Source organism: Tenrec ecaudatus, chromosome X (assembly GCF_050624435.1).
Source record: "Tenrec ecaudatus isolate mTenEca1 chromosome X, mTenEca1.hap1, whole genome shotgun sequence".
NCBI classification, from domain to species: Eukaryota; Metazoa; Chordata; class Mammalia; order Afrosoricida; family Tenrecidae; genus Tenrec; species Tenrec ecaudatus.
This window is the reverse complement of record NC_134548.1, coordinates 166,299,435-166,441,114: the sequence shown is the minus strand read 5'-3', so window position 1 is coordinate 166,441,114 and position 141,680 is coordinate 166,299,435. Positions and strand designations below refer to the sequence as shown.

General features: G+C 53.4%; 5 protein-coding genes across 5 annotated transcripts; all 5 read right to left on the bottom strand.

Moving 5' to 3' along the window:
• Positions 1-9,881: 9,881 nt before the first annotated feature.
• Positions 9,882-11,312, bottom strand: LOC142433849 (paraneoplastic antigen-like protein 6B). Its single transcript, XM_075538502.1, has one exon. It carries the CDS (start codon positions 11,310-11,312, stop codon positions 9,882-9,884), a length of 1,431 nt encoding a protein of 476 aa, XP_075394617.1.
• An 8,839-nt stretch (positions 11,313-20,151) lies between these two features.
• On the bottom strand, positions 20,152-21,482 carry PNMA3 (PNMA family member 3). The gene is given in 7 exon segments (XM_075539571.1): positions 20,152-20,335; positions 20,337-20,668; positions 20,671-20,864; positions 20,867-21,142; positions 21,145-21,235; positions 21,238-21,329; positions 21,332-21,482. Coding segments are annotated over 7 exon segments (1,320 nt in total).
• A 16,125-nt stretch (positions 21,483-37,607) lies between these two features.
• On the bottom strand, positions 37,608-39,881 carry LOC142433848 (paraneoplastic antigen-like protein 6B). Its single transcript, XM_075538501.1, has 2 exons — positions 39,732-39,881; positions 37,608-38,690 (listed from the first exon to the last, which is right to left on the bottom strand). The coding sequence occupies exons 1-2, from the start codon at positions 39,879-39,881 to the stop codon at positions 37,608-37,610; spliced, it is 1,233 nt and encodes a 410-aa protein (XP_075394616.1).
• A 19,334-nt stretch (positions 39,882-59,215) lies between these two features.
• PNMA5 (PNMA family member 5) lies at positions 59,216-60,559 on the bottom strand. The gene has a single exon (XM_075538500.1). The coding sequence runs from the start codon at positions 60,539-60,541 to the stop codon at positions 59,216-59,218; it is 1,326 nt and encodes a 441-aa protein (XP_075394615.1). The 5' UTR covers positions 60,542-60,559.
• Positions 60,560-71,303: 10,744 nt separating this feature from the next.
• ZNF185 (zinc finger protein 185 with LIM domain) lies at positions 71,304-123,586 on the bottom strand. Its single transcript, XM_075539224.1, has 22 exons — positions 123,502-123,586; positions 112,948-113,008; positions 112,740-112,863; positions 112,421-112,486; positions 111,652-111,690; positions 111,495-111,572; positions 111,210-111,296; positions 110,872-110,955; positions 110,537-110,620; positions 110,314-110,355; positions 109,362-109,445; positions 107,043-107,147; positions 106,388-106,450; positions 98,769-98,864; positions 98,068-98,157; positions 91,772-91,969; positions 79,242-79,439; positions 78,919-79,029; positions 78,431-78,511; positions 74,138-74,240; positions 71,883-71,981; positions 71,304-71,665 (listed from the first exon to the last, which is right to left on the bottom strand). Exons 2-21 carry the CDS (start codon positions 112,961-112,963, stop codon positions 71,883-71,885), a joined length of 1,848 nt encoding a protein of 615 aa, XP_075395339.1. The 5' UTR covers positions 112,964-113,008; positions 123,502-123,586; the 3' UTR covers positions 71,304-71,665.
• Positions 123,587-141,680: the final 18,094 nt, after the last annotated feature.

Sequence of the window (141,680 nt, the reverse complement as noted above, 5' to 3'; positions counted from 1 at the left end):
AAATCCACGAACTCTCAGCCTCCGCTCTGCGCTTCTGAACTAGAATTCATTCTTCCAAGTTGCTCAGGGAAGGTGACATTGTTTCTGCACGCCCCCACCGGGACAGCTGGATAATGCTGAGGGAAATGAATTCAGAGCCACCACGTGTCCTACTAAGGAGTCTCTCAGCCGTGCCCTCTGCCCAGGAACAAAGGCAGAATTCCTGGATTCCCTGCACTCGGTTGTCATATTCAGGGGGTTATGGCAAACTAAGAGAAATGAACGGAGTGACCAAAAGCAGTGTTAGGGTGTGCCAAAGTCTGTGTCAGGCTGCCCACGTGGTCTGCTGTCGAACCAGAGCTTCCCGAGGCCCTAGTATGGAGGGCCTTGCCTGGGTGGATGGACTTAGGGTTGCCAAGGGAGGCGTACGCTTCAAAGCAGCTCTGGTCGCCCGTCAGTGGTGGAGGGGCTGTGTTGCTGCTCGCCAACGTGGAAGAAATGATTGCAGTCTGGACAGGTACGCTTTGCTGCCGCGCGTGCCGGGAAGGTTGCACAGCTGTGTGCCTGCAGTTGGGAGGGGGCATGTCGAGCGGGGACGGGGGAGATACCAAGGGATGTAGAATAATGAGAATGAAATAAAAGGAGGCTGCAAACACCGAGGAGCAAGATAGAGAGCTGAGATTGGGGCGGGTATGAGCACTTCCTTGGTCAGGCTGGCACTTGGACAAATCGGCCAGGTGTGCTAGAGAGGTGCGAGGCGGAGAAGGGACACCGAGGGAAAGCAGGTCAAGAAAAACGGAGCCCAGCAAACACCATGGCAAAGAGTGCAGCTTGGCCTGCGAGGACATGGACGCTGAGGCGCCTGCACGTGGCCCTGAAACAGGGCTCCCCGAGGCCAGAGAGAGGAGGGGCCCAGAGGAGTGGACTAGCCCGGGGATGGGGACAACGGGGCTGCTCTTGCTCTTGGAGGGAAACAGGGGGGACCCAAAGTAGCTGCGGCCACCCTTTGAACGTGAAGGGGCGTCAGAGAAGCTCCGCGTGTGGTGCGAACCCCGCACTTCATCTGGGAAGAACGAAAGGCAACAAAGAGCTCGGTGCACTTAGTTTCAAGTCGACCCAGCTGTCTGCTGGTTGCAAAGAGCCAGCACCCACTCCTCTTGAGCCCCCTGGGGGGCATGCCGAGGAGTTGCTCCCGCGCTTGCGACCGGCAGCCCGATGCCGACCGCGTCCATGTCGTTTGAAAGCCTCCGCAAAGGTGTGCTTCCTGTGCACACCGATAGGCACATTCTTTGGCTGGCACTCGCATCCGTGGTCTCTCAGATGAGAGACGCTTCCCTGCAGCACTCCTGACTCCGTGCCAAGCCCCACCAGAATTGCGCCAGATGCCCATAATTCTAGAAACGGGGTCTTCCTTTCGGCTTTTCTTATTCAAAATGTATAAAAATCTAACAAGCAAACACGGCCCCACAGACTCACACAGTGCTAGGGTAGATTCTGACTCACCGTGACCCTGTGGGGCAGGCAGAGCACCACGTCTGCGCTGCTACAGAGGCCTTGACAGGTGTGGCCCCGAGTCAGATGTACCTAACGCCACATCGCTTTTGATCTCTTGACCGCTGCTTCCAGGAGTGCTGGTTGTGGGTCCAAGGAAGGCAAAGTCCTCGACAGCTTTCAACGTGTCTCCATCGACCATGATGTTCCCTAGTGGTACAGAGGTTCCGGGTCTTCCGTCCACGGACTTGTAGTCCATACTGGAGGCTGCAGCCCTTGCTCTTCCTCCGCAAGGGCTTCAAGTCCTCCGCACTCTCAGCAAGCAGTGTGGTGTCCTCTGCAGTCTTTTCAAAGATCATCTACAGCTGAGTAGGGTCCTCACGGGCGAATGGCCTTGCATAGTCAAAGAACCACACGTAAACGTCTTTCTGCTATTGCCTGCTCTGAGCCAAGGTCCCTCCTTCATCAGCAATGCTTTTGCTTTTTCCACGTCATCTTCAGAATCCAGCCTGAACTTCTGGCAGTTCCCTGGCAATGTGCTGCCGTGGTCGTTGTTGGGTGCCCTGAAGGAAAATGTTACTTGTGGGCACAATCAGTGACATCGTTCTATAGCTTGAGCATTTTGCTGAGTCACCGTTCTTGGGAATGGGCACAAATATAGATCTTTTCCAGTCAGTTGGCCAGGTACCTCTCTTCCCAATTTCTGGGCCCAGATTAGTGAGTGCTTCCGGTGCTTCTTCAGCTCGCTGAAACACTTCAGTGAGCCTTCAGTCAATTCCTGGAGCCGTGTTTTTGGCCAATGCCTTCAGTGCCGTTTGAACTCCTTCCTTCAGCACCAATGGTTCTTGCTCATATGCAACCCCCTGAAATGCTGGGCTGTCGACAAGTTCTTTCTGGTACAGCGACTCAGTGTGTTCTTTCCATCTTAGCTTGATGCTTCCTGCAGCATTCCATATTTTGCCTTTAGGCTCTTTCAGAATTGCAATTCGAGGCTGGGATTCTCTCCGCTTCAGTTGTACCCAGCATGCTCTTCTCTTTGGGCTTGCTCTAATTCTAGGTCCTTGCACACTTCGTTATGATATGTGACTTTGTTTTCTCAAGCTGCCCCCCGACATTTTCTACTTAACTCTGTGGCTTCACCCTTTCTTCCACGTGCTGGAGCTACTCTGCAATTGAGAGCAACTTTCAGAGTCTCTGCTGACAGCCACTTGGATCTCCTCATTCTTTCCTGTCTGGTTTTGTTTTAATGTCTTTTGCTTTCTTCATCAACGATGGGCTTGATGTCCTCCCGCCGCTCATCAGGTCTTTTGTCATTAGTGCCCAGTGCTGTTCTTGAGATGTTCTCAAAAATTCAGGTGGGATCGACTCAAGGTCGTAGTTTGGCCCCATTGGACTCGTTTTCGTTTCCTTCAGCTTTCCCTTGAACTTACATGTGAACAGTTGATGGTCTGTTGTCCGGTTGCTCCCTGGTCTGGTCTTAGCTGCCGATTTTGCGCTTCTCCGCCGTGTCTCCCCGGAGATGTACACAATTTGATTCCTGGGAATTCCGTCTCGGGAAGTCCATGTGTATTGTGGAAAACCGGTATTTGCTCTGATCTACTGGTTGGCTTTGCAAAACCCTATCCTGTGATCTCCAGCTTCATGTTTATCACTAAGTCCACCTGTTCCAACCACTGGGGGCGGGGGGAGGGGGGGGGGAAGAAGACCAGAGTTGCAGGCCTTTCACTACCTGATCTCAAAACCCATCCCACAGCCACAATAGTCAAAACAGCAAGACATCTGCTGGACAGATACACCCAGAGAAGGAAGGGACGTAATATGCACATGAGATAGACTGAGACCACTTGAATTACGTAGAAACCGCAGAAATAAAACCACTCACCGGCAGGCAACTGATTTTCAACAAAGAACCCCAAAAACTTACATGGGAAAGGGACACCCTCTTCAACAAATGGTACTTGGGGAAAATTGGATCTCCAGCTGCACAAAAGTGAAACATGAGCCCCAAGGCATAAAAACGACAATAATGAAACAACTTCCACCCACAACAACGAGCTCTAGGTGAACTAGAGACCTAAAAGGGCATCCCAGAGCTACACAGATCATCAATGAGAAAAGCGGGACCAACTCAAGGGGCCTATTGGGCCACTTGTACATACTATGAATTATAATAAAGGAAACACAACCAGTGGAAGGCAACATAGATGGTTAAGAGTCATTCAAAATAAGATACTTCTGAACATAAAAAAAATGAAGCAGACTCCACCCAAAGAGTAAAGTGAGAACCCACAAAGTGGGGGGAATTATTTAGTAACGACACAGTGGACAAGGGAAGAATCGCTAAAATCTACTGAATTATGCAACACCTCAACGAGGAAAGAAAATTAATGGAGCTAAAAGGTGTGTGAGGGACACGAACAGAGAATTCACTGGAGCAGACACTGGAATCAGGGATAACAAGCACAGGACAAGCACAAGGCAAACCAACACACCGATGAGATACTACCCACCATGATATCTCCATTCAAGAACAGGGAACCAGCACATACTGGAGGGTGTGGGGACATTTGAACTCTTGTACACTGCTGCCGGGCTTGCAAATACGCACTACCATCGTGGCGTGCGTTACGGCACTACCTAAAGCCACCGCCGGGTGGGTACACAACTACCGGAGGGCCCAACAATAACTCTGCTGGGTATAGACCCCAAAGAAGTAGGAGGCAGAGCATGCAAAGACATAAGCTCTTCCATATTCACTGCAGCACCGTTCACAATGGCAAGAAGCTGGAAAGAGCCCAAATGCCCACATCAGTAGGAGAACGGATAAAGAAACTCTGGTACGTGCAATACACACTATGGGATACTGTGCACCCCGACAAAACAGTGATGAAATTACGAAGCAGCTCGAGGCATGAGTAGACCCGGAAACCACCATGATTTAGGAAGTTAGTCCATCACAAAAGGATGTATCCTGTATGACCTTCACTCCTGTAAGGATGAGAACCAAGACGCCTTGCTTCTGCTTGCAGGTCACAGGGTCTTCTAGTCTGGCCCCCAAAGCCACAAGGCAACGTGTCTTCCTAGTCCCTCTCCATTCTGCTTCTCCCCGTTATCTGCACATCTTCAAAACCACTTCAAGAGGGGTGGCCTGACACCAGATAGGCCCAGATTCCCATGCTGTGGCCGAGAGGAAGACGATCAATCAATCGCTGCCCTATAGCACAGTTCTGGGGTCCTCCCCAATCAACAGACACTCCTTTCAGAGTAATTAGTGACTCTTAATGGGGGCTCAGAAGAAAAGGAACTGGGGACACGTCCGTATGCGAGAAAGTGACCACTCTTTTGACTGGTGGGTAAACCGCGTGGGGCAGCCCAATAGTAAGTAAAATGCTTCACATTACTTATATGGACCCCACGGGGAAAATATGTCTAGAATCAGGTTCCTAAAAGGGCACTTGACCTAATTTCTATCCAGGCCCCAAGGGACACGGGCAGTGGCCTAGTGGCAACTGGGACATTAGACTCTCACCTTTCGACATGTACAACACCCTTGACTGTCCACACCAGAAGGACCCGAATTGGAAACCCCACTAAGCAGAGTGGACTTGACCTTAAACTCGCTTGTAGTGTACCTAAGGAACTGAAATCTTCCAATGAACTGGAAGCTGAAATGCCCTAGGGGGAGGAGAATCAGAGGACTGCTAGATCAAGGTTGGGCACTTGTCGGTCAGTGAACCTTGGTTTGGTTCAGATCGCCTGCTGTGAGGTGGCCCAGCAATTGGCGACTGAGGACCAGCAAAAGAGTTGCTGTTTTCATACTCTCTCGCTCTCTCTCTGCCTTTGGGTGGGGGTGCCATGTGTCAGTCTACCAGGCCTGGTTCTGGCTTTGTCAAGAAGTGTTCCTAAAAGCACTGTGTTATCTCCAACCCTTACGGGTTGGGTAACCAGTGTCCAGTCACCTAAGTTCCAAAGCCAACACTTCGCGTAGTGTCGTCTAAAAAGGTGTCTTACACAAGGAGACATTCTTTTCCTCCACAGAGTTTCTTAAATGCCGTCGCATTGACTCAAGTAATGACACTATTGATGAAATTATGGGATTCCGCTCCCTGGGGATGACGTAGGCTACACTTCAACCAAACGATAATGATGTCTGTAAAGTAAAATAGGGGCATGCGTAAACCATATACATGACTGTTAACCTCTAAATCGATCATAGCGCTAGTATGAGAAGAATTACTTCTTGTGACATGGCCCCACGAGGGGAGTGCAGAACATAACAGTTGCTATAGCAACGTGTGTTGAAGAAACCAAATGGTGTCCACCTGTCGGGAAGAAAAAGGAAAGAAAAAGAAAAAGTCTGGGTCCTTAAAGACCTGCCTTAGAACAAGCAGCCATCTAGGTGAGCAGCCAGCTAGGTCCACCCAGAAGAAGCAAACCTGCCTGTGTGATCCAACGATTGTAAATAATAAAATTTCCCACACGTGGAAGAGGCAATGGTACCAGAACCTCATTCTAAATGCTTGGTTTGCTGAACGCCATGGATGATCGTGGAAGGGTCCAAAATCCATTTTCCGGGTCCCTACGGGGAGTGAGGCTCCCATGCATCCCCACTGACCATAGTCTGGGATTGTTGATAGCCTTACTCTCAAAGGAAGAGCTGTAAGTCAGATGTTATCAGCTGGAGTCAGGCTGCAATGTCACACCTTGTTTTCTAATCTCTCTTTTGTCCTGTTTGGAGTTTATCTCCGTTTTAAAATACGTCCTTTCAAATTGAAGCTTTGTCTCCCTTTCCTTTGACCAGTGTTGCTGGGTCCCTTTTGCTTTTCTGTCTTGTTTTGCATGCGGTTCTGTGTAGGGAGGTCAGATTCAGATGCGTGGCACTGGAAAGGTCACCCCAGAACAAAGGGAAAGAAACAGGAGCTGGCAGAGTGGGAGCCTTCCCCTGGAGCCAGCGCCTTGAAGGTGGACTTCTTAGCCTCATAAATTGTGAGAAAAGAAACTCCTGTTTGTGAAAGCTACCCTGTTGAGGCCTTTCACCTATAGCAGCCCTAGAGAACTATGGACAGTAGTGAAGTTTGAACCAGAGAAAGGCCATTTTCGAACCATATAACACTAAACAAGTAGATTTTTAAGTGGGGTATGCACACAGAAATGTTCCTTTTGTTCTTGTCTTTTCCAACTCCCTGTATCATTGTAGCTATGAAAATGGAGGGGAGTCTCTTGTAGGTAGTATACAGATGGGTCATGTGTTATGTGTAATGGCTACCAAACACTCTCATTGAACTTACATGTGTAAATAATTTACATTTGATGTAATTATTGACAACTTAGGATTGAAATCCCTTTGTTGTTGTTTTCTGTTTGGTCCTTTCTCCTGCTTCCCCTTCCCTACCTTTCTGTGGATCATGGAAATATTTGTATACAATTCTGTTTCCCTCAATGAGAGTGTTTTTAAGTGTCTCTCTGGCCTTCCTGATTTTAGCGGTTGCTCTCCGTATTATAGTGCAAATAGGTAACGTAACATAACGCAATCTACTGGAGCCGACCGACACGCTACCACGTTCAGTGCAGTGTAAGATCATAGCTTTGTAATCTGGACCCTGCCCAGTAGCATATGATCCATGTAAATAGTTCCTCTACGGTCATTAAGAAGCACACCTGGCAGGTTCAAACCAACAGCTTTCCCAGTAGCAGTCATGCAATTAACCATTTAAAAAAACTTTTTTTTTTTTTTTAAAGCGGCGACTTGCCTGGTTAGACTGCCCCTCACCGTGACACTAGAGGGCAGGGCAGACCTTTCCCTTTGGGTTCAGAGGCTTTTCAAATCCTTGCTGGAGCAGACAGCCTCAGCTTTCTCCCTGGGGAGACTGGTGGCCTCGAACCACTGACTCTGTGGCTAGCAGCTCAATGGGTCGCCCACTCCTCCAACGGGACTCCAGAGGCTTTTCGCGTTAGGCACCTTAAAACCCTTGCCCCTTCCGCTCCGTAAAGTCATTCCGCTCTGAGGTCACAAATTCCATCTCAGTCCTCCAGCGCAGCTGTAATAGAACCACCACAGATGGGTGGTTAAAAACAGAAAGAAAGAAACAGGGAAAACGTTTCCTCCGCACAGTTTAAACCCAAACAACCAAACATGCAAACCCACTGCCACCGACTGGATTCGGCCTCACAGCGACCCTATACAGTGTTTTCGCGGGCGTGGATCGTTATGGGAGCAGCCAGCTTCATCTTCTTTTCCCCAAGGGGCGAGCTCTTGTGAATTGGAACCACCGACCTGCATACCGCGCCAGCGCCCAACCCGCAGCCCCACCAGGGCTCCTGCCTCACAGTGGAGCAGGAGCAGCCTGCCTCATCTCTCTGCCTCCGGCCAACTGGTGGGTGGGAACCGCTGATCTTGTGATCAGCAGCTCAAGGCTTAGCCCACGACACCACCGGGGCTCCTCCACTTCGCTATTAAGAAATTCCCATGGCGATCGAAAGGAGGACAAGAAGGAGACGCGCTAAAATTGACCGTGGTGGTGACTGTACAACCCGTTTTAGATACGATTGAGGGGTAGCATTGTGTGCCATGCTCGTTATGTACCAGTGAAGCGTTTGTACCTTTGTTTTGTTGTTTAAACAAAGAAAAGAAATGCACGTGGTGAGAGGCTGCTGGAAATCGCCGAGGACCTCTGTCTGTCCCAGTACATGCTCTTGGCTCTGGCGCCTCGCTCCTGAGGAGCCACCCTTGGGAAATGAGGTCCCAGTACTCTGAGATTGTGGAACCCAGGGGGGTGCAAACAGGTATGCTCACGACCAACGTTTTGCCAGTTTGAACGTACCCCAGAACATCTACAGAGCCCAGTATTCCTGAGAAATCCTTGAGTCGGCCTCACGATTGGACGTGCACGAGTGAGCGAGATCGTGTGTCGTGGTCAGGTCACCCTGTACTTGGCAATGGGGGAGGCAGCGGCGGAACTCACGGCTGTGAACGTGCAGAGGCACGCAAACACCACTGAGGAGCTGGCTCCCCTCTTCCCGTGGGGTGAGCGCTGCAGTGCCTGGGGGGCGGGGCTAGTGGCACTAACAGTCTGGGCACGGGTGACTGCACCAGATGCCCGTGGGTAGGCTGAGCTCGCATTTCTACCTCCACTCCCTCCCTGCACCTGCTCGGGCCAAGCAGAGCAGGGTTGGAAGCTAGGCTGTCCCACTGGTGCCTGTTGTCATCACTACCCCCAATGCGGTCCCATCCCAACCCCTGTCCCCAGGTCCCCAAGCCTCCCTATGCAGCTAGAGAGATCTTTGTCACCCGTTGGGTTGGCGAGCCCCAGTCCCACCCCTGTCCCCAGTACCAGGAGCCCCGCAGGAAGTCCAGACAGTGACCTCTGCCTTCAGATCCTCTGAGACCTTCTCTGAGGCCTGCTGCTCTCCAGCTTTGGCAGCCTGGGATGGATGCCACAGGGAGGCTTTGTGGCCTGCTCCAGTAGGCCCAGGGACACCACAGCACAGCCCGTGACATGAGGGCCACCGCCCCAGTCTGCTGCTCTTGTCCCCTTCCCTTCCTCGGATTCTTACCCAAGTGTTTCTGAGAAGGACAGGGGCGTGCCCTAGGAGGGAGGTCTGTGGCACGACCAGTCCCTTCCTGCTCCTCACCCCCAGAGACACCCACCCCATCCCGCAGGGACCCTCCAACAGGGTGCAAACGCAGCAGCAACACTGAATGAGATTTATTGAAGAGAAGCATAAACCGCCCAAGGGAAGAAGGGATCACAACTGAGGGGGCAAGTCACCCCACCAGGAGCCCCCAGTGCCTCGCTCCCCCTGAGGTCCCCAAGGAACACCCCACCCCCACCCCCACCCCCCCACCCCCGGACAGGCAGGGAAGAAATCTGGAAAACACGGCAGAGCACAGTGCACCACGTGAAGGAAACGGAGCCACAAACAACAGCTTCGGTGAATCATGAAGCAGGGTCTCCACAGTCTCCTCGCAGCTGCCGGGCCCCGGGGTCCATCCTTCCTCCCGGCCGGCGGTGGCTCTCGGGGTGAGGGCGGCCACTCCCTGGTCTGTGTGTGCTGCCCACTGTCCTCTGGGCCAGGGCCCGTCTCTCCCGGAGGGAGGAGCTGCTCAGGGGCGGGGAGCAGGTGGGAGGGGAGAGGGAAAGGAGACACGCGTGCACACACATGCTTGCGCACGCGCGCGCGCACGCACACTTGCACGACAGCAAGCAACAGCTGGCCAGTCTCTATGCAGGAAAAGCCGGGCCGGAGCCCCAGGGAGGCAGTGGGCCGGGGCGAGGGCGCGGGTCTCCCGGTGCCTGTGGTCTGGGACCCTGGAGGCAGGTGTGGGGCTGGGGCTGGGTGGTGGCGCTGCGGCTGCGAGGCCTTGGGATGGGGATGGGGGCTTGGGGTGGTGCCCGCGGCCAGGATGCCGCCTACTGGTCCGAAGAGGAGCCCTCGGAGGACTCGAGCAGGCTCGTGTCACCCGCCTCGCCCTCATTCTCTGGCTCTTCCAGGATGGGCTGGAGCCGCTCGCCGGGGACCTCGGCCGCCGCCTCTTGGGCCTCCATGGCCACTGGGTCTCCAGCCTGGACAAGGCCCTCACGCCCACAGCCTGGGCCTGCCCCGGGGGTGCTGCCCACCTGCGCTGGGGCGCTGTCCACGCTGGCTCCGAGGGCCTCTGCAGGGCCTGCGTGCCCGATACCTCCAGGGGCCGGGGCAGGGGCAGGGGCAAGGGCAGAGGTTGGGGGAGGGTCGCCTCCCTCTACCAGTGCCCTGTCACCCTCTGCCGGAGGGTTGCCTCTGCCCTCTGCTGCAGGTGCCCCAGCCCCGGGGCCGGCCCCTTCCTCAGGCGGGGCCCGGTCATTCCTAAACAGAGTGGTCTCCCACGACTCGGACTCCCGCACCAGCCCCAGCATCTCCAGGAAACTGGGCGCCCTCCCGACCAGTCTCAGCTTGCGCAGCGCCTCATCCAGGGGCTCGATGAGGGTGGCCTTGGTGAGCACCTGCCTCAGGCGCAAGTGGTCGGCCGCGGCGCTGGCCAGGGCGCCCTTCTCCACGGCCCTCTGCAGCACGACCTCCAGCCGCAGCACGAAGGCGGACAGGCGCTCGCCTCGCCTCTGCTGGGCCGTCAGACACCTCAGCCGCGTGGCCGCCTCCGAGTCGGTGTCCCCGAAGACCTGGGCCAGGGCGTCCAGGCACTCCTGCGCAGAGCGCGCGGGGTTCTCCGCAAGGAGCCCGCGTACTAGCTGCAGGGCTGTGCCGCGCAGGCCCTCAAGCAGCCGCCGCCGCCGCTCCCGCTCTGAGACCGACTGCCACACCTGCAGCATGTCGCTGGCGTGGTCCAGCCAGGCCTCGAAGGGCTCCTCCCCAGGGCCTGGCTCCTCGCCCCGCCCGGAGAAGACGCCCAGCGGCTGGTAGCGCACCGTCTCCACCCAGGGCTGGACCGCCTGGCTGACGGAGCGCAGCCAGCACACGCGCCGCAGCCCCAGTCCCAGGGCGCCGGCCACGCTCTCCGCAGTCTGGCCCTGCTGCTCCAGGAAGTGGAACACGCGGCCCAGGACCTCCTCGCCCGAGCAGCGGGGCACGCACACCACGCGCCAGGGCCCCCCGCTGCCCGGGACCTCGCGGGGCACCAGCGCGTAGTCCACCTCCTGCGCCAGCTCCACCAGGGCCGCGGCGGCGTTCTCCTCCTCGCGGAACACGCGGCCGAGCACCGAGAAGCGGCCCAGAGGCCACAGCGCCGCCTCCAGGGCCTCGTGCACCTCGGCCTCCTCACAGTCCTCCGGGATGCCCAGCACCAGCAGGCCCCTGCGCGCGCTCACCCCCATCCAGCGGCACCAGTCGCGCAGCATCGCCACCGCCATGGCGCCCGGCGCGGCGAGGCTCAGCTTCTGGCGAGGGGCAGTCCTGGGGACAGGAGCGGGAGTGAGCAGGTCAGAGGCGCCGCCGGGATCCTCCCCGACCACCCGGGTCCCCGCCGCCGCCCACTCTCCCGGGGGCGGAGGTGCGTGGCTGCCGCCCGGGAGCGCCCAAGCCTCTCCCTCCCTACCTTCTCCTCGCCGCCGCCGCCGCCTGGGCTAACTAGCCTCGCGGTGGGCTGCGTCTGCCGGGCTCCCGGAGCCTAGGTGCCTCTGTCTGGCCAGTGCCGCTCTCAGATGCTGCCCTCCCGCAGCCCGGCACGTGGCCCGTGCGCCTGCTCGCCTCGGTCTCTGCAGTGCGGACCTGGGTCTGGCTGTGGAACAGCGACCCCCTTGTCGCCCGGGAGACCGCTGGGCCATTGGCGCGCGAGGGTCACGAGGCTGGGCGGCTGCAGCCTCTGGCACAGGCGCGGGCGCCCCAGGCAGCGCGTGACGTCACCGGCCCCCTCCCCATGTCCAGCCTGGCTTCACACCTGTGCCGCCCAGGTAACTTCTGGGGCGATGGCGAGGCCAGAGCAAGCACCCCGGGTGGGGCGGAGGGGAGGGGAGGCGCGCTCAGGTCTCTTCCCCTTGCTGTTCCTTCCCTTCCCTTCCCAGTGGTCACCCCTACCCAGTTGCTGTGCTCCTGTCCCTGTGCCAGGTACCGAGCACCTGTTCTAGGTCGGATACATTGGAAGCCAGGCGCCTTAGGGTGCAGGGGTCTTGGGTCCAGGCTGGCAGGAAAGCTGGAAGCCTGCCTCGGCCCCAGCTGTCTGGAGCCCGCGGCCCGTGCTTGGCTTGGCATGGTGTCTCAAGAATCAGCCTGCCTGCCTCTGAGAAAGCAGCAGGGCTTCAGAGGGAGAAGGCACCAGGCCCGCACATGGGCTCGCGGACAGACCTGTTCCCGTTGGCAGGGCTTCATCCGGTGGCCAGGGCTCCAAGGCCTTGGCAGGGCTTCCCTGCTTCGCCACTGCATTTTCTGCCGCAGCGACTCGGGCTGCCAAGCGAACCCCGGGCTTCCGCGGAATCACACCGTGTAACTGGGCGCAGGAGTTGAGAAAGAAGTTCCCCTCGTGCCCACGCAGGGACTAGGGAACCAGGAGGCTTCAGGACTAAGGTAACAAGTTGCCCTTCTTGAAAGGCACGCATGCGGCTGCTGCGCGCCTGTTGGTGGGGCACCCCTGGCATCCGATAGGCTGTATCCCGGCTCCGTAAGGTAAGGCTCACCTCAGACACCTAAGGGGAAGAAGGGAATCCTACATCTCCCTCCATGGGAACAGAAAACGCCATGGGAAAACCCCACCTCCTTGCGATAAAATGCGCTCAGCAACCTAGGGAGGCAAGGCGAGGGCTGTGGATGAAAACCCGGGCTGACCGTGCTCAAAGGTGAAAGGCTGAAGGTCTTTATTTGCCTCCCGCCCCCCCCCCCACCTTCCAACTCCCTGCACCAGGATGAAGAGGAGGATCCCCGCCCCTACAGCTCAACCTTGTATTGCGTCCTCTGACTGGAGCCAAGAGGTGAGGGACAGAGGGGAGAGGAGGTGGGGGAGGCAGGTAGGCAGGAAGGAAGGCACGCAGGCAAGGGGAGACATGGAAATCTTGGGGGGAAAGTAAAAACAAACCAAACTCAGGGCCCCTTTTCCGATTCTGACCCCCAGCACCTCCAAATACAGGGCAGGGACTGCCCTGTGTGTCTCCCACACTGTTCCTATGTATGTGAGTAGAAAGCCCCATCTTTCTCCCACGCAGCAGCCTGCAGTTTCCAACTGGGACCTTGCAGCAAGTCGCCCTGTGTGTAAACCTCCAGGGCTCCTAACGCGGGAAAGGGGGGTGTACAAGTGTCTCCCTTCACAGGTGCCACGAGTCCAAGCTCAGAAAACCCCACCAAGTCCAAGAGACAGCTGCCAAAGGTCGTCGACTCATCCAGGGGACAAGCGCGGCACACAGAACCCCATGGTGTTCTTAGATGCCAGCCAGGATGGACTGGGGACCCCACCCTCTCTTGGCTGGTTGGGGAGTGAGGAGGGTCACAGCTCCCCACAGAGCACAGTCAGCCTGTCCCTCTGCTCTCCTGGGCACAGGACAGCCCCGCTTCTCCTTTGCTCTCTCTGAGTCAGTGGGCTGTGGGAAAACGTGCCCCAGAGAGCCCCACGACACGGGGGTGGAGTGTGTGACAGCGGCTTGTTGGGACGGATCAAGAACTCCTCCTGTGCAGGGGGAAGTGAGGGGGGTGGTGCTCCTCGTCGCTGATTTCTCAGTGAGTCCCCCATCCTCATGCCCCATGGCACCCTTCAATTCTGCTCCCTGCTTTCCGGATCTCCTTGCCCACCCTTAAGCCCCCAGGCCTTCCTCAGGTAGCAGCCTGGTCTCCGTCCTTAAGGCCTGCCCTCTCCCCCTCCAGCTGGCCGCTGTGGTCCCTGCCGGCAGGCTGCTCTGCGGAGACCAGGTCCCCCTCCCATACCCCCTCACAGGCACAGGTGGCCACCGTCTGAGCTAGAGCAGCCCTTCTGAGCCCCTCTGGCTGGCCTGGCTGGGCCGGATGCCATGCGGGGGCATTCCAACAAACCCAAGCGACAATAAGCAAGCCAGAAGACACAAACGGGTGGCTGTGCAGTGGTTCTGAGTCCTGGGGACCCTGCATGGCACAGAGCAGAACTGCTCTAGAGGGTTGTCGGGCTGTCATTGTGAAGGGAGCAGGTCCCCAGGCCTCCCTCCTACAGCACTGTCCAAAAGCGGGGGCAAGTTTGGTCAATCTCATTAACTTCGGAAGGGAGGCTCCTTCCTGCCAGTGGACAATGGCACGCACTCCCTGCCCTTGACAGCCCGGACAGAGATTGCACCTTCTGAGCCCAGGCCCCTCCCCACAATGGCAGGAGGCGTAAAAACTCCAAAACACCCTGTCCCTCCCGCAGGGTCGCTCTGAGCCCGCTTCAACGCCATGGCAGGAAAAGCTCCACAAAACCAAACTCACTGTGACTGGTCAGTTCTGACTCAGTGCGACCAGACAGAGTCGCAGGAACCGGCCCTCAGGGGTGCCCAGACCGGGACTCTAGAGAGTAGATAGCCAGGTCTTTCTCGTGCGGAGCAGGCAGTACAGGCCAGCAGCTGACTTTGAGGTGAGCATGCCCATCTGTCACTGCTCCGACTCCAGGGCTCCTTCAGGAGGAGTCCCGTGGGTGCCTCCTCCTTGCTCTCGCTCTCTTCCCTCTTCTCTCTCTCTCTCTCTCTCTCTCTCTCTCTCTCTCTCTCTCTCTCCTCTCTCCTCTCTCCTCTCCGCCCCCCCTCCTCTCTCTCTCTCCTCACCTTGCCTCGCCTCTTCTCTCTCTCTTGCTCTCAATCTCGCCCTCTGGGATTGGGGGTGCAGGTGGAGTGGGTTGTGCACACAACTAGCACAGGGGTTGGGCATGGTCACGTGCCAGGGATGGGCAAGACCGCACCCAGGATGGGAAGGAGTGGATTTGACAGATGGGGGAGGGGCCTCAACACACCAAAGGGTGTGGGTGGGTGTGTATGTGGTGTGGGTGTGTGCAACAGAATGAACAGGTAACAGTGAGTGATCATCCGTTGCCAGAGCCTTGTGACACGCCGGGTTGGATGGAGGTGGGGATGTTGTAGAAGAGTGCAGAGGGGTCCTCTGAAATCTCCCCCACCTGGGATGGGCCTTGCCCAGTTGTCTTGGTCCATGCAGGTGGCCAGCAGGCCCCCAGCGGGGTCAGACCCTGTGGTTCCGGGCATTGTCCGCTCCAGAAGGTTCCCTGCCCAGCCCACATATCCTGCGACCATGGGCACCCTCTTTCCCAGACTCCCCTGAGGAACCTGTCTGGTGCCGCAGCGCAAGGTCCTTGCTGGTCCGGGCTCGCTGCTCCGTGCCAGGTCCAGTACTGGACCCAGGAGGACTGTGCACAGTGGCGGTAGCACACACACCCACACAGCCAGGCACGGGAGTGCGCACGAACAAGCCGGCCCCTTGGCCTCCTGGGCGCCATCTGGCTTCACCCTCCAAGTCCAGTCTTCACCCTCCAAGTACCTGCAACTGCCAGACCAGCCACCCCCAAAGAAGGCGGCTCCCAGGCCAGCTGACTACACCTCCCCAGGGTCCTCTGGCCAGGTCTCTGGTGCACCCTGGGGCTCGCACTCAGGTGACCTAGCCCAATCCACACTCACTGCCAACTCAGGGTGGCTCTACCAGAAAGGGTAGACCTGCCCCGGTGAGTTTTGGAGATGAAACCCTGTAGGGGAGTAGAAAGCCCCATCTTTCTCCCCACGGAGTAGCTGGTTACTTCCAACCGCTGATTTTGCCAATCGCTGCCAAACGCTTAACCCCGACTCCACCAGTGGGGTGACTGAGGGCACAGAGGTGGACCAAAAGCCCCTTCCGATAGGGGTCCACGGGAGGCTTCAGTCCATGGCAAGGTCACCACAGCCCCAGATATGCGCCCGCCACCCTGGAGCAGCCTGGATGGTGGCGCTGGTGGCCTTGAACTCAGGCAGCATTGGATCAGGGTGATGCGGCCTCCTTCTGCAGCCTTCAGACCCTCTAGGGCCGGGGGGTCAGCAAGGCCAGCCGCCAGCCTTGCTGTGGCGGGGCGCCCTCGGTAACCATGGCCATGGCGGGCCTACAGTGCAGGTGACAACTGCAAGAGGGCTGGCTTGCTGGAGGTGCTACAGGGACCGGGGCGCTTGATCCCTTTCTGACCTGACCTGGTCCCCACTCTCTTGGGACAACACCCCCCCCAACCACCCCCATGCTGGCTGGCATCCTAAAGGGCTGAGCTGGGGAGCCCAAGGAGGACCCAACTCAGAAGGTCCAGAGGACAGGTGAGACCACACTCCCGCCGCCGCCCACAGGTCTTGAGGAGGGAGCGCCAGAGCACTGTGGCAGAGTGTTCCTGTCCTGCTGTGTGTGGGCCAAGATGGGTCATGGAGGCCCTGGGGATGGCAGGTCTATTGGACTTGCTGTACCCAGCAGCGTCTTCTAGGCGGCCGAGCTGTCTGACACAATCCCCATGGGCCACGTGCATGGTTTTAGCATCCATGGCTACACAGGAGAAAAGACCCGGCGATATGCTCACCAATAGATTGCTGCCACCGTGGCTCCAACTGACTCCTGTGTACATCCCAGGGCCCCACTGCCGGTTCCCACAACAGGCTCGCGGTCGGCCACTGTGTCCAAACACCTTGTTGAGGGTCTTGTCTTTGGTCACTGGCCCTGCGCTTTAGACACCGGTCTCTCCGGAGATCACGCCCACATTGCGTGCGACCAAGTCTCCCCAGCCTCCCTCGCAAGGAAGAATCTCCAAGACAGTTCTGCGTATTGTGCTGGCAGCAAGGCAGAGGCCCTCCGTCAACCTCTCCAGGGGCATCAACTCTTCTCCGGTCTTCCTCAGTCCAGGGCCATCGCCCAGCTGCACAGGGGGCAGCTGAAGACACCGTGGCTCACCTCAGGCGCTCCTTGTTGGCAAAAGGGACCCCCTTGCCCTTCCACACCTGAAAGAGGGTTCCTGCAGCAGATGTGCCCCACGCAGGCAGTCCGTCCTCGGATCTCTCCACTGCTGCTTCCTTCTGAGGGCCTGGCTTGTGGAGCCAAGCAAGGGGACGTTCCTGGCAACTGCCATCTCTCTCCCTTTATTTATCTCGAGCTTCTCTTGGGGTTGGGGGGACTTTGGTCTTCTGGACATTGAGTCAAAAACCACCCTGAAGGCTGCACGTCCTTGATCTCCATCTGCGACCGCTTCAGCTCCTCCTTGGTCTCGTTGTGCACCGTTGCGTCCGCTGCTTGTCGAGAGTTCTTGATAAGCCTTCCTCCCACCCGATGCAGCTTCCTGGCGATTACTGTCTTCGACACTGTGAGGCAGCTGGGCTCTGGCCCATCTCATCGCCAGAGTCAAAGCCCCCTGGATGCACCCACCGCCACCATTCCAACAGTGGCCACATAGAAAGCCCAGTAAAGCTGGGAGTGGGGGTTCATTTTAACAGTGTGTTTCATTGACCCCAACGTTCCCCCAAATACTACAATTTCAACTGGGATTCAGCATGAAACATGTGAAGAGCTAGCTCACTGTCCTCTCTGTCGCTGTCTCTGTCTCTTTCAGCTCTGAGTCTTGGAAATCCCGTTTGCACTCACTTAACCCTCACATCGCATTCGGATGTGCCATCTTTCAAGTGCCCAGGAAGCCCTGGTGGCACTGTGGGTTTGGCGCTGGGCTGCTGACCCCTAGGATGCTGGTGCAAGCCTATCCGCTTGGCTTGTGGTCACACAGGCTGCCGCTAGCTTTCCCACAGCATCAAGTGCCAGGCCCCCACCCCGCTGTGCACCCCATTGCCTACAGGCAGTTCAGGCCGGGTGCCCCACAGTATCCCCAAAGGAGGGAGGCAGCTCATGTGGGAGCAGGCTGGAGGCATGGCCAGAGGCTCTCCTGGTCTCCAAACACCACCACAGCCCCACTTTCTCCACTCAGCATCTCTGCCAAGGGACCCAGGCACTGCAGGCAATCTGCTCCGAGAACCCCTTCCCCTCCGGAGAGGCTCCTCATCTCCCCTAGGGTCGGCAAGCGGGACTCCCTCCTCTGCAATGCCAGCATCCTTCCAGAGTTCACTCGGCGGATGGTCTGTTTCTGAGGACAATGGTCACTCTCAGTTGGAATCGACCCCGCAGTTGTGAGCTTGGGTAGGGGAAGAACTGATGAGCGTGGGCTTGGGGGGACTGATATGATGACAGTGAGCTTGGGTGGGGGGTAATCTCTGTAGACTCCCACTTGGTCACAGGAAACCCTCCAAGTCCCCCCCCCCCACAAAAAAAGCCCGACCGTGGAAGCCCTAGAAGTAGAGCACGCAGGGGCCTTTCTCCTTCTTTCATTCACGCACTGCGAAGGGCCTGCAAATGAGTTCTTTCACATCTTCCCAGCGGGGACGAGGACGAGGATGAGGACGCAGTGTGGGACGGCTGCCTGGGGCCCAGTGAGGGTTGCTCCCTCTATGCAGCGCCTGTGACTGCCAGGCTTCCAAGTGGGTAAAGGACATCATTCTCTGCCACTCCCTTGTCCTACCCTCCTCAACTCCAACAGGACAGTCCACTTCAAGGCCACCTTGTGGACTCAGCAAGCTGGGAGTCATAGGCCTCCCAACCCTATTCAAATTGCTTAGAAATTTCTTACAGGTAATATACACCTGTCCTGGACCTCACACAGGCCCCTGTCCCCCTGCTACCCTGGCAGTTCCTTTCCCCTCCCTTGGGTCCCATAGCAGAGTTGAGATTCAGCAACAACACTCAACAATTTATTGAAGAAAAACACAAACTGGAAATGTCAAAGGGAAGGGATCACAACTGACGGGGCAAGTCACTCCACCAGGAGCTCCTGCTGCCTCGCTCCTCCTGGGGTCCCCAAGGGGCCCCTGGGATGGGCAGGGAAGAACTCTGGAAAACACAGCAGAGCACAGTGCACCACGTGAAGGAAACGGAGCCACAACCACAGCTTTGGTGAATCTTGAAGCACAGTCTCCGCGGGTCTCCGCGCAGCTGCCTTGCCCCGGGGTCCATCCTTCCTCCCGGCCAGCGGTGGCTCTCGGGGTGAGGGCGGCCACTCCCTGGTCTGTGTGCTGCCCACTGTCCTCAGGGCCTTAGCCAGGCTCTCTGAGGAGGTAGGAGCTGCTGGTCGGTGGGGGTGCGGCCATAGGTGCACACACACACGCGCGCGCGCGCACACACACACACACACACACGACAACAAGTAGCAGTTGGGCAGAAACTATATTTGAAAAGCAGAGCCTGGGGTCCTGATGCAGTGGACCAGAGCTGGTTAGCGGACCAGAGCTGGTTAGCCTCAGCGTAAAGGCTGTCCCCCTGTCCCCTGTGTGCTGAACCTGCAGGCTCGGTGGTGGTGTGGGGTTCAGTGTTTGGGACTACAGAGACTCAAGAGGACTCTTTAGTAGCATGGGCAGCCAAGGCTGGTGAAGGTAGCCCCCCCACTTGGGAGACCCTAGTTTTTCCCCCTTAGAGATGACTACCTTCTTCCACCAGCTGCCCAGCCTCAGGCAGTGACCTCAGGTGGGGTCTAGATAGGGAGGATGGTGGGTTGGACAGGCGAGTCCCAGATTCTCACCTTTTGCTCCAACCTCCAGTAGCCCTGAACAAACAGAAACAGGGAAACAAAGGCCAACTTCTTCCTCCATCTCCTGCCCAAAGCTCCCAGGGCCAGAAGCCAACTCGGAGTCACCGGCCTGGGGACCACCAGAGCTCAGGTGTAGCAAAGCCTGGCTCTGGCCTCTCCAATATTTGTGCTCCTTGCTGCTGACCAGGTGTCAGTTTCCATCATGGCGCAGGGCACCCCGCGTGCTACCCTCCTGGGGCTCCCCTAGGGCAGTGCAGATCATACTGAAGACAGGCTTGACTCTGCCATCCCCCCTATGGGGCCTTCCCTCCAGGCTGCACTGATCTCCCTCCCTGGCCCTGGCTCCTGGTGGCCTCACTCCAGGATCTGGTGGCCCCAAGGAAGACTTCTCCTGATCTTCCGTAGGCTGGGGGCCACTGGTCACCTCAGTTTTCTTGGGGTGGGCATTAGGGGGTGGCCTTGAGAAAGGGCCCAGTCTTAGTCCTAAGCCCTCAGCTGCATCCTGGCCCCTCCTCCTTTGCTGTGTCCTGACTGTGGTCTGCTCAAGGGAGTCTCTTCCAATTGACACTGGCCCAGGGGCCTGGCCCTAGCCCTGCTGTCACCCTGTGTTTTCTTCCTGGGCTCCCCTACCCCCTCTTTTCAGTGTCTCCTTTGTCTCCTCGGCCTGTGGTGGGGAGAATCATTGTAGTCTCCAGAACCTACTTGGGTTTGGGCTTGGGCTGGCCCTGGTCCCAAGCCCAGTCCCTGTTTCCCAACTCCAGGGAGGCCTCTCTCTTCTGCTTGACCAGGGCAAGGCTCTGGGGATTGGTACACTGGGCCATGAGGTGGCCGTCTTCCCCACAGCTATAGCAGAATGTGTGGCATCTCTGCTCCTCTGCGCCTAGAGTCAGCCCACACTGCCCCACCCCAGCTCCTCTGAAGTCTGCCTCTCCCTCGATCTCGACCTCCATCTCCGTGGTGTTGGGAGCTTAGAGTGGGCCTCCCTTGCGAGATGGCCCTAAGGTGGACCAGCTCCTCATGCCTCTCACACTCCATGGCAGCCTCACATTCCTCCTCCTCTCGCAGGAGCTGGACCAGTACCAAGAACCCAGTAGCCCTCCTGTGCCACTTCATCAGCCTCAGGCGTTCTCAGAGCTTGTCTGGGAGAGTGGCGCCACCCAAGACCTGCTTCAGGTGGGCCTGGTTGACATTCTTTCTGGCTACGGCATTTTTTTCTCCACAGCTTTTTGGAGCAGGGGCTCCAAACGAACCACAAAGCCGGACACCTTCTCTCCGAACTCCTGGCGAGCCTTGTGAAACTTCACCTGGGTGACTTTGCGGCTCTCCATGGGCCGGAACACCTGCTGCAACACCTGCAGGCACTCAGCCACCGAGACAGCTGGGTTGTTGGCTCGCAGACCGCAGGGTCCCACAGGCATTCCAGCAGCCTTTGCCTCTTCTCCTCCTCAGACACCTGCCACATCTGGAGCACATGGGTGGTATGCTCCAGCCAGGCTTCAAAGGCCAGAGCCCCGGGCATGGATACCATGTGTCCAGAGAACACTCGGAGCTCCCGGTACAGCATCTGCCCCAGCAAAGGCTGGACCACGGCCCCCAGGGTCTGGGCCCAGACCCAGAAGGCAGGGGAGATGGGAAGGCCTGTGGCAGGGCACATGGGGTGGGATCCCAGCACCTGGTTCATGTTGGCCACCTCTCCTCTTCCAGGAAGTGCTTCAGCTGGCTGAAAAATTCACCGTCGGTGTTGCGGGGCTTGACGATTACTTCCCAGGACCCCCCCCCCCCGTCTTGGCCGGGATCTCCCTGGGGGCCAGCGCATAGTCGGTGTGTCGCTCCAACTCCAGGAGGACCGCCTGCGCATTCTCTTCCCTGCGAAGCAGTACTTGCCCAGGGGCCTGAGCGCCACCTGCAGAGTCTCCAGTTCCTCCTGGCCACAGTCCTCCGGGATCCGCAGGACCAGCATGGCCCCCTGGAGGGCCAGGTGCGCCCCCCCCCGCCCCCCGCACCAATCTTGCAGCAGGGCCACTGGCATGGCTCTGAAGATCTGCCTAGGGTGAGCAGCGCACGGCAGGGGGTGGGGGTGGGAGGGGGAGGCACTTCATCTCTGTGGCCCCCAGGGCCATGGTTCCACACCACAGCAGGTCAGTTCAGCCCCATCCTCCATCCCCATGCACCCCTCCACCCAGGCCTGAGCGCCCCTATGCCTCCCCCTCCCTACCTTATCCTTTGGGCCGCTGCCTTCTCTATGGAGCTGCCCTGTGGAGCTGGGGCTGCCTGGGCTCCCGCACTTGCACTTCAGTGACTCCGTCCACCCTGTGCCCCTCTCCGGACTGGCCAGCCTGCAGCATGGCACATGGCCCACGTGTGCCCACTCGCCTTCTCCTCGGCAGTGTGGACTCCCAGGGGCAGGGGGCGAAGAGGCGGCTTGGCAGCAACTCACAGCTCAGATCCCCCGCATCTCCCGGGAGACTGCTGGACCATTGGTGCATGCAGGTCACGCAGGCTTGGCTGTTGCTGCAGCTGCTGCGGGCACCCTAGACTGCATGTGAAGTCACATGTACCTCCTCGAGAGGGACTTGGGCCCCAGAGGGCTTCTCCAAATGTGCTCTGGGCTGTGGGTATGGCGGAATTTGTGGGTTCTGAAGTTTCTGCTTTTGCCCTTCCCTGCTTCTTCGTATTCCACATATGCTCCTTTCGCTCTGCAAGGGGCACCTGGCTCAGGTGGGATGCTATGGACCCACCTCTACCCCGGCCTGGGTAAGGGCTCTAGCTGTCAAACATGTACACACAAACACACACAATTAGGGACTGACCAGGGTAGCCCCCTGGGCCATTTGGGCAGCAGACTTGGGTCTGCATGGCCACAGCCAAAGCAATTCTCTCCTACATCCGAGGCTACCAGAGGTCAGTGACCAAACCCAAGAAGGGTGACCAAGTGCCCTGCTTTGGCTAGTCCTTTCAATATCATTGCAGTGGGTTAGACACATGGTTACTAAATGGGAAGGTCATGGTTTGAACCCACCAACTGCTTTTCAAGAAGATGTGGCTGTCTAGTTCTGTAAATTACGGCCTTGGACACCCTAAAGGGCAGGGCAGCCCTGTTCTATCAGGTCACTGTGGGCTTGATTGGCAATCCTTCCCAGTGAGCTGCAGGGCCAGCATCTAGGAGACTAGGTCTCTCATTGTCACCCCACCCCTTAGGTTCTGCTGTGTCCGTTTGGGTCCCATACAGAAGCGCAAGCAGAGAGAGTGGGTGCCCTTCAGACTGAAGATCTGATGTTCTGAGTGCTCCTGCCAGCTCACCTAGTTTGGCAGAGCTCCTGCTCTGTGCCAGCCACACATGGATGGAGTTGGGGAGATGTCAGGTGAGAACCTACAGATCTCAACAATCACATTGTGCTGAGCGATAGTTTGGGACTGTCGTCAGGGATTCCTTGCCCCCTGACCTGCAGTGACCAGAGTTCCACTTGCCTACCCACCCTCTTCAGGGACATGAACCAATGGGCCCTTGGACTTGTCCCTGGGTCAGACGTATAATCCTCCCCGCCCCCTCCACCCTTTCAGAGGTTTCATAAGAGTTGCTGGTAATGTAATCCTTACCGGCCCCTGGGAGAGCCGGGTTCTTGGCAACCTGGTAAACCACATGAGGCTCAGGGACATTGAAGGATGTGTCCAAGGTGGTACACAAGTTCAAACTGGTAGCCACATCAACATGCATCCCCCTTCGCAGTCCACTCCCTGTCACTGGAATGGACCCCACGCTCATCAGCGAGGGAGCAGATTGAACGTGAACCTAGAGCTGAGTCTGCTTCTACAAAGATTGACAGCCGTAGACACCCTAAGGGGCAGTCCCATCCAGTCCTACAGGGTTGCTGTGGGTTTGATTGAGTGTTCTTTCTGAGGGGAACTTCAGACCTGGCAACAATTAACCTTAACATTGTTTATTCTCACTTATGTAGTTTGACTAGTTTTTCCATCTTGTTTCATTTTTATTTTTTATGCATTTTCATGTATATAACATATTGTTCAGTAGTGGATAAACGCAACATTGAGTTGATTCCAACTCACAGTGACCCTTTAGAACTGCCCCTGTGGGTTTCTGAGACTGTAAGTCTTTATGGGACATGAAAACTCCGTCTCCCTGGTGGCTTCAGACTGCTGACCTTGCAGTTAGCAGCTCAACGCATAACCACGACGCCACCAGGGCTCAGCACCAGAGAGTGGTTTATAAAAACAGTATAACAATGTTTGGCCTATGTGCTCAAAATATTTGCAGTTCATTGCTCACCATCATGTAGGGAAATGACATGTCCACCCTTTTCCTTACAAACAGCGGAGAGGTTACTCAGAATCTCTCTCTCAAATGTTCCCTGGGGGCATTCTGGGCTCCCAGGGGAAAAGGAAAGAGCATGGCGTGAGAGGTGCTGAGGGGGCTTGTTGGCAAACACTGAGCTGCTAGCTTCCATGCTCCCTTTTTGCCTTTTTTTGTGGATGGTAAATCTGCTCCAGATACGTCTTTTGGAAAAGCAAAGTGGCACCACGGGAGCCTTCATAAATCAAGGAATATCTGTAGTCCCCAAATTTCAAGGTACCATTCCGATAACTCTGTCATGTGTTACATCTGACACAGCAGAACTGGAACAACTACCTGGGGTTTGGTTTGTTGCTTTCGGTGTTCATGATGATTGTCTTTTATTAACAATACATTTCTAAATCTGTGCTTCATTTGTCTTTGAGAGTTGGCAATGTCAGCAAAGGACGCACGGTATTATGGTACACAGTACACATTACTAGTGATAACACAGATAAAAAAGATATTGTAATTTGGATATGTTTTATATCAAAGAGTACCTGTGCTTTAAAATATGAGGGGGGTTGGGAAAGTTCATTTCCAAAAATTTTTAGCCCCCTTAAATATATACTGCAAAATCTAACATTCAAAAACTATATTCTCTTCAAGCCTTTAAGACTCGTCTGGTGTCTGAAAGCTTGAAGTTAAACAGGCGGACATCTAGCTGGAAAGCAACAAAGTCCACATGGAAGCAGCACACCAGCCTGTGTGATTATGAGGTGTCAACAGGGATAGGTATCAGAAGTTCTAAAACAAGCAATCAAATTGACTCGGAGCTTGAACAAAGTGGAGACCCAAAACCCATTTGTAAGCTAATTGGACAGTCCCTCACAGCAGGGCCACACGGAAGGGATTATAAATCCAGGGTGTGGTATAAGCACTGATGAAACACATAACTATCCTCTAGTTCTTAATATTTCCTCCTCTTACTATTATGGTCTTAGTTTTGCCCCATGAATCTTGTTAGATCGGTGTATGTTCATTTGTATAATTCAGATTGTTTGATGCATGAAAGCCAAGATAGAGAACCCTTCAGAAACAGTAACAGAAGTAATGATCCCCTGAGGGTATGGGAAGAGAATGGGGAGAGGGGTAATCGATAGCAATGATGACTGTATAACCCTATTTAAGGGGAATGAATAACAGAACTGCAGGTGAAAGGATACATTGGATGGCGTGATATATGGCAAATAATAATAATATGTAACGTAATAATAAGGGTTCCTGGGGGGTAGGATTGGGGGAGGGAGTAAAGGAGAGCTGATATCAGAGTTCAAGAAAAAAGAAAAATGTTTGGAAACTGATGGTGTAGCCATTGTAAAATTATGTTTGATCTAACTGAATTATGGATTTTTATCATATCTGTAAGAATTCCCAAGAAAATGATCAATTCAAAAATGATATTCTCCAAAAATGCACCCAATTTTTCTATACATACTACCCAGGCTAAGACATGAAAAACTGCCAGTGTGCTCTCTGGCTTGGAACTAGTTTGCGGTGAGATGGCCAAATGCACCAAGAAGGTCAGGATCGTGGGCAAATATGGAATCCATTATGGTGCCTCCCTCAGGAAAATGGTGACAAAAATTGAAATCGGCCAACATGCCAAGTACCCTCGCTCCTTCTGCGGCAAAGCCAACATGAAGAGACACGCTCTGGGGGGGACATGGCACTGTGGTTCCCTCTGCGCTCACAGCAGAATCCGCCATCAGGACACTGAAGGACCGGCAAGACCAGGAGAAGCTCCGCTACCTGAAACCTCTCTGGCTTGAAATACAGGGGTTAATTTATGTAAAATAATTTTTTAAAAAGACTGTCAATGCAGCTTTACTTAAGAGCTCATTCATTCGATCCCTCAAATCATTGACCTCTAACCAAACCTCCCCCCTGGAATTCTCCCTTTAAAAGCCTAGTGGCCAGCAGCACTGTCCTCTGCATTTGTTTAGCTCATATGCCACTCCTAGGGGTGGAAGACTTGATCTAAGGTGAGCCCTCAACTTCCCCTTCTATTTCTCTTTGCATTCTCCAGTCACAGGGAAACCCCAGAGTCAATCTGTCCATTCCAAGATCCCAGGGCTCTCTTCTTGGAGCCTGTGGGTGAAGCAGGCCAGCAATTACCTTGTGGATGAACCGACTTTCGGCGCCTGTATATTCATTGTGTCTCCCACCTGAGGAAGTCCATTCAATCCTGTATCAGCCCCTATTGCCATTGTCACAAAGTACTGACAAGTATGTCCTTACAGTTTTGGACCCCAGATGTCCAAAATCAGTCTTCCTGGACTGAAGCCAAGGCGACAAGGCCACACCCTTTAAGGGAGAGTCCATTCTTGCCTCTTCTAGCTTCGAGTGTCTGTCCATGTCCCTGGGGGAATGGCTAGGTCATTGCAACCTTCAAGGTCAACATCTTCAGCTCTTTCTCTGTCTTGTCTTCCCCTGAATGTGCATGTGACAAGTGTGTGGTGTGTAACTTCCTACTGTCCTCATCCATGTGTGTAATATTGTCTCCGGTTTAAACATATTCAAACTCAACTGTTAACAGGATATACATTTGAAGAGTGAAGTTTAGGAAGGGGTGAGAGGTGACTTTGAATTTTTCACATACACTATTTATCGACTTTGTGAGGTTCCAATGACAAGGTCATTCTGTAAACGTCTGTTATGCGTTTTATTATACATACGATCACATTCCAAACAATCATGACACGTAAGCATGTCAAATGAATAGAGATTTCTGGAAGGCTGCTCACAGAACACCTTTGAGGAGGGAAGAAGAAAGAGGTGAAGGAGTACATAGTTTTGACTTTCTCTTGGACTTAGAAAGCTCTGCATCATGTGCCTTCTCTAGTGTGAAAATAGAGAGAGAGCGTGACAGAGATGGGAGCAGAGGACACACACCACACCCAGTCCTCTCTGTCTTTGTCTCTGAGACTTAATTCCAGCTGCACCACTTTTCACGAAGTGACTTTGACTTCATTGACTTCATAGCTATCTACTCACTCCACTTCGGAAACAAGGGAGTTAAGAAGCACAACTATTGGCATTATTGTGGATATGAAATAATATGATGCCTGGGAGTTAAGTATCATCATAATTCAGCACTGGCATCCCTCAGAGATTTTACAGACTCATCCCAAAGGTTACAAATAGTGCAATAATGAAAATAAAGCAAATAATGTAATAATGAAAATTAGGTGAACTTGTTTATTTATTTTGGGGAGGGGGGTTCTGGTGCATATAAAAGTCCAGTTTACACTACACTGTCATCTGTGAAATATGCCATAGATGTAACAAGTCGGAAGTATTGCAAGAATGTTCGAAGTGTGATACACAGACATAAAATGAGCACATGTTGTTGGAAAGATAGAATTTATAGACATGCTTCAAACTAGGATAGTTTTTTTTAAGGAGGGGCAGTACCTTCGAAGAGCACAAACGTTAAGTGCGATACAATATATACAAGTCAGCTGTATACTGTATAGCGAAGAGGTGGCCCTCTACTGGTAGGAAATGGTAGAGCAGGCGCCTATGGCCAGCTGGATGGGTGGTACCTTCCACCTGCTGTGGCTGCCACTGCTCTTCAAAGATGATTTTAAATGCATTTATTTCTAAGAACTCATTGACATTTATCCCAACCACTCATTTCAGTCCAACAAATAAAATGAAACAAGCGAGGAATTGTAAGCAGGGATGTAACACATGCTCAGTTACTTTTAAATAATTCATTTGTCATAAGGGAAATCAGGCTTAATGACAGGCTTGGAGAGACTCTGACCCTTATCCTTCAAATCTGGAACTGCACTCACCCCTGTTTTAGAAGAATCAACCACTTCAGCTGGGAAGAGCAGCACTGACCCACGGACCAAGTCCAGAGAGTTGGGAAGGAGGCCGAATGGAAGCAGGAAGCAGAGGAAGGAAGTGGGAGGAGGGGTGGGACACAAGGATTTGAACCAAAATACGTCTGAATTGTTGAGTGTGAGATTGAGGATTTGTCCAATAAAGCCTTCACTTCACTCACAATTTAAAATCCTGATAAAGTTAAGTGAAAAGGGACCCACCAAACCATGAGAGACCCCGTCAGGACCCTGTCGCAGGGATAGAAGGCAGAGGGTCACAATTCAGACTCAGATGGCAGTGGCAGGGATGAGGAGAAGTGTGTCAAGGAGTCATGATTTTATTAAGTTGACTTCTGCTAAAAGGTATAAAAGGCATACTGGCAGCATTAGGCTCTTAACTGCGAAGTCTGGAGTTCCAACCCCGCCCCCATCCCGAGGGAGGAAAAAGAGGCTGTCTGCTCCTGTGAAGACTGATGGTCTTGGAAACCCTGGATAGGATTTGTGAATCCGAATGGACTGGATGGCACGGCAATACTACTATAGGAAAGGACCCAGGGACGCCCCTTCAAGTGTGACAACAGCCCTTGTGTTGGCCTAAGGTTTTTGCAGAGCAAGTCCAGCGATCCCAGCTTCATGGCCCCAACATGTGGAAGGATGAGGCCCACGGAGAGTGTGCAGAGAAGGGAGTGACTGCACAGAGAGTGGGGTGGTTGAGGAGTTGGTTCTGGAAGGCTGAGGTTTACGGCCAAGTTCATTCCAACTTCAGGCCCTTTGTCTCTACTTGGCCTCGTCTGATATCCCCTCCTCTTACCTGATTTAGGTCCACCTCAGGTAACACTCTCCCTTCTCAAACTATGCCATCACCCAGAACCCCTCTGGCAGCAAACACAGAGACTGTCAGCCTTCTTTATTTTCTCTCTCTCTTTTGTAACTGGCATTTTATTGGTTGTCTTGAGATCGGTATAGAGACATTATGAACACTTTGCACCCAATTCTATCTTTTTAATTAAATACTTTCATTGGGGGCTCTTACATCTCTTATCACAATCCACACAATCATCCATTGTGTCAAGCACATTTGTATACATGCTGCCATCATCATTTTCAAAGCATTTTCTTTCTACTTGGGCCCTTGGTATCAGCTCATCATTCCCCCCCCTCCCTCCCTCCCCCACCCCTCCCTAATGAATCCTTGATAAGTTATAGATTATTATTTTCACATCTTACATCATTTGCACCCAATTCTTAATTCTCTTAGCCAAATCCTAAAATAGCATGTCGATCCAAATCATTTATAAACTCTAGTGACTTTTCAGTTTTAAATTTGGAGGCAATTTTTAAAAATTCATTTTATTGAAAGATCTTACAATGCTTATTACAATACATACATCAATTGTATAAGGCATATTTGTACATGTGTTGCTATCATTCTTTTCAAGACAGTTACTTTCTATTGGCCCTTAGTATCAGATCTTCATTTTCCACCCTCCCTAATGAACCCTCAATAAGTTATAGATTACTATTTTTGTATCTTACATCATTTTCACCCAATTCTTAATGCTCATACCCAAATCATAAAATGGCATGTCAATCCAATTCATTTCTAAACTCCAGTGACTTTCCAGCTTTAAATTTGGAGACAATTTTTAAAAGAGATTATCAGGGATCATCATGTTCAAATGCTGACAAGCTGTCATATCTTAAGTCCCACTAATTCACCATTTAATGTCACATACAGCACACACTCAAATGTTCGACCCTTCATAGCACATAGCAAATTATCAGGAAAACCGGACTACCGCGACCAAAGGTGTGAGAGAATGCACACAGTACTTTAAAAAAATAGGGGACTCTTACATCTCTTATCACAACCCATACATATATCCATTGTGGCAAGCACATCTGTACACAGGTTGCCATCATCCTTTTCAAAACATTTTCTTTCTGCTTGAGCCCTTGTCATCAGCTCCTCATTCCCCTCCCTCCCTACTCCAACCTCCCTCTCCCATGAACCCTTGCTAATTTATAAATTATTTTTTCATGTCTTACACAGACCAATGTCTCCTTCACCCACTTTTCTGTCATTCATCCCCCTGGGAGGGGATTATTTGTTGATCATTGTGAACAGTCCCCCTTTCTCCCCGTAATTTCTCCTTCCCCTCCTGGTATCGCTACTCTCATTATTGGTCCTGAGGGGGTTCTCTGTCCTGAATTCCCTGTGTTGTGAGCTCTTATCTGTACCAGTGTATATGCTCTGGTTGAGACAGATTTGTAAGTTAGACTTAGGGTCATGATAGTCAAGGTGTGGGGGAGGAAGCATTAAGGAACTAGAGGAAGGTTGTGTGTTTCGTCAGTGCTATACTGCACCCTGACTGACTAGTCTCTTCCTTGTGGCCCTTCAGACAGGGGGTGTCCAACTGACTACTGATGGCTTTGGGTCTCCACTCTGCCCCCCCCTCACTCACATCGATATGATTTTGTTTTGTTTGGAGTCTGATGCCTGATACCTGATCCCATCGACACCTTATGATCTCACAGGCTGGTGAGGAATGCACACAGTTCGGACAAGAAAACCAGAATGACAGCATGGATTTCAGACACAATTCTACTTTAAAAAACAACACGGATACTTAAGTTTTAAAAATAATTAAATCATTTTATTGGGGGTTTGTACAACTATTATCACAATCCACACATACATCCATTATGTCAAGCACATTTGTACATGTGTTGCTCTCATCATTCTCAAAACATTTGCTTTATACTCGAACCCTTGGTATTACTCCTCCTTTCCCCTCCTCCCCCATGAACCCTTGATAATGTATAAATTATTTTGTTATTTTGTCATATCTTACACCATCCAATGTCTCTCCTCACCCACTTCTCCGCTGTCTGTCACCCAGGGAGGAGGTTATGTGTAGATCCTTGTAATCTGTTCCCCCTTTCTCCCTCACCTTCCCTTCACCCTCCTGGTATCGCCACTCTCACCAGTGATCCTGAAGGGTTCATCTGTCCTGGATTCCCTGTGTTCCCAGTTCCCACCTGTACCAGGGCACATCCTCCAGTCCAGCTGGATTTTTAAGGTAGAATTGGGATAATGATGGGGGGCGATGGAGGGAAGCATTCAAGAACTAGAGGAAAATTGTATGTTTCATTGTTGCTACACTGCACCCTGACTGGCTCGTCAACTCCCGCGACCCTTCTGCAAGGGGATGTCCAATTGCCCACAGATGGGCCCTGGGTCCCCACTCCCCCTCATTCATAATGCTATGATTTTTTGGTCTTATACCATAACTAAAAAAAACTAATACAAAGACCTAAATATTCTATTTTATATGGCCCTTTAGAATTTTTTATAGTTTTAGGGTTTTAGATCTATGAGCCATTTTGAGTTAACTAATGTGAGATGTGAAGATAGACATCGACTTGTTTTAGTAACACTTATTAATGACGATGCTTCTCTCCCTCCCCTATTGCCACCTCCACAAACTGAATTGTCTTTGCAATTTTGTAAAACTCGATTTTTCATAAGCATTGTATGATCTATAACTGAACGCTCCATTCCGTTGTTCTGTTTGCTTCTCTTGACACCAATCCTGCACTGTCATGATTACTGTAGCTTTATTATAAATAGACTTAACCTGAAGTCAAATAAATGTGACCTTCAAACCAAGTTATTTGGGATACAATAGGTCCATTACAGTGCTATGGAATTTTAGAATCTGATGGTGAATTTCTACAAAATACCTTGTTGGAATTCTGACCTTGTTGGAATGCTAGGATATTCTGGCATTGAATATATACATAAATTTGATAAAATGACATCTTAATGATACTGAGTCTTCTGATCTATTTAAAAGTTATTCATCTTATGCCAATATAAATGGTACTGAAGTGAATTCTGAATTTGAATCTGTATTAGAAATATATAATATTATAATATTACAACATTAATCATTTAAAATTGGGAAATAAAATATTTTAAGATAATGTTATAAAATTAAAAAACATGGCAACAAAATTTTAAAATGTTCAAGTCATACAAATGCATGACAGTGACTCCAAAATAGCCATTCATCCCAAGGAATGTTATGTTGACACCCAAGACAGTCAATTCTTCCCACAATTCCACATCCCACTTTTGTCTGGTTGTACGAACAACAACAGCAAAACCAACATGCCACCAACCAGTAAATGATTTCACATCTTTAAAAAGAGAGCATTTACATTTTAAAAATTAATGGGATGAAGTGGGGTTTCTTCCTTTTTAAAAACGTTTCTAGAGTCATTAAAAACTGTCGCATTTATAAAATAGTTGATAAAAAAATTTCCTCCGTATTGTTCAGGGCCCACTGATAGGACATGGTAGATGAACCTGAACCAGACTTGGCTTCTTCGTCTCCTGCTCCATCAGAGGCTGGACTCCCCTCGCGTCTGGTCTCTCCATCTTCGGCAGGTGATTCCTCTAGTTCTTGGTCAGTGACCTCAGGGGCACTGGAGCACTGGGACACCGTGTGCTTTCTGGAAGCTGAGTTGCCTGGCTGCTGCTGTTCTGCCCACTGCTTGAGCTGCTAGGACCCGGCGGTGGCGGTGGCAGTAGGACAACCTGATGGAGACTGTCAGCCTTGACAGGAGCAGGCCACTGCCTCCTCCTTCTGAGGAGAGGCTGGTGGGTTTGAACACTCGACCTTGTAGTTCAAGCAGACTAGTGATTAATCCACAGAGCCACCAAGGATACATGACTGAGCAGAATGTTGTGTGTAACAGGGCGTTTAATGGGGTTAGCACATTTCCACCCGACTTTAGCCTAAATCCAAAGCCAAACCCAAACCTAGATTAAGCCCACTGCTGTCGAGTTGGATTCTGCCTCATAGCAATGCAATAGGGCAGAGTAGAACCGCACCACAGGTTTTCAGACTGTACATCTGTACAGAAACAGGCTGTCTCATAGTTCTCCTGAGGAGCCAGTGGGGTCTTTGAAGCAGAACCCTTTGGGTGAGCAGCCGAGTGCTTTCACCAATGAGCCACCAGGGCACCAGTAACCTCAAGGCAAAAGTTGCTAAGGGCCCGCATTGCCTCCGGTCTCAGACCACTGCCCCTGAGATAAAAGGCTCCCTCCTCCCCCCTCCCGCCACCCTATACACATGAGCGCTGGACACTGAGCAGAGGAACTGATGTATTTCTGTTATGGGGTCGGTGGTGGCTACCGAAAGTACGATGGGCTGCCAGAGGAATGAACAAATCTGTCTTAAATGCAGTCAGGAGTAGCCTTAGACGTGAGGCTGGGGAGACTTTGCGACAGGAGAGACTAGTCCTTGGAGGAGGGCATCATGCCGGGAGAGGAGCAGGTCAGGAGAAAGGACGAAGGCTTTGCAGGAGATGGACTGGCCCAGTGCCTGCCACACTGAGCTCAGACAGAGCCGTTGTGAGATGGTGCAGGACCAGGCAGCCACTGAGAGTCCAAGTCAACTAGAAGACACCTCACGACAACCCTCCCACAAGGGAGGAGAAATGAGGGGTCCTTTCTGCCAGCAAACCGAGTGTGTCAGTCGGAGAGGAAGCCAGCAGAGATGGGAATGTGACAGGGGGGACGCAGAGGGCAGAGGAAGAGCCCCCACAGCGGTGCCACTGGGTCCCAACGCAGTCCCCCTTGATGGGCTTTCTCTCAGGGAGATGGAAACAGCATGACAGCCCTTACTGGTACAGGCCTGCACTGTGCTACTCTGGTCTATCACTGTGTGTGTGTTTGGGGAGCAGTTCCTCTATGGCCTCTGCGGGGGAACCTAGAAAAGGAACATTTGGGGGTGCATCACAGTGACCAGTTGCAGTGGGTTCTTGGGATGTCTCCTCCACACTCAGCTCACACCCCTTCTCGGCTCAGGGGTGCTGTGACTGCCCAGTTACAGCAAGTCCTTAAAAGTCAGGGACTCTTCCTGTTGGTGGGTCTTGGGGTACAAGGGACCCTGGCAGGGCCAGGACACCGCCATCCTGCTTAGTGTGCTGTGATGGGGCAGCGAATCCTGATGCACTGCACCCCTTCTGGGGATCAGAACCTCTAACTCTTCAGGGTTGAGGAGATAAGAAGCAGCAAGATGGTCCCTGGAGCCTACTGGGAAGAGGGTGGCCTCAGCTCACACCCTGTGGCAATGTGGCTGGTGCTGCTTGCCGCCCTCCTGGAGGGGACACGGCAGCAGAAAGGGCAAAGTCGCATGCTTTGGGGCTCCCGTTGGGGACTTTCAGACTTGCAGCCTGTTGAGGTGAAACCACCAAGGTAGAGTGTGGCCAGATATTTCATGAGACAACCTGACAGGGGCCCTCAGGGATTGAGGGCCTACAAAAAGAGCTTGCATGTATCTTGCCTTGTGGGGGTTGGGGGAGCTAGTCATAAGAAGATAGAAGATTCAGTCCTTGAACAAAGGTGTGTGCTCCCTCTGAGGACGAGGTAACAGGGACCGAGTCTCTTGTAGACTGTGGAGGTGCCATGGGAGGGGGGTTGGCTTGGGGGACGGAATGGGCGCTGCTGGAGCAGGAGACTGCATGGCATTGACAAGCCCCTAGTGACAGCATATGACGGGCCAGTGCCATCAGAGGTGACCTCCTCTTGGGAGCCTAGAGCCCAAGGAGCCCCGTATTGGAGAGGCTGGAAGAGCATGAAGGAGAGGGGCAGCTCAGTCCTACCCACACACTGACACCCCACAGCTTGGTGTTTTAAAATGGGATCTGACCAGGGGTGCCGTCCCTGTAGGTTTCTGAGGTTCTAACTGGGCGTGTTTACCCTTGTGACCAAGAGCCTCCAGGAAGCCTGGACATAGGTGAGAGAGCATCAAGGACAGTAAAGGGGGTGAGGTAGCATATTGGAAAGCATTAGTGAAGACACATTTTAAAAGATGCTTCCTGTTTGTACCTGGTTGCGCTCTGTCTGTCCATTTGCAGGCATCCCCTGACAATAATGTGGGTTTGGTGTCCGACCATCGCAATGAAGAAAGAAAAAACTGTCTAGAGAAAGCCCGTCACACGCATGTTTTGCCTTCTATATTTACACTACCCTCTAGTCTATGAGGGAACCCTGGTGGCGGCGTGGTCACGAGCTGCATCTTTAACCACAAGATCAGCAGTTCGAAACCATTAGCTGTTCTGGGGGAGAAAGACAAGGCCTCCTCATCCTATAAAAAAGGTGATGACTGTGGAAACCCACAGGGGCAGTTCTACCCTGACCTATAGTGCTGTGACGAGATGGAGTGGACTCAATGGCTGTGAGCTTAGGTTTTTGTTGGATAGTCTGTGGATTTCAAGATAGCATGAGCCAACTGCTTGACACACCGTGGGAATTCCAGCCAAGTGGCACAGGCACAGGAAGTGAGCACTGGCTATTGGGTGGTGGTCGGGGTATGGGCGGGGGGGTGGGATGGAACCAACAGAATTGCTTGATACAGGGTTTCCCAACCCCTTGCTTTGTAAAACAAAACAAGAACATGGTCTCTGCAGAGTGGAGTACAGTAAAGGGGCCATGTACGGCCCCATGCATTTGCCATTGTGGAGGGAGCCAGGCAGGTGTACTCACAGACCAGTGAAGTTGGCTGACTCGCGGTGACCCCATATGTTGCAGGAGGAAAACTATGTTCCATGGAGTTGTCAACGGCTATGCTCTGTTGGAAGTATTTCCTCGGCATCAGCTCCGAGTGGACTCATACCTCCATCCTTTGGGTGAGCAGTCAAGCCCTTAATCTCGGTACCACCCAGGGACTCCATCCCATAACTGAGGCACTGCTTATTTCCATGTCGATTGTGTCCTGGTGACTACAGTTTGGGCCGGCAGGGGGTGGCAGAGGGTCAGGTTTTGCCCTAAACCTCATGCCTTGCAGAAGTCAGTTACTGATGGAATGGAGCAGCCGTGTCCAGAGAAGACCTTCGGATTGGGCATGTTTTGGGAAGTTGAGCTGTGAAGGGCTGGCCTGCCTGGGAATGAGGAGTGTGTGTGGGCCTGCACCCTGCTCTGCACCACCCGGAACTGCTCAGGGCAATGAGCCTAATCTAGGTTGGCAGGCGGGAGCTGGGCCTGAAGACACAGTGAGAGAGAAACACCCCAGGAGAATCACCCCTGTGCTGTCACCCAGGGCACCCGCTGAACTGTGATCTGGGGGAAACGCTGGAATAGGTCGCCATGGTGGGCAACTTAAGGCACCTCAAAGAGATACCCGAGATTCACTGACAGTCCCGGGCCCCCCTCTAAGCTTCCCTGGCTTTGGATCCCCTGTCTGAGCAGCACTCCGGTCAGGCACCTCGAAACACTGAAGGCAGGAGAATTCTTGAATCGGCAATCATCTCCTGTAGTGCAAGGGAGCAGAGCTATGACCAGGCAAGTGGCTCCATGCTCCTGTACTGTGTCCACGTGGGAACAGGGGGGTTTCCATGCTGTCTGGGCCAGTCAGGCAAAGCTGCCCACTCTGCAGGGGCTGGCTGTCCAGACTCCCACCATCTCCACCTCACTCAGCTCCTTCCACCTCCAGACAGATCAGACTGAGGATCTGTCAGAGGAGACTTGGTCCAAGAGCAGTGCACACATAGCCCATGGACCTAGCAGGACCCTCAGGACAAGCATCAGAGGCAGGGCTGGGCAGGGGCCTGGAGGCAGTGCCTGGGACCCTCCCAAGCCTGTTTATGATCCTGGCACACCCTCTGACGGCCAGCATGGACATACAGACAGACGAGGGTGGTGAGCCTCCGGGGAGGAGCTCCCCCAGGACAGCCATTTCGCTAGAATAGCCTTTGCCTTTGGGAGTGCAGACAGCGTGTGGAGCACGGCTAAGCACATGGTGGCGCGTGCAGGCTCACAGGATGTCCCTGGCTCCCCAGTCACAGACTTGTACACGCCCACCACACAGGCATGTACTGTGCATGCACAGACGCACACATGGAGTACCTGTTCAAGACCGGTACAAGTGTGCAGGCGCCCATTCAGCTACACGGAGTCTGCAAAGCAGGTGAGCCTGCACTTCCTTACAGCCCCCATACCCGTAGACAGCTGAGCACTCACCCAGTGTGACGACACAGGGTTGGGGGTGCGGGTAGAAGGGCACCAAGAAGATAGCGCAGTGGTCTAAATGTTTGCCTCGGCTGCCAGTTGATGGTCGGGTAGAAATTGGCAGAGGCGCGGCTACACATCTGGAAGAGTGGGCTCGCTATCACCGACCTGTCAGAGCGGCTGATGCATGGAGATTTTTGATGTTCAGATTCAATTAAAAAAAAAACACCCTCTAGCCTGTTGTCTTTCACCCTTCCTTCAGTCTCTCCTCCCTGGGGAGGGCTCCTCCCTCCTCCTGGGGACATAACCCAACCCAGGTCATACCCGCCTCCCTCTACCCTCCCAGCCTAAAGGAACTCACATTCCATGCCCCAAACCCTACCATATAGCCTAGATCCCCGTACTGGTTACTGCCTGCCCCTCCACCCCCTAAAAAGCGAGACTCAGCAGTAACACTCAAGCAGATTTATTACAGAGAAACATGAACTAGAACCGTTGAAGGAAGGATCACAACAGAGGGGACAAGTAACCACCACCAGGGAAACCCCCTCCTCCTGGGGTCTCCAGCGAGGGCCCTCAGCAGCCCACAGGCTGCCTCCTGTCAGGACAATGAACTCGGTCAATGTCCGTTCCCTCTGGGGGGTCCCTTCCCCACTCGATCGGCTGGGGTGTGATCCTGCCCTAAGCCCTCTACCCCCACCGTCCCTCTCCCCCAGGACAGGCAAAGAACAATACTGAAAGACAGCAAAGAAAACGGCACCAGACTGAGGAAACTGAGTCAAGCACAGGAGTGGAATTTCCTGCAGCCAGCCCCACCCCTAGACCTTCCTTCTTCCTGCCGTCATGAGGTGGGCATCACCCCTCACTGGGCAAGGCACGGAGATCAGTGCCTGCACTCCCTGCCGCAGGAGCACTGCCCACGTGAGCTGGGGTGGAGGCCTGCCCACATTCCTAAGGAGTAGGGGCACCCTTTGCAGCAGCATCGGCTTCTGGGGCAGCCACAGTGGGGGATCCAGGCTTGTCAATGGCCACGTCGGACTCTCCAGCGGTTGGGTGGGCCTGGGCGGCCCCTTTGTCATCTGGGTTGGCACCTGCAGCATCCAGGTTGGCCTGGACACTACCTTCGTCGTCTGAGTTGGTACCTGCAGCACCCAGGTTGGCCTCGGCAGGCCCTTCGTCATCTGAGTCGGCACCTTCGTCGTCTGGCTCCACACCTTCGTCGTCTGGGTCGGCCCCTGCAGCATCTAGGTTGGCCTCGGCACCACCTTCATCGTCTGGGTCGGCCCCTGCAGTACCCAGGTTTGCCTTGGAAGTCCCTTCGTCATCTGAGTCGGCACCTTCATCGTCTGGATTGATATCTCCGTCATCTAGGTCAGCACTGAGGTCAGGTGGGCTGACCTGTTCAGAGTAGCCACCCAGGGGTGTGAGCTGGGCTGCGGCAGAGGTTGCTGCAGCTTCATAGGGCCCTTGCTGCAGCTGGAGCACCAGCCTCCTTTCCTGGGGGGGCTCCTCGACCTCTTCCATCATCTCCTCCATCTCCTCCGACTCCTGGATCAGCTGCAGCAGCTCCACAAAGTCGGGGGCCCGTCCCTGGACACGTATGCGCCTCAACTTGTTGTACAACACGAGGTTAGGGTGACCTCGAGTCAGCACCTGCCGCATGCGCACCTGGTCAGCGACGGATGGGTGCACCGCCCCCTTCTCCATGGCGGTCTGCAGCAGGCCTTCCAGACGCATCAGGTACTCAAACAGGGTCTCCCCGGGCTGCTGGGTGCAGGTGAGAAACTTGATCCGCGAGGCCATGCATGAGTCCTGAGTGCCAAAGACCTGCACCATGGCCACCAGGCAGTCCTGCATGGAGAGGGTAGGATCTTCGGCCAGGAGGGTGCACAGGACATCCAGGGCCGGGCCGCTCAGGCAATCCACCAGCCGCCGCTTCATCTCACTGTCTGACAGGTGGTGCCACAGATGCATAACGTCGTAGGCGTGTTCCACCCAGGCTTCGAAGGGCTCCGCCCCGGGGCCTGCTGCTTCCTCACCTGAAAAGGGTCTCAGTTTCTGGTAGCCCAGGCTGTCCAGCATGGGCTGCAGGGAGCTCCTCCACTGCTGGGCCCATTCTTCGGGGCCTCTACTTTCCCCACGGGCTGCTGCCTCACCCCGGGCCCCGATATCCTCATAGCCTGCATCACCTGCCGCTCCTGCCTCACCTGCTCCAGCTGCCTCACCTGCTCCAAATCCCCCACCGTCACCTATAGCCGCTGCCTCACCTGCTGCTCCAGCCTCAATTTGGAATTCTATCCCATCTGCTACTCTGGCTTCAACTGCTTCTATCCAATCTGGTTCTTCCTCTGCCTCTACATGGGCTCCTGCTCCTAACTCTGCCTCAGCCTCTTCCTCAGCCTCTTCCTCGGCCTCTTCCTCAGCCTCTACCTCAGCCTCTGCCTCAGGCTCTGCTTCAGCCTCTGCCTCTGCTCCTGCCTCAGCCTCTGCTTCTGGCCCTGCCTCAGCCTCTGCCTCAGCCTCTGCTCCTACCTCAGCCTCTGCTCCTGCGCCTTCAGCCTCACCTGCACCCCCTGCCACATCCTCAGAGCCTGAATCACCTAGCGCTCCGGCCTCAGCTGCTACTTCCCTTTCTAACAGACCTTCTACCTCTTCGGAGACCCCTACCATGCCTGCGGCCTCCACACCTGCCGCTCCTGCCTCAGCTGCTGTGCTCGTCACAGGCTCCATTCCGCTTTCACCGGTGCCTCCTGCCTCGACTGCACTTCCTCCTTCAGACGGAGCAGCTGCCTCATCTGAGACCCCTGCGGCACCTGCCATGTCCACACCTGCTGCTCCCACAGCTGTGGCTCCCGCCTCCCCTGCCCGGCCAGACGGCACGGGCCCTGGAATCTCATCTTGGAAAGCTAGAGTCCCCTCTAGCTCAATATCAGGGACCTGGGGCAGGCAGACCACCCTCCAGGGTCCCCCTTTGCCTGGAATCTGTCGGGGGATCACATTACGGTTTAAATAGTCAGCAAATTCCACCAAGGCGACCCTGGTTCCCAAGTCCCTCCTGAAGACTTTGCCCAGCACTCGGCACCGGCCCAGGGGCCAGAGGGAAGCCCGGACGGCCTCCTGAAACTCGTCCTCAGCACAGTCTTCCGGGATGCCCAGGAGCAGCAGCGAGCGCTGCGCGTTCGCGCCCATCCACCTGCACCAGTCCCGTAGCATCGCCAGCGCCATGGCTGTAGACCTGGGGACAACCAGAAGGGGGCACTGTAGTTTCTACAGTGTAAGGTCCCAGCGAAGAGAGGGACATAGGTGCCACCACCCCCATCCCCGTCCCCCCACTGCCCGCCCCAAGATGACCAAGACCTTACCACACTTGCACCTCTGCACTGTTTGCCTCCCCCCTTCTCTCCTCCGCAGCCCCCCCAACCATACCTGAGAGCCCAGTCTCCCCCTCTTCCCTGGTCCGTGTTCAGTGTATGCTTTTGTTTGGGAAAGTTTCTGGTCAGTGGATGACGTTTCCCTAGAGGTGTTTGCTGTGCTGTTAACTTCCGATGCTCATTGTGACACCCGTGGAGGAGCAGAACTGCCCGGGCATGGTTCTAGGCGCCATCTTTCCAGTGGCAGATCGAGCCCCAGGCCTTTCTCCCTCAGAGCCTCTGGGTCACTTACAAAACACAGGGCTATGGATGTTTTCTGTTCGATCCAGGATCAGTTGGTGGGGGTGGGGGGGCTGTTTCATTTCCACACAATCGCTCAGTTCATCTAGATGGCCAAAATGAGTTGCTGGCATAAACCAATTCAAACTCACGGCCACGGAGCCTATGCCGACTCACAGCGACCTAGACAAGGTGGAACTGCCCCTGTGGGTTTCCCACGGCTGTATGTAATTCTTTATGGGAGTAGAAAGCCTTGTCTTTCTCCCACGGAGCGCCTGGCGGTTGGCAGCCCCGCCAGGGATGGAGGATTGGCATCAAAGGGCTCCCAGGATGGCATTAGGAAGCCCAGTGGTAGAGTGTTTCTGAACCATGAGAACAGCAGTCAGAACAGCCAGCCGCGGGGGAGGGGGCCGTCTTTACTCCAGTCTCAGAACCCCACAGGGGCAGGTCCACCCTGTCCTTTAGGTCGCTAGGAGTCAAGAGTCGCCTGGATGGCAGTGAGCTTGGCTCGGTCCCGCTCTCACTGCCCTCTGAACGTTGGCACGATCTGGAGCAAAAGCCCCGGTGGTCACCCCGAGACTGGTGGCCACCGTTCTCTCCCTTTCCCGCCACACGTTTGAGGGCTCTTTCCAAACGCCCACTGGCAGCTGTGTCCATTTTCTCTGAGCGCCCGTTCTCTTGTTAAAAAAAGTATTTTGTTATGTTTGTTTTTTCTGAGTGTGTTCTGCAATGCATCTCTTTCCCTGCGGCTCTAGGCTCACCTTGCTCTTTTCTCAGCTCCTTCCGATGGGATGCGCGGTCAGGCGTGGATTGGAAGCCTTCCTCCTTCAGCTGAGAGCAGGAACCTGTGTAAGGCAGATGCCCGCCGGGCAAGAGAACATTGCGCATTTTGTGGGAGAAACGAGCAATAGACCAGCGGTAAGAAGGCTGCACCCTGTCAGTGGCGAGAACCTGGGCGCCCGGGGACACTTTCCCCCTGGACGCCTGCACAGCCACGCCTTTTCCTCTCCTCGAGTCTCCCCGATTTTTGTTATGGTTCCGTTCAAAATATTTTCTAAGACCTGTGGTGACGTCTTTTGTGACTGGTGGGTGGCTGGAGGTCTGACAGTGAATCTCCCACCATTGGGGGCCACACCCTTGCTCCCCGTTTCCGGAAGCACCCGTGAGCCGTGTCACCGCGCTTTTCTCGGACTGAACCGGGCTCAGAGGCGGGCAAAGGACGCCGACGCCAAGTGCACCCCGTGCTCCCACCCCACACGGGGCCTAGGCACCCGCACCCCCTCGCCACACTGCCCCCGCCCAGGCCGGCGACATACTGACCAGCGCCCGTCACGCCACAGTGACCACCCGACTCCTGTCCCCACCCTGGACGCCACCACCCGAGCCTTCCTCACCCCGTCCTCCCCCGCGCCCTGGACACCTTCGACCTGGCTTCCTTCCTCCAGCATTCTGGGACCCGATACCCAGCCAGGCTCGTTGTGGGTCTGCCACCCAGGGCCCCGCCACCCCGGGCTATTCACCCCCCTCCCCCACCGTCCTGACCTTGACTCTGACGCCCGGCACCCGCCATCTGCAGCCCCCCGCCTCAAGCCCCTCCCGCGGCTACCGCACGCCAGGTTCCACCCCCAGAGCCCACTCACCCTGCCTCCCATCCCCAGCTCACCACCAGAGGCCCGCCACCTCCACCCGCTCACCTCGGGCCCCGGCGCCCAGAGCACAGCCACCCCGGGCCCCGCCCCCCCAGGTCCCTCAGGGCACCCCGGGCCCCGCCAACCCAGGTCCCTCACCGCGGCTCCAGGACCCCGGACCCCGACACCCCAGATCCCTCAGGGCACCCCGGGCCCCGCCACCCCATGCCCCTCACCGCGGCTCCAGCACCCCGGGCCCCGCCATCTCAGGCCCCTCACCGCGGCTCCAGCACCCCGGGCCCCGCCACCTCAGATCCCTCAGGGCACCCCGGGCCCCGCCACCCCAGATCCCTCACCGCGGCTCCAGCACCCCAGGCCCCGACACCTCAGATCCCTCAGGGCACCCCGGGCCCCGCCACCCCATGCCCCTCACCGCGGCTCCAGCACCCCGGGCCCCGCCATCTCAGGCTCCTCACCGCGGCTCCAGCACCCCGGGCCCCGCCAACCCAGGTCCCTCACCGCGGCTCCAGCACCCCGGGCCCCGCCAACCCAGGTCCCTCACCGCGGCTCCAGCACCCCGGGCCCCGCCATCTCAGATCCCTCAGGGCACCCCGGGCCCCGCCACCCCATGCCCCTCACCGCGGCTCCAGGACCCCGGGCCCCGCCACCTCAGATCCATCAGGGCACCCCGGGCCCCACCACCCCATGCCCCTCACCGCGGCTCCAGGACCCCGGGCCCCGCCATCTCAGGCTCCTCACCGCGGCTCCAGCAACCCGGGCCCCGCCATCTCAGATCCCTCAGGGCACCCCGGGCCCCGCCACCCCATGCCCCTCACCGCGGCTCCAGGACCCCGGGCCCCGCCATCTCAGGCTCCTCACCGCGGCTCCAGCACCCCGGGCACCGCCACCTCAGGTCCCTCAGGGCACCCCAGGCCCCGCCACCCCAGATCCCTCACCGCGGCTCCAGCACCCCGGGGACCGCCACCCCATGCCCCTCACCGCGGCTCCAGCACCCCGGGCCCCGCCACCCCAGATCCCTCACCGCGGCTCCAGCACCCCGGGCCCCGCCACCCCAGATCCCTCAGGGCACCCCGGGCCCCGCCACCCCATGCCCCTCACCGCGGCTCCAGGACCCCGGACCCCGCCATCTCAGGCTCCTCACCGCGGCTCCAGCACCCCGGGCACCGCCACCTCAGGTCCCTCAGGGCACCCCGGGCCCCGCCACCCCATGCCCCTCACCGCGGCTCCAGCACCCCGGGCCCCGCCATCTCAGGCCCCTCACCTCGGCTTCAGCACCCCAGGCCCCGACACCCCAGATCCCTCAGGGCACCCCGGGCCCCGCCACCCCATGCCCCTCACCGCGGCTCCAGGACCCCGGACCCCACCATCTCAGGCTCCTCACCGCGGCTCCAGCACCCCGGGCACCGCCACCTCAGGTCCCTCAGGGCACCCCGGGCCCCGCCACCCCATGCCCCTCACCGCGGCTCCAGCACCCCGGGGACCGCCACCCCATGCCCCTCACCGCGGCTCCAGCACCCCGGGCCCCACCACCCCAGATCCCTCACCGCGGCTCCAGCACCCCGGGCCCCGCCACCCCAGATCCCTCAGGGCACCCCGGGCCCCGCCACCCCATGCCCCTCACCGCGGCTCCAGGACCCCGGACCCCGCCATCTCAGGCCCCTCACCGCGGCTCCAGCACCCCGGGCCCCGCCACCTCAGGTCCCTCAGGGCACCCCAGGCCCCGCCACCCCATGCCCCTCACCGCGGCTCCAGCACCCCGGGGACCGCCACCCCAGATCCCTCACCGCGGCTCCAGCACCCCGGGCCCCGCCACCCCAGATCCCTCAGGGCACCCCGGGCCCCGCCACCCCATGCCCCTCACCGCGGCTCCAGGACCCCGGACCCCGCCATCTCAGGCTCCTCACCGCGGCTCCAGCACCCCGGGCACCGCCACCTCAGGTCCCTCAGGGCACCCCGGGCCCCGCCACCCCATGCCCCTCACCGCGGCTCCAGCACCCCGGGCCCCGCCATCTCAGGCCCCTCACCTCGGCTTCAGCACCCCAGGCCCCGACACCCCAGATCCCTCAGGGCACCCCGGGCCCCGCCACCCCATGCCCCTCACCGCGGCTCCAGGACCCCGGACCCCACCATCTCAGGCTCCTCACCGCGGCTCCAGCACCCCGGGCACCGCCACCTCAGGTCCCTCAGGGCACCCCGGGCCCCGCCACCCCATGCCCCTCACCGCGGCTCCAGCACCCCGGGGACCGCCACCCCATGCCCCTCACCGCGGCTCCAGCACCCCGGGCCCCGCCACCCCAGATCCCTCAGGGCACCCCGGGCCCCGCCACCCCATGCCCCTCACCGCGGCTCCAGGACCCCGGACCCCGCCATCTCAGGCCCCTCACCGCGGCTCCAGCACCCCGGGCCCCGCCACCTCAGGTCCCTCAGGGCACCCCAGGCCCCGCCACCCCATGCCCCTCACCGCGGCTCCAGCACCCCGGGCCCCGCCACCCCATGCTCCTCACCGCGGCTCCAGCACCCCGGGGACCGCCATCTCAGGCCCCTCAACGCGGCTCCAGCACCCCGGGCACCGTAACCTCAGGTCCCTCAGGGCACCCCAGGCCCCGCCACCCCATGCCCCTCACCGCGGCTCCTGCACCCCGGGCCCCGCCACCCCAGATCCCTCAGGGCACCCCGGGCCCCGCCACCCCAGATCCCTCACCGCGGCTCCAGCACCCCGGGCCCCGCCACCCCAGATCCCTCAGGGCACCCCGGGCCCTGCCACCCCAGGCCCCTCACCGCGGCTCTAGCACCCCGGGCCCCGCCACCCCAGATCCCTCACCGCGGCTCCAGCACCCCGGGCCCGCCACCCCAGATCCCTCAGGGCACCCCGGGCCCTGCCACCCCAGGCCCCTCACCGCGGCTCCAGCACCCGGGGAACCGCCAACCCAGACCCCTCACCGCGGCTCTAGCACCCCGGGCCCCGCCACCCCAGATCCCTCACCGCGGCTCCAGCACCCCGGGCCCGCCACCCCAGATCCCTCAGGGCACCCCGGGCCCTGCCACCCCAGGCCCCTCACCGCGGCTCCAGCACCCGGGGAACCGCCAACCCAGACCCCTCACCGCAGCTCCAGCACCCCGGGCACTGCCACCTCAGACCCCTCACCGCGGCTCCAGCACCCCAGGTCCCTCACTCTGGCCCCACTCACCCACTGAGACCCTGCAGACACCCACAACCCGGGACCAGCCGCCCCCAGACTGCTGCACCTCCGAACCGAGACAAAGAGAGGGGGATGTGCGGATCCACGTGCAGATAAACGTTCGGATCAACGTGCGGATAAACGTGGGGATCGACGTGCCTCGGCCACGTGACCCCACCCACAGACGCCCCGCCCAGGCCACATGCGGAGGAAGCTTTCCCAGGAGCCCATGCGGAGGGAGCCGGTAGTCAGGAAGTCACGTGAGGTTAGCGGGTAGGGCACACGTGAACAATTGTGTGTCTTCATGGGGGGGTGCACATGCGCAGTCGTCATGGCACCGGGACCTGCGCAGTGAGGGCTCGCTGGCCAAGGCCCGCACCCATTGGCCCGCGTCCACCGCACCCTCAAGATGGCCTGGCCACTGGGGCCGGGAAGGAGAGGCGGGTGCAGAGGGAGCTCTGGGCAGCACCCTGCCCCCCAGGTCACTCTGCACACACAGCGTGTCCCCATGCAGCCTGGAGCCCACACCAGGGAGCCCGTGGGCGCCTGTCCCCCCCGCCCAGGGCCCCAGCCCGGCCCCTTTGACGGTGGAGCCCGCCCGCACCCCCCGGGACGCCGGTGCAGTGGACGAGGGTGGGCTTCCGGTCAGCTGGGCGGCCCGGCACACATCACTGCCCGCCACGGCCCCTCGTGGCTGACTGGGACTGGGACACTTTTCTGCCTGGCGAGTAGTGGAGCGCCACTCTCCACTGGGCCCGCAGCACGCCTTCAGTCAAAGGCCACATTGGCTCGAGAATACAAAGGAGTGGCAGGTCAATCAGATGTGGGCCTTGAGGAGTTCAACAACTTCCTAAGAATGGGACTTTGGCAAGCCTGCCCTTACTGCTTCACAGGCTGTGGCGGGCACTGCCCTCGCCTTGCCTCGCCTCGCTTCTCTGGGCACAAACCTACGTAGTGAGGGCAGAAACCTAACAGGAAGGCCTCACTGCTTTTTCTGACTATGTGTATGTGAGGGCCTCCCTGTGAACACTGCGGTAGATTGAATGACGGATTAGTAAGCAGCGCACCCCACTCCCCACCTCCAGCCTCCACTACTTCTAGTTTGACCAGAATATGACTGCAAAATTCCTCTTAGGAAGCCAAGTTGCTGCTCCCACCTATGGCATCTAAGTTTATCGTGTGACATTCTTGAGCCAAACCAATGTGGCTGGTGTGTTGTTCTTGTTATGTGCCATCAAGTCACTGCTGACTCCTAAGGATTCTATGTCCAACCAAAGGAAACACTGGGCCCTCCATGCTTTTGCTCTTATGCTTGTGCCCGTGAGGGCAGTCGCTGCAGCAGCCCGTCTTGTGGAGGGCTTATGTGATGGGAAAAAGTCCATGTGTATAATCGCTGTTTGTGTTGTTGAAAAAACATATTTGCTATGAACAAGTTCTTGGTCTTGCAAAATTCTCTCATGCCATCTCCAGCTTCTTTTTTTATCTCTAATGTCGTAATTTTCAACTACTGCTTGTTACTTTTGGTTTCCAACCTTGGATCCAATAACCAATAATTATCAGTGCATTTGATTGCATGTTTGATCAATTACTATTTGATGATATTGATAGCCTCGTTCAATTTATTTATCTCTAGCCTTGGTGGTGGCATGGTTAAGAGTTGGCTGGTCATTGAAAGGCCAGTAGTTTGAAACCACCAGCCGCTCCTGGAGATAAAGACTGGCTTTCTACTCTTGCAAAGTGATGCAGTCCTGTGAACATCCAGGGGCAGACCTACTCTGTCCTCGAGCGAGCATCGCATTGGCTTGATGGGCAGTGAGAAGTGAGAGCGTTAGTGTCGGGTGCACAACTTTGAATACTAGCAGTATTGATAGGAGTTCGTGAATGCATGTAAATAGAATCTTATCCCAGACAGCATTGCACTTCAGTATCGATCCTGAAATGTCCTTTTTTTTTTTTTTTACTTTTAGTTGCCTGAAAAGACCGATAAGCAAGCATTTATTAGTTCTCATGTTTTTTTTTAAATCATTTTATTGGGGGCTCTTACCACTCTTGTTACAAACCATACATCAATTGTATCCAACAGATTGGTACATATATTCCATCGTTCTTTTCTAGACATTTACTTTCTATTGAGCCCTTGGGATCAGTTCCTCCTTTTTACCCTTTATTCCCCACCCCCAACAACCCTCATGGCCCCCTGATAGATTGTAGATTGTTCATTATTTTCAAATCTCACACCGACCGCTGTTTCCCTTCCCCTCTGGTTTCTGTTGTTCTTCCCTCTGACTGGGGGGTGGGGCTTGTGCTTATGTGCCATTCATTCATTGCAATTGGTTGCCCCCCTCCCTCCCCACCTCTCTCTCCCTCCCCCCTACCCTTTTGGGTATTCCCATTCATGTTCCTGGGTTCCGTGTGTTGTGAGTTTTATTTCTGGCCTATACCTATGTACATGCTCCTGTCTAGTCTAGATTGGGAGGCAGCACTGAGGTCGTGATAGTGGGGGTCGGGGTGGGTGAGGAGGCCTCCAGGGAACAGAAGTATATTGATTGATCCATTAGTGCTCTACTGCACCCTGATTGACTCACCCTCTCCCTGCAACCCCTCTGTGAGGGGCTGTTCCATTGTCTATAGATAGGCTTTGGGTCTCCACTCCTACATCCCCCCCCCCATTCTCACAAATGCATTTTTGTTTGTTTACTGTTTGTTGTGAATCTTCTGATGCCCGTTGCCCAGTCTCGACACATGAAATGTCATTTTTGAAGATAAATGCAATGCCATTCTTTTTGATTGTGTCAATTCCAGCATAGTAAGCTGTTAGAGTTTCTGATTCAAATTGGCCAATAGTGGTCTTTATGTGTTCCATTTCATTTTTGAGGACTCCCGTTTTGTTTGATCCACACCTTGTACATTCATATTAGTAGTCGTTTGCTGCCGCTGTTTCTTCTCACTTTGAGCTGCGCCGCATCCGGTAATGGAGGTCCTGAGGGCTTTATTCCCGAGGCCTCACTTCCTTCCCATCTTCATGGTCTGTGCTGCCGGCATTTGAAGTGTTAGTGAGAGCTGTCAGCATCGCAGCAACACGCATCATTGGCAAGTGAGGGCATCTTGGCTTAGCAGTCATGGATCCATCAGTTCTTCTAAGGCGCTGGCCAGTCATTTGGGGCTCATCAGAGTGATCCGTGGCACAGCGGAGAGTTGCCACACGGGGTTGTGAGGCTGGTGCTGTGGGCTGGGTGTTGGGCTGGTAACCACAAGGCTGGCGGCCCAAGCAGCCAGTCCCTCTGAGTGAAAAAGATGAGGCCATGCGTGCCAAGAGTCAAAAGCCGGTTGGTGGCAGTGGGTTAGGTTTGTCCGTTTGAGTCCTTATAGAGGCACAGTGTCAGGTCTTTCTTCCTTGGAGCTGCTCAAACTAAAACCAGACTCCCTGTCAATTCCATGTCATAACAGTGCTATCGATAGGGGAGCAATACCCATTGTGTTTCCAAGGCTGTCCCTCTTTCTCCCACAGTAGCAGATGGTTGTGAACACCTGGCCTTGCTCTAGCAGCCCTCCCACGCCACTAGACCTCTAGGGTTAATGGCAGCCAGGCAGTTCAACGTTTGCGCTTAGTGCTCCTTGCTTCTCAGCTTAAAAATTATCACTGCTATGGAGGCAATGCTGACTCATAGTGAGCCCCTGTGGATGTCTGAGACTGTCACTGTTCATGGGAGTAGAAAACGCTGTCTTTTTCCCCACAGAGCCGCTGGTGGTTTTGAACTGCCAACCATGCAGATTGCAAACCAAGGCATAACCCCGACACAACATGGAAATCCTGTGTCAGTCCAGTGGTTGTGTTTCAAATGTTCTTTAAGCGATAGCTTCAGAGCGCTGTGTCCCTGAGCATATCAGATAGCCGGATAATGGGGGAATTCACTGGAACTCATTGAAACCAGAGAGCGACGGTGGTTACAGAGAGTTCCACCCTCTGTATATTCAGGGAGACAGCTGGTGGCACAGGCACATCCTGCCCACAGGACCCAAAGCCTCCACAGGACCCAGGCCCTCCACACCCTTGACCATAAGTGATGAGGGTACTGGGTTTTCCCCACGGATCCATCGGAACAATATAGTCACAAACCTCAAATCCCGAACTTTGGCTTCCCTTCACCCTGAGTCAACATACAGTGCCCCCTACCTCCCGGCCACCGCTTTATGTGCTGCCCCCGCGACCTGGCTAGCCTGGGAGGGAAACATTCAGAGTTGCTCTCCAGTGGGGTCACCCATTCAGCTCACTTCCCCACAGCCAGGTGTCTTCCAGCCTTAGTTACTCCCATCTCAATGGAAGAGAAACCCTGCTCCCCCCATCTCCTTCCCCTGCTCATCCTGAGAAGTGCTCTGGTCGGAGTGGACTGTGGTGGCCTCTTCAGTCCTACAAGTTCCCTTCTCTGCTTCTCCTCCTGAAGAAAGCATCTGTCTAGCCCAGCCTGGGCCGCTTGGTTCAAGGAGAGAACCTTTTCCCACAAGTCTCAGAGACCCACACAGCACTTTGGACTGCAGCCGATCACAGGGGCAGACAGGCAAGCCTCAAAATGAAACAAAGACTCTGCCCGATGACCCAAAGGGTAACTGGCTGCTGTTTGCACCCTGGTGAGAGTTCATTACAGAGAGAATGCAATGGACAAGGAAATGGGTTGGTTTCTGTGGCAGACACCATTTAAAAATATTTGAATGTATTACTGACCATAAATAGTGTCGACAATGAATGGCAAATTCGAGGCAAACAGCAGCACAGAGTCTGAGACACAGACATGAATGGGGCCCCCATAGGTACTGACAACTAGGAATGCCATACAGTTCCAAAAGGGCTTGCTTTAGTACCTCGCCCCTACACAAAGGGAATTTGAGGAAGGCTAAGCATTACTTCAGATAGGACAAAGCTTCCTCTGCTAGCACCTCTTTGTCGTCGATGTGAAAGAACCTTTGTCAGTTTTCCAAGTGTCTTCCAGGAAATTTCCAAGAATTTAGGGTGAAAAAGGAGCTCAATAAAGATTTTATTCGGGGAGGGGGGTGGATAAATGTCTACAAGCTGTCAAAGAGAAGTGACTGCTTGGGTCAGTAGCACTCTTGCGGAGGAAGAAGTGATGCTTGGCACCTGGTTATGTAACGTGACAAGAAAGGACTGCAGAAAAAATGTTGGGGTGATAGGTTTGTAAAATGCACCTTAATTTTTGAAAAAAGGAGACTTTGCGTGGTAGTTATATAATCTACTGTCAATTTGAGACTTTCAAGTGAAGGGGTGGGGTTTGGCCTGTCGATCAAATTGCAGCTTGATGACCTCATTTGGCGGCGCTAAGGAGAAAAATAGCTTGGTGGAGGCAGGGCACATGCTCAGTCCCTGTGAGGCATTCTTGTTGGCAAGCCACATGGAAACAGGCTGATGGAAGCCAGAGCCTCAGAGCTGGGGAAACCACGTGGAGACCCCTGCCAGCGCTGAGATGCCACTACCACCACTGGATCCAGAAGACTTCCCACCCACTGGCCTGTGATCATCCTGCATTCGATGTCATTCCACGTGTTTTGTGACTCAGAAGAGGAATTTATAGATTGGTATCAGACACATGGTCTAAGATCGGACTTATGGGCTTGATCTGGACTGGGCTGGGAGGTTTTCTCAATATTCAGTTGCTCTTGTGTATTAAGCTCTTTCTTATACACATATGAATTTTTTTCTCCAATCTACCCAGACTAACACATTTTGTTTTCTTAAATAATCAAGGATGTAATAACAGCAGTGTAAAGCATGGGAAACTGATCTGGTAAGATCCAAAGGAGCCCTGCCTGGTGGCACACTGGATTAGGCATTGTGCACAAAGCCAATGGTTCAACCCCGCAAACTGCTCTTTGTGAGAAAGGCGAGGCTGTCTGCTGTCATCATCATTGCCAGCCTATGGAGTAATCCTACTCTATCCTACAAGGCCTCTGAGCTGGAAGGGGCTCAACGGCAGGAGCCTTTTTGGTTGTTGTTTAGGTAGATTACTCAGAAGGTAAAGACCTTTACAAGCTTTTATTAAGATCATACCAAGAATCTTAGAAAATGCTGTCATTTTGACAGAGTGAAAGCCAACTTCTAGATTTGCACCAGTATGCTTTGAGACCTCCTAGCCCTTTTTTTTAAACACCTCATAAGTAAAACTATCAAATGTCTTCTAGATTTGATGATGACAAAATTCCTTTCCTTGGAACCTCTACAGCTTTCCAAATCTACTCAGGCTTTGTCCTGCCTGTTCCTCTTCTTTCTTGAGCAACAACCATTTTACATCAAGACAAAATTATTCTAATTTTCCCTTAACCAAATCACCTATCATACTGCCTTTGCACACTTAACGTAGTCTACGTCTAAGGTTTAAAGTTACAAAAATGTCTTGGAAAAATATCTTCCAGATGACAGATTGTACTGAGGAGATAACGTTTTGATAGAATGAGTTCAATTTTATTAATTAGTGGATTACTTAACTTATGATCTGCTGCTCATGACCACTTTGGAGTATTGAAGAGCAAGGATGTTACTTTGAGGACTAAGGTGCACCTGATCCCAGCTGTGGTGTTCTCCATGGCCTCCTATGCACATGAACATCAGACATTGGATAAGGAGGGTCAAAGAGGAATCAGTGCATTTGAATTGCAGTGCTAGGTAAGAATAACTATTGAAAGTGTCCTGGACTGCCAAATGGACAAACCGAAAGAAGTACAACCAGAGTGCTTCTTAGAGGCAAGGATGGCAAGACTCTGTCTTACATACTGTGGGCATGTTGTGAGGAGAGAGCAGTCTTTGGAGAGGGACATCATGCTTGATAAAGTAGAGGGGCAGTGACAAAAGAAGCAGGCCCTCAAGGAGATGGATGGACACAGCTACTGCAACAATGGGCTCAAGCACAGGAGCAATTGTGAAGATGGCTCCGGGACAGGCAGGGTTTCCTTCTATTGTGCCTAGGGTCACCATGAATCAGCACTTAGTAACAACAACATGGGTATTTTAGGAATATTCCACTAAGTAAGCATGTCTTTATCTCTAAATCCCTCAGAATAGAGCCCCTTGAAGAGATTTTATAATCCACTTTGGTAAAAACAACCAGGGGACTGTTCCACACCTATACAGCCATAAGCTGTCAAGTGCCAAGAGAGAACTGCAGCGTGGATTCTTCCAGGTCAGCCAGGAGTTAGGCAGAAGCAAGGCGTCCATATGGGAAAAGAGTGTTTGGAAATGGATTGTGGTAGCACATGTAGAATTCTGCGGGACGTGATTGAACTCTGGAATGATTTGATAGGTGTATTAATCTCAATTAACAAAAGAAAAAAAACAAGTAAAACACACACAAATATATGTGTGTGGTTCAGTAAAAAAAATTAATGAAATGAGTCCAAAAGGAGAAAAATGATATGGTGTTGAATTTTACCTTAACTCCGCCTACCATCCACTTTCCCATGCACTTGCACATCCCTGCTCCATGTCCACGGGGGTTCACCGAAGTCCTGAGCTGTGTGTGTTTCCCCTTCACTGTTTTTGTAATTGGAACAACTGTAAAATTAGTCAAAGGGGAGACCAAATGATAAGATATTACATTTTAACCCAATTTTATCTACCATACTTGACTTTACAGCGGTCTCTGTCTTAGCACGAGCCTGTTCACATCCGCAGACTGTGATCACAGTGGCGTCACCGGCTGCTGAATTCACGTGTGGACGCTGCTGGGGGATTTGTGCTTCCACTGTCCATCCACATGTTCTCAGTTCACGCTCTGCTACCACTGTGAAGGAGAACTTTAGGATTTTTTAAATCATTTTATTGGGGGCAGGTATGTAAGGTCTCTCTCTCTCCAGGCTAGATTTCAGCCTCAGTCCTTGGCTCCGCACGAGAAAGATTTCACGCCGAAGCCGGGCTCGTGATCCAAGTGAATTTAATGAGAGTTAAAAGAAGCTTCAGGTTTTACGCGGCACCCATAGGATTCCTTTGACCATGCGGCCTGGCAGAGACTGCTCAGGGTCACGCAAGGATCTCTCTCCCAAGTTTCCTCCCACGAAGACGACCAGACCCGCCAAGACAAGGCCCTCTCCCTCTTGGTTCCTGCCTTTTCAAGAATTCCCGGGGGAGGCGTGGTGAACGACTCCAGGTCGATCCCATTGGCTGAATTGCGTTAACCTGGCCCAGGTGGGCTAATCCAGGTTAACGCCCATCTGTGCCCACCGGCGGGAAAATCCAGCTTTGTCGTATGCTGGCTCTCCTGGGCATGCGTTAATGGATTTCCCAGTCCCTAGGCTAAGCTACCTAACAGGTAAAACTCTTACCACAATCCATACATCCATCCATTGTGTGTCCAGCACATTTGTACATTTGTTGCTCTCATCGTTCTGAAAACATTACTGAGCCCTTGGTATCAGCTTCTCATTTTTCCCCTTCCCTCCCCACTCCCCCTCCCTCATGAACCCTTGCTAATTTATAAATTATTATTATATTGTCATATCTTACACTGTCCGACGTCTCCCTTCACCCACTTTTCTGTTGTCCATCCCCCACGGAGGAGGTTATATGTAGCATCAATGACCAAAAATAATATCATTGTGCAAGATGGTTTTTCATCTGCAAAGTACTAACCTTATTGAGACTGCGGACTAAATTTGGAGCAGGAGACCAAGGAGACACCAAGCAGCCATTTTGGCATCTTCGAACCCCACCAGGGTGGATAACAGATCCAACCTGTGTTCCGTGAATCCTTTCAACCTCAGGGGGCATGCCCACAAAGCCCTGGTTCCAGCCCAGTGATGCTAAACCTCCAGGGGATGGAGGGAGTTGGGAAGCATGTTTGGATGGAAGTGCTGAAAGGGGGCAGATCCGATGAGTCCAGGGACCTGAGGGGAAAGGGGTATGGGTGACAGGAAGGGAAAGATCTTAGGTGAGCCAGTTTGAAGAGATCCCAAATTTCCTCAAGTGCCCATTGAAGTTATAAATTTTCTTCAGTAAAATTTTCCCATTTCGGAGATGTGGAACTGAATGAGTGTCAGACTGATGAAGCACCGGGTCAGCAGGAAAGGAGCCAGGGTGCCCACTCCATCCACTTCTTCCACAATTGCTCGTGGAAGGACTGCGGGACGCATCCACAATCCAGAGATCAGAAAGCGGCAGGCCAGCCCTGCCTTCAGGTTTGGAAAACCAGGGGACCTACTGCCACCCTCTTCTCCTGGGACTGCTCTCCTCTCCATGATCCTTGGATTCAGAGAGCCCAAGTTTACAGAACCCAGGAAGCCACTCTATCTCTAGTGGGCAAGACTCTTCTAACTCTCAGAATGAAGGGAAACCCTCCAATCTCTGCATTGGAGGCTTCCCACAACCTTCCAGGTCCAGAGACAAGGGAATCCAAGAACCGGCTCTCTGGGTTTGGGGAGCAGGAGGGACTCTCCCAGAAGTCTCCGGGGTTCAAATTGCTGAGGGAACTCCACACATAAACTCTGGGGTTAGTTATGGTCAGAGAGATGAGACGATTGCTCCATACACACATGCACGCACGTGAGTGTGCACGCGCGCACACACACACACACACACACACACACACACACACACACACACAACTCTGAGCTAGGGAAGATGAGGCAAACCATACACACATTCTCTGGTGTCAAAGGGGTAGGGTAACTCTTCCCTAAATGTCTGGGTCAGAGAGTTGAGGAAATCCTACCCACACATCCTCTGGGATGTGTAGCTGAGGCACCCCAGAAAAAGCACTCTCCCCTCAATCTGTTTCAGAGCTGAGCGAATCCCCTACACAATGTTTCAGAGAGTCGAAGAATTCCCCCCACTCTCTCCTCTTCTTCTCTTTCTCTTCTCTTCTTCTTCTTCCTGCTCTCTCTCTCTCTTTCTCTCTCTCTCTCTCTCTCTCTCTCTCTCTCTCTCTCTCTCTCTCTCTCTCTCTCTCTCTCTCTCTCTCTCTCTCTCTCTCTCTGTGTGTGTGTTTTTAAGAGCTGAGGGAAACACCCAGTGTAATCTCTGTTTCAGGGAACTAAGGAAACTCTCCTCTCCATCTGTTACAGAGCGTGGAGCCCACCTCCACATACACTACTTTTTCAGAGCTGAGGGAACTACACACACAGCCTTGTTTCCCTACCTTCGTCCTTGGGTCCAAAAAGCCATGAGAATAGGCTCTCACACTCAATTTTCAGGAACCCAGAGACTCACATCACAATCTCCAGTTTGAGAGCTGCGCCTCAATTTCCAGTCAGAAACACGAGGGAATCTCTCTCTCTCTCTCTCTCTCTCTCTCTCTCTCTCTCTCTCTCTCTCTCTCTCTCTCTCTCTCTCTCTCTCTCTCTCTCTCTCACACACACACACACACACACACACTGTTCACATTTGGATAGTGAAGGATCTCTCTCTCTCTCTCTCTCTCTCTCTCTCTCACACACACACACACACACACACACACACTGTTCACATTTGGATAGTGAAGGATTTTCAAACTGAATCCCCCGCCCTCCTCCCCACACACACGCCTTCTCCATACTCAGATAACAGAGGAAACCCCCCAACCTCCAAGTTGGTATTCCCAAGGAACACTTCTTGAAAGTGGAAGATGAGAGCTTCACAGATCATGCCAAGGTTAGGAAAATTGGGGGGCCTAACCCCCATCCATCTCCAGGGTCAGAGAACCAGAGGACCTTCTGCCCGTCCCCTGTGCAGGTCCTGGGGTAATAAACCCCGGATGGGGGGTGGGAAACAGGAGACCCCTCAGAGAAGGGGCAGCGCATGCATTCTTTACCAGAAAGACTCCGCCCTTTCTTACCATGTTGGTCACTGGATTAGGTGAGAGCTGGGGCCCAGCCTTCTGGATCCCTGTCTCCTTGCCAGGAAGGGAGCCAAATAGTATGAGGAGCTGGCTGGTATGTTGAGGTGAAGCCCAGGGGCTCAGGGACAGTCAGCCACACTCCATCTGAGACCTGGTCCCATTCACTTTCCGATAAAATAAAATCCCAGATCGATAAAGAGAAACTGACTGGGAGAGCATTTCTGGACATTCAACTATCTTGGAAAGAATTAAGAGGGAGAGGAGACTGCAATAGGGAGCCCTCTAACCCAGTGGATGCTTGCAGACCCAAAGGCTGCAGTTCCTTGTTACAGCTTCATTTTCTGTGGCCTACGAACTTCCCCGATGAAGATATTATTTACTATTTTGTTTTAAGTTGTTTGTGTCCCCTTCTAAGTTGTCATCCTGGAACATGGCTGACATTGATTTTTCCCTCCTTTGTTCACAGCGAGCCACTTTGTCACATGTGTCCAAGATGTCTTTTTTATTTTGTTGAAATTTGTTGCATCCGTGACATTAGCCTGACTCATGACAACCCCTGAACTTAGAGGGTTTTCCTTGGCTTATTTGATCTCCAGGCCTTTCTTCCTAGTCTGTCTGTCTCGAAGCTCTCCTGCTAGCTGAGGGGTGGCTCTGTGTTTTGCCTTGCCCAGGAATTGAAGCAAGGTTTTGAGAATGGGAGGTGAGTGACAGTTTCTCCACAGATGCATCATGGCCCCCTTTTCAGAGAACTAAGCACAGCTGTAAGCAAACCCGGGTGTGGGAAGTGGGGTGAATGGGTGACATCATTGGAGAGAACATCAGAACATTCTATACTGCGACCAGCCTACTCTTAGGAAGGACCCAAAAGAACGTTATGGGAGGGAAAGTCAGGCCTGCAATACCCCATGATCAGGGTCCAGGGTCTGGAGGAAGCTGGGCCCCACATAAGGGATTTGGGTAGAGTGGAACCCGGAAGCTTCTGGAAGGCTGCTTCAGACCTGAGCCTGCCCAAGGGTCCTGAGGCCTAGGAGCAGGGGTCTGTTGTGGGCAGGGCCTGAAAGGGCTAACTCCAAGCCCTCTAGGCCTGACTGTCCCCCGAGGTGGCTGGGAAGGCCATGGATGGCAGGGGGAATGCTGAAGGGGTCCCAGCCATGTCACTCAGCACCACCCTGCCACTCTACCCCACCTCCCCAAGGTCCTAATGCACTACACTGGACCAAGGGCTGCCCATGGGTTGTGGAAGATGGAGACCACTGCTGGCCCTGCTTTGTTCCCACACTACACCCCCAGAATTGTCCCTCGGGCCACTGTGCTCCGCCAAAAGTGTCCCAAACTCCAGCAGAACCTGCCCCCTAGGGGCTCCTCAGGGGTACACTGGGGGCTCAGCAGGCTGCAAGGGGATAGTATCCTGCCACTTTAGAAATTGGTGTGGAGTTTCCTAATAGTTAGCATACACCTGCCTTGTACTCAGCACAAGCCAAGTCTCCTCCTGCCTAGGGCAGGCCCGATCCCCCAACCCCCAGGCCACATAGCAGAGGTAAGACTCAGCAACAAGATTTATTGAATGAAACCAAATGAACCGTTGAAGGGAAGAGATCACAAGTGAGGGGACAGGTAACCACCACCAGGGGCCACGCTCCCCCATGGGCCCCAAATGAGGAGCTTCAACTGCCCTCATGATTTGGTCCAAGGGACAGGCAAAGGACACTGGAAAACACATTACTACACAAAGGAAACTGAGTCCATCAACAGCAGGGCTGGATCTTCAAGCACAGTCCTCTTAGGGCTCCCCACAGCTACCCAGTCCCTGGTCCATCCTTCTTCCCAGGTCGCCCTCGGATTGAGGGCTGCCACTCTCGAGTCTCTCCATTCATCCTTCCCACCGGCTTCCGGGATGGGTTGGGGTCTCCAGGGAGGAACTGCTCAGATGAAAACACACAGCTCCCCAAGAAGAAGCAACACTGTCCGTGATGGTGGTGTGGTGGTGGCGGGGGGCGGGTGTTGCAGGACGGGGGATACAGGGCCTACAGAGATTCGGGAGGGCTTTCCAGAGCAGGGAGCAGGCCACCCCAAGGGATGAAGGGTCCCCTCCTAGGGAGGCCCTAGTAGCTGGTTCCTTGATGATAGCCTCTCCAAGTCTCCCCAAACCAGAGCAGTGGCCCTGGGCATGTGCTGGGTGGTAGGACATTGGGAGTCTGTTGGCCTGCTCTGGTCTGCTCCTGTCTACAGTGGCCCTCCATGAACACAAACAACAAACAACCCCATCTCCCTAAACTGGTCCTCCTCCAATTTCTGGCCTTCCTCTTATTCTTCCTCCTCTAATTTCAGATCCTTGATTATTCCTCTGCCTCCTTGAATTTTTGATCCACCTCCTCCTCCAGTTCTTCCTCCTCTTCTAATTCCTGATCCTCCTCCTCCCATTAGTCTTCCTCCTCCTCTAATTTCAGATTCATCTCTGTCACCTCCTGCTCCAACTATTCCTCTGCCTCCTTGAATTTGATTCTCCTCTTCCTCCAATTATTTCTCCTCCTCCCCCTCCTCTCTTATTCCCCCTGATTTCAAATTCTTTTCATCATGTTTGTCAAAGCTGCCCTCACATCTACTAGCTAGAAGCAGGCTACAGGGTCATTAGCCAGCCCAGGCTGCTGGCCAGGTGTCAGTTTCCATCAGGGCGCAGGGCATCCTGCATGCTACCCTCCTGGGGCTCCCCTAGGGTAGTGCAGAGCATCCTGAAGACAGGGTTAACTCTGCCATCCCCCCTATGAGGGTTTCCTTCCAGGCTGCAGTGATCTCCCTCGCTGGCCCTGGCTCCTGGTGGCCTCACTCCAGGATGGGGTGGCCCCGAGGAAGACTTCCCCTGATCTTCCATAGGCTGGGGGCCACTGGTCACCTCCACCTCAGTTTTCCTGGGGTGGGCATTAGGGGGTGGCCTTGATAAAGGGCCCAACCTTGGTCCTGAGCTCTCAGCTACACTTCTCTTACGTGAGTGTGGCTCCACCTTGATATGTCTGCCCCCACGCCTTCTGGGAGGTCTCTGTCCCCTCTTTCTCTCCTGGGCCCTGCTGCAGGGCCTCCAGAGATTGTCTGTGGTTGGCACAGTGGGGACTCTTCCTGCTGAAACTGAGCTAGCAGCCCTGACCTCCCCCTCAGCCTTGGCCTCATCCAAGGTTCCGGACCCACTCTCCCCCCCTGCTGCCTGATCGGACGCCCCCTCCTCCCAGTGTCTCCCCCCGGGTGAAGAGCTGCCCTGTGCTTTTGAGCCTGTACTGTTTAAGGCCTGGGGTGGCTCACTGCCCCAGCCCCCACCCCGTTTCCCGACTCCTCAAAGGAAATTGGCAGCTCAGGCATGGCAGCTAGCTCGGTCTCCATCTTCACAAACAAAGCCGGGTTGGCCTGGGCACCGCTGTAGTTGTAGGGCAGGTGGCGACGCTTCGTGGTCGAGATCCCTTCTTGCCAGGTCTGGGTGCCGCTCTCCACCAAAGGTGCTCCTGGCGCAGGGGTCTGGATGACAGGGGCCTGGACAGCAGGGGCGTGGACCTCCACTGCCACCTGCCTATTGTAGGGCCGGTGGGCCCTGCTCCCTGCCTTGGACTTCTCCTTGCTCAGTGCCTGGGTCATCTCCCATGCCTCCTCGTCGCGCACGAGTTTCATCATCTCCAGGAAAGTTGGGGGGCAGCATCGCTGGTCCAGGAGCTCTAACTTACCTCGGAGAGGTGGAGTGAGGGAGGCCCGGCTCAGGATGTGCTTCAGGCGGATTGTGTCCATGCTGCGAATGGAAATGGGGCTGTGCTGCACCGCCTTGTGGAGCAAAGGCTCCAGGTGCAGCAAGTACGCCGAGATCTTCTCGCCGATCTTCGGTGTGGCCTGCAGGAAATGGTACTGGGAGGTGCGGCCGTCCTCCTTGGAGCCAAAGATCTGGGTCAAAGCATCCAGGCACTCGGGCACTGAGATGGCCTCGTTGTTGGCCCGCAGCACGCGCATGATGGCCTGCGCAGGGCCACGCAGGCTCTCCAGCAACCGTCGCCGCTTCTCGAACTCGGTCACCTGCCACAGGCGCAGCATATCCTGGGCCTGCTCACGCCAGATCTCGAAGGGCTCCTCGCTGGGCAGTGGGACCTGGCCCCCGGAGAACACCTTCAGCTTCCGGTACCACATGCTGTCATGCGGGGACTGCAAGCTGCACACCTCTCTGGGCGCCTTACTGGCCCCCGCAGCTTTGCAGCCCATGCTCGTGATGACGTCGACCAAGCGGCGGCCTTCGTCTTTCAGGAAGAAATTGAGGTGATTGAAGAATTCATCGTCAGTGTTGCGGGGCTTCACCACCACCTCCCAGGGACCCCCTCTTCCCAGGATGTGAGTGGGCATAAGAGCATAGTTCATGGGCGCCAGCATCTCCAGGAAGACAGCCTTGGCGTTGTCTTCCCTGCGGAACATGCAGCCCACCACCTTGTGGGGCAAGTGGGGCTCCAGGGTGGCCCTGATGGCCTCATTGATCTCCTCCTCGCCACACTGGATCGGGATGCCCAAGATAAGCACAGCCCTCTTGGGGTCCATGTCCATCCCCTTACACCAGTCTTCCAACAGGGCCACGGCCATGGCTGTCTCGGGTTTGAGGGTGACTACAGCCAGCGACAGTCTGTAAATGCAAAGGGGCATGTGCTCATGAGTTCCTGCTCCCCACCCCAGCCCCCACCTTCCCTGGGGCTGCTGCCCCCTTGTTTTCTGGGTTGGGTGTGAGGGATGTCCCACCAGCCTGACCCACTGACCTTCTCAACTGTGCACTCCTGATGCCGCTACAGGGACCTGTGCAGGGAAAGGGCCCAAGTCAGGGGCTGTGGGTCTGGGGCAGCTCAGCGCCCCCTCAGCAAACACCTGACAGCTGAAAGGGCTGGAGCTTATCTCAAGGCAGGGAGGCAGTGACAAGCTGTAGGGTTGCTATGGCAACAGGACAGTGGCCTCTGTGCCAAGCGAATGTCACCCAGTGTGGTTAAAGCTCGTGAGCAACAGGTGATGTCACTGGTCTGAGACCAATGACGCAACAAGGGGGAAGGTGGCCAATGAGGGGCTGAGGAAGCTTGGAGCATTGTGGGAAAGATGCAGACAGCTGACAGCTCCCAGCCTCTGACCAGGGGCAGTGGGGCTCCTCCCAGCACACTGCTCACCCAACTTAGGGCCCGGCTGCGTACCAGACAGGTGACTCAGCACCCCACACGATCCCAGTCAGTCAAGTCCTGGGCCAGGGCAGCTGGGCAAAATCTGCTGGAGACAAGGGAAGGAGTGTGTTATGTTCCCCGCCTCCAGCCGCCCCCCCACGGAGCCCCTGCTCCCCTCAGGGAGCCTCAGACTTGGAGTGGACTCCCAAGTGCAGTCCAAGTGGGATGTAAAACGCTAAGATGCAAATGAAAAGGTAGCTGTTTTTTGTCCCCTCCAGAGGTCTCTCAGAAGAAAGGCCTGGCGAAAGACGCCCCCTCAGGACAGCCACTGAAAACCCTATGGCTGCAGTTCTACTCTGACACACATGGGGACGCCAGGAGTCAGAGTGCTCTCAATGCCAACGGGTTTTTTTTTAAATTTGTTTCCTTGGTTGTTGGTTTTCCGTTGTTTTTTTTTTTTTTTCCCTCCCATCCCGGAATAACTCAGAAGGACTGTAGCAAGGGATACAAAATCTACTCCCTGCCCCCACGCACATCTTCCTCGCTCAAATCCTCCATTTTGTACTCACTTCCCAACCTGGTTCCTACTGCTCCCAGCCCAGACACAGCCTAGTCAGTACCCCGACCCAACTCCACTCCTCTCACTCAGTGTCCCCCAGGCTCAGCCCGCAACCCCTTACATACCCCAGCCCGCCCATCCTCCCCTCCCCACAACCTGGGCTCCAGGCACCTTCATGCTGCATCCACCGCACCTCACCGCGCATGCCCCCTTCACACACTTCCACCCTCTCAAGCCCTGGCCAGTGCACCCAAAGCCCCCACTCGCCCAAAGCCTGACCCAGAAACCTTCATGCCCCACCCCCACGACCCGTGACATCCCACTCGCCCCAAACTCTGCTCCAGAGGCCTACACGCCGCTCAAACGGAGCCCCGACCCCCCATCCCCGCGCCACTAACTACTCCAGGCGCATTCGCGCCCCAACACGGGGCCGTGCCCCACCTCGCCCCAAACTCTGCTCCAGGCACCTTCACACCTCACAAACGGGGCCGTACCCCTCACTAGCCCCGAACTCTGCACCAGGCACATTCACGACGCACAAATGGAGCCGTGCACCGCCCCCCACTCGCCTCAAACTCTGCTGCAAGCGCCGCCTTGACGAGCAGCACGTGGCCGTGCCACCCCCCACCCTTGCTCCAAACTCAGCTCCAGGCAACTTCAAGCCGCCCAAACGGGGCCGTGCCCCCTCCTCACCCCAAACGTGCTCCAGGCGTCTTCACATCCCCAACACGTGGCCGTGGCCCCCCTCGCCCCAAACTCTGCGCCAGGCACATTGACGACGCACAAATGGGGCTGTGCCCCCACCCCAATCGACCCAAACTCTGCTGCAGAAGCCGCCTTGACGAGCAGCACGTGGCCATGCCCCCCTGCCTCACTCCAAACTCTGTTCCAGGCACCTTCAAGCCGCCCAAACGGGGCCGTGCCCCCCACTTGCCCCAAACTTGCTCCATGGGTCTTCATGCCGCCCAAACGGGGCCTGGACCCCCTCCCCCCAAACTCTGCACCAGGCACATTCACGACACACAAATGGGGCCGTAACCACCCCTCCCCTCGCCCCAAACTCTGCTGCAGGCGCCACCTTGAAGAGCAGCACATGGCCGTGCCCTGCTCCTCGCTCCAAACTCAGCTCCAGGCACCTTCAAGCCGCCCAAACGGGGCCGTGGCACCCCCTCGCCCCAAACTCTGTTGTAGGCGCTTCACGCCGCCCAAACGCGGCCATTGCGCACCCCGTCGCCCCAAACTCAGCTCCAGGCAACTTCACGCCGCACAAATGGGGCCGTGGCCACCATTCGTCCCAAATTCAGCTGCAGGCGCCTTCACGCCACCAGCACGTGGCCGTGCACCTCACTCGCCCCAAACTCAGCTCCAGGCACCTTCACAACGCCCAAAGGGGGCCGTGCGCCCCACTCGCCCCAAACTCTGCTCCAGAGGCCATTACACTGCCCCAACGGGGCTGTGCCCCCCTCACTTACCCCAAACTCTGCTCCAGGCACCTTCACGCCCCCAACACGCGGCCCGTGTTCCCCACTAGCCCTCATACTCTCCTGAAACCTGTTCCGTATCGTCCCCTCAATCTCTTAACTGTCCCCAAACGGTGCTCTGGACAAGCTCACATTGCACGCAACCCAGTTGGTGCTGTCTGAACCCTTACATCTTCCCACACCCCAACCCGGAGCACACCCTGTGGATGAAAATGGGTTACAGTGACCAAATTACAAAGACCTCTAACCCCTCCTCTTCGTGGAGTCGAGGTACGGACCTATCCCCCAGCCCCGCAGAGCACCCAGCAGCTCAGTCTGAGTGCCTCTCCACACCGTTAGTCTTGCCCGGGGTGCCCAGTCTGCCCCTTACCGAAAACGAAGAACCTATGCGAGCAGAGACCCCTTCGCAACCACCAAAGATCGGCTTGGTGCAGCCGTTTAAAAGGGGTGCTTGCGGCTGCGCATTAGCCGGCCCCGCCCTCCTCCCCGAAATTTCTCCCCACCTCCAATATTTACATTCCAAGCCCGCCTGAGGTGTCAGCCAATCTCGTTACAGCCTGCCCAGAGACTCATCTGTTGTATCTATGCCCTATTGGCTGCGCGCAGTCATGGCTATTCACCTAATTTTCATATCCCAAGCTTCCCGCATAGAGGCATGTGCACAGCGTGGGTGAGGGGGGTTTGGCGCCTTTTCAGCTTTCCTTTTGATTGGGCATGTATCCTTTGGTGGGGAGGTGGGGGACACAGACAGCCAAGCACAAGGGTGAGCGACACATATCACAAGGATATGAGACCTGCCAGGGCTCCCCACAGAGCTAGTGTTAAAACCCCAGGTCACCGCTGGCCGGTCACCCTGAACGCAACCCCATTTCACCCACCTGCTACTGCTCCACCGCCTGCCTGCCCTTTCCCACCGCCAGATCAGGGGCCATAGCCCAGTGCCAATATTAATGGCCCTGCTCACCACGGGTGACACATCACACACACACGCGCGCGCATGCCTGCACACAATGCTTATAAAATGTAGCTTTAGAGTCAGATGGCACCATGAGTTAAGAGTTGGACTGCTAACTGTGCCGTCCAAGCACCATACCAGGCACCCCACACATGACAGAGACTGACAGACTCAGAAAGCGCTGGGGCAGCTCTGCTGGTCCTGTCTGGTCACGGTGAGTCGAACCCTGGGTTGGAGTTTTGGGGTTTCAAAGTCAGTACGCCAGGGTAAGGCAGGATTGCAATTGGGTGTTTTGGGAAATCTGGCTGGTCACCCTGGCCCTGCTCCCAGCCGTGAGACTCTTGTAGGCCCTGGCACGTGCCTAAAGTCCCAGGTCTTTTGTGACAGCAAAGACGAATCTCACTGTCTTTGACCGACAAAGGGGCAGGCTTTTCTGTAATTTGTTTTAAAATAGGTAAAACATATGCAATGTTAAAGTCAAAATTACTGGTCCCTTGTACTTTGGGGAAGTTTCAGGAGGCCAAATCAGCTCCAGTGCCCCACAAAGACAATGTCTGCCCCACCTGCATCTCGTACTTCACTGGCACACCGAGTGTGAGGCTTCATTAGGTGGCCTCTCGGCGTTCCTGTACGTACCAGGTCCATCCAATGGCTCCCGGCACACATATTCATCCTTGAAAGCCCCGGCCCAATTCTGACATTGATATAAATTGACTTAAAATGCAATGTAATCTCTCCAGACAAACAGCAGATTCCTTGATGCAGGCAAAGGGAGGGGCAATAGGAAGGATTAGAAAGCCCCACCCCCCAAGAACCCAACCCCTGTGAGTTGATTCCCTCGTAAAGTGAGTCTCTGCGACCCTAGAGTTTCTGAGTCTGTTTGTCGCTATGGGAGCAGACAGCTTTGTCTTTCTCCCTGAGTGGAGCTGGTGGATTTGAACCACTGACTTGGCAGCCTCATGGCTCATGGATGTTTACATGAATCAAAACTGACCAGATTGCCTTTCCTGAGGGAAACCGCATCTGCAGTTTGCTGGGTGTTTTATTCTACCCTGACTGACCGTGTGCCCAGGGAGTCAGAACAGTGAGTCTTGTATCAGGCCTGAGAGGCCTGTCTCTCCTTGCAGCCAGGGACAACGCTGGGCCAGACTTGTAAGTTGCTGTGGGTCATGGGGGGAGGGCATGATGCCGAAGACATTAGACAGTAGGCTTGTGCACAGGGCCCCCAAAACCAGAGCCACGTGAAACCCGGACTTCCCACCTGGTCAACTACCCTATCAGTAGTTACAAGTGATGGTGTTCAAGTTTACCAACACACGAGCATTAGCAGGCAAACATGCATTGGTGGGAACATGTGCAGGTCATGATTTGTTTACAATACCAGACAAAGAACCAAACTCACTGCCACGGAGTCGATGCGTACTCATAGTGACCCTACAGAACAGAGTAGAACTGCCCTTGAGAATTTCAAGACTGCAACTGCTTACAGGAATAGAAAGCCCTGACTTTCTCCCAAAAGGAGCAGCTGGTGGTTTCGAACTGATGACCTTTCAGATCATGCCCCAAGACATTTACCATGTATGAGGTCTGATTTAATTTTTTTCTGAATTGTGTGACAATCAGCTAATAATAGTGCAAGTGCAATACGTGTTTCACATTTAATTCATATTAAATAATTTCAACTTTATAGATCACATACAAAGAAAATTGTATTATTGCTATTTCAATAAAACACAAATTTACAAGTATTTTTATGCTTTCTTACCAATCTACCATACATTTCTGTGTCCCCTAGACCTTGCTACGAATAAAATAACATCAGGCTTGTGTTGAAAGCTATAGTCGATATATTTGTCATCTTTTTCTGACAATATTCATAAAACCAGGGAAGTGAAATCATAAAAATTATTCATCATCAACATTTATTATTATCTATCAAATCTTCTGTGTTAATAGGTAAATAATGTGTTCAGAGTGACAATTTTTTAAATAAAGGCAAACTAAATAGAAACTATTAGCTGATCTTAATTGTATGTTGTACTTTTAAATTAATTATTTCTTGATAAATTTATTTTGCTATTTGGCTATTATAGCATACAGATATCTAATGCTGAGTAAAGAACAGAACCTAGTTTATTGGTCTCATTAGTTTTTTTGTCTGCTTGTCTTTGAGGGGTTGGAGACGGAGGCTCAGAAGGAGATAAGGTGGAGTCAGGAATGAGAAGTCTTGTGAGGCTGTCTTAAAGCAAGGGAAAGTCCGGGACGAGTCCCACAACCCAGCGAGTTAGGTCAGGGAGCTTGTAGCTTGTCGTTGAGGCAGTAGGGCTGGAGCTAAGGAAGTATACGTTGACAGAAGAAAGGGAGATTTTTTATCGCTTACAGCTGCAGGGCCTTGAGTCAGGATGTGACCTGTGGGAAGTCATCTTGGTTGTTTGCAAACCTGCTCTCTGGAGTGCTGGGAAAGGGGCTATAGGAACAGACCTTGGAAGATAAATTGCTTCCTGGGGTGCTGGGGAAGGGGCTACACAGACCCAGCCTGGAGAGATAAGCTCTTTGGGGTGCTGGGGCAGGAGTTGCATGGTTCAATAGGTCATCCATCTTCCCGAGAGGCTGGGAATGGGGGCTGTGAGGTTTCATCTTCCTGAGGAGCCGGAGAGGAGGTGGGGGCTGCCCCGTCCGGACCTGGCCCAAACAGTCTTTTGTTGACTTATGAGGAAACCACCATATACCTGATGCTGCAGGCTCTGTCCCAATAACACAACTATTGCAAAATATTTTGGTTTCATTAAGAGAAATTGAGCTTTTCCAGTTAGATAAATTGTTATATTTCTTGATAATGTTATACTCCAATTATGATAAATAAGCACACTTTTTTAAACAAATAATATCATGTCTGAATGTAAGGGGGAAAAATCAGACAAGATAGTATTGGATATTTGAACTATGGCTTTACTCAGCTGCCTACAAACAATACATTACCCATATGCCCAATTTGCCCAAAATATATTTTTGTCTCAAATAAAGTGATTAGGCCTATAAATCTTTAGGAACATTTGGCCAATGTTCCTGCGGATAAGGTAAGCATTTCTGTCCAGCACGGAAAGAACGCTTGAGGCAGAACATGATGACGAGGGGTTGTGTGCTTGCAGCATGACTGAATGGGACTTCAATGAGGGAAGCTGCATACAGTTGGTGAGGAACTCGGGCCAGCACCCGCTGTTACACAGTGCATGCCTCTGAGCACTAGCACGGTGCAAAGAGTGGATGGAACATTCACAGTTCAGAGGCTCTCATTCACATTTATCACATGTATTAGTCACATTATTATATTGCCGCTATATTATCGTATCATTCATGTTATTGTCACATTTATTAGGCACATGCTATCGTCCTTCCCACTGTAGAGGCTCTCACAGGGTGGAGCGTTCCATCCATTGCAAAACCTCTGTGGAGGATGAAGGCCAAGGCTGAGGGTTAACGTTCATTGCACCAATGAAGACAAACCATTGCCAAGAATTATAATTTGCTGAAACTTCGCAAACTGAGAGTAAAGGAGAATCGATATTTCGTGCATGAAAAGAGATTCTTTGTTTTCTTTTGAGAAAAATAAATGCCTCCTCCGCTGCCCCCAAGTGATAGCTGGTCAGTTGCTACTGCAGGTGCTCCCAGAGTGTCCTTGCATATTTTCAAGCAGCTGCTCCAAACGTAACCGCCCTTACAGTGAAATTGCAGCTCAAACCGTGCTGCAAAGGCAGGTCCTTCCACTTGGTGGTGGGTGACAATTGCGGTGAGAGGACTAACCTTTGGTCATTGCCTTTCGTCTGGCTTGAGTGGAACTTGGGTTCGGTGTGGTCACAGATCTGCTCACCGGCAAAACAAACCTGACTGCAAATAGCTAATGGCGGCGAGGCAAGGCCGCTGCTAACCAAAGTAATGGGGGCCCAGGCCTTTGGCTGCTTTTTGATGTTATCCGTGGTTTGTCTTGTAATATCCTTCTCTGTTGTTTTAATTTTCTGTGTGCTATGTGGTTGGTTTGCAATGCCCATTTTGTGATTGCAAGCTTCCCAGTGGCTGATTTCCAGTAGCATCTTTCTGTACTGCGTTGCATGGTGTCCAGAGAAATGGCAATGCTTAAAAGAAGGCCAGCGTACCCCTGCGTCTTTCTGTGTGTTCGTTTCAAGAAGATAGACTCGCAGAGAGGTGCAGAGTAATTTTTTTTTTCTGAAAAGAGGGTGGAGGTCAGAGTAAGTCTGAAGGCATCGCTGAAACCTGTCCACCGTGGGTGAGCCCGCTGGTATTTTAAATACTGGTGGCATCGCTTCCGGCCTTGAGAACATGCCAGCCGGTGCTATGGAGTGGCGGGGGAAGCAGAGCAAGGAGGTCCTGGGGGAGTATAAAGGATGGACACTGGGACCAGGATGAGGCACCCCATCAGACTCTTGCGGAAAACACTCCTAAAGGCCAACAAACAGACCTCAAACTACTAACAGAATTTTTTGCTCTTTGTTTTCTTTTTTTCTCTTCTTTTAAATTTTCTATGTCAGTGGCTTTTTTTTGTTGTTGTTGTTGTTAGCATGTCGGAGTTGCTGCCATCGACGCCACGTTCTTATGTGCCACTTTGGTGCGGTCAAAGCCATCCGCAATTTTATGTGCATATTACTATATCTGCAGGTCCACCTAGACAAGATAGGCTGGACAAACAATGTGAGAAGAAAATAACGGGACCAACGGTCCTGGAGGGACATGAGAGCGTGGGAGGTAGGGGAAGAGAGGAGGTGTTGGCCAACTCAGGGACAAGGGAACAACGAGTGGTTCTAAACCAGAGGAGGGAGGGGATGGGAGTGCTGGTAGGGAGTGACCAAGGACAATGTAACCGAGAGGAATTACTGAAACCAGAATGAGGGCTGAACATGGTAGTGGGACAGGAGGAAAGCGTAAGGAAAGAGAGGAACAGAGTAGGCGCAAAGGGCATACAGAGAGGCCTAAATACAGACATGTACATATGTAAATATGTTTATGGGGGGAAAAAGACCTATGTGCATATATTTACAGGTTTAGTAGTACGGTAGCAGGTGGACATTGTGCCTCCTTACGAACATTCTCGAAATACAAGAGCGCCTTGCTCAGCTAAACGGTCATTTCGTGATAACTACCTTCCTGACATGATTGCTGAAGACAGACGTGTGCATAAGCAAACATGGTGAAGAAAGCTGATAGTACTCGGCTATCGAATGATATAGCATCTGGGGTCTTAAAGGCTTGAAGGCAAACAAGTGGCCATCTAGCTTGGAAGCAACAAAGCCCACAGAGAAGAAGCACACAGCCTAAGTGAATACAAGGCGTTGAATGGACCAGGTAGCTGACACCAAAGGACAAAAACCATCATTGTGTGATCACCTTCCCCACATAAATGCTGAAGACGAATGTGTGCATACGGAAGTGTGGTGAAGAAGGCTGATGGTGCCCGGGTATCGAGAGATATAGTGTGTGGAAACTTAATGGCTTGAAAGTAAACAAGCAGCCATCTAGCCCAGAAGCAACAAAGCCCACATGGAAGCAGTACACCAACATGTGTGATCATGAAGGGCTGAGGGGACCAGGTTTCAAGCAACAAAGGGGGAGGATCATCATCTTGATAGGGACCCAATGCCCATCTGTAGACAACTGGACATCCCTTGCAGAGGGGTAGTGGGGAGGAAATGAGTCACTCAGGGTTCAGTGTAGCAATAATGAAACTCAAAACCTTCCTCTAGTTCTTAAAACGCTTCCTACACCCAATTATCATGATCCCAATTCTACCCTACAAACCTGGTTAGACCAAGGGATGCACAGCGGTACACATGGGATCTGGAAACACAGGGAATCTGGGACAGATGAACCCCTCAGGACCAGTGGTGAGAGTGGTGATACCGGGAGGGAAGGAGAGGTAGAAAGGGGGAACCAATCTCGGGGATCTACATATAACCTCCTCTCTGGGGGATGGCAACAGGAAAGTGGGTTAAGGGAGACCCTGGGCAGTGTAAGATAAGGCAAAACAATAATTTATAAATTATTAAGGGCTCATGAGGGAGGGGGAGCGGGGAGAGAAAAAGGAAAATGAGGGGCTGATTCTAGTAACCCAAGCGGAAGGTGAATTTTGAGAATGATGAAAGCAATGAATGTATAAGTGTGCTTTACACAATTGATGGATGTATGGATTGTGATAAGAATTGTATGAGTCCCAATAAAATGATTTTTTTTAAGTGTATGTAGATCTGAGAGTGGGGCTGGGAGTCATGAGGGGTGGTGATTGCCTAGGGCAGAAGCCACCCAACTGCCATTCTCTAGCCCCGTGCAGCTCTTTAGTGCCATACACATGGCTCAGAAGCCAAATTAAACAAAATGAAAGGATATTATTCAGATAAGGGTGATTTCACTTGTTTATGAAAATACATTTGTGGCTTTCAAGTAATTTCTAAATTGCTGGGAGGGACAGAATGGCTCTTCTGTGGCAAAAGTTTGCCAACCTCTGGCCTATGGGACACTGAGTGTGGGGTTAGGGAAAAGGTTTGGAGATCACCGTGGTTGATGGTGGCATAGCAGTGTGAGCATGGTGCCTGTCACTGAGGTGTGTATCCGTGCAGATAGCCAATGTTAGGGCATAATGACTGTTAGCAGGTACATGTTATTCCCTAAGCCCAACTCACTGCTAGTGCATCCATTCTGCGTCACCGTGAGCCTGCAGGACAGGTTAGAACTTCCCCTGGGGCTTTCTGAGACTGTCACCCTTTACAAGTGTAGGAAGCCGCCTCTGTCCACTGCTGACCAGGCTCCATCTAGACTTCCCTAAGCACTGCCTGCAGAGTTCCCACAGGAACCCTGGGGTGCTGTTGCACAGGATCACTGGTTCTAATCCACTAGCCACTCTGAGGGGGACAGATGAGGCTGGCTACTCCCATAAGGATTTGCAATCTGCGAAATCTTATACACAGTGGCTGCATCGATAGGCTCAAAGTAGAGAACAAGCGGGAGGATGGCCCAGCACCAGACAGTGCTCTGTGCAGTTGTACACAGGGTCGCTGTGACACAACATGAGGCGCACTTGGCCCGAGAACAATGGGTTTGGTCACAGGGCTTTCATGTACCAGGAGAGGGGATCACACCAACAGCCGCCACCCCAAAGAATGACACTTAGAATGCGACAGGTGACACCTGAGTGTTTATTATGATGACTGCACGTGAGGGCGGGTTAGCAAGTCTGATTACAAGCACTGGCTGCTGAGGTCGCTTGGGATGCAGGAGGAGCTGTTCTTGAGGGGGGAAAGCCCCAGGCCAGGCCCCTGCGGTGGCTTCTGGGAGAGGAGAGGGCACAGCCTGTGAGGTGCTTGCTTCTTAGTCCTGGCAGACCCCAGGACAGCTGTGCTAAGTGTCTGTCGAAGCTATGCATTTGCCTCAGCACTTTGCCCCCAGGGACATGCAGGTGGCCTGGGGCAGGGAGAGGGAAGATGGGATGAAATCAACTGGGGGGAGAAGGGTGGCAGGCAGAAAGGCCCAGACTGGCAGGGCAGGCCTCCTCCTCAGCAGCATCTTGACCTGGGGAGCAAAGAGAAGCCATGAGGTGACAGAAGCGTGGTAGGGGTGCTGCCTGAGGGCTCCGTCCAGCTCCCAGTGCCTCCCCTCCCAGTCCATGCCAAGGACAGTGTCTGCACTGTGCTTCAGGCTGCAGTGTAGGGTTCATATCCTTCCCCGGCCCCCCCACCCCACCCCAGGCACGGCACACTGTGCGGGCAGCCCAGCCTCGGTGACCCACCTAGAACAGCTTCTCGTAGCACTTGCCACAGTGCACGGTATCCCGGTGAATGAAGATCTGGCCCAGGAGGTCACCCATGGGCTGACTGCAAATCCCACACTGGAAGAGAGTCGAGTCGTCCAATGGTCAGGGGGCTCCACCCTGCCCAAAGGGCACCCCACACCCCAACTCCGTGGTCCACAACAGGGTCCCCCACATGGCATGAGTCATCACAAAACAACAAATGTGCGCCCCCAGGGTGCAGAACACACAGCCCCACCCCCACATGATTCAGCACAATGACAAAGCATGCCTATACCTGGATTTGAAAACCCAAGCAAAATTCAGACCTCAAACAAAGCAGGCCCTCCAGAGGGGGGGAGGGGAGGGGAGGCGAGTCAGGGAGCTGCTGGGAATGGTGTCTACAGGGGCTGAGGCCAGAGCAGGGGATTTGGTTGGAAGTGCCTCTTTTGTTTTTGAAGCAGTCACGTATGAGCATATGTATTAGACCGAAAAGAAAAATGACGTGATTATGACATATGTAATGACACATGAATGTCCCAGCCACACAGCAAAAGAGACAGCCAGCAAGCAGTCCGTGCTCACCCCGCACAGTCAACCTCCTCTGGGGGCCCTGAGAGTTAATGGCCGATTCTTCGAGACACTGCCTTGAGGAAAGGAGAGGCGCCTGAAGACCAGCTGTAACCACTGGAGGCTGAGCCCTTCCCTTCTGCGTGTCTCCAAGCACGGTACTCGCCCACTGCGAATCCTGAGTAACTGCCGGAGGACGTGGGCACCATGGACGCTTTGGATATAGTTGAATTGTTAGCCATGCTCCTGCCTTCTGTCCTCCTAACACTCGGGACCATGCCAAACCGAAAAAACCTCACTGCCATTGTGTCGATGCCAACTCATGGTGACCCTATAGGACTGGGTCCAACTGCCCTGTAGGTTTCCAGGACTGTAAACTCTACAGGAATAGAAAGCCCTGCCTTTCTCCCTTGGAGCAATTGATGGTTTCAAACTGCTGATGTTGAGGTTAGCAGTCCAAGGCATAAGGAGTAGGCTGCCAGCACTCTCAAAGGGCCATGAAGCTTCATTAATTTGTCTATTGATTTGTCATCCTATTGGACAAATAAATCTGACATTGTGGAAAGACACCATTTTGTCTAAGTCCTATTTGATTCAATTTGCTCAAAGGCCAAGGAAAGCTGTGAGCCAGAGAGAGGGAGGTGTTGTTCCCCAGCAGGGTGACCCCTCCACTTTTGCGATGTACGAAGTACGAGTGACCACAGCTGGCCTCTGTGGAGTGTCCATGCTGAGAGGGGTGGGGTCCCTGAGGGCTGGTGCAGTGTTGGGGTGCCCTCATCTCCCTTCAGCGGGGCAGTAGGGGCAGCTGCAGTAAGATGAGCTTGGGTCTAGGAACTCAAGAGAGAAGCATTCCACAGTGAGCCCTAGGCAGGCTTCTGGGCAGGCAGACCCGGGGAGGGAAAGGCCTGTATCACAGAGAAGGGACACTCATGGGCCTAGAGCAGGTCACCAATGTGCCGACGGAGCCCTAGCCAGCCTGCTGGGCCCTTCGGAGGGCAACCACTTCTGCCTCCGACTCCCATCCCTTCCGCCTCCAACAGGACCCTAAGGCCCCTTGTGAACTTACTGCTCCACTCAGCACATAGGGTCCCTGTGCCCTGATACACAACCGCATTCGCTTCTTGAGTGGACTCTCACCTGCACCCATCTCCGCCTCTGCCCTCGTTGGTCATGTGCCCAAACTGCCCCCCTTCTGTCTTTACAGTCATGGCAACTGGCCACCCATGGACTGACTCGGCCCCCGCAACACCTGTTAGCTTTATTTTCAAATACGTCACAAAATCCAACCTTCCCCACCCCGCCTGCCAATCCAGTGGCTGGACTGCTCTTCATCCTTGTCCCTTCTTCACTTCTCAGTTGCAATCGGCTCCCATGGTGCCAATCACAGTAAAAGTGCAAAGCTCCCGGCACCCTGTGCGGCCCAACTGACCCAGCCCCAGCATCTTGGCAGTGCCCTGTCCCAACTTAGTATGAGCAGGATGCATGTGTGAAGGTGACTGTGTTGGTCAAATGCCCTCAGTTAGGTTCCCAGCAGAGCCAAGGATACCAGCCGCTATGTAAAGGTGAGAAAGGACCTGCTCCTGATGACCCCTGAACTTGGACTTCTGACTCTGGATCTGAGAGAATGCACTTCCCTGCCACCAACCACTCCCGGACTTGAGTTGTACCGCCCCGCCCCTTCTTACCTTAAAGCAATATTCATGGCAGCAGATGCCAAGATGTTCCAGGGTAATCTTCGGGCAGTCTCCAATCTCGCGGTTGCAGTACGTGCAGAGCCTTCCGTTTGTTCTGCGACAGGAAAAGCAAGCCCCCCCCCCCGGCCCCCTGGAATCAGGCTGGCATATAGGAACCTCTGCAGTGGATCCTATCAGGCGGCCCTTCCTCTCTGGGACCCTCGTCAGCTCCCAGCCCCACATCTCAGAGCTCACCTTGCCATTAGGACCCTGAGAACAACCCCCTAGATGGTCTGCCCATGGGGCCTCCTCAGTCTGAAGGTGACAGTCTAGAGCAGTGGTTCTCAACCTTCCTAATACCATGACCCTTTAATATAGTTGTTCATGTTGTGGTGACCCCCCAACCATAAAATTGTTTTTGGTGTCACTTCATCACTATAATTTTGCCACTGTTATGAATCTGGCGACCCCTGTGAAAGAGTTATTTGACCCCCAAAGGGGTCACGACCCACAGGTTGAGAACTGCTGGTCTAGATGCTGACTTTCAACCCTGTCTACCTGCCTTGAGCCTCTGGGCTTAACTGAGGTTGGTTTCCTTAGGAGATCTCTCTGCCATTGGTCCAGGCCTGAGACTATTGACAGTGGTATTGAAGGAGAGCCTGGTCTTGTCCTCCCTGCACTGGGGACAGAGAGGTCGTATGGGTGGGTCGCCCCCCGGGAAATGTGCTCAGCCATCCTCTGGTGAGTGAGTGGCTGGCTCCAATCGGCTCCTCTAGAATTAACTCACCCTTTTCTGTGTGCTGGGATTCCCTAGCTGCCCGCCAAAACACTCCCCTGAGAAACAAGTGGCTCCGTCTCCTCATCCCTGGGACTTCCCGATTGCTGACCAGCCCTCCCTACTCGGCCCCAAGCTGGACCTTCCAGGTTTGGGGCAGTCAGACAGGGTTCTTCAGCCTGGCCCAAGATGCCACTGGATTCTAATGGTGGGCCAGGGGCTTCTCCCATAGGGGGCATGGGCAGACCTGCTGCCACATGGGAACTGCTTCTCCATGTCCCACGTGTCCTCTCCACCACCACCACTGTGGACACTGCAAGGAGGACAGTGACGGAGGTGGAGCAGTCAGGGTCTGGGGGCCCTTTCTGACCAGGGAAGCCAGCCATCCCCCATTGCCCCATGGAGCCAGGGGAGGCCTTTGGCTCATTTCCTAACAGGAAGGATGCCCGTCAGGGAGAGGGAGACAGGGGCTAGGAGCCCATCCACCTCCACAGCCAGACACTGGGGATGGGCAGGGGGAGAGAGGGCCAGCAGGCCCCGTGCCCACATCACAGCCGTACGTGGAGCAGGATGCGGGCTTCCTTTGCAGTCTGTCTCCCTGTTCCCACGAATACTGCTTTTGTGACGAAAGAAAGGACTTAGGCGACATCCACGGAACAGAAAGCAGCCATTTCCGGGGACGTGGGTCTTTGGCTTTCAGACGTTCTGAGGGTGGGGAGCGCCACAGCAGGCCACTTAGAGAACACTGTATTGGTCTGAACTCCTCAGGCCAAGGAGCGGCTGATAGTTTTGAACTGCTGACCTTCCAGTTCCAGCCACAATGGCTGCACTGAGTCAGAACTGACTCAATGGCTGTGAGGTTTTTTATTTGTGTTTGGTTGTTTTTCCGGCAGAAGTGGCTCTTCACTCAGGAGGGCCCTTTTGCGATTAGGGGTGACTAAAATTTCCCCCAGGGGCTGACCTCCTTTGGGCTACAGCTTATTGCTAAGAAATTCCCACTTCCTGACAGAGCCAGGAGGCGAGTTTCACCTAATACTTGACAATGACAGTGACATGGAATAGAGGGACGTGTCAGGGTGGGAACATTAGGTGGAAACAAGCAGAGAGGAGAAACGGGCGGGGTCGGCCAATCAGCCATCAGTTCCCCTACAGGCCGTGTCCAGGCACTGCCGCGTCACTGTGTCGGCACAAGGAGTCCACTGGCTGCTCTTTGACGTCAACTGCAAGGCCTTTCTTCGACAACACTACAAAGCCAACCAGAAACTCCAGAGTGGAGCTGAACTCCCTTTGGGTTCACTGGCTGCTGCTTGGGATGTAGATAAAAAGGGGCTTCTTCCTCAGCATCTGTGTGCAAACCTCAGCCTCCACACTCCAGACCCATTCAATGTTTGCCCAGCCATCGCTTTCCCCACCTTCCAACAAACCACCAGGAATCATGTCGACTCTGACTCACGGGGAGCCAGAATATCTCGGGCGGAACTGTGCTCTCCTGAGTGTTCCACAGCCTCTTTCTCACGACTGCATCACCAGGCATTACTTCTGTGTCACCACTGAGTAAAACAGAGCCTAATCTTCTCCCTGAACCCAGGGGAAATGACCATTTCCACCTACCAGGGAGTCCTATCCTTCCTGCATCCCACCCAGCAACCTTGTCTCATGGCAGAGCACAACTGAAGTCCACGGAGAAGCTCCAACCTTCATGTTAGCTGGGCCTATTTCTATAACCATCGCATTGCTTCCGAGGAATACAACTAGTTAGCAGTACTTGGACACTGACTGCCGGTGACCCCGGGGGTGTCCGAAAAGAACTGGGCTGAACAGGGTTTTCGGGGCCTGCTTTACAAATCGGATTGATGGACCTTTCTTCCACAACGCCACTGGTAAACTAGAACTTCCAGACTTTGGTTAGCAATGAGCCACGCAAACCTTTTCTACCGCTCTGGGCTTCAGTGTCATCTTCATCAATCAGCGAATCGGCTGCAACTCATAGCCTCCCCCATCTGTGCGTTACAGGGCATAGCAACGGCTGCCTGCGCAGCAAAGCGCCAGGATGTTCTTACTCAGCACCTCTGAGTGAACTAGAACCGCCAGTAGGGCACATGAACATTGGCATCACACTATCCTACCTTCCAACCAAGTAACCAGTGGTCAAGTGCACCCAAGCAGCGCTTGGCTCCATCCTGGCTACAGTCTCTGAGTTTTCCGAAGTAGATTGCCAGAGCTTTCTTCCAACCTTTCAGCTAGCAGCTGGGCACCTTAATTGTACACTTAGTCAGCGATTCCGGTACCATCTTTTCACAAACCAAGAAGGGGCCATCTAGTCAATTCGGATGCACGGTAACCCACAGTGATCTTTCATAAACAGATTGCCAGCTATTTCTTCTGAAGTACCTCTGGATAAAGTGGAGTGCGCAACCTTTTTGGTTAGCAGTTGGACACACATAAAATAAGTCTTTCTATCACCCAGGATCTCCTCTGCCAGCTTCCACTAACCAGTCAGTTAGCAGCACCTCGGCTCTGCCTGGCAGCCTCTCCCTCTGTGTCTGAGCAGCACTGGACTTCCCAGGGTTTGCAATAGCTGAGTTTTGAGATCTGAACACTCAGTCCTCTCTTGCTCAGCACCTCTGTGCAAAAAGAAGCGATCAACTGTCTGCTAGCTAATGGTTCATAGACCCAGTGACTCTGATTCCTTCCTCCAACCAACCAACTATGCTCCACACCGTTTCCGATGACTGCTCTTTAGGTTGCAGATGGCCAGGCCTTTCTTCCTCAGTTCCTCTTTGTGGACTCAAACCTCTAACCAGAGACAAATGCTGGACACCTGTGGCAATGGGTACCACAAGTGTGCCACAAGTTTCGCTTACATTACTTCTCATTTTGAAGGTTCCCCGAGCAAAGCTCTCACTGCCATCAAGTCACTTCCAACTCACGGCAGCCTAGAGTGCAAAAGGCCCCTGTGCATGCTCAGACTTGACATGTTTCCAGGAGAGAGCCTCATCTTTCTGTGATGGAGGGCCTGGGGGTTTTCAACTGCTGACCTTGGGGTTAGCAGCCCAATTTGTAACTCACAACAAAACGGAGGCTAAGCTAGTTAGTGGGAAGTAGGTTTGTGCTCGCCTTGGGCTGGGGATAACGATGTGGGGGACAGTGCATGTGTATAGGCTTTCTTTGAGGGTGATGAAAATGATTCAGACAGACCCTGTGACTGTACTAACAACCAGTAAATTGTGTGACTCCTCTAACTCCGTGGCCTGCTCCTAAGGCAGCTCCCGATGGCTGCTGTGTGTCACCATAGTGGCCCTGTCTCAGGCAGGTGTGGGGAGCGGCAGGGAGCATCCTCAGGACAGGGCAGGGCAGAGGGCTGAAGGGACAGGGCAGGAGGGAGCAGAAGTGATAGAGCAGTGATGTTGATGGAGGGGACACTGGGCGGAGGTGAGCAGGTGGGAACGTGGGCTCTCCACGCTGAGCAGGGGACCATATGTCAAAGGATAGGGGCGGCCATGGAATAGAAGGGACCAGGGAACCCTCACCTGCTGTAGCAAGAAGAGGACAGCTTCCCGGATGAGACCTCGCTGATGTTGGTGTGTTCCTTCACGAAGAGGACCCCTCTGCTGTGAGAGGAGAGCGGGACCTGGGCTCAGACTCTGGCTGCAGCCCTCCTTCCTCACTGTCTTCCCGGCCAGCCTCCACCACCACCTCACCCTTCTCAGTCCAGACATCGGGCCTGCACTGGCTGGGCAGGGTCCCCTCAGCCTACAGGGCCATGGAGGGGCATGCTGCACCAGGGACATAGCAAGGCCCTCCAAGGTCAGGGCCACTGGTTACCCACACCCCAGAAAGTGCTATTTCAGTTCCTTCCTCCTTGCGACACAGAATTGTCTGCAGATCCATGCTCAGGACCACACACAGGAGCCAAAGACAGCACCACGGAGGCCCTGGCTGCTGGGCTGCTGTGAGCAGTAGAGGCCCAGAGGCTCCGGGCAAGTAAGCTGTCCCACCACCACGTGTCCCTTCTTACGTGGCTGCGCTGGAGTCCAATCCACTCGGGGGCGGTGGAGGGAAAGTGTGCACCTGCTCGGCGGTGGCAGTGCCTGTTGCTGTGACCAAGCAGCTCGAGGGGTTCTTCACTCTGAAGACACAGGGCACACCCACCTCTCAGAGAGTGGCCTTTGACACCATGGGCGTAAAGCCCCCCTCACCCCCCCCATCCCTCCTTTTGCTTTCTGTCCATCTAACTCACTGGACCCGCGCCTCTGAGCAGGCACCTGGCCATTCACACATACAGAGAGCAACATGCTGAGCTGCTGGCAGCATGATCACTGTATACCCAGTCGTCGTCACCTGCCCGAGTGGTCCTCCAGTTCGATGAGCAGGTCAGGTCCTTGGGTGTGGCGCGGCCCCTCCAGACTGCCAGCATCTGTGGACTGCAGACTGGGGGTGGCAGGCTCTCCTGGGTTTCCCACCAGATCTGTGGGCTGCTCCTTCGACACCTCTCTGGCTGGGGTGGCCACCTTCTGATCTTCATGCCCCAAGAAGGTGCTGAGGAAGGGGAAAAACGCATTTAGGGAACAGGTGGCAGGGACCAGGCTTACTTCCCCTCCACCCACAGTCGCCTCTCAAGCACCACTGAGAGACTCTTTGCTGAGGGAGAGGCAGAGGGGACCCAGGCACAGCCCCTCCCAGAGCAGCCCACTGCTTCAAGACCAGGGCAGGCTCCACGTGCTGCTGGCAACTTCAGTTTGGTTGGCAAAGACAAGGTCTTCTTGGGATTGGGAACTGTCCTCCCTTTGCTCGCTGGCTTTGCCCTTCCCCGTCCCATCCCCCTGGTCTGGGGCTCAGAAGGCCTCCAATTTTGCTGGAGTCCAGCCTTCTAGGAAGGGGCTTCTCAGGCAACCTGTCCTGGTGGGCTGAGGCAGGGGGAGAGGAGTGAAGGGTGGACATCAAGCTTGTCTTGGAGTGATGACTCAAGTGAATAGAAACATTATTGAAATGAAACCCCCAGGCCCAAGAGCCGGGGAAGGCTAGATACCAACAAAGCACATTCTGCCCAAGTCGGCCTTGCAGATCAGGACCTCCCAGGAGCTAGCATCCCCTGCTCTGAGCTAAAGATCAAACTGTGAGCTGCAATAGACACTTTTGTTAAATAAAGTCAAACCAAAAGCCTAAACTCCCTGCCATGGAGACGATGCTGACTCATAGTGAACCTACAGGACAGGGTCACCCTGCCCCCTGTGGATTTCTGTGACCGAAACTTTGGGAGTAGAAGCCTCATCTGTCTCCAAAGGGTGTTTTCAAGCTGCGGATCTTGGGGGTCACAGCCATGCTAGTCACCACTAAGCCACCAGGGGGTTCTCTAGATCAAACAAGGAATCTTAATTCATCGAACTTTCTTTGTCTCTCTCAAAGAGCAAAATACCCCTCTCCTTGGAAATGGAATGAGCAGACATAACTGTTAGCTACAATAACACACACAAACTGTTCAGCCAGATGTGGAGGAAACAGACAGCGAAGGGATACTAGCACCTTCTGTTGCCCTTTCATACATAAGCGAGTCACCTCATTTCTTTGTGTTGCATGACGGGAGCACCCTAGAACCACCTTGCAAGACATGGACACAAGAAACTGCATTTTGGAAAAGAAATGAAAATATAAGATTTAGGCCCAACCTAAATGTTGAGCCACTGCCAAGAACCAACAGATGGTCTGAAGAGTCACTCCAGAAAGTCTGGGGGCGGGGGGACGGGCCCCCCCACCATAAGACTTGGCCAAACGCCACGGAATTTCCAGAATGACGTCAAACGGACAGCTGAACTGCAATATAAACCCGGGTAGAGACACTGACTTTTTTGTGAGCTAGGAACCAAGGAGACATCCACTCCTGCTCTCTCCAACTCTCCCCGGGCTGAGCACACCGATGACAGCAATGCTTATGGGGACTCTGAGGCTGAGAGAATAATGTAACGTGTTGCCCCTCCACCTGATATTTGTGTCAAATGATAGTCTAGTTTGAGTTAACGGTAGGATTATTAGATTGTTTACGGTGTGTTTGCAGTGAATAAACCGAGCATTCAAAATTGTCAAAGAGCGTTCAGTACTTATTGATCGTGTCGCTAGTGAGAGCTGCACTGGACTTGACCATGCATTTGGGAAGCACAAAGGCAGTCATGTTCACTAGATTCTGAAAGGGACCACGGCCCAACAAAGAGGGAACTCCAACCCAACCCACTGCCCTGCGCGTGGAATCCGACTCAGAAACACCCTCATGGGCAAAATGGAACCGCCTGTGTGCATTTCCAAGCTGTGAATATTTACATCAGTCGACTGACACAGCTGCCGCCCTTGGAGAGTTCGAACCACCGAACACCCAAAAGTTCCTAGGTGGGCGGGACCCGGGAGAGGATGGGTTCTTCATTTAGGGGCCGACCTGGGCACGGCCGCTGGAGAACCGCCAGTCAAGCAGATCTCTCACGCTGGGTTGTCCTTTCAAGGGGCTGATGGTCACATTTCCCAGTGAGTACTGCGGCTAAGCCCCGGGCGGCGGGAAACGGTGGCACACGCAGCCGCACACACGAAGCCAGCAGACTCCTGGAGTTGCACAGCATTTGACTCAGGTTCAAAAGCTCGCATGCGTACACCGCCTGGCTAGCAGTACAAACCAAGTTCAAATCCGCTGACGCTATTAACCACACTGCTCAGGCTTTCGCCTATTGTGGCCCTTTTTTTGGTTTTATTTTTAATGTGACACTATTGAAAATTGATCCCCCAAAAGTGTTGCTTTATTGAGAAGTCCGCACAAGCCTTTTTTGGGTCAATTCTGAATAGTTTCATCTAAAAAATAAAGCAGAGCTCAGTGAGATTCAAACGTCAAAACAAATGAAAACCACAATGCTTTTCTAAGTGTTTCTGAGATCAACACCATTAAAACCGCCATCTAGCAGCAAGTGACTGTCCACAAGCACGCCCCACAACGCCCTTCTTTCTGGCATTCCTAAGTTTTCACCCTGCCCGGTCCTTTCTCAGGTTGAACTAGACAAGCTTTTGTCACCACATTTAAGCAGAACTGTCACAAGAGTACTTCGCTGCAAAAGGCATTCTCCCCTGGGAATCCCCTCTGACGGGCCTCTGATAGGCCCAAGGTAATGTTTTAACATCACAGTGCAATGCAGCTCGCTGAGTGCCTTAGGAAAATAATTGTTTAACTCACCCTAAGTTTTTCCCCCACGGGACGGGAATGTTCATTTCCCACCCCAGGTTAGACGGGGCAAGCTGGATACAAAACCCAGGAAAGGGACCATGAAACATGGCGCCTGCAACTTTACCTAAATATATCTTTGTCTTACTTAGCAATGTAAGAATTGTGAATAGCTTTTTCTTCTGCTTTCTGTAATCGTCCCTCCCTGAATAACATAAGAGGCTTGGCCAGGGGGCACTGCACTGATGGACTGGTATTTTGGGTATCCCCTCTGCAGTCCTGGCCAGTCTGACAAACATTGTAGCGATCTTCATTTACTCAAGCCGGAACGTGCAACAAGGCCGGAGGCAGGAATCACCGGAGAGGAACACAAGGACACTTGAAAGAGATGATTAGGACAAAGAGCTGCACAGAAAATTTCAAAGGCCAGCTTGAGAAGACAAATTCAAATCTCATAGGCAAATGTGATAGGACCTGGAATTGAGAAAGCCGAACGGGAAGAACATGCCCAGCACATCTGAAACGGAAAGAACTCAGAGCAAACGCCAAGCCTCACACTGTAATCTTGAAAGCGTCTATGGGCAAAGTATTGAGTGATGCAGGAATTATAAGAAAAGACAGAAAAAATACACAGAGGCACTGTCCCAAGAAGAACTCGTCGACAGTCCACTATGTCAGGCAGTAGGATATGAGCAAAAACCAATGGTACTAAAGGAAGAAGTTTTGTGGGGTCCTGGTTTACAACTGCCGGCACCAGCACCATAACAGGCTGTATAAAACCAAAGTCTGGGGCAGGCTTAAACTCTAATTTCAGATTCCTGGGCACTGAGGTAATTCTGTCAGAGAAGGCATCACCTGTCCCAGACTGACCAGTAGGCTGCAGCGACCACCACCCCCGATTGACCAGTCAAGAAAACATGCGTGAATCTGTTCGCCAACCATCACTGCACCATGCTGACGCCAGAAGTTTTCTCCAATAAATTTAAAGAGCAGCAACACTGGACTGCCCCCAATCCCTGGCCCCATAAAAGCCCAGGGAACAAAGAACTTGGGGCCGATTCCCTTTTGGATGCTGGGTCCCCGCTGCGCTGGGCAGTGGAGTGAGGGAAGCCCTAGCTCGAGCTAGTAAATTAACTCCTTTTGCCGCTTTTGCATCTCAACTGATCGTAATTCTTCCATGCGCCCAACGTGAGCTCGCGTTCCCATCCCCAATCCAACAGTTTAAACTTCACTAAATTCACTAGCCAAAAAGAGGGCTCCACAAATTGACGGAATGCCCATTGAAATGTTTCAGCAAGCGGAAGAGGCACTAGAAGCACTCACTCGTCTAGGCCAGGAAATTTGGAAGACAGCTACCTGGACAACTGACTGGTAGAGATCCATATTTGTGCCCATCCCAAAGAAAGGTGACCCCACAGAATGCCACACTATAGAACAGAACCACTGATAGTGCACACAAGTAAAATTTTGCTTAGGATCATCTAGCAATGATTGCAGCAGCATATTGACAGGGAACTACCAGAGGTTCAGGAAGTATTCAGAAGAGGACATGTAACAAGGGATACCATTGCTGATGTCAGATAGATCTTGTCCCAAAGCAGAGACTACCAGAAAGATGTGTGCGGGTGTTTCAGTAAACCATGCAAATGCATTGGACTGTGTGGATCATAACAAACTGTGGATAGCCTTGAAAAGAATAGGAATTCCAGAAAAACTGCACTGTGTTCATGAGAAACTTGTAGATGGATCCAGAAACAGCTGTGCAAACAGAACATAGAAATACTGTATGGTATACATTGAAAGAAAGGTATATATGGGGGGTGTATTGTCTCACCATCCTTGTTCAAGCTGTCTTCTGAACAAATCCTCAGAGGAGCTGGTTTACATGAAGACGAACGTGGAAGCAAGATTGGAAGAAACTTATTAACAACCTGAGATATGCAGGTAACACCACCTTGCTTGCTAAAAATGAGGATCTGAAGTCCATGTAAACTAAACGCGAATCCTAACCGAACCAACAAGTGACATCATGATAAATGGAAAAGGGGTTAAAGTTGTCAAGGACCGTGTCTTGCTTGGATCCCAATCAATGCTCATGGAAGTAGCAGCAGTCAAGAGATCAAAAGATAGGTCAAAAGATAGGTTGCATTAAGTAAATTTGCTGCACAAGACCTCTTTAAAGTGTCGAAAAGCAATGCTGTTATTTTGAGAACTAAGATGCCTGACCCAAGACATGTTAATTACGTTAGTCTCATATGCATTGAAAGCTGGGCATTGAATAAGGAAGACCAAAGAAGAATCGATGCATTTGAATTGTGGTGCTGGAGAATATTGAAAGTGCCCCAGAAGGGTAAGGAGAAATTGAGGGGAGAAAAAGGAAGCCAATCACAATGATCAACATGTAACACCCCTCCAGGAGGACGGCCAACAGAAAACGGGGGTGAAGGGAGACAGCGGTCGGTGTAAGACATGAAAAAATCATAATTTATAAATTATCAAGGGTTCATGACGGAGGGAAGGAGGGAGGGAGGGGGAAGGGGAAAAATAAGCTGATACCAAGGGTTCAAGTAGAAAGAAATTGCTTTGAAAATAATGATGGCAACATATGTACAAATGTAGTTGCCACAATGGATGTATGGATGGATTGTGATAAGAGCCATAAGAGCCCCCAAGAAATTATTTACAAACCCAAACAAAATGAAAGTCCCATGGACTGCTAGAAGGGCAAACCAATCTGTCTTGGAAGAAGTACAGCCCGAGCGCTCCTTTGGGGCAAGGATGGGGACATTTTGTCTCACATTTTGGACACGTTGTCAGGAGAGACCAGTCCCTAGAGCAGGACATCATGTGTGGTAAAGTGGAGGGACAGGGAAAAGGAGGAAGGCCCTTAAGGAGCTAGACTGCCACAGTGGCTGCCACGGGGGTCTCAGGCACGGGAGCAGCCAGGTTTCCTTCTGTTGTGCAGACGGTCGCCATGGGTCAGAGCCGACTCAATGGCACCTAACAACAACAACACAGTCCATCCGTCTGGTCCTGAAAGGTGACTTTAGAAGAGTCCTGGCGAACGATCTCCATTTAGAGGAAAAGTGGGCCATCCTTTCTTAGGAAGCAGACCAGCCCCCACCCCAGCTCATTAGTTTCAGAAAAGCAGTCCAAGCTGAGGGAGCAGCTCTAGCCAGGGTGAGTTTCTGGATGGTTTTTTTGTTGTTGTTGATGCCCACAATACTTCCTCTGGAACTATCACCAGACAACATCTTATAACTCAAAAACAAAACCAAACCAGCCAGCAGAGGCGGGGTGGCCTTAACATGAGTTAGTTGTTGTCCTCAGAGTTGTTCACATAATGCTTTTAAGCCAGCGGTTCTCAACCTGGGGGTCAAACGACCCTTTCACAGGGGTCACCTAAGACCATCCGAAAACACATATTTCTGATGGTCTTAGGAACCAAGACAACGCTCCTCTATTCGTCTCCGGGCGGGTGCACCCACATGCAGATCCGTCCACCTACTAATACCCGGTGTGAAGACTGTTACCCATGTTCCACCATGCTTCAAGAAAAAATTTCATTTCTGTGTCATTAGAACTAAACATTTTACAATCTATAATGACCTATTGCTTTGTGATGAATCACTAGGCTTTCATGATGTTCAATTTGTAACAATGAAAATACATCCTGCACATCAGATATGTTCATGACGATTCACAACAGTAGCAACATGACAGTGATGAAGCAGCAAGGAAAATCACTTGATGGTTGGGGGGGGGGGTGTCACCACCACATGAGGAACTGTATGAAAGGGTCTTACGGCATTAGGAAGGTTGACAACCACTATTCTAATGGGTCAATGGTAAAAATCTCCCTGGCTTCCCATGGTCCCGCCACAGCAGGCTACTTTTATAAACACTTTCCCCAACTGTGCAAGATATATGTGCAGGTTAACCAAAAACAAGTCAAAAATTGGGCGTGTTAGTCTGGGTACATTAGAGAAACAAATCCACAGAAACTCATAGGCATAAGCGAAACTCATATGTATGAGAGAGAGTTTTATATAAAGTGTAAGTGTACATCAAGAAAACATCCCAACCCAGTGCTGCCCAAGCCCACAAGTCCAACATTAGCCCATATGTCTGACACCAATCCACAAAGTCCTCCTCTGTCTCACAAAACACATGCAGTATCGCCGACTGCAGGAGAAAAGCCGAGTTAGTGCACCTGTAAGCATCTCCGTGCTGGCACACAGCTGCTCCAGCACCCAGGGCTGCATCGGGGTAGGTCCATGTGGCTTCTCCTCAGGGAAGTCTTGCTGGAAGTGAGCCTTGCCAGCTGAAGCAAGGAACTTACTGAGGCAGCTGCCCCCTGATCCAACCATCACAAAGCAAGAGACCCAAGAACTGGAAAGGCAAGGCTCACAGAGCCATTTATCTCTCCGCCCTTCAATTAACCCCACATGTGTTCACCGATTATTAGCACAATCAAATTTAACTATCTAATTGGGTTAAGTACATAGGTACAAAGGAGCCCTGGTGGCGTAGTGGGTATGCATTGGGCTTCCATCTGCAGGGTCTGGTCTGTAGCTCGAAGCCATGAGGCCTCCATGCGAGAAAAGCAGGCTTTTCTGCTCCAGTAAAGTTTGTTTCAGAAACTCACATGGGCAGTTCTCTCCATCCTGTCAGGTTACTATGAGCCAGCATGGAGCAGACAGCAGAGAGGGGAGCGTTACATGGTACAAAGCTGGAGGCTTGAATCCTCGTTTGAGCCGGCAACCCAATGCATTTCAAGAAATGCCTCGTCCACCTCCTCTCTAATGTTTATCAAACATTTAAAGCCATAATGTCCAGCCACACCCGGGAGATGTCTCCCCTTTTCAACCACTGGCTTGAGGAACTGCTTAGATACCTTCAGGTCGTGGGCTCCAAGGATAGAACCTTTACAACTTGCCCCAACCTCCGTCCGTTCCCTTCAGCCCTTTCCGCCTCCACGGGCTCTGGGCTAGCCTCTGGGGAAAGGGCACGCGGCACTGGGCAGTGGCCTCCACAGTCACAGACTGGGCTCTTTGGTAGAGCATGCCTGTGGGGAGCGCTCTCCTGGGGCCCGGGCCAAATCCTGGCTACTCCTTGGCTTTCCTCCCCTCTTCCAGGGCTTGTATGATGCCCTCGGAAGCTCAGGGAGCTTCTCTCAAGTGTCTCACTCGTTGTCTTCTCTTGCTCCGTAACTGAATCCAGGGCTTTCCTGCGGCTATTAGGAAAAGGCTAACTTGCTCCTTTCCACAGGGAGCCCGCTTCTGCTAGATCTTGAGATGGGTGAGAATTTTTTTCAGTCTGTGCTGACCCATCTACTATGCCTTCCACTGTCTCGGAGCCAAAGACAGTGCTTTGAGGGTTACTTCCTTCGTCAGAGGGTCTAACACCATAAATGTCATGGGTTTTCTTGGCCTCTCCAAAGTTCGTCCTTTAGGTGGTGGGGATGGTACTGTCACGTCATTATAAAACATCCACGTTAAAGTCCATTCATTTTCCGATCTTGCCAGTATTCAGTGTAGGTGACAGCATGCAAAGTGTTTCTTGCCCAGTCCACTGCTCGGCCCCCGTGATCTTTTTTAACATTGTGGACTGTTGTGGAGGACCCATTTCACAAAGTCTGATTCACCTCTTCCTGCCATGATCCCTTTGATGGTTCTAGTGTTACAGAACTCGCTGGGGCTCTTTGAGCTTTGTCAGCGTTTAAACCCTTGCCTTCCAATTGGTTGGCAGGAAAGGGAGAATTACATGTGCAAAAACCACAGATTATTGGAGATACTTCTAAAATACGAAGAGCATCCCGCAGGCTGTCTTCTGGGGTACTTGTACCACTTGAATGAGATAAGACGATAACGCTGGTCCACAGTTTACTTTGCAGAGTTGGACACATCTCACCTGCTTCTGTAGCAGGAAAGAGCAGCCAGTTAAGGTTGCTTCGAGTACCAGGCAGATGCAGGATGCCCTGGGGTCGACAATCATTCCTCTTCTCTGAGTACTTTAGTCCTGTGACCAATTCAATGAGATCGTCTACCAAATTGGTGTAGCTGAGTCTCAAAGGAATGGTGAGAATTAGTCTCTCCAGCGGAAAACCAGTAGAAAGGCCAAACTCTTTCTACAGGTGAGGGCAGGACTCTGAGCTCTGACTGCTACAGGGTCTTCACAAGTCAGCCTCATGCTTCCATTTTGGGTTATCTGAATGTGCTGCTTAAAGTCTGGATATTTGCATGCCAGGTACGCAGTCAGGAGTTCGTTCTTGCAAGCCCTGGTCTACTCAGAGCCATCTGAGGCCGAAGTTCTTGCCAGACCAATGAACTGGCAGTGGGCCGTTACATCTCCATCGCCTCTAGCCACCTGCAGTGTGAACTCTTAGCATGGTCCCATTTTGTCCCAACTGCTAATTTTAGGCAATACCTTTTTACAGCTGTAAGTCAAAGCAACTCAACGGCACAGAGTTTGAGACATTGTTTTACAGCTGAAGAAAGCGAAGACGAAGGAGGTCTTGTAGTGAATATTCAGCGGTCAGAATCAACTCAGTGCTTCACTTGCTCATGCGACTGCTTCTATCCTGGACTTGGGGGAGAGAGCTGGGGTTGGGGGCAGGGGTGAAGGCTTCTCAACGTGACATAGCAAACAAAGAAGCCTGGTCAAGCTACAGCTCTCACCAGGCTCTTGCCCCTCCAACGGCCACAAGGCCTGGCAGAGTTTTATACATTTCTCCTTATCTCCTTCATGTCAACACCGGCCCTCTCCCAAATATGATGTCCATTCCCAGGGCCTGGGCCTCCCTGAAGGAACCCTGGTAGCATAATGGAGTATGCATTAGGCTGCTATAGACAATGTCAACAGTGTGAAATCGGTAGCCACTCTGCAGGAGAAAGATGAGGCTTTCTACTCCTACGAAGAGTTAGAGCCTTGGAAGCCCACAAGGGCAGTTCCCCTCTGTCCTGTAGGTGCCAACAGACTCTGGGTGTGAGTGAGACCAATTCTTGCCACCCTTGCTTCTAAGGTGCTTTCCGGCTATACTTCTTTCAAGACTGCTTGCTCTTCTGGCACGGTACTATCATATTTTGGGCCAGCACCATCATTCAAATCCACCACCTGTCCGTCAGTTTGTTTACTGTGGTGGCTTGTGTGCTGCTGTGATGCTGGAAGCTACAGAACTGGTATTCCAAATGCCAGCAGGGTCACAGTCACCCAATGTGAACAGGTCTCAGAGCTTCCACACAAAGAATGGACAAGGAAGGAAGGACTCGGATCCCTAATTGGGAGGAAGGAGCCAAGTCCTTCCTTCCTTGACAACCTTGTGCACAGCGATGAAATGCTGTCAGGTATGGAGGGCCTAAGGAATGGACGCAGAATGCTGTCAGAGACAGTACGGGAGGAGAAGGCACTCGAAATGCGACTGAGGAGGAGCTACCGTCTTAAAGACAAAGTCGGCCATTGTGGCACAGAGGGAGAAAAACCTGTGGGATTGGAATCTTTAGGTTATTTATTTGCTGATGGGGCACCACTCAAGGTGAGAAGAAACAGTTGAAAATCTAATAATTGGAAGTTGGCAAGGGTGAAGGATAAATCTAGGAAAATAAGCAGAGGTCAACAGGGAAATGGAATGCCTAAAGATCGAGTTCCTAGGCGTCAGTGAGCTTCAATGGACTGCTGTTGGCCACTTTGAATCAGAAAATCATATGGATTGCTCTGCTAGAAATGCCACAGTCAAGAGGAACAGCGTTGCATACAGAATCGAAAAGAACCTTGCTAGATCTCTTTCTAGTGCACTGTAGTCTGGGACAGGACTATGTCTATCCGCCTTCAGGAAAATCGCATCACTACAAATGCATGCAACAAACCCAAAGGCTAGTGATGAAGAAACGGATTTCTACCAATGTCTGTGGTCAGAAAGTAATCCAATATGCCATGGAGACGCAGTGATCAGATGCACACACACGTTGGGCAGAAGCGGCAGTCGGAGAAACATGCCCTTTGTGATGGAAAGGAAGCTGGTGATGCATGATAGGATGTTGTTTGTTACAGCCACCCACTTGGGACTCCTCAGTTCCAGCAGCGCTGAGTTGAGAGAGGCGCACCGGACCATGGGTGACTTAGTGGCATGACTGCCTGATGAGTCTCCTTACTGCCCTCCCCCCCACTCCCAGGTACCTTGTTACATGGCGTCTCCAGCCAGAAACGGAAGCCCAGCACAGGTTATTGCATCACAGGTGCCCATTTCCTACCCTGCTGGCTGGCAGGGTGATCTCCCCCAAATCAGGTGATCCCAGGAGTTTCCTGAGCCAACAGACTCACAGAAACCCACTGCCATCAATTGACCCTGGACTCAGAGTGACGCTACAGGACAGAGTACACCTGCGCCACAGGATTTCTGAGGACGTCAATCTTCCAAGTTACCTCATCTTCCTCCCAAGGCTAACAGCCCACCGTTTAACCCACTGTGCCACCAGGGATCCTACTGTCATTGGGTTAATTCTTATAGAGGGCTTTGGAGGTGGTCTGTCTTAAGGACCGCAGACAGTCTCGGTTTTCTTCTTTTGAGCTGTTGCTTGGTTCGAACCACCGACCTTTCCATTGGCAGCCCCGCGGTTACCGAACAGCGTCAGCAAGGCTCCTCAGAGACACCTAGCTTGAGCTTAATTCTGGGCCGGGCCATGTCGCACTCCTTGCTCTTGTGGACTAAATGCTGTTCCTCCAAATCTGTGTCCAAGTCCTGCCCTCAAAAGATTTCATGTTCAAACTGAACAGAATTGGCCCAGACAATCATGGGAGGAACCTCACCCCCATCACACACACACACACACACACACACACACACACACACACACAGAGTCAGGACGGCTGGCAGCTCCTACAGACTGAAATGGTGAAACAGGGTCACCCCTCGAGCCACACCTCACCCAGGTTTCCAGCCTCCGGCCATGTGGCACTCTGGAAGCCTATGCTTGTGGTATTCCCATAACTGCATCCTTGGAGACTTGGGCTACACTGTCTTAAGAGAGAAAACCCTCTGGCCTACCTAAGAGCAAGCCCTGGTGGCACTGTGAAGTAGGCGAACATGGGACCGCGAACTCTACGGTCACTGGTTCAAACCCACTAGCCACTCCTTGGGAGAATGGAGAAGCTCCCACACAGATATCCAGCCTCTGAAACCGTAATACAAGGTGAATGGCTCTGAGTGAGTGGGGACCCACTGCACCCCGGCACTAGAAGCAACACCGGACCGCGAGTATTTTCCTGATTTTATTTTGTGAGACACGGAAAAGGAGCCCTGCCTAGCTCCCACCTGTTAGCCACGGCAACCACCACCTGAGCCCCCACCTGCTGGTTCTCTCATGCTGGGAGCTCACTGGAGTCACTGAATAGCACAAGGCCCTGGATCTTAAGTCCCTGTCATCCTGTCCGCATGGGCTACACAGACCTTCAGGAGAGCAGGGTTGTAAAGCCCCCCTCCCCCCTGCCCACCTCAGCTGCTTCAAACAGGAGTGCTCTCACATCCTCTGTCTGCCCTCTGGCACCAGCTCCTCATCTCTCCACGCGAACTCTCCATCCTTTAATCCCCCATCTGGGCAGACGCCCACCACTGAGGTGTGGATCCCGACTGACAGTAGGGAGAATCCGTCCCGCAGCAGGCGTGGCGCTCAGTCCTCCTCACCTGCCCGAGTGGTCCTCCAGTTCAATGAGCAGTTCAGTTTCTTGGTTGTGGCGTAGCCCCTCCGGACCACTGGCATCTGCGGGCTGTAGACTGGGGGCGGCAGGCTCTCCTGGGTCTCCCACCGGAGCTGTGGGCTGCTCCTTCCACACCTCCCCGGCTAGGGTGGCCACCTTCTGGTCTTCAAACCCCGAAAAGGCGCTGAGGACGGGAAAAAACACATTTAGGGAGCAGGTGGCAGGGACCACGCTTACTTCCCCACCACCCACAGTGACCTCTCGGGCACACAAAGACTCTCTTCTGAGGGTGAGGCAGAGAGCACCCAGGCATGGTCCCACCCCATGCAGCCCGCTGCTCCAAGACCAGGGCAGGCAGATGTGGCCCCCACTGTCCTGGGTGAAGAGGAGCAAGCACTGCTTCCCATGGGATGGAGCAGCTGCCTGGTGACCTTGGGTGCTAATGTTCCTGTACATGGGGCCAGGGCCAAGGCCAGGGCCTGCTCCCCATGCCATGAACTCAGCATCACAGAAAAATTCCATGTGGAGTCTCTGTCCCCTCACTCTGTCTCACCCCGAATCCAGCTCTCCCTACATCATTAGTGGAAGGGCTGCCTCCACTTATGACGGGGCCTCCTTGCAGAAAGACCACACTACCAGCTCCTGCCAGCTGTGAATCTTCTCCTGCATGTGCTCCTGCCTTCCAGCTGGCATAACAAGGGGCCCATTGCCCCACCCCTGCCCAGTGGACATGATAGTAGGGACTTCAAATCCTGGGTCTTGTACTGTTCAGTGACTCCAGCGGGGCAACAGAGTCTAATGTTCTCTGAGCAGATAGGGAAAAGGTAGCTGATAATCCTCCAGTAAAGCAAGCCTGTGGGTATGACACTCGAATTACTCTTGACTGCCTCTGTGCCCAGAATCTCTGCACTGCACCCACCCAGCCCAACAGGTGGCTGCTCAGAAGGCATTGGTCCCCTGCAATACGATGCCAGGGCACGACTGGGCTGAAGGCCTACCGAAATTGTGGCCCTGACCTCTCTTGACCATGGACTTGTCCAGGGTCCTGCCCCTGTGCCATGACCTTTGGAGAATTATGGTAATACAAACATAAGATTCAAACGCAAACTCTGCCATTGAGTCCATTGGACTCAGCAAGCCTATAAGATGGGGTCAAATTGCCCCTGTGGGCTTATGAGACTAACATCTTCTGGAAGTAGAAAGTCTCACATTTGTCCTGCGGAGTGGCTCATGGTTTGGAACTGCTGACCCCATGGCTAGCAGCCCAACGCCTCCGCAGTCCACCCCCAGGGCCCCTAGGATAACACAAAGGGGCTTCACAAATTGCATGGGGAAAAATGGAATGAAAAGATCATGGAGTCTCTCCTCATAGATGTTGTTCTAACCCAAATCCTAAATTGTAGCTGGAATTGTGTCCCCTGAAAGGTCTGTGGGATACCTAAGCCCTGTCCTTTTGGGTGACTTGGTGGAAAGGGGGTTTTCCCTTGCAGTTGTTGTCCGTTAACAAAGCCATAGGGTGTGCCCTCACCCTGAGCCCTCTGAGTGCTGGCAGGTAGAGGGGAGCAGGGCGACACACACAGAATCACACACTAGGGAAAATGCCACATGAAGACACAGGAGAGAGAAGCGGATTGTGCCTTAGCGCAGTGGTTCTCAGCGTTTCTAATGCTGTGGCCCTTTAATACAGTTCCTCGGTGACCCCCAGTCATAACTTTATTTTCCTTTCTACTTCATACCTGTCATGACTCGTCATGCAAATATCTGACATGCAGGATGTATTTTCATTATTACAAGTTGAACATAATTAAAGTATAGTGATTCACCACAAAACAATATGCCATTATAGATTATAAAATATTTCTTTCTAATGACAAATAAATTTTGTATTGAAGCACGGTGTAGCATAGGTAACAGTCTACCCGCTGGGTACTCATAGGTGGGCGTATCTGCAAGTGGGCGGACCCGCCAGGAGACGGATAGAGGAGCAGTGTCTAGGTTCCTAAGACCATTGGAAATGTGTTTTCAGATGGTCTTAGGCAGGGGTCCTCAAATTTTTTCAACAGGGGGCCAGATAACTGTCCCTCAGACCCATTGGAGGGCCAGACTATAGTTTTTTAAAAACTATGAGCAAATTCCTATGCACACTGCACATATCTTATTTTGAAGTAAAAAACGAAATGGGGCAAAAACACTTGGCGGGCTAGATAAATGTCCTCGGTGGGCCGCATGTAGCCCACGGGCTGTAGTTTGAGGACCCCTGGTCTTAGGCAGTCCCTGTGAAAGGGTCGCTCAATCCCCAGGATGAGAACTACTGCTTTAGATCCTTGAGAGGTAACCTGTCCCTCCTGACACATTGATTTCAGACTCTAGAACTGTAGGAGAAGCAAGTTTGGTTGTTTTACTACCACCACCATTCTCTCTCTCTCTCTCTCTCTCTCTCTCTCTCTCTCTCTCTCTCTCTCTCACACACACACACACACACACACACACACACACACACACACACACACTGCGATTCTGTTTCAGCCAGTTTCTCGGAAGCCCTTCTTTCTGACAGCACCTGGGTCATAGAGCCAGGAACCAGCTTCAGCCACTGCCAATTGCCCACTGAACTGCACTGTCTGCAGGGAGAGAATGCCCCTTTCCACTTGTGCACTGGAAGCCGCCGAGGGTCAGTAAATGTGACCATGGGTCACCTACTTCTCACACATGTGAACACTAACCATATGTGTTCACATATGGAGGACAAAAGTAGCCTATGTCTTCTGTACACTCCAACCAGACAAAGTTTAGTGGGGAGAGGACAGGCTATGTGTGCCTTGCTGGGTAAAATCAGACTATTAAACCCTCAGTGCCCTTGAACAGCTTGGAAGAAGCAACTATCTCAATAAAGCAAAAACAAAACAAAACCACCAAACTCACTGTCACCGAATTGACTCTGACACAAAGTCACCCTATAGATGCAGGGTTGAACTACCCCAGTGGGTTTCTGAGGGTTTGCCTCTTTAAGGGAGTAGAAAACCTAGTCTTTCTCCCGCAGGAAGGCTGGTGGATTTGAACTGCTGACCTTTTTTTAAGCTAGCAGACCAACGCATAACTACTACGCCACCAGGCCTCCGAGTATCTCACTGGTGCTGCTTTATCGAGTTCCTATTGGAGGCTAGGCTGTTTCTATCATTGATTTATTTTTGAGGAGAAGGACGCACACAGGGGTTGAGTGACAGGCCCAAGGCCACAGAGCTAGGACAAGACTCCGTTTGGATTTGAACCCGATTTGAGATGGTGCCCTTCATCACTATGTGCGCTGCCTCCCTAGCCCATTCACGATCCAGGCTCGCCATCTGGCGGCCAGCGCGGAGATGGCCGCGGAAGAAGTGCCGCCAAGGGTGAGTTCGCCTAAGACTGCTATTTCGCTCTACAAAACCTCACATTTCCAGGCGGGCACTGCGTCGAGCCCGCTGCGGAGGAAATGGCGAGGAGCGCAGGCGCACAGACGACGGTCACCGCCTCGTGATCTCGCGCGCTCAGGCGCACAGCACTAGAGCACGTGGCGCACACGCAGAGGAGTGGTGCAAATCTGGTGGACAAGCAAGTGCCTGGACTGCGCGCGTGTGCGCAGGCACATACTTTCTCCCCCCCTCCGCCCCCGCACTCGCCCCCACTCCCCGCTTGTCTAGGGACCCGTGGGGCCAAGGGGACTCGATGCCCACAGAGCTCGAGAGTGCTCCTGAACAGAATTTCCCCATCAGGGCTCTAATGAGCCGAGCAGGGCAAGTCGGTGCTGTGCATTGTAGGGTGTTTAACTGCATCCCTGGTCTTCACCCAACTGCCAACTCAAACGCACTGTGGGACCGAGTAGCCAGCCTCATCTCCCCAAACTCCCCAGCCAGGGTTGTAAAACGCTGCAACCAATACGGTTTGTACTGACTTTGCAAAACGCACTTTTGAGCCTGGGCTATCACTGGGAGGGCGGCCGTCCGTTTCCTCCTCTGCCACATTGCAGAAGAGCGCAGTCCTTGCCGCTATTTGAGAAGCTGGTGGTTACTGCTTCCGATTTCACGGATTACAGGCGCCCCCGTGCAGGCTGCAACCCACGAGGTCCGCAGAAACCACCAGGCCCTCCAAGAGAGAAACACCGGGCTGTCTACTCCCGTACAGAGCAACCGTCTCGGGAACCCGCAGGGCAGTGCCACCCTGTCTCATATGGTTGCTAGGAGGCAGCATGGACTGGAAAGATGTGGGTTTGGGGGGGGGGGAGGGTAGCTGCGTCTAGTTCCCTGCCAGGTTTTCAGAGAACCTCTTGCATTGTGATCATAAGTCAGCCCGATTCAATGTGACCCCATGCACAATGGGACCAAACCCTTGCGCTCCAGAGAGTTTGTGTTGGCTGGGAGTCCTTACTGGAAAGATAATTCTACCAGTGGAGCAGGTGTGTTTGTGTCGACGAACAAACAGGAACCGTAGAGACGCACTGAGATGGATCACCTCCCTGGCCGAGTGCAGGTAAATAATATTTAAAAGTTCCTGCCACTGGCCCCTGACCCCCGCACACCATGCTTCATGTTACGAAACAACAAGGAGCCTGTGAAATACCTCATAGCGTGGACAAGACTGGAGGACATTGTGCTCAGTTACGTTAGCCAATCTCAGAAAGAACGATTTCATGAGACCCTTAATTTTTTTTGAGACCATTATTATAAAGGAAGGAACCCGATGGTTTTCACATCAAAAGAAAACACTTTGACGATGATGCCGGGGGATAGGAGGCACAGGGAGGGAAGGCAGACGAGTCGGTGGAAACAGAAAGAAGAAGGATCACATGGGGGAGAGGTTCCTGAGAGACTGTCACTCGCTTAATGCGGTGCGTGCACTGTGCTACTATGTTCAGTGTGTTTTTCTCTGGATGTGTGCAATTCCGCACATAAAAGGGAGAAAATAATAAAAAATAGTAAATAAAAATTTTCATTGGAGAGCGAGAGGGGTCACCACCTTGAAAGTCCATCCACATTCCTTCCACGTCGGAGTGACTGTTAAAAGAGGGACAAGAAAACCAGAGCTGGGTGCACTTCTCTGCCACCCAAGGGAAAGACGTGAAGTGTCCTTTAATTTTCAGACACCTCGATAAGACCGGCTTTCTCTTCAGCTTCTAACGTGGAATAAAAACCCAGCTCTGGTCCCGGCTTTCCAGCAAGGAGCTCCACCCTGGGCCGCTGTGCCTCGTCTGTCAGCGGTGCGCACCCTTTGAGTTACCAGTAGCTCCCCCTACCCCCCATCTCCCTCTGGGTGTTTTAACTTCTGACAGCTGGACTGATATGGCAGTACCCCAGTAAACCAATGCCCCTCTACCCTGCTGTGGCCTTTGGAGCACTATTGCTCCAGGCAGGGCTAAAACCGGCTTCCAGGCTTTTCTTCTGTATTCTGATCTGGCTGTACACAAAGGTGATGCCTAGGAGTTTCACCCTTCCAAGATCACATTATTTTCTGCTTTGAATGTTTCTTTCTTAGTTGTTGCTATTGAAATCATGTGTTTTCTGTAACGGAACACATAGTAAGTGACATGGAAAACAACAACAAAAACATTGGTTTTGACCTGAAATGCATTGGGTACAATCAGTCAAGATACATGTGCCCTAAAGCAGGAGTCCTCAAACTTTTTACGCAGCGGGCAGTTCACTGTCCCTCAGACCCATTGGAGGGCCGGACAGTAGTTTAAAAAAACTATGAACAAATTCCGATGCACATTGCACATATCTTAATTTGAAGTAAAAAAACAAATGGGGCAAAAACACCCGGCGGGCCAATTAAATGTCCTCGGCAGGCCACATGTGGCCCGAGGGCCGTAGTTTGAGGATGCCTGGTCTAAAGGATCTCTGGCGCTGGGCGGGGTTGGTGGAGCAAGATTTGTTTCTTCAGATTTATGGTTACAGAAAGGGCAGCAGGCACTAAAGCCCAGAAGTGGAAAATGCCCCCTAGGTAACAAAAGGGTAAACATCGTGCCTGTCCGTCCCTGCCCACCTCCCTTTCAAGGATCCTCACGCTCGCTTGCCTCGGTCACTCTTCAGGGTGCCCAGGCAGCGCCAGGCCTTGTAGAGCGTGCTGCCCCCTCTGCCTTGTAAGCGTTGGCGCAAAGGCACTGCTCGCACGGTACTGCGCCGCACTCTCTTCCCAGAACCCACCGGGTGTTATTTTACCCGTGCAACGTCTTGGCCTTCCCGCCACCCCAGGATGCCACCACCCATGCTGCCCTGTCAACAGCAGCTCAGCAGGCTGCTGCCACCTTACCCCTTCGTGTCCGCTGTGGTGTCCTCCGGCTCTGTGGAGTGCAGGGTCTTCCCATCAGCAAGGCCAGCAGAAGCCCAGGGTGCCCTGGAACTGAGGGAGGAAGCCCCTGGCTTGTGAGGTCTCCTCCCTGAGGACTCTGGGAACTCTAGTCTTCCCTTCCCCACTGTGTTCTCCAAGGAAACAAGACCAGACCCACAGCTGCCAGCAAAGGCTGGACACTGAGTCCTGGCATTGGTGTGGGTGGTGGCAGCACGTGAGCCCTGGAGTTGGTCTTAGGAACAAGCACAGTCCCTGAACGACGCAAGTGCTTGGGAACAGGTCCTCCTGCGTCTCAGTTACAATATCCTCAGCTGACCTACCTCCCCAGGACCCAGAAAGAGGCTGGGAAGATTGTTCTTCTACAGCATGCTAACGGCCACAGCCAGGACAAACTGGCCACTCCAGTGAGGCGGGGTGGGGTGGGTAAAACTGGACAGAGGCCTGGACCACCCTGATGATGGCCTAGGAGCTCTCTAGTGTCCACTGAGATAATTCTCCCAGTCCTTACAGGAGAGGTTTCTTGAGACCTCCCCCAGGTCCCCAGCCCCCAGCCACCAGCAGGGATCCCTGCCATGATTCATTGCTCCTCCTGCCCCTTTGCCCCTGGCATCACATGCCCAGAAACTTATGGATCTGCTCACTGGCACACAACATGCCCTTACCTGGTGGTCAGGAGTCCAGGCTTGGGACACTCAGAGCTGGTGCCTTGCCCATCTCCGTCATCCAGGAGCGGGGCAGATCGGGCATCAGGGCACAGCCTGTGGGAGGAGGCCAGGTCAGCTCAGGACAGGTTAGGCCAGTGTCAGAGTACCCAGTCAGGCAAGCACAGAGTCACTTGTACTTATTGACAGTTTGCCATGTTGTCACCACATCAGAGATTCTGCTTCGAAGTCTGCCTGGTATCTGTCTCTCTCCCAGCCCCACAGCGCCTGCTGACAGAATCAAAGCCCCCGTTTAACTGCTCCGTGACAGGGTGGGATGAAGGGCCGAGTCAGCAAAGTCCTCAACCTTGGGCTTGGTCATACTACTCACTGGGCAGTGCTGCCCAGTGGTTAAGGAAGCTCAGGCTACAGTTCGAATCATGGCTGCCCACTAGCAGATGACTTTGGGCCACTGGGGCTCTTACTTCTAGCCACTTGAAAGACTGGACTCTTCATCTATGGATTAGCGTGTTTCACACTGACTGTGGGTCACGCTGAGTCGGAATGGGTGGGATGGCAATGGGCCAGGCCGTTGCTGTCTCTCTGTTTTGGGGTGTCAGGCACAATCCCTTGAAATCTTTGAAAATGGTAGAGGGATGGCTTCCCTGTTTTTATATTCTAAATAAGGCTGCAGTGAAAATCCTTTTGGGTAAAAGGAGATGCAGAGTGCAAAGGTTTGGGCCTGCCTGCCACCCCAGGATGCCAAATTGCAACTTGCGGGGAGGTTGTGCCAACAGTGAAAGAGAACGAAAGGCCGAGGTTAGGGGCAGGTGTCGTTCCGGAAGGTGAACTTGAGCGTGCCCATCGAAGGCGTGGCATTAGAGATTTGAAGACGTTGGCCTCCTTCTCTCCGGTGTGCTTTCCTTCTTCCCCCTGGGCCTGTGCTGCTGTCGAAGCAGATGTGCGCCGGTGGAACCACATGCTCTGGGCGCTCTCACTCACGGCCTCCTGTTGGATTGGTTCCCTGGCCCTTTAAGCCATGTAACTACAGAAATGGAATTCAGTGAGCTCTGCAGGAGGCTCTGGAGAGGGAATGGAACGAGAACAGTGCCTTCCATGAGGACTCTGCTGACGCCTTTGAAAGACAATGACAAGTTTCTTAGAAGTTGTCAAGTGACATATAAACACTTGTCGGGAAACAAAAGAACAAGGTAAAATCTCTAGCGGCTTCTTCATTTGGATTCTTTTGCAACTACTTCCAGGGTTGACTTGACTTTAAGGAACAGAAACTGTGGAGAAAAGACTTCACCTCAAGGGTGCACATGCAGAAAGCAACTGCCGGGTCAGAATTTGTTCCAGGGTGAACCAAAAGCCACACGACAAAACCCACTCCCACTGAGTGCACTCCAACTCCCCATGACGCTATAGGCCACAAGACAAGTCTAAGCCTGGTGCCTGTGAATATGTCCAGGGGTCTTTGCATGAGGTCAGACCGATCCCATCTGAATGGTGCCCTGATAAAGGAGGAGAGGCAGCCGGGAAGGGCATCCGCTTGACACATTTACAGGAGAACTGCAGGCATCAGACTGTTTGCTATATGCGTTGATTTGTGTCCCCGCAAAAGCGATGTTGATACCCTGACTCCTGCACCTATGAAGTTAACCTTCTTTGGGAATAAAGTCTTTAAAAGTATTCTCAGTGAACAGGAAAGTTTTGCTGGGGTACAGTGGGTCCTGATTCCTTCTCGGAGAGGCCCTTGTGACAGAGATGAGTCTTGGGCACCACAGACAGAGAGACCCTCTGGGAGCAGACTGCATGGTGAGGACACAGGTAGTCCCCAATTTACAACTGTTTGTTTATGTTCAGATCACCTTGTTGCCAGTGGTATCCACTGAAGAGAAGGTTTCAAAGAGCGGCCAAGATGAAAGAATACACTCTGCATATCTCAAATTGAAGGAAATGAAAAAAAAATTCAAGCCTCGAGCTGCAATATTGAAAGAGTCTATAGGCTACAGAGAATTTTTGAACACTGCAAGAAGCTTCAAAAGCTGGAAAGAATACCCTGTCCCTGTAACAAAAAGAACTAGTCAACTTCCTTCCATTTCAAAAGGCAACATATGATCAAGAACCAAAGGAAGAAGTTCAAGCGGCAGTGAAGGCACTAGTCACAAACAAGGCTCGAGCAATTGACAGAAAACCAATGGAAACGTTTCAACATGCCGATGAAGCCGAGAAGACTGCCGCCTTCAGCAGGGATTGCAAGTCAGTGTCAAGAAAACCAAAATCCTCACAGCTGGACCAGTAGATAACATCATCGATGGAGAAGAGTTGGAAGTGGTCGCCCACTGAGGAGGTGGGCAAAGGACCTAACAGAAGTTTCACGGGGGCAGAAATCCGAGTGGCCAATAAACATATGAGAAAATGGTGGCGATCATTAGCCCTAAGAGAAATGCAAATTAAAACAACTATGAGATATCACCTAACACCTCAAGGATAGCACAATGTAAAAAATCAGAAAGCAACAAGCGTTGGATGGGCTGTGGGGAAATAGGAACTCTTGTCCACGGCTGGTGGACCTGTAGGTATGTACGGCCACTATGGCAATCTATTTGGTGATATCTAAAACAGATTTAGATTGAGCTATCATACAACCCAGCAATCCCCCTACTGGGCATATACCCAGAAGAGCAAGAAACAAACCACGGCCAGACATCTGTGCTCCAATGTTCACTGTGGCACAGTTCACAATTGCAAAGAGTTTGAAACAACCCAAGTTTCCATCAACGGATGAATGGATTAAAAAGCTGTGGTACATACATACAATGGAGTACTACACATGCCTAAAATGCAGTGGTGAACACATGAAGCACATGTCCGCATAGGAAGAACTGGAGGAAATTATGCTAAGCGAAGTAAGCCAAGCACAAAAGGACAAGTACAACATGAGTCCACTGAGGGAAGCTGAAAAATGCAAAAGGGGCACAAGGGGAAAGCTACTGTATATCTACATGCATTCCTGGGTACTCTGGCAGGGCCAGACCCAATCCAGGGATACATATGGCAGCCAACTAACAAGGAGGGGCAAATAAAGAAAGAAGGAAAGAGAGAAAGACATGGTAGTGGGGGTAACAGGGCACTAACCCACCCAAGGAGAGGGTGTTGTTTTTATCTCCGCAGGAGAGGGAGAGAGGGACCAGACTTCAATCTGGTGCACCAAGACATGAATGCAACATACTGGCATGAAGCAGGGAACCAATAGAGAGGTCTTGTGAATCCAAGCAAGAGAAAATCCTCATCCCCAATCCCAACTACGTGGATGCCCCACCCCACCTCCAAAATAATTCACTTCAGAGGACAGCACTGAAGCTACAGCTGAGAGAGAGGGGTGCATCTGATCAGACCACACAGGAGCAAACAAAGAGGGAAGGAAGGAGGAAGAGATTGTGGAGCACATCCTGGCCCACCAAGCACCAAGGACGATATTCCCACTCAGAGCAGCCAATGCACACAGAGGACCATTGGGCTGGCTCCACCACCTGACACGGTGTCCCTCATTGACACATAGTGCTGTGAGGGACAACACTGAAGGCACAGTGTGGGAACTGTGCCCTATCTGACCCAACCACATCAAGGCAAAACACCAAGGGCGTACAACAAAGCAGCATGGGGAACAAAGCAATGAAGTCCCCAGAAAACTCCAAAAATAAACTTTGGGGCAAGGGCATGGCACCCCATCAGACTGGTCCAGAAAACACTCCTAACGATCAACAAACAGACCTTGAACTATTTACAGGATTTTCTTTTTTTTTTTTGGTCGTTTTTTGTTATTGTTGTTTTCTTTTCTTTTTGTTCTTTGTTTTTGTCTTATTATTGTCTCTGCATGTCTATCTTAATAAGATAGGCGGGATAAACAATCAGGAGGAGATGGTTCCTGGGGGACATGGGAGAAAGGGAGGCCTGGGAAAAGTAGGGGGGTGTCAACCATCCCAGGGACAAGAGAACACAAGTGATCTAAAATCAATGGCGAGGAGGGCATAGAATGCCTAGTGGGGCTTGATCAAGGGCATGTATATATGTAAATACATTTACATATAATTATAGGGAAATAGATCTATGTACATAAGATAATAAGCATTAAGGTAGCAGACAGACATTAGTCCTCTACTCAAGTACTCCCTCAATGCAAGAACACTTTGTTGTAATAACCCAAAATTTGTGATGCTCACCTTCCTGACAGGATCATTGAAGAAAAAAGCGGGTGCATAAGCAAATGTGGTGAAGAAAGCTGATGGTGCCCAACTATCAAAGGATACAGCATCTAGGGTCTTAAAGGCTTGAAGGTAAACAAGCGGCCATCTAGCTCAGAAGCAACAAAGTTCAAATGGATGAAGCACACCAACCTGTGTGGTCATGGGGTGTCGATGGGATTAGGCACCAGGCATCAAAGACCCAGACCAAAATAAAAATCATATAATTGTGAATGAGGAGGAGGGCATAGTGGAGACCCAAAGCCCATCTGTAGTCAATTGGACATCCCCTTACAGAAGAGTCACGGGGAGGAAACGATCCAGTCAGGGTGCAGTATGGCACTGATGAAACATTCAACTTTCCTCTAGCTCTTCAGTGTTTCCTCCCCCCACAATCATGACTCCAATTCTACCTTACAAATCTAGCTAGACCAGAGCATGTACACGGGTACAGATAAGAGCTGGAAACCCAGGGAAAACCCAGGACAGATAAACCCCTCATGACCAATAATGAGAGTAGCCATTCCAGGAGGGGAAGGAGAAGGTGGGGGGGGGAGGGAAAAATGATCAAAATGATCTATCTATAACCCCCCTTCCAAGGGGATGGACAACAGAAAAGTGGTTGAAGGGAGACATTGGTCAGTGTTAGACATGAAAAAAAAATTATAAATTGTCAGGAATTTAAGGGGAAGGTATGGTGGGGGAGGGAGGGGAGTAAATGAGGATCTGATACCAAGGACTCACGTAGAAAGAAAATGTTTTGAAACTGACAGCAACATATGTACAAATGTGTGGAAAAAATGGATATATGTATGGATTGTGATAAGCGCTTTAAGGGCCCTCAATAAAATGATACTTTTTTTTTTAAGTGAAAGTTGCCGAGGATTTTGTCTGGCTTGGATCCACATTCGGTGCTCAGGGAAGCAGCAGTCAAGAGATCAAAAGATGTGCTGCACTGGGTACATCTGCTGAGCAAGGATGTTACTTTGAGGACTAAGGCACACCACACCTGACGTAAACCACAGTAGATCTCCATTGCATCCTATGCATGTGACAGCTCGACACTGAGAAAGGGAGACCGACGGAGAACTTAAATTATAGTACTGGTGAAGAATTTGAAACTAGCATGGACTGCTCCAAAGACAAACCAATCGATCGTGGCAAAAGTATGGCCACAGTGCTCCTTGGAAGCAAGAAAGGCAAGATTTTGCCTGGCACACTTTGGCCATGTTGTCAGGAGAGAACAGTTCCTGGAAAAGAACATCCTGCTTAGTAAAGTGGAGGGACAGTGAAAGAGAGGCAGGCCTGTGAGGAGATATGTGGTATGAGTTGGGGGGACCAGCCCCCCACCACTAGGCACAGGTTCAGTAAGCACAATTGTACGGTTGAGATATATATTATATTAAAGTCATTGAGAGCATGAGAGATAAAGAGATATTGCAATAATGGAGTCAGACACATTTCATGGAAGCATTGCTCACCTCTGCCCTGCTTGGTGGTCCATGTGGAGAGAGAGAAGGGAAGGTAAGCTAGAGGAAAGGGAAGAGAAGGGGAGACGAGCGAGAGAGGGAGGGAGAGAACAGCGAGAGAGGCCTCTATTCGTAGGTGACCAGATTTTAACATTGGTAAAGCGGGACACCACTGATAAAACTCATATCCTGGTGAAATAGCCCCATGGCAGCCGAAAACCGTATGCCCTAGCTTGTCATGCATTCTTTCCAAAAATCGGGACTTTTTTAAAACGCCGCGGGACACGGGCAAAATTGTTAAAAATCGGGACTGTTCTTCCAAAAGTGGTACGTCTGGTCACCTTACATTGCTCACCCAGGCCCATATACGGTTTGGGAGTGTGCAAGCCCACTAATTACAGGTAGAGACATCCGTCACAGGAAGGGGTTGCACTACAGGTTATACAGCAATGGAAGAGGGTGGTCTAGGGGCATACATGCAATAGGAAGAGGAGGGATTATGGGTAAACGGGTGACAAGATGGGCGCATCCTAGATAGATTTAGGGTGGCAGCTTAACTTGGACCTGTTCTCTGGATCTCCATAGGAACCATTATCAGTCGGGTGTAACCCCCACCTACAGGAACCAAATAGATGCCTGCAGGCCTGTCCAGTGTCCTTAACAGCAGGGAATGGGGCCCACTGCAGCCTGGCCACTGATCGCCCTCAGGGAGGAGGCCTGCAAGCCTTGGACCTCCCCCCATAGAGTTAGAGGGACACGGAGGCCCAGGCATGGGAAGCATTGTGTGTCCACACCACCTGACAACAAGAATAATATGAACTAAATGCAAGGTTGCAATATGTCACTTGCTGCGGTTATCATTCTCAGATATTTACTCGCAGATGTTCAGAGATCAGATTTATAAAGATATTGGTAATAAAGGTAATAATGAAATGTAAAGCACAGAGCTGCGCAGCATAGGCCTTAATGGTGGCGTTGTCACAGTGCGCACTTGCAGTGGGGACTTCCTGCAGCTACAAGCACTTGGCAGCGAGGAAAGAGGTCTGGGATGAGCCATCTCCGGAACCGGGAGACGACACACAGCTTAGGGGTCCGACTGATAGCAGCTTCGAGAGACTCAGAGTAAGTCATACAGACAGTTGAGGCCACCACCGCTCTCTCCTCGGTGGCTGCCGGCCCGGGGACCTGCTCAGAGACCAGGCCTGCTGTCCCCTGCCTTGGAAATTTGGCTCCTGGATTTAGAGGTGGGGTCCTAGAACTCCTGAAGTGTTTGGCCCACAATGAAAGTGAGGCAGAGGATGGCCCCCTGATGGGCTTTGAGAGCCTGTCCTGCATGGCCAGACGGCAGTTGGTGGGCAGGGGCTGCCCAGTTGGCGATGGGGAGCGGCACCAACCAGCCTGACCTTGCCCTCTCACTGAGGCGTCTTCCCTGAACCACTGGGCCCTCAACATCTTAAATGCCTGCTGTCTGTCCCCAGGGATGGCTCTTGCTTGGTTTGCAACCACCTGGGGGCAGGTGGCACTGTGCCACCTCTTCCCCTCTCCCCCCACCCCCAGTTGCTTCAGGAAATGGCTCTGCTTCCACCTAGGTCCAGGGCCCACTGGCCAGTAAAGTGCCACGTCATTGTCCCCTGTCCTCTAGGGTCTCTGTGAGCCAGAATTGGGCACAGGGGCAGGAGCAGAGGCACTGAGGTCTTGGGGAGGGAAGGGACAACACAAGCAAAAAGAAGAGGAGAGGCCATGCCGCCATTGGCCCTCAGCACCATGTGGGTGCTGTGCTCCAGCTGTGAATGGGAGCAGGACTGGAGCAGAACGGGCCAGACCAGGGCCGGGAGGTCAGGGATGCAGCAGGCAGACTCCACCCCCGTAGGAAGCTGGGCCGCCCCAACAGCCCCGGTCAGTCAGATGGTCGCCCGTTACTTACCCTCCTCTCCCCAGCCCTTCAGGTGCGGATCCCAGGTGGCTCTCGCTCAGCTGTGTGCTGGCCCTGCGGTCAGAAGAGAAGCCTCTGTGGTCGAACCCCAGGCCACACCTCCAGCTTTTCTCCAGACAAGGTGGGTCACAGAGTAGGTGAGAAAGGAATGGAGATCCCTGCTGGATATCTCTGGGGACCTGTGTAGACTTGTTCTCTGACTTCCCCACACTCGGTGGCCTAGCTCTACCCTGGCCACCAGCGGGGCCACAGGCTGCCCAGTGAGGCAAGATCCAAGGCCTCAAGACCGGGGGAGGCCTCTCAAACAAGCCACTGCCATGGAGGTGATCCTAACTCATAGTGATCCTAGAGTGCGTTTCTACGTCTGTCGATCCCTATGGGAACAGACAGCCTCGTCTTTCTGCTGCAGGGAGGCTCGTGGCTTGGAACTGCTGACCTTATGTTTGGTAGTACGATCCCTAATCCACAGCACCACCACCATTGCTCATTCACTCCTTCTCTCAACAAACATTCCTCAAGGAACACACTCAGTATTGGTCCCTCAGTATTGGGACCTCAGGCTCCAAAGGGCAGGCCATGGACCACGGGCTGCGGAGCATGTGGTCTCCATGTCCTGGGGATAAGACTATTCCCTGTTGGGCGTTACCTTTCAGAGACTGGGTCAGGTCCCGTCAAGGCCCCCTCACCAGCTGCATCCTTCTTGGGCTCTCTGGGGCTGGAAGCCTCCTTGTCGCTGTGGCCTGGGGGAGACCTGGGCAGCAGGGGAATGGCAGTGGATCAGCTGCTTGCACTGTGCTGGTGGCAGGTGGGCTTGCAGCTGGTTTAGTGAAGGCCACAGTGGACCTGACTGGCTGCCCCACATCACTCCTCTGGCCCCCACCTCCTGCCAGAGTACAGTCATTATCCACACCCAAGCACAGTAAACCATAAAGCAGTCTGAGAAAGTGCTCAGGGAACCAACCCCAGTGCTTTCAGAAGCCAAGCCCAGTATCGGTCCTGCATATTGTATTTTAAGAGGAAAACTCCAAAACCTGTGCGTTTTGGAGACGGCAACTCCTCACGGGGGTAGAACGCCTTGGTCTGTCGCTTTTGGAGTGGCTGATGGCTTTTAATTGCTGCTCTTGAAGTTATCAGCCCAGGGGGGTAACTCCTTAAGCCACCAGGGCACCATAGAGTTTGCACATTTCCCTCAGAGGCCAGAAGGTGGCGATATTAGCTCCTTCCTGCTTTTGAAGCGGGACCCTGATTCTGGTTCCTGGAGCTATAAAAACTGCAAATCAAACTCTCTTCCATTGAATCTTAGAGTGACTCTGTCGGGCTGAGTAGAACTGCCCCTTTGGGTTTCTGAGACTGTAACTATTTACAAGTGTAGAAAGCCCCTTTTTTTCCTCCCACAGAGGGGCTGGTGGTTTTGAACAGCTGACCTTTCAGGTTACAGGCCAACATGTCACTAAAATACCATCAGTTTCCTCCTGGGGCCATAGAGGCTAATTAAGCTTACTTCCTGCCCACACAAAGTTCAAATCAAACTCATTGCAGTCGAATCGGATCCTCACTCACAGTGACCCTAAGGACACAGTAGAACTGCCCCTGTGGGGTTCCGAGACTGTGACATTGAGACCATAAAGCCTGATCTTGCTCCCACAAGAGGCTGGAAACTTCTAACTGCGGGCCTTGTGGTTGGCAGCATAGCCCACGGTGTCACCAGGGCTCTTCCCAGACCTGGCACAAGTGTCCATGGCTCTGACCCGAACCCCCACCCCACTCCCTTTAGCTGTCCCTCCTATATAACCAACTTCGGAGCGCACCATTAATCAGGGCCTAATTGGCTCTGCGCCCCCATCTTCCACTGCCCCCGGCTTTTGTTAAGTGAATGGTGCAAATGAAACAGTGAGGCCTGGTAAGGGAGTGGGTTACCCCCTGAGCTGCTCACCTCAAGGTCAGTAATTCTAATCCACCAGCCTAATCGAGGGAGAAAGACCAGGCTTTCTACTCTGATGAAGAGTGACCATCTCAGAAACCCACAGGGGCAGCTCGACCCTGTCCTAGAGGGTCGGCATTGCTGCAACGATGGTGAACTTGTTTGTTTGTTTGCTTGCTTGTTTGGTCTCCTCCTGCTCTTGCCCTTCTCGTGTCCTTGAAACACACAAATGCCTTCAGAGCCTGCCCCTGCCATCCTCACATGGTCTCGTCCCCTCTAGCCACCTAGTGACTGATGATAGCCGTTCGTCCTCTAGCCTCTCCTTCCTCACTCAGGATGGGACACCATGGAGAATGGGCCGGGGGCGATGAGACAAGCAGGGAGAGGAGGGGCATCCCAGAAGCTTGGCACTTTCTCCCTGCCCCGCCCGGCTGTGCCCTCGGCTCCTTGGCACACATGGGGCTGCCTGAGGACGGACGAGGTGAGATGTGTGCTTGAGTTGGAGAGGTGGGCCTTAGGGGGGCCAGCACTGCCCTGGGGTCCATGCAGCCACCCCAGCACTTGCCTCTGAACCACTATGAAGAGAAGCGCTGCTAGGCGATGACACTCGGGGCTGGAACCAGCAAAGGACAAGGCCTGATTGACTGCTCAGAAACCAGGGCACAGCCTGCTGCCCTGCCTGACTGGCCCCCTTATGCGCAGCCTCGAGACACCTACCTGGGCTGCCAGCTCCCAGCTAGGTGAGGTGGCCCAGCACAGCCCTGGACCCCTTGGTGCTGCCCCACCCCCACCCCCATCCATGCAGAAAGGCACCTCCAGACAGGAGGGGAAGGTGGGCAGTGGCTAGTTCCACTTGGCTGACTAACGGCTGCCCCTCTAACCCTCCAATGCCTGTCTGCCACCAGGTTAAGATATGCCGCCTCCTGTCAGCCCTAGGACATGAGCCCCATGATCTCCTAGATTCTGGGCCCTGGCCTGGTGCTGGGCACATGGGGACACAGACTCTGCAGCCCCGCAGGCATGATCAGGAGAAGGGAGTGTTACCTAGTCAAGGCAGGGATGGCTCTTGCCAGAGCAGGCAGGTCCTGGCTCCTCTCGGCAGGTGCAGCCTCGTCCACAACCTCCACTCTTGGGGCAAAAAGATAAATGGATGACGCCACGCCTGCCAGCTAGGACAAGGGCCCCTCAATATATGTCCACCCCGGCACTTGTGAGCAGGATCTTATTCGGAACTTGGTCTCTGTGGTGCAGTTTGCATCACAAGGGTCGCTAGTCGCCTGCAGAGCCTCTCAAGGGAGGGAGGCCCTCTCAGCCCCGTGATTCCAGAACAAGGACAATGAACTTCTGTGTAGGCCACCCATCCAGACAGTAAGAACACACCGTACTGGAGCTGCCCGCCTTTCTGGCCCTCCCCTATGGCAGGCCCTCAGCCTACCATTCCCTGGAGCTGCCTAAGGATCCCACTGCCCGACTCTCAGTTTCCTTCCCTGATAGGGGTCCGGATGGTTTCCTTAGGACACTGGGCCCCCTGCAGGGCCATCTCAAGTGTCACAGTCACTTCCCAGGGGACCCCGGCCATTCTTCGTGCCCTTCTCCAATGGTGCTCATTGCCTGAGGCCTCTGACTGGGTCGCTTGTCTTTCTATCTGTCTCCCTCATGCCTCTGGGAGGCCTGTGTGCCCATAAGGGCTGGACAGACAGGTGAGGAAGTAGGGTGGGGCCAGCGGGGGTGGCTCCTGACCCTTTTCTGGTGCAGTCTACCACCCAAGGGCCTAACCAGGTGTCCCTCTGTCCCTGGAGAGAGCAGGGGAAACACCCCTTTGAATGCGCACAGCCACTTTGGCTCCACAGGCCTGGAAGGGCCTGGGCAGCACAATGGCCAATAGGAAGATCTACCACGCCCTGTGCCTCGGTGCTTCTTGCTCAGAGATAGGCTCCCCCCATGCCCACGCACGCCCACCTCACTACCAGGACCCTTTCTCGTGGGGGGCACTCACCGCTTCGCAATGAATGGGGCCTGCAGCTCCTGGGTAGGGCTGCTGGAAAGGACACAGAGAGGTCGGGCAGAACCTGTGCACATGTAAGATCTACATCCCTCTCCCAGCAGCCCTCAGGCTTCCAGAAAGGGAACCCAAGCAGGTCCCATGAGATCTCAAGCCACAGTCACCAGCGGAGGGAGAACCAGGTCCAGTGGTTGGGCGATGGTTCTAGAACACTCACCTGGTGCTCTTCTTGGCTGCAGACAGGACATAGGAGTGGTCCCGGGCCGATGATTTCCTGACCACACTGCTGGCAGCCTCAGACCTGACGGGGATCAGGAGACCGAGGGAACAGCTCATCATCCCCAGTTTACAGATGAGGAGACAGAGGCACGGGCCCCGCGCCCTGCCCCATCTGGTCTGGTGTCCTCGCCACTGCCGGTCCTTCCCCTAGTGCTGCAGATCTTCTGGGGCCTTCCACAAGACCCTTCCCCATTATGGCCAACAGGCCACTGCACAAAGGGGGAGGGGAAGGTCCGGGACCCCAGCCACTGGGATGCCCGGTGACACTCTTACCGCCTTTTCTGCTCTTTAGTTGAGAAGGGCACCTCCTCTTCCACAGCTGCGCCTGCTGAGCTGCGCCTGACGTTGTAGGGAGCCCTAGGGGGCCGAGGGTTGAGTACACCACTGGCTGCCCTGCTCCTGCCCCTTTTTCCTTCTGCCCAGACAGCCCCCACCTTTCCCATCCCAGCTGTCTCTCTGGACCCAGCTTGCCCCTGGGGAGCAGTGGCCCAGAACAAACAATATAAAGATGGGTGGAGGGCATCCTTGGGGAGTTCTGGCACCTGGGTCCCAACTCTCTCAGGCCTGGCCGTGCTCTGGGGGCCCCAAGTGACCGCTAGCCGCCTACTCACAACTTCTTGTAGTCCTCGGTGGTCAGCTTGTAGCCGGACGTTGAGGGGCGGCCCGGCCCCATGCTGGCTGCTCTCACCGGGCTGGCACTGCAGGAAAGGTAAGGGGGTCCGGGGCCTGTCCTCTTTGCTCTCAGCTTGTCAGACCCCCAGGACCACTGTATCCCAAGCCTATCCTTGCTGATGACCCAGTACACGAGCTGCCACTTGGCCCTCTTCCGGGGACCAGGCAGAATCCTCCCCACACAGGGTCTACTGTCCCAGCGGGCAGGACACCCCCAAACACACCTTTGGGGTGTTCCATTGGTTCTGGGGAAGAGTTGCGGGGGCTGAGAGGAGCTGTCGATGGGCTTGGTGAACACCCCCCTAGAAGAGAGGCCAGGAGATGTTGTGAAACGCTGGAGGGGCAGGTGGGGGAGGGGTGGGCAGGGCCAGTGTTACCCACCTGATGATGTAGCCCGTGGAGGCTCGTGTGCTCAGAGGCCTATTGAGGACAGAGAAGGGATAAGGGAAGTGAGGCCCATCAGAGGGGTCCACCCTACCCCCCACCTAACCCACCCTAGATATGGCTGTGATGGGATTAATATGTGACTAGCATTTCAGTCACTTATGTTATGTCATGCAGATGAAGACTCCATGATGTGGTGAGCCTTGTCCAATCAGTGGAAGGCCCGAAGAGCAAGACCCAAGGTGTCCCCTAGGAAGATTCTAGCCCCAGCCTGTAACACAGCCCCTCTGACGGAACAGCTCTCCTCCTCCACCATCTGATCAACTGAGCAGGGACACAAGACTACAGGTGCTGTGGACAAACACCAGCCTAGTTGCAGACCTGTAATTAAAAGTGTCAGCTTTGGGCTGAGTGGGTCCCCTAGTAGCTAATACAATCTAATGCAATGGGCTCGGTCACTCAGCTGAGGTCAGGCCAGTGTAGGGTGGATCCTAAGGCACTTGTGAATTATAAAAACAGAGCGGAGTGAACGCAGACACACACAGGGCAGGCAGATGCCACGGGAGGACAAGGAACCAAAGCTCCCGACAAGGAAGCCATTGGTTCGGCTTCCAGAACTGCGAGACAATGAATGTGTCACAGCGGCCCCTAGGATGCGCAGAGTGACCCTCGGCACAGAAAGCCTGCCCACCTGGGGTCCTTTCTTGATTCAGACTCCCTCTCTGTTGCTGCTCCTCCCCATTAGTTGCCTGGGCCCAACCCTTACCTGGCTTTCTGGACCTCTCCTGGGGATGTAAAGGAGGTGGCGCGGCTCCGGAAAGAAGGTAGTTCTCTGAAGAGAGAGCAGTCCGAAAAGTGTAGGCTTTAGGCTCCTGCCAGCAGCCACTGGCTACCTCCAGGTCAGGCCTCCAGGCAGGCACAGGGAACTCGGCTAGAGCCCTCTGGCCCTAAGGTCTTGCCCACCTCACTTTGGCCTGCGCCTCCACTCTTGCAGGCTCCCCAACTCCTGGGGCTGTCAAGTACTGCCCTCAGCTGGCTGACCTACCCCTTGCTTCCCCTTACACCCACTGCTGGCCGGAACTCACATGGTGCGCCCCTCTGACTCGTCCTGCTTCGCGATCCAGCTCTTGTCCCCTCTCAGGGTGGTCCGTACCTTCATCTGCTTGAGGACGTTGTTGCGTTCCTCCTCAGCAGGGGCCAGGGCCTTAGCTAATGGGGCAAAGCAGCAGCCTCAGAGGGGAGCCCTGACCCAGGGCCCCCTCCAACCCTCCAGATGTGGGGGTCCTGGCCCACCTTTGAGGCTGTTCATGGCGTCTCCTCTGTAGGTCCCTTCTCAGTGGCGTCAATGGGGCTCCTGGGAAGAAAGACAAACATTTATTTGTCCTTCGGGGCGGCAATATGTGAGGAGCAGTGGCTTGGGAGTGGCACATCCACCTGTCTGCCCGGAACTGCTCACCCAGTATCAATGGCTAACCATGCAAGGTGACAGATGAGAATGTCAAGACGTGAAGCCTTCCAGAATATTCTAAGGATCAACCCCTGGGCCCTTGGCATATGGGAGAGAGTTTGCAGTAGGAAGACTTCAGGCTAGATAGTATGGGTGGGAAGGAGGGTGAGGACTAAGAGACCAAACACTCAGGTCCGCTCAGAACGGCCTCAGTTTCCCCAATTGTACACACACACACACACACACACACACACACACACACACACACACCCTGCCATCGAGTTGATCCCAACCCTATAGAACAAAGTAGAACTGCCCCTGTGGGTTTCTGAAACTGTAACTAACGCTGACGAACTAACGTCCGTCACCTTTCTCCCTCAGAGCAGATGGTGGCTTGGAACTGCTAGCCCTGTGGTTATCAGCCCCACTGGTAACTCACGATGCCACAAAGGCTCTGATCTGTGACCAGTCAGCTGATTGTGGCTTGAATTGAGAGGGCCAGCCCCCCTACCACTAATCACGGGTACAGTAAGCACAATTGTACAGTTGAGACAAATAAATATTATAGTAAAGTCATTGAGAGCATGAGAGATATTGCTATAATGGAGTCAGACACATTTCATGGTCGCATTGCTCACCTCAGCCCCGCTTGATGGTCCATGTGGAGGGGGTAGTGAAGGAGGACAAGGGGAAAGGGAAACAGGGCAGCGAGGACAGGAGAGCAGAGGAGCCAAGCGAGTGAGTGAGGGGGATCTCTTTTGCTCACCCAGGCCTATATACCTTTGGGGGTCATGCAAGCCCACTAATTACAGGTAGAGACATCCGTCACAGGAAGGGGTTGCACTATAGGTTATACAGCAATGGAAGAGGGTGGTCTAGGGGCATACATGCAATAGGAAGAGGAGGGGTTGTGGGTAAACACGTGACAAGATGGGTGGATCCTAGATTTAGGGTGGCAGCTTAACTTGGACTTGTTCTCTGGATCTCCATAGGAACCATTATCAGTCGGGTGTAACCCCCACCTACAGGAACCAAACAGATGCCTGCAGGCCTGTCCAGTGTCCTTAACAGCAGGGAGTGGGGCCCACTGCAGCCTGGCCACTGATCGCCCTCAGGGAGGAGGCCTGCAAGCCTCTGACCTCCCCCCACAGCTGATGCTTGTCCTTTTCCCTGGTCCTTCACCATCTTGGCTCTGGGGTGCAGCCCTCTGGCTGTGGGAGTCTCTGAGGCCGTGGACAACATTAACCCCCCACCCCCACCCCTCTGAGGTCACCCAGCCTGCCAAACCTCTGAGCCCCTCGTGGACTCAACCCCGCCCGCCCATACTGTGGCCTGAAAATGTTCACATGGAGATCAGGTAGGGTGGGGGACCCCATTCGCCACATCAGCAAGAGCCACACTGCCATCAATTTCCTTGGGAGCAGCCCGAGGATGCTTGCCATGAACAGCTCATCACCAGGGATGCCACAGGCCAGTGTCTCTCTCCCCTCAGCCAGAGAGCATGGGAACGAGGTATCCTGGACAGGGTACCCCAAAGACACACTTCCCAAAGCCCTTGAGAACAGTGGCCACTTGTTTCCACCGTGAATTTGGCAGGAGAGTGCTGAAAGCCTGTTCCAGGGCCAGTACCAAACCAGGGAGCCAAGATCTCATGGAGACCCACACCTTGCCAGCCAAATCACAACCAAAGAAGCCACTTGACAAAATCAGGACAGGGTCAAGGAGATGCAGAATGACAGCTGTGGAGGGACCCTAAAGGGTCAGATTGTGCCCCCCTCCAAAAATCAGTGTTCAAGTCCTGAACCTCCTGCCTGTTATCACTGCAGTGAACAAGGTGATCACAGAATAGGGTCGGTCCTCATCCTCCATCTCAGTCTCTACCCTTCGGAAGGCAGGGTCCCCATCTCTCTAACCTTTCCCTAAAATCGCTGTGCTCTTTGATGGTCACCATGCCCAAAGGACCATTTTAGCCTCCTCGAGGGACTCAAACAAACCCTTTGAAGTGCTCTCTGCAGCAGGATAACAAATCAACGTCTGAGGGGGCAAGATTGGGCGGTAGGGTAGCTGTGTCATGGAGGCAATTCCCCTGACCCACTTTTGTTTTCCGCCAAGGCAGTTTTCAATTTTCTTAAGACATTTTCCTAAGAAGCCGCTGTGACAGTCTGGCGAGAAAATCGATGAAGATGATCCCTCTGGAATCTGAAGCAGATGTCACTTTCTGAGCTGACCCCACTACCTTGAGTGTAATGGACCCAGGGGTTCCTGTGGAAAGACCAGCCCACGAGACTCAGGAAAGGACTTGTCTGCAAGCATCCACTGGTTGGGAAGACATGGCTAGACAGGTTTGGGGTGGAACCTTAGCTGCAGCACTTTTTGACTGAGCCTTGTAGGAGAGAAGGACAGACACAGAAACAGGTCACACACACACACACACAATGGTGCAGCTACTAGCCAAGGGCTGCCTGCAGTCACAAACAGCTAGAACAGGAAAGATCTACCCCTAGCACCCACTAGACAGCCTGGTGGCCAGGGTGGCGATTTGCTCTTCCAGCCACCAGACCTTTGTTCCAATGGCGCCAACATGCCACAAATGCCTTTCGGGAAAGTGGGTCCCTCAAAATCTGCCCCTACTCTTCCCTGTCCCAAGACTTGGGAGTGCGGGCACTGGGGCATGGCCTCATCCCGTGTGGGCACCTTCATGGTAGAGATTTCTCCTTTGGGAAAGTCAGACAATGTTTTGCTGAGGCGCCTGCCTGGGCCCCCAAAAGAATGCGTGGGCTCTGTCCCTCACGGCACACCACTGGAACCCCTCTAGGCTGGGGGTAGATCGCCCTATCTAGTCTGAGAAAGCCCCTGCCCTCTGATGCCACCAGCTAGGACCCCAGGCAGCCCTCCTGGCCTTTCTTCCCACTCTTTCCCAATCTCCCATCAGCAGACAGGTGCCTCTTGGGCTCGTAGGCTGAGGGGCGGCCCACAGGACAGGCAGGGAAGCTGGAGAAGGCACAGGGGCAGGGCCCTCCAGAAGGCCTGCTCCAGGTCCACCCTCTCCATCCAGGCTGGGGCCTCTTCAGGCTGCCCGGCAACATTGATGACTGGACCTGATTGGCCAGAAGAGGAGAGAGGAGCCAATGAGGCAGCACCGGAGCCTGCTTCCAGACTTGCCTGCTTCCACTGTGTTCTGTGTTGTCAGAGGCCAAGCGAGTTAGAGCAGGGGCTTCTGGAGCAGAGTGGGGCTTGTGTCATCCTGTGTGTTGGGGGTAGGGGCAGACGCTAGGGGCTCCGCAGACAGTGACGCAAACGCTCCACTGACGCAGGGCCTGTGTGTGTGCGTGGGGCGGGATGAGGGAAGGAATCACCACCCTGCTGGTCCCCCTTCTGGTGTGCACCCTTTCCCCACAGAAGGACCTCCCGCCCATTACTGGCCATCGCCACTACCCCAGGAGCCTCAGGACACGTCCCACAGGTGTCTGCAGGGCAAAGCACCAAGAGTCCCTGCAAGCATGAGGGGCGCCTGCTGGGTGTGTCACCCCACCCCGACCCTCTCTCTGGGTCAGCTGCAGCACACACCCCCCACCAGGAGCACCTCAGGGGTGGCAAGTCCTTGCCTGGATCCCCTCCCCTCCCCATCTGGGATGGGCAGCTTCTTCCAGAGAACTTGAATGCCAGCAAGGGGACGGTATAAGGACCTGAGCAGGGCGACTGACAGGGGAAGAGGCAGAGGAAGGTTGGCTCCTAAGTGTGGAGGGGGTGCTGGTCACCCGCATGGCCTCCTACCAGTGTGGAGGGGCACAAACCCCTGTAGCCTCACCTTCTGGGAGTAGGGCAGGCTGCACACAGGCGATTCCGCCCAGGGGCACGGGAGTCAGGGCTTGTCAGAATGGGGTGTGCTGGGAGCCTGCCACCTCTGTGCCCCACGGGCAGAGGAGGAGGCTCCTATTGCAGAGCCTGGAAGAGGACGAGAAGCCCTGCTCCTTCGGCTTAAAAGCCAAGCTGCCACTTGGAGGACTAGGTGCATCTAACCTAAGCCACGCTCTTTGCAATCACTGCATGCATGCAAAAGCTGGGCAGCGAATAAGGAAAACTTGATGCCTGTGAATTATGATGTTGGCAGTGAACACTGACTGTCTCATGGGCTGCCAGGAGAACGAACAAAGCCCTGCTGAAAGAAGTCCGGCCAGAGTGCTCCTTAGAAGGGAGCATGGCCAGACTTGGCCTCCCGGACTGTAGACGTGTCGTCAGGAGAGAGCAGGCCCTGGAGAAGGCCATCCCGCTTGGTACAGTGGAGGGGCACTGACAAAGAGGAAGACCCTCGAGGAGATGGGCGGACACAATGGCTGCATCAATGGGCTCGAGCATAGGAACAATTGCGTGCATGGCGCAGGCCCCTGTAGGGTTTCTTTCGTTGCTATGAGTTGGAAACCACCCGAAGGCACTTAACAATGACAGGAATAGATTCTCCTTCTCCCGGAAGCTAGAAACCCGAAATCAAGGTGTGGGCAGGGAGGAGCTTCGGCCCCTTCCTGGACAAACCCCTCCTCGTCTGTCTGATAGCTGGGGTCACTGGAGGGCATCTAGGGGGTGGGAGTGAGGTTCCTCCTCCCTCTCACTCCAAAAGGGTTCCCCCTGGACAAGGAGTCTCCAGTGGCCAGTCTTCCCCTTGGGAAGTGAATGCTGAAAAGTGCCCCCAAAGAGGGCAGTGTGGAGCACAGGGGGACGGGTGGCATCATGGAACGCAAAAGCATCAGACAGGATCACTTGCATCTGCCATTTCACAGGAGGGGGCCACGGTGCAGTCCTAGATGTGGGGGGAAGGGGTTTGTCAAGGTCGAGTAGCCAATAAGAGGCCAGCCGAGCAATGGACACACTCCCTGTTACACCACAGCAGGCCTTGCTCCAAGAAACCACTTGCCACTATGGCCTCTCTTGGCTCAGGTGCCCAGGAAAGAGCACTGGACAGGGAATCCAAATGGGGAAGCCTTCAGGAATCCAAGTTCCAAGCACTCCCTGGGTCCAGCAACTACCCATCCCCATGCCCCCTGGCTTGGAAGAAGCCCCCTTGCTGCCTTGTTCTACCTCTGCATGTACAGCCCCATCCACCCAAAAGGACTTGGCGGCGGTGGGGGGGGGGGGTTGCAGAGTCCTGGCAGCAGTAGGGCATCGGCGTCTCACATGTGCCAAGAGCCAGGCTGCAGAAGGCACAAGATGCAGGCAGGTCCACAAGGTAGCTGCTGAGGGAGGGGGCCACCTGGAGAGTGTGAGCAGGGCTGCCGGGGCGAGCGAGCGCTGAGCAGCTGCACCAACTCTGAGATCGAGGAGACCCTGGGCTGGCTCCGGGCCTTGGGCCAGTGGCGGGAACAGCAGTGACCCTCTAGTGACCCTCCCTGGGGCCAGGTCTCTGGGGCTTCTGTGGAGGCCCATGGAGCAGCAGGAAGGAGGTTCGGCATGGAGAAAGAGCTGGAGGGGACGTGGGTCTCCGAGGGAAAAAACGCAATATGGAAAAAGTGGGCACGGAGGGGGTGTTTGTAATGGGCTTTACAGGGAAATGACTTTTGCATGAAAGTCTGGAATTCCACCTTCCCGCCCCCCCCCAACACCCCAGATTGTAGACTTCTAGGCGTCAGTGCAGGAGGGGCCCTGGGAGGCAGCTATCTGAGGCAGTGTGGGTGAGGGACAGCCTTGGCCACCCACCACTCCTGTGGGCCTAGGCTCCCTCCCACGACCGCTTCTTTTCCCACTGGGAGTGGGGCAGATAAAAGTGATGGCTTAGGTCTACTGGACACCTCATTTGGCCTCGAAGGCTGGTGGGCAGGACCCTGGAACATGTCTGGGGAGGCCAGGCAGCAGAGCCTGGGAGTCCTCTCACTCCAAATAGGCCCCCTTGCTAATGCACTCTCTGCCCTGCCAAGTCACATTGTCATCCGTCGCGCCGGTGTAGTAAGGGCCCCTCCTGCAGGGCTGGGTGCCAAGGCACTAAAAGGGTTTGGGGGGGCCTCAGAGCCCAGACCCAAACCCCAACTAAGCAACACACACATTCATGCACACACACACGCACACACAGGCACACACAAGCTCTCTCTCTCTTTCTCTCTCTCTCACGATTTCTAGCATCTCTCTAGGAGCCCTGGGGGTCTAGGGGTTATGAGTTGGACTGCCATCTGAAAGGTCCACAGTTAGAAACTACCAGCAGTTTTCAGGGAGAAAGATGAGGCTTTCAACGCCCATAGAGTTACAGTCTTGCAAACTCACAGGAGCAGGGTCAGTGCCTATGAGTTCAGCCCCACCTGTCTCTAACACTGTCCTCCAAGTGGATTCTCTCTCATGGTGACTGTGCAGTTAGCAGCCAAACAATGTTCAGGGCCATTTAGTGTAGTCCCAGGTGACCCAAATGAGGTTCAAAGGAAAAAGCAGCACCCCACCCCTCCTTCCCGCTTTCTTCCTCTCGAGCATCGCCTCGAGTGTTGGGAAGGAGCGCATCAGCTGGGGCCGGGAGGCCGGCAGGAGCCACGGGCAGTAGAGGTGCCCTGTTGGCCAGGCCCGGGGAGGCCCAGTGGCTCCAGCCCCAACAAAAGAGCTCCGTCCCTCAGCTTCTGGTGTGGAGAGCCTGTCCTGGTTCCAGTGGGATGATTTTGTCTTTCAGTCTCCCCCAGGAACTGGCGGCTGTGAACATGGCAGCCATAGCAACCGTCAGCCACCTCAAGGTCTCCGGGAAACTGACCTCGTCACCACAAAGTGACCAGCTGAGCACACAATCACGGCATCTTGCTGAGGGCCTGCCATCATGGACCTCAGAGCTGGCATCTCCTCTGAACCCCGGCAGTCTGGGCCCAGGCACAGCTTTGAGGCACTGCGGGGTGGGTGTAGAAGGCTATGCCGGCTGCCCTGGGGCCCCTGCTCTGAAGGCAGCTGCTCTCCAGCTCCCTCAAGAACAGCGGTTCTCAATCTGTGGGTTGCAACCCCTTTGGGGGTCAAATGACCCTTTCTCAAATGGTCGCCTGATTCATAACAGTAGCAAAATGACAGTGATGAAGCAACAATGAAAATCATTTCATGGTTCGGGGTGCGGGGGCATCACCACCACATGAAGAACTGTATGAAAAGGTCACGGCATTAGGAAGGTTAAGAACCACTGTGCTAGAACCATCCAGTGGCCTGATGCCTGGACAGTGATTCTGTTGCCCGCCATCTCTGGCCATACTCTCAGGCACCCAATTCCCCGGGGCGTGTGTCCCACCCCCCAGGGTTAACCTTCCAGCTCTGCCCATACAGTGTGGGAGTAGAAGATGGCCCCGTGCTTAGGCAAACCTTTGTGTGAGCCTCAAATATTCTTGGAGAAAATCACTCAATACCACCCTGCCTGCCTCAAGAACAGCTGGGAGGCTTCAAAGCGTCTTTTGTTGTATAAGTATCTTGGAAGCCATCAAATGGAAAAACTGGCAGAGAACTCATCAACCCGCCCAGCGGATGTCAGAGCAGGTGGCCACACAGGCCAGCTGAGGCCTGGAGTACAGAGATGAAGACACGCTCCCTTGACGAGTGGCTTATCAGAGACAGGGTATCAGAAAGACCCCAGCAGGTGGTTCCCATTGCCTGCTTGAGGGCAAGGCTCTTGCTCTGTGTAAGTTTTGCTGCAAGGGCCTGGTCTCCTTCCCACATCTGTGGGCCTGGCATTCCTTGAAGATCTCCGTGTGTCTTGGCATCAATCTGTCCCTAAATCTAGGAAGTGCTCCGTGTGAGGACGTCAGGGATGATCACACCATTAACTAATTGCCAAAACACATCACTACGTAAGTGCCGCATTACATAGCGGACAAACCACTGAAAACCATGGCCTCGCCAAGTTGACACATGAAATATATGGGAGGGGGAGCTAAAGGGGGGCATGTCATGGATTGAACTGTGTCCCCCTAAAACGCCTTGCCAAATTGGCTAGGCCACAATTCTTGATGTTGTGTGGTTGTACTCCATTTGGGGATCATCTGTAATTATCCTGCATTGGAGATATGTTATAGACGCCTGACCGCTATGTGGTGCTGAGGCAGGGCTAGGTTAGGTTCATAGGGATTCCGTTACATTTGTTAAATGAATGAGGCAGGAATAGGGAGGGCTGTAACACCCTCACTCAGATCACAGCCCCCATCGGACTCACCAGCATCAAGTCCATTTGGACTCACAGTGACCCTCTAGGGTAGAGCAGAAGCGCCCCAGTGGGTTTCCACGACTGTAACTATTTATGGGAGTAGAAAACTTCGTTGCAAGGGTGGTTTCAGACTGCTGACCATGCCGTTAACAGGCCAGTACATAACCACTCTGCCAACTGGGCTCCTTCTGTTTGTTATCCTAGCAGTGGAAGAGCAGGATCACATAAGGCTAGCAACAAAATGTCGAGTCCTCGGAGGAGAATCCATGAGAAATGTGACCAGAGGGCCACAGATAAGGCTTCTTGGGAGCTCTCTGGGCTACTATCTCAACTTTCCTAAACAAAGTTTTCAACACATTGTTGCAGGACGCTTCGTTCTGACCTTGATTTCCGGATGCCTACTGAATTTGGACTAGCTAGTCTCAATGCAGCAGGTATCCAGAAATCATGCTCAGAATGACACGTTCTGCAGCAAAGCGGAACTCAGATGTGACTCTGGAACGACTAGCTGAGAGCTTCAATCAGGGGCCTAGTCTTGGCTTGGCGAACCCTAATCCTCATCAGCATCCTTGCTGGTGAGAAAAGTGGCCACACGTCCCAGGAGTGGGAAACAATGGACGGCTCTCTCACACACACACCCCATCCAGTCTCCACCAGTTGTCCAACCTGACTCCAGTGTCACCCTCAGGAGGCAGTTCCCCAAAGTGAAATGAGAATGAATGTGAAGCGCCTGCCTCTGCCACCACAAACCCAGCAAGCAGAAGAGGAGCTGCTGGTCCCCATGCTGGCCCCTTGAGGTCTGTAGCGGGTCCTCAGTGGAAATTGTAATCAGGGAGGGAGGGCCCCGGGCTTCCCTGCAACCGAGGTCAGTCTGAGGCACTTCTCGGTGCCTGTTGGGTACAGGTGGTTGGTTGACGCATGGGGGACACTGAGGCAGAAACACAAGCTGGGGTAGCAATCCTGGCCTCTGGCATGGAAGGCTTTATCTACATCTGGACTCTGGGTTGGGAGGGAAGTGAGGTGGCTTTATTAATGGAGCTGACCCCTGCCACGTTGTCACTCCCTTGGGCGGCAGGGCTGGCGCTGGCAGAAGCAGCTTTGGTCTTTCTGGACAAGTGTGTATGCCTTGTCCAGAGTCAAGCAGGCTGAAGCTCTGTTTCCCAGGCCCTCCTCCAGGGAGCCTGCCTGCCTTGATCCTCCCAGTCAGAGCTCAGACCCTTGTGTGGCCCATGGTCCCCTTGTCCCTGGGGTGTGGATGTCTGGAGGACTGGAACGAGGCCACCTGGAGGGCCGGGGCATGAAAGGAAGTGGGTCAGATCAGGAGAATTAGAACTCGAACCCAGGTCTTTGAGACTGTTGTCTAAAGACAGGGTCTGATTCCGGGCCACTGAAAAAAAAAGAAAAGAAAAAAAAAAAAGAAAGGGCGACATGTAAGGCCTACATCTGAAGCAAGAGAGGAATGGCCCAAGGCCCATGGTGACACTGTCTGCCCTGGATCACTGGCCTGCATGCTCTCCCAGGCTCAAGTCCAGAAGCTCTGCGCAAAGCTCTGCTGTAGGACTCTGCCGCTCGCCTCCCACTGTTAGAACACACACGCCCTCCGGAGTCCCAAAGCCCACTCTCCCCACCCCCAGCCGGACCGTGGGAAGTAGCAGATAGCACCCACAGGAGGCACTGCCGCGGCCTCATTCGGACACCCGCATCATCCGCCTTTCCAAAGAGGACATGACTCTTGGCTCCCCCTACCCGCAGCCAAACAATCCAGCCACAGAGACTGCGCTGCTGATCCCGTAGATTACGCGCTGTGACACCCGATTCGGCGCCTTCGGTCTGCGCAGCTCTCTTTCCAGATTGCCACCGCGCAGCCATGCAGGAGCAATCTCTGGGATCCCCTGCCCAAAGTCCCAAGGCTCAGTTTTTCGTCCATAAAATGGACTTAAGGTTGACCTGCCGATCCTGTGCGCTCCCCCCCCTCCCACCGCACCCGGGCCAGGCCATGTGCTAACACTCAGAAAGAGCCCCCACAGGGATCCAGGCTACTTGCCTTAGCGGGGCCCCGCCAGCCACGCAGTCTCCTTTGGTCCAGTTCACAGAGAAAAGGCGAAACCCGGCCTCCCCAGGGACCCCGGCAGGGATGCTGCCAGCGGGTAGGCAGCAAGGACGCGAGGAAAGGGACGCCCTGAGGGGTCCCTGTCCCCGGGCCCTAGGCCCGAACACGCGGCTCGGGTGCCGCCCGCTGACGACAGCGACTCGACAGCCCTACCTGGCGCAGGTGCCGGCTGGGCGGGCGCGGGCGCGGGCGCGGCGGCAGAGGCGCGGACTGGACGCGTCCGCAGCGCACAAACAGGTTTTCTCTGCTGAGGCGGCCCGGCCTCGCCCCTCGCCCCTCCCCTGGGCCGGCCCATTCCTCTGTCCGCGCCCGCTAGGTAGATGCGCTGAGCGCATTCCCCACATTCTCCCGCGAGGACTCTGCGGCCTCCGCCCTTCCACCGTCGGGGAAACCGAGGCCGGCCCGCCCCCTGTCCGCCCCCTTCCAAGCCCGCTCTTGGGAAAAACCGAAGCCGACCCGCCCCCTGCCCCCCACCCCATCCCAACCCCCATCCCTGCTCAGGGTAAACTGAGACTAGCCAGCCCCTTATCCCACCCCTCATCCCCACCCTACCCCCTCCTGCTCTCAGAGAAACAGAAGCCTATCCCCCCTGCCCCCGCCTACCCACCTTTCCCCCTACCCCCTGCCCGCCCCCACCCCCAGACCCTTCTCAGGGAAACGGAGGCCAGCCCGCCCCCTATCCCACCCCTCGCCCCCCTTTTCCTGCTCTGGGGAGCCTGAGGCCAGCCAGCTTCCTGCCCCTCCACTCCCCACAAGACCCCTGCTCTCTGGAAAACAGAGGCCAGCTCTCCCAGTGCTCCCCACCCCTCATTCCCTGCCCTCCCCACCCCTGCTCTGGGGAAACCGAGGTCAAACCCGCCTACGCCGCCTGCGCACCCCCCAGCCCCGCCCCCGCCCTGAGCTCCTGAGCCCCAAAGGGCCCAGGACCTCCCCAGATCCATTTCACAGATGGAGCGCCAGACGGCGGGGGAGGCACAGCCAGGCTCGGCAGGAAGTCCTGCTGGCCTGTGCCAAGAAGAGGCTGCCCGGCCCGGGGCTCTCCCAGCACCCTAGCGAACTCTTCATCACCTTCACCCCCACTGGCCTGCACAGTCGGTATTTTGAGGGTGGGCTTTGAGCCAGACCCTGGGCTGGGGGCTAAGATGGAGGAGGCACCGAACAAGTCCCTGGCTTACTTAGCCTATCAGTCCAACTGTCGCCCCGCAGGGATGTGGCCCCTCATCTCTATGGTCACTATCCACCTACCTAGTACAGTCCCCATCCTCTCTCCTCTGGGCCAGTCTCCTTCCTGGTCCCCTTCCTTCCCAGCCAATAGATGGCCAGCTCAGTAGTTGAAGCAGGTGATTGGGAACCCGGCTCCCCCCATTCAGGGGCTGGGAGCTCCCCTCTTTGACTCCCTACATCCTTGTGTGGAACAGACCCCACATTTTCTCCCCTGGAGCTGTACTCTGGGGTCAGACAGTAATTCCTGGTGTTATGGGGCACTCAGTGTAAACCTCGAAGTGGAGTGAGTTGTCTGCCCCCGCATAGGCCTGAGTGCCACTGCCCCTATCCCAAGCAGCTACCCAAGCCACTCCCTCGCCCCCTGTGATCAAGGTAAAGACCCTCCTCTCCACCCAATGGCGGGCAGGTGCCTGGAGGATACTTGTAGCCCTGGTGACACCACTGCTTGGGCTGCCCCTTTCACTGCAGCACTGGCCCTTCCACCCCTACCACAGCCACTTGGAACGCAGTTATTTTATTAAAAAGGCAGGAGCAGCACCCTGAGCCCCCACTGCTGGCCTGGCCATGGCCTCTCTGTCTTCTAGTGACCTCTTAGTCATCCTTCAGGAGTTCAAGGCCCAGTGGTCACTTCCTGCTGACGGCAATGCTGTAGCCCAGGAGCAGTGACTGCAGGGTGGCCCTCTGACTCATCATGGCATCACTTGGCCTCCTCTGTGTATACGTGATGGGCGTCTGTTGTTGTTAGGTGCCGTGGAAGTGATTCCAACCCATAGCGACTCTCTGCACAACAGAAGGACACACCGCCCTGCCCTGCGCCCTCGTCGAAATGCTTTCTCTGCCTAAGCCTTGTGACAGCCGATGTGTCAATCTTTCCCCTTAAGGGCCTGCCTCTCTTGCACTGGGCGTCCTCTGGGAGATTATGTATAGCGCCATCCAGTTCATCGGTGTCTCTTGCCAACCAAGGTTTTTCTGCTTCCAGCACCAGGTCCAGTGGCCTCCTACCCCGGTGCAGGGGCTAAGATGGAGGAGGCACCAAACAAGTCCCTGGCTTGATGTGGCATTCCTAATGGAAGAATACTTATTATATGGCTTTGGGCGTGTTACCTACGTCTGGGACTTGGTCCCCTGAGGTGTCCCTGGCTTAGAGGGGTAGACTGTAGGTTACACAGTGAGGGATTCAGTGTGGGGGAACCAACTTGGTGGTTCTTCCTTCCCAAGGTCACCAGCAGGCAAGTGGACAAGATCCGCCCCTCCCAGCCCTAACTCAGTGGGGAGCTGAAGAGCCTGACCCAGAGGGGTGTCTAAGGGCTGTCTGGGGCCGCAAGCCCTTCCCAGATGACTCAGCCCCTGGCTAGGCCTGCTTCCGTGGGACAACTCAGCTCAGGGGGCCAACCTTCACTCAGCCCCTCCCTCCTGTGCCTGCTCACACCTCCAAACGGGTTTGACTCGAACAGTCAGTGCCCTGCCCTGCCCTGCCCTGCCTCCGTTCACTACCTTGACAGAAATCCTCCAAGACACCTACATCACCACCACCAGGGCTACCTCCTGGCCCCTTAGCCAACCTTCACGGCCCTACAGGCTTCTTGTGTCTGCACTAAAACTCTGGCCCCTCGGGTATCGTCCAGCCTGAATGATGTGTACCTAGCAATGCCAAACGCTTGCAAGCCTCGAGCCCTGCCCAATGGTCCCCTTCGCATGACACAAGTTCCTTCTCAGGGACACCGTGTGGCTTCCCTCTCCCTTTCCCTTAGAAAGTTCTAGGTCTTGCAAGAGTCCTTCCCTGTAGGACCTGAGCGTGGCCCTGCCCCTCCCTGATCTCAGTCTTCCCCTGTCTCCTCCCCATCCCCCAAGCTGACCCTCAGCAGAGCTCTGCTGTGGGGGTGGTGACACCAGCTTTCTGTCGGGGTGCTCAGGGATAATGCCCGGCTACACAGGTGGGGCCCCTCATGCTGAGGGGGCCTGCTCTCAAAGGACTTGGAGCTGCCCAACCAAGGAAAGCCCCTGAGCCCTATGTACAAATGGGGAAGCTGAGGCCCAGAAAATCAGAGGCGTGAAGCGGAGCCCTTCGAGTCCCCATGGGGAGGCCCTGCCTCCTCCTCCCTCCCTCATGCAGCCCAGTCAGACCCAGCTCAGGCTTGGCACAGCTCCTCGTGTGATGGGGGAGGCCAGCCAGTTCAGCTTCTACGGGGTGGGATCGGTGTCTGGGGATCTTGGCTGCAGGCAGAAGCACCTCTGGGAGCAGTGGCCTTATCTTCCAGCTCTAAGGCACCCCGCCACCTGGTCCCGTTTCCCACCCCCAGCCTGGACCAGGGGTGGATCACCCAGTCCGCAAGGTAAGCTCGGCCTTCCTGGTGCTTACTGACTCATCTGCAGTGAACAGTTTCCCGTGTTTTCACCACATCAAAGATGCTGTTTCTAGGTCGGGCTGGCAGCTGTCTCTCTCCCAGCTCCTTTGCACTCACAGCCCCTAGAAGGGACAAGGTAAGAGGTTATCAATTTTCTAGCATTAGTAAGTAAGCAGCACGAAACCTATGCTTGCCTTGCTTACTGGCTGGCCCACTCCTGCCTGCACCCAGCTGCTGGGGTGGGGGTGGCGGGGGTGCAGGCCAGGCGGAGGAGCACAAGGGCAGTGGCCCAGCCAGGCCTTGCTGGCAACGCATCCTGCCTGCTCGGAAGAATGGCTCTCTGCTGCTTTCAGAATCATCCCAGATTGGAAAAAGAATGTTCTAATTGGAAAACCTCCCCGCCATGGTTTTCCGGAGTTTAGTTCAGTTGGCGGTGAGGAGGCTCCTGGGAAAAGGAGGAGAGGAAGCCGTGAGGAGGAGATGATGGGCTTCCTGCCCAGCGCCCCTCATCCAGGGCCCCTCAGCTGCAACCCTGTTCCAGAGACCCTCAGAGCAGACTTGGTACTAGAGACTTGCCAGGCCCTGTGCGGCCCCCACACCTACCTGGGGCCTGAGCTAGGAGACCTGGCAAGGTGATGGCAGTACAGGTGAGAGTGCACTGCCTAAGAGCGAGCTCCAGCCAGATGGACTGCAGCTGGTCGATGCCACTGTCACCACCGGCTCTGACCAGCCCCAAGGGTTGCCAACCTGTTCCTCCGGGTGAAGGGTACCCATCCACCCCCGAGAACGCACAGGCAGGAGGGGGCTAGGCATCTTCCTTGGGGTTCTCAGAAGAAAACGGTGCTTGTGATAACTTCTCTGCTTGGCTTGCAGCCACTGTGCACCTGAGCCCCTTCCAGCGGAGGGGGCTCATCTTTCTCTCTGGATGCTTCTCTGAAGACCCTCTTCATGCCAGCACAACCGCCTGGGCCACCAGCACAGCTGCTATCCCCTCTGGCATCTCTGACGCAGCCTTCACCTTCTGAATCCATCTGCTCTCGGGGAGGCCCTTCCACTACTGCCGGGACAACTGCCCACCCACCAGCTCCTCAGCTTTCTTGGTACCCAGTAGCCCTACCCTCTCCACTTTCTCCTTAGATTCAGTGGCCCACCCCTTCAACCACTTGCTTGCCACGATCTTAATCTCCCTTGCCCTGCTGTCCCTCCATCACTACTGCCTGACACCACATGACATCTGGACAATTATCTGCTTGCTTTATGCCTGCCCAAGGTGACGACCAGCACTGCGAAAGACCAGAGGGCACAGAGCCATGGAGCTGGCCCCTCCTCACTGGCTCAAGATCTCCCCTCAGTCTAAACACCCCTTTCTCCTCTGCCTCCCAGACATGTCCATCCCCCCAGATGCCCATCATGACACGAAAGGATAAGCAAAACCGGTTGGATTCACCCACCATACGTGTCCACACCTCCATAGACACACCCTTCAGTCCACAACAGCTGTTCTTCAGCACCAAGAGCAATGGACACTGCGCTGTGTGTGTGTGTGGAGGGGTGTCAGTGACATCCCCATCAACGATACTCACATAGTTGCTGCAGCTGATCACTTACCCCCCTGAAAAAACCGGCTTCTCTTGACCTCCCTGGTAAGAAGCATAGACTCTCGTTGGGGTGCAACTCTCAGCTGTGCCAATAAATAGCTGTGCGACTTTGGGTGAGTCACTTGCCCTCTCTGGGTTCCCACTTTCTCCCCAGTAAAACGGAGGCGAAAACAGGCCATTCCTTTGGTTTCCTTTTTGCCCTCATCTCCCCCACCCAACTGTTCCGCCAGACAGAAGCATGGCCTGCCCGTTGGGCAAGGCCCACCCCAGGCCTCCTCTGCCCCTCCACTACTCCAACCAGGCTGGTCCTAATCAGTGCCCTCCCTCACCTATGGCCACTCCATTCACCCAGCTGTCCTAGCCGGGACCTGGCTGTCCTTCCCATTCACTCTCTGGCCTCCTACCTCCACTCCGAAAACCCAGCCAAGCCATTGCTCTGCACTCAATTTCACCTGCTGGTGACTGTACTTCTTGGCTGTGAGTTTGATGGAAGACAGTTGTCTAACCTTTCCTCCGAAGCTCAAGCTCTAGTCATCCCGCAGTCACGTGGGCCTCCTGCTTGGTCCCCACAGAATTCTCCTGGTCCTTAATCTCGTACTAAGCTCATGTCTCAGTTTAGACGTGGGCTGCTCGAGTGGGAAGCAAGTCCCAGGGGTGTGTCTCTCACACCCTGCAAGGTCCCTCATGGCCCTCACTCCTTTCCTCCCTCCTCACTCAAGCAAGCACTGAGGACAGCACCTGAGCAAGTCCCCAGGAAACATTTGTCAAATGAATCAAACTTCAGCTCAAATGTGCTTGTGATTCAAATCAGTGGATCAAAAAGTGTGTTACTCAGTAAATGATGTTGGAACAACTGGCCATTTGGAAAAACAAGCTGAATTTCCTACCTCACACTCCACACCAAAATCAACTCCAGATGGCTGACCAATTTAATGAAGAAAAAAAAAGACGACGAAGAAGAAAGAAACCATAAAAGTACTAGAAGGCATCCTGGGGGCGGGGACAGCCTTTCTAAGTATGTCATGCAAACCAGAAACTATAAAAGAAAAGACGGAGAAATTAAAAACTTCTGTATGGCAAAACCCACCATAACTGTCGTTGGACAAATGACAAATGGGCAGAGTGATTTCCACTGCTTATGACAGCGAAAGGCTCAGTCTTCCTGAAATAAAGAATTGGCTCTTTGAAAGCTACCCAAGTAGGGAACTGGCCACACCAGGGACGGGAAGGACGTCTCAGACCCAAAAGGGTCTCAGCAGACGCCCAAAATCTGGCTCTTCTAGAGTGTGGGAAAGGGAGGGGGGTGCTTGCCCAATGCCACAAACAAACCCTTTGCTGTCCAGTCAGTTCCAACTCCCAGTAACCCTGTAAGACAGAGCAGAACCAGTGTCCCCCCCCCTCCCTAATCAGGTGCATAATCTCCAGACCCCAAAGCGTGCGAGGGTAACTCAGTGCCTCCGTGCGGACAGCAGTGACTAGCATTCTGGACTCAAAGGATCACTAGACTTGGCCTCAGCAGCCGTAGACAAGTTTTCATTTTAGGACCCACATCACCACCAGCGAGCCTATCCCGGCTCAGAGTGACTGACTTGAGGGCAGGAGAGAGCGGTCCTTGGGGGACTTGAGGTGGTCCATTTTTACGAGAGCAGAAATTCTCATCGTTTTGCCCAGGAGTGGTTGCTGGGCTCCAACGGCTGACCTTGGCGGTAGCAGTTCAATGAGAAATCCACTACCCCCACGGGCCGCCTCTTTTACCATGTCGCAGAGAGACAAGGTATGCAGTACACATACTAGTATACACATGTGGGCAGTCTTATGGCAAGTGAGGCATCTCATCACAGGCCTTCGGCCCTCGGCCCTGGGACTCAGAGTGAACGGGCCCAGTTCTGATGAGAGGCCAACGTTGTGGCTTGTGCCTTAGAGTCCATCTCAAAGCGTTTCCTTGTCTCCAGAGTCATCCATCGATGACTCTCTCTCGACTGGCTCCTGATCAGTAGACAGGCAGATGTGCCCCATCACAAGACCATTTTCTTTAGACACCCCCAGTCCCTGGTCCTGCCCCTGTAGGCGCTCCCCAGTTCCCTTCTCCCTTTCTCTGGAGAAGATGAGTGAGCTCCACTCCCCACCTTCTCGAATCTCTCTCCTTCGCACCTCTCTCTGACCCTCTCCGTCCCAGCTTTGCTGTCACCATTGCACCCAGGTGGCTCTTGCCAAGACCCACAGTGCCCTCCTTTCGGCTAAATCTAGTGCTTCCTGTTCGCGTCTCATCTGCAAGAGCACAGAGGCCATGTCCTCTCTGCTTGCCTTCCCTCTTTCTTCCTTCTCCCTCCCTCTCCATCACCTTCTCCCCAGCCTCGGTGACTCTCAAATGTGCTTCCATCTGTTATGTCTTACCTATTCTGCATATTTTATCTAAGTAGGGTTCCAAGAAGGAGCCCCGGTGGCTCAATGGTTCACACTGAGTGGTTCACATTGGGCTGCTAACTGAAAGGCTGGCAGTTCGAAACCACCAGCTGTTCCAAAGGAGACAGAGGAGGCATTCTACTCCTGTAAAGAGTGACGGTCTCTGAAACCCACACTCAGCCCAATGTTTTCACGGCTCCACCCATGTTCAGATCAACAATGCATTTGGCTTAGAGACTGAGAAGTATGTCTAGGTGTGTAGGTTGCATGATTTGTTTGTCCGTTGATGGGTTATTTCCACCATTTGGCGGTAGTGAGCAGTCATGCAAGGGACATGGGTGCACATGTGTATGCTCCCATGGTTGCTTTTAGTTCTACACCTCAGAGAGGAATGGCTGGGTCCGACGTGACACCTCTGCGGGTCACTTTTGGAGGACCTACCAAAATCTTTTCCACCAGCAATGGGGGTGGATTCTAATTTCCATTACTTCTCTTTTTGACCCACTTTCTCTTGGCTGGTCTCTTTCATGCTCCTGGTTCGCCTCCCACCTCACTGACTGCTCCTCCTTCAAGCTCCCCAGATCCCCTTCTCAGGATGCGGGACTCTTCGTGGCTCTCAAATGTACATCTCCAATCCAGGCTTTTCCCGGGAGTCCCACACTCCTATCCGTACCTCCTTGTCACTCGTCTGTCTCTTCAGCATATTATTACACATCCCAACCCCATCCCCTTAGCAGCCCTTCCAAACCTCCTCCTCGCAGTCAGTCTCCCAGGCCTGCACCGGACCTCCATCCTGATGGCCTGAGCCAATCCACATGACTCCTTGCTGTCTTTACCTTGCATGGCAGCAACTCAGCAAGTCCTGTCAACTCGACTTTGAAATAGATCTTGGTTAGCCAGGAGCGGTTTCTAATCCTTTGCTGTTAGGAATAATACTGTTCATTGTGTTGGATAAAAGATTCTTGAACTTTGGCGGACCTGGGAATCTCCTGTGGGTGGCTTGTGAACACTCAAGAGGACGAGGCCCCACCCTCACGATCCAGATTCTGTGGTTCTGTTGAGGCTGTTGGGAAATCGCACTTGGGGAACACAGCCCTAGGGTGGATGATTCCACCCAGGAGTGGAACTGCTGGGCCATAGGGCATGGCTGGGTTCCACTTCACAATAGCACACTGGGTTTCCTTCCTGCCGGCGGCACCAGGAGCGTTCCCAGTGCTCCCAGGTGCTGTCAGCTCATTGTGGTTTCGAGCTGTCCTTCTAGCTCTCCCACTTCCATGTGTGATCCTCGCGATCCAGCTGCAGCAGGGTGAGGACACTCTCAGTGGTGTGACTTGTGATGGGGACAAACTGGCATCCATCTAAGTCTCCCATCAGTAGGTAGGTTGGAAATTTACAACAGGATCCGATGTGGGTGATCAAGATGATGGTCAAAGATCTCTAGTTATAGATCGAAAGTACCTGTGGTAGAGAGTGGAATAAAGGGGGTCAAAGGCTGGTGACAGAAAACCAGGAACCACAAAGTATGGGGTGGTGACTGGGGAAGGGTGCATACCGGGCCGCTCTTGGAGATGGATTTCCAGTTTGTTTTAGGCCCTTTTGTACAGATATCCCTGAATGTATATAAAATTTCCATATATACATAATACAAGTATAGAGTTTCTCTAATGCTTGGTTTTGCTTAAAAAGTGTCCATCTCATTTTATTTAGTTTGTTAAGCTATTTTCTAAATGCACCCCCATATCTCTCTTCTTAGTGTATCTGCACAGGGTCTAGAAGGCTTCGCACGAAACTGGTCGGAGCAGCTGCCTCAGGGAGTGAGTGGGCTTGTGTGGCTGAGTGGGAAGGTACTTTTAGTTTCTCTTTATTCCTTTTCGTGCTCTTTGAAATGTTATGACAGTGTGTTACTTACGTAAGAAAGCACACACACACACACACACACACACACACACACACACACACACACACACACACCCCGAGAACCATTCTCAACCCTCCCAGCCAGGGCTGCCAGCCCAGCCCACCCAGCCATGCTGAGTCCCCTTCTCCTGGCGCCACCACCTCCCACCCACTCAAGCCCTGCCAGCCCCTCTCTGCCTGGAGTCTTTGTGCCGCTGCCAGGAGGGAAGTTCGCAGCTTCTGGGGACTGGCACTCCTGGAAAGTTGGCGGCTGTGGGTTCCCCACTGTCTGTTCTGGGAAGACAGGCCTGTGCCTAGAACACTGAGAAGGCCTCCCACAGGTTCAAGGAGGGGGGCAGGCTCCACTTAAGAAGCACTGGTGCTTGGAGGGAAGCATTTGAAGTCTGCAAAGGGGACGGCGAGGAAACCATAAATGGCTCCCTAGCAGACCCACTGGTTGCCACCATTGAGAAAGAATGAATTCTGTCTCAGACAAGCAGACAGTTCGTGTGGCAACACCTCTGTGCCACTCCCCCCGCCCCCTACCCCCTCTGCCACAGCCACAGCCACATCTTATTTCCTTTGCCTGCGATGGGTCTCAGTTCCCTCCCAGAGGTGAGGAAAATACCTTTTCACAAGTAGGAGCTCCGCAAATAGTGTAATTTGTAAAAAGAATCAGCGTCATCTCTGGCGTGAAATAGAAATCATTCGAAGCCGTTCGTGTATTTGTCACCCTGTGTGCACCTGTAATCGCATTTTCCCGGGGAAATGGGGTGGGGTTGGAGGGGACAGGGAGAGGCTTCCTGAGAGGCAAATGGAGAAAGGGGGTTGGAGAATACAGCATAGGCCGTAAAGGATCCATGGGTACAGAGTTTTCTGTTTGACAATGAATAAGTACGAGTTAATGCACGACCCATTGGCCGTGATGATATCCCCAATGGTTTGCAACAGTCACCATGTATTGTCCCCAAACAGACACGTGGTACACATTAAGCACAAATTCCCCAGACCAGCCCCTGCCTAAACAACCCCAAACCAAACCTGGTCCGAAGGAGTACATTCCCACTCCTAACCCTCCTCTAGGACCCAGCAGAACTGCCCCTGTGGGTTTCCCAGGCTGCGATCTACAGGCTGACTGCCATACCTGACACCACGGAATGGCTGCTGAGTTCAAACCGCCAACCTTTCCATTCACAGCTGCTGTTAGCCCATCTTCTGGCCACTTTGATGGAGGGTCATGCAGCAGCAGCAATGTTCCCAGGTGCCCCTCAGTCCTACTCCCTGCTGCACAGAAAGACAGGTGTGAGAGGTATACACGAGGGGGGCAGTTAGGACCAGGAGGAGAAGGAGGTGTGGGCCAGCTGTTGGCCACATGCACACATCGGAGATTAGAGACACCACATGAAAGATCTCTGCTTTTATTGTTGATGGGGGTGGGGCTAGGAGGGCAATTATCAAAAAGAAAACATCCTTCCCACTTAATTGTAGTTACACTCCAAGAACAGTTAGTTCTGATCACTTGGTCCTGCTTGATATCTTCATGAAAGATCGCTGAAGATAAGGGTGCTTCAGCAAAGTGTGGTGAAAAGAGCAGATGGTGCCTGGCTATCAATTGAAATCATGCCTGGAATCTTAAAGGCTTGTATTCAAACAAGCAGCCATCTCAGTGAGATACCAATTAAGCCCACAAGGAAGAAGCACACCAGCCTGTGCGATCCAAAGTGAAGATAACAAAATCCAAATGTGATGAAGAGAAAAGTGTCAGAGGAGAAATTGTGAAACACCCAGTTTGTAGAAGGCTCTGTAGGACAGTGGCAGCTCCAAATCTGCAGACTATCCAGTCAGATGAAACCTCTGGCAGATCCCCTCTAGCCGAAAGCCCAGGACTCAAATAGCTTTACTGTCAGACAGAGATTATTCCCAACTTGATGATGGTGAATCAAACCATGGTATAATAGGATACTTGGTCAGTTGACCTCCCTCTTGATGCAACCCAAAATTGCTCTAGGCTCAAATATTTCTCACTTGTGCTATTACAGACATATCTTCTCTGGTATTTTAAACATTGTTAGTGGCTTTTTTCGTTCTTACTCCTCTTGATTTTTATATTATTATTTTGTCCTTTCTGCTTTGCTTTGTTTTGCTTTATAGTGTTTCTGCTAGATTTCTCAATTTATGAATCACAGAAGGAGTGGATGCTTAGAGACAATAGCTGATGCAATGATTAATGGAGACTGGGGTAGTGTGAGGGGAGCTGGGGAGCAACCAATGAATTGGGGAGGGTGGAAGGGGCATTAGAACTGACTGGGATGATGTATCTACAACCATTTTTAGAAGCTGTTTAACTATGAAAATGTATGATATGAAGAAAACTACTTTTAAAAAAAGAAACCAAACTTGACTTATGGTTACCGCATGATGAAGGAGGAAGCATTTCTGCTTAGGGGGCACTGAGTTCATTTGAATGGGGGTGGAACAATTTGGAGACGGTTGTACAACACAAAGAGCATAATCAATGGCACTGAATTGTACACCAAGAAGTTGTTGAATTAGAGAATGTTTTGTTGTGTATATGTTTGCCACAATTTAAAAAATTACACTTACAACAATGAGTACAAGGAAGAAGAAAATGTTCTAAAACAGATTGTGGTAGTGACTGTCCAACTCTTCTTGATGTGCTTGAACTCTGGAATTGTATGAAATGTCAATGCATCTGGTTTTAAACAATCATCTATTCCAGTCCCACCTTTCTGACACCAGTCGCATCCTAGCCATCGATACAGCGCTTCCTCCTCAGACCATCTACAAAGATTGATTCTTTGGGTGAAGCAAAATTCTTTGTCCCACTGTGAGATGGTGAGGCTGTAGGACAGGGGCGGGGGGGGGCGGGAACAACAAGTGGTAGAGGTGAGCAGAGTGGGGGCGGAAGAATCTAGGGAGGAGGCTGAGCTAGTGGGCAGGCAGTGTGGGAAGGGCTGGCTGTGTGTAGAATGACCAAAGAAGGGCAGGGAGGGGAGGAGCCTGGCCCACTCTACTGCAAAGGACCCCTCATGTGGCGGAAGCTAGGGAAGAAGGGGTCAGAGATATGTGGGAATGTTGTCGAGGCAGCCTGAGCAGGGAGGCAAGGGAGCATATTAGAAGGGAACATTAAGATGTCAATGGGTTGTCATCCTTGTTAGCGGCGGATCACCTGGCTCCTGACTCATGGTGATCCACACACAAGGGAATGACATGGTGCCCACTCCCATATTGTCCCCATGATTAGCTACAGACAGGACTGTTGTGATTCATAATGTTTTTAATTGGTTATCTTTTGGAAATAGATCGCCAAGCCTTTCTCTCGAATGTGGACACTCACCTGAAATCCGTTCAGCATCATAGCAACATGCCAGCTTTCACTGACAGAGGAGTGGTAACTGCACTGACCACAAAAGCCGGCCTTCCATGAGGCAGATGAAAAATCCTACCACTGAGCCACCAATAAATGCAGCTCTTTTATCATGCATGTCTGGTAAGGATGTTTGGAGAACCACAGCCATAGATGAGCCTCTTTGTGCCATGTTGTCTTGGTTCTCTAGTGCTGCTGTAACAGAGTTACCAAAAGGGGTGGTTTTAACAGACAGACATTTATTTTCCCACAGATTAGGAGGAAGGCTTTCTCTCTGTGTATCTTCATGTCCTAGGCGGTTTCCATTGCAGGGGCCCTGGGTCTAAAGCAGTGGTTCTCAACCTGTGGGTTGCTACCTCTTTGGGGGTTACGACCCTTTCACAGGGGTAGCCCAAGACCATCAGAAAACACATATTTTTGATGGTCTCAGGAACTGAGACACGCTCCTCTATCCATCTCCAGGCGGGTCTGCCCACGTGCAGATACTGCTGCATATGAGTACCTGGCAGGAATACTGTTACCCATGCTACACCATGCTTCAAGACACAATTTCATTTATTTGTCATTAGAAATACATATTTCACAATATATAATTACACATTGTTTTTGATGAATCACTATGCTTGAATGATGTTCAATTTGTGACAATGAAAATATATCCTGCCTATCAGATATTTACATGACAATTCATAACAGTAGCAAAATGACAGTTATGAAGTAACAACGAAAATGATTTTATGGTTTGGGGGTCACAACAACACTAGGTCGTGGCATTAGGAAGGTTGAGAGGCACTGGTCTAAAGGATGCACCTGGGCTCCTAATTCTACTTTCTTGTTAGTAGTAGATCCCATTCTCTCTCCATTACCTTTGGCAATAGAAAAGGTCATCCAGGCTCTCCTCCAGGGGGTGGGATGGAATTGAGGGCAGCATATCCCACCCTCATCTTCTTATAACTGATTGGCTTATCGTATCTGACCACATCATAGGGGAGATCATTGCTAACTAACATCTAGCCATCTACCTGGAATCAGAGCTCATTCAAGCAGACCCATTTTTGTGGAGGACACAATTCAAACTATAGCACATCATCTACTTAACATGTGTTATGTATGTGAATGTATTTTTTAATGGAACTAAAAGATAATAGAAAATTTCCAAGAACTTTTTGAAGTCACCTCATATTGATGTCAAGGGTCAATTTTAGGTCACTATTGTAAATGGAAAACTAGTATCAATTGTCACAAATAGAACTCAGAAAACAAACACAATGCCATCGGGTGCATTTCTGACTCATAGCAGTGACTCTATAGGGCAGAGTGGAACTGCCTCTGTTGGGTCTGAGACTGTAGAACTTTTTGGGAGTAGAAAGTCTCATCTTTCTCAAAGAGCAGTTGCTGGGTTCAAACTGCTGACTTTGCGGGTAGCAGCCCAATGCATAACCACTACACTTATAAGCAAACCCCTGCAAATAGAAGGTGACTATAAAAGAGAACTATTAGAAAGTACAGAGGATAAAGAGATAACCTATTATCCTAATCTTGTTGGCCTGATGAACGCTTCAAGGCTGTCTGCACTTGTCAGTTGAAGTGCAGTGAATCACTAAATATGGCCCTTCTAGCCTCCATCGTTTTCCAAACTCCAAACCTAACCCACTGCCAACAAGTCGATTTCTACTCACAGTGGCTATATACTCTTTGTAAGTCCCAATAAACAACAAGCCTATGCAAATGAGGTTCTTGGGCCCACCAAGGGGATTGGATAGCTTGCTAGTTAAGCAAATAAGGTTCACAGTACCCTTGTGGGGCTGGTACTAGGCAAATAAGGTGCGTGGAACCCTAACAAGGCGATTGGTCTGTTTTACCATAGCACTAGGTTTAACAGGAGCCAATCCAGAACCTGGGAACAGCCCGTGAGCCAGTGAGGGAGCTAGCTAAGCACTGAAGATGGCAGGAAGCCCTGGAGGCAGTGGAACCGGGAGACCTGCAAGTTTTATCTGGACTTCTGAGCAAGAAGGCTGAGTGCCAGCAGGCTGAGACTTGCTGGTGGAGTGAGTGCTTCCTGGCACTTATTGGTGGGGCCAAAACAGGAGTTGGCAATCTTTTGAGACAGAATCCTGTCCCTCACAATAAGTTTAAAATTATTTGAGATCCATAAATGTGTGTACAAATAAGGACAATGTAAAGCAATGTTATAAATGAGACAATGATAGTTTTGTTTTCAGTTTCAGTCTTACTTCAGAGCCACATGCATGTAAAGTGCCAAAAGAGCCAAATATGGCTCCTGAGCCGCAGTTTGTCGAGCCCTGGACTAAAGAGCTTTGGCGGACTTGTGCACGCAGGGCAGGGGCTGGGCTGAGAGAGAGCCTTCCTTGTGAGCATGGGTGAGGAGATGCTCCTGAACTATACCCGGAGGCAATCCTGACTTGTAACCTGGTATTTACCTAATAAGTACTACACTTTCGAATAAGGCCTGCGAGTTGTGTGTGGCCGTGGCCATGAATTTTCAAACCCAGCAGAGGAGTAGAGGGGGCCACGGAGAAGACAGCTGGTTAGAAATCGGTTAAAAAGGCTGGAGAGAGGAGGCAAGCTGACCTCCGCCTCATCGGAATCAGTCTCTACCTCCTTGGGCTCATAGCCGGAGGGATACCTGACCTCTCCCTCCCAGGAATCAATCAGCCTGGGGGTCGCTGAGGCTGATAAGGATTCTCCTCCTGTCTCTTGGAGTCAAAAGAGGTCTGACTCCCACCCACCCTTTCTACAGGAGATTTCCCAAGGGCTTGCAAAGTTAAAGATAAACAAGCACCACACCGAGAGACCAGGGTGAAAGATCAGTGTTTCAAGAAATCCTACCGAATGCACGTGGAATAACTATATGGATTCGGCGTCCGGTGTCCATTTCCATGACTGCAGAGACAAAAGACCACCAACGGAGTGCCTTTGTCAAGGAGAACTGGCACGCAGTTCTCGAGACTGGAAGCCAGGTACCTGTTGGCCGGGTAGATTGCTCCTGAGGTTTTGAGGGAGTGTGTGCCCAGGGGTCCCTCCTGGTATCTGGCAACTACAGGCTCGGCTCGTGGCAGCACTTGCCATTCTCCCCCTGTCAGCCTCCATCTCTCCTCTCATATAAGGACACCACTCAGATGGGAGTCAGACCTACATTACTCCAATATGACCTTGTGTTAACAGATAAACACCTGTAAAACTCCTATTTCTAAACAAAGTCATGTACACTGGTTCCAAGGATAGGGCTCTCCCACATAGCTTTGGAAAGGAGGTGAGCAGGCCACAAGGACATCCAGAACCCTGCTGCACATGAGATGAAAATACTGGCTCCAGATAGACTGCAGACCCATATGTGGAAGGCAGGACGCAAGCAAGCACCCACAAAGGGCCAGAAAGCACAGGAGATTATCTTCATGAACTTGGAGTCATGGGAGATTTCCTAAACCTGAGAGAAAAAGGGCTAGGTATCAAAGGAATTGTGAGTAATTGAACTGCATTAAAACGATCTAAGTGTCTACATTTATAGGTTTAATATTAAGGTGGCTGAAGGACCTTGGGCCTCTACTCAAGCACTCCCTCAATGCATGAATACGTCCATTTATTAAATTGGCACTCTATGATGCTCACTCTCCCGACACAACTGCTGAAGCCAAAGTGGGTGAACAAGTAAATGTGGTGAAGAAAGCTGATGGTGCCCGGCTATCAAAAGAGCTAGTGACTGGGGTCTTAAAGGCTTGAAGATAGACAAGCGGCCATTTAGCTCAGAAGCAACAAAGCCCACATGGAAGAACACACCGGCATGGGTGATCGAGTGGTCCCAAAGGGATCAGTTATCAGGCATCAAAGAACAAAAAATCATCATATCATTGGCTGCACACCTCCATGATAGGATCGCTGAAGACAAATGGGTGCATAAGCAAATGTGGCGAAGAAAGCGGATGGTGCCCGGCTATCAAAAGAGATAGTGTCTGGGGTCCTAAAGGCTTGAAGGTGAACAAGCAGCCATCTAGCTCAGAAGCAAAAATGCCCACATGGAAGAAGCACACCAGCCAGTGCGATCACGAGGTGCCCAAGGGACCAGGTATAAAGAATCATGCAAAAAAAAAAGAATATATATATATATACACAATATTGAATGAAGGGGGAAGTGCAGAGTGGAGACCCAAGGCCCAAGTGTTGGCCACTGGAGATCCCCTCATAGAGGGGTTTAGGAGAGGAGATGGGTTAATTAGGGTGCGAGGTAGTACCGATGAAGAACACAGCTTTCCCCCAGATCCTGGATCCTTCCTCCCCCCAACTACCATGATTCGAATTCTACCTTGCAGGGCTGGATAGGGCAGAGGCTGTACACTGGTACATATGAGGGTTGGAGGCACAGGGAATCCAGGGTGGATGATACCTTCAGGACCAAGGGTGTGAGGGGCAATGCTGGGAGAGTGGAGGGTGAGTGGGTTGGAAAGGGGGAACTGATTACAAGGAAGCCACATGTGACCTCTTCCCTGGGAGAGGGGCGGCAGAGAAGGGGGGGAAGGGAGACTCCAGATAGGGCAAGATAGGACAAAATAACGATGTATAAATTACCAAGGGCACATGAGGGAGGGGGGAGAGGGGAGGGAGGGAAAAAAAAAAAGAGGACCTGATGCAAAGGGCTTAAGTGGAGAGCAAATGCTTTGAGAATGATTGGGGCAGGGAATGTATGGATGTGCTTTATACAATTGATGTATGTATATGTGTGGATTGTGATAAGAGTTGTATGAGTCCCTAATAAAATGTAAAAAGAGAAAAGAAAATGATTAGGGCAAAGAATGTACAGATGTGCTTTATACAAATGAAGTATGTATTTGCATGGATTGTGATAAGAGTTGTATGAGCCCCTAATAAAACGTAAAAAAAAAAAAAAAAAAGAAGACCTTCTGCCCCTCACAATGCCCCATACACAAAGTGAGAGATTCCCCCCCCCCATCATGCAGAGAGCCAACCAAATGCTTAGCCGCAGCACGGCAGGCAGCACACAACACCTACAAACCAACCAGGACGGCAAGCCCTTCGAAAAACGGCTGAGGACAGCTGCAAATGACTCCCGTGAAGAAAAGCTGCTCGATCTCTGGGTTCTTAGGAAAATGCCAATTAGAAACATGGACATTTTTCTACAATTAAGGACATAAAAGATCAAGTGTTGGCAAGAGGAATCTGCACACTAAAAAAATCTCAAGGAACCACCCTCAGCCTGCAGGTTCCTTTGCAGACTTACAGGGAGCCCATAGGACAGGGGCTGTGTGGCTCAGCGACTCGAACTCAGCAGTGCTCAACCTGGGGGTTACGACCCTTTGGGGGTCGAACGACGCTTTCACTGGGGTCGCCCGATTCATCACAGTAGCAAAATGACAGCGAGGAAGTAGTAATGAAAATAACTTGATGGTTGGGGGGTCACCACCACATGAGGAGCTGTATGAAAGGGCCACAGCACTAGGAAGG

Bases quoted from the DNA above. Each gene is read 5' to 3' on its own strand.
- LOC142433849 (XM_075538502.1), bottom strand. From the start codon at position 11,312: ATGGCGGTGGCGATGCTGCGCGACTGGTGCCGCTGGATGGGGGTGAGC.
- PNMA5 (XM_075538500.1), bottom strand. From the start codon at position 60,541: ATGGCCGTGGCCCTGTTGGAAGACTGGTGTAAGGGGATGGACATGGAC.
- LOC142433848 (XM_075538501.1), bottom strand. From the start codon at position 39,881: ATGGCGCTGGCGATGCTACGGGACTGGTGCAGGTGGATGGGCGCGAAC. The intron at 38,691-39,731 runs GTGCTGGGCAAA...TTTTCAGGTGAG, and splicing joins GGCCCCTGGGCCGGTGCCGA to GAAGCAGCAGGCCCCGGGGC.
- ZNF185 (XM_075539224.1), bottom strand. The intron at 111,297-111,494 runs GTGTGTTTGGGG...CCTTTCCTGCAG, and splicing joins ACCAATGGAACACCCCAAAG to TGCCAGCCCGGTGAGAGCAG. The intron at 110,356-110,536 runs GTGAGTGTTCTA...TGTCCTTTCCAG, and splicing joins GCAGCCAAGAAGAGCACCAG to CAGCCCTACCCAGGAGCTGC.